The sequence below is a fragment of the Ursus americanus genome, chromosome 22, assembly GCF_024610735.1.
Source record: "Ursus americanus isolate L20-20 chromosome 22, mUrsAme1.1.p, whole genome shotgun sequence".
NCBI classification, from domain to species: Eukaryota; Metazoa; Chordata; class Mammalia; order Carnivora; family Ursidae; genus Ursus; species Ursus americanus.
Window position 1 is genome coordinate 44,638,643 of NC_142148.1, and position 144,179 is coordinate 44,782,821.

The 144,179-nt window shown below is 37.8% G+C and overlaps 2 protein-coding genes across 2 annotated transcripts; one reads left to right on the forward strand and one right to left on the reverse strand.

Annotated features, from left to right (window-relative positions):
* Positions 1-271: 271 nt before the first annotated feature.
* XRN2 (5'-3' exoribonuclease 2) lies at positions 272-82,733 on the forward strand. The gene is made up of 30 exons (XM_045776775.2): positions 272-465; positions 21,455-21,582; positions 21,665-21,776; positions 23,692-23,803; positions 25,572-25,630; positions 25,707-25,796; positions 26,927-26,999; positions 27,143-27,193; positions 27,637-27,794; positions 28,802-28,876; positions 28,963-29,096; positions 29,196-29,253; positions 29,337-29,444; positions 33,588-33,632; positions 35,077-35,208; positions 38,890-39,008; positions 41,105-41,240; positions 42,501-42,608; positions 42,698-42,787; positions 43,459-43,531; positions 49,408-49,491; positions 50,779-50,876; positions 51,717-51,796; positions 53,017-53,073; positions 61,015-61,083; positions 61,181-61,312; positions 62,299-62,426; positions 74,117-74,180; positions 79,777-79,915; positions 82,174-82,733. The coding sequence occupies exons 1-30, from the start codon at positions 391-393 to the stop codon at positions 82,237-82,239; spliced, it is 2,853 nt and encodes a 950-aa protein (XP_045632731.1). The 5' UTR covers positions 272-390; the 3' UTR covers positions 82,240-82,733.
* Positions 82,734-89,020: 6,287 nt separating this feature from the next.
* NKX2-4 (NK2 homeobox 4) lies at positions 89,021-90,456 on the reverse strand. Its single transcript, XM_045776776.2, has 2 exons — positions 90,000-90,456; positions 89,021-89,637 (listed from the first exon to the last, which is right to left on the reverse strand). The coding sequence occupies exons 1-2, from the start codon at positions 90,454-90,456 to the stop codon at positions 89,021-89,023; spliced, it is 1,074 nt and encodes a 357-aa protein (XP_045632732.1).
* Between the last annotated feature and the right edge of the window lie 53,723 nt (positions 90,457-144,179).

The following is a 144,179-nucleotide window of genomic DNA, read 5'->3' on the forward strand; positions in this document are numbered from 1 at the left end:
TGAGACAGGTGAGAGACAGGTGATCAAACCCACAAAGAGCTTCCCCGGGACCTGAGGAGTGCTGGGATTCCGCGACCCGGGGGAAGCTGCGGCGAACAAAAAGCACCTTGACACGACTCAGTGGCGCAAGAGAACGCACTCCAGGCCTGGCCCCACCTACAAAGAGCACGCCAAGCCAGGCCCCGCTAGCCCTCACTACTCCGCCGGCAGCTGAACTCCACCCCCGACCTCCGGCCCGTGGACGTCCGCGGCGGCGCAGTCGTGACGTCACTTCCTGTCGCCGGCGCGCACGTGGGAGGAAGTGTCGGTGCCCGCGGCCGCCGCTCCTGCTTGTCTCTCTGGTTACGTTCGTCAGCCGGCCGGGCAGCTTCCTCCAGCTGGGCAGCCGCAATGGGAGTCCCGGCTTTCTTTCGCTGGCTCAGCCGCAAGTACCCGTCCATCATTGTCAACTGCGTGGAAGAGAAGGTGAGGAGGCGCCTGACGGCCGCCCGGCTAAAGCCCGGCAGTAAGGCGCGTTTAGGCCGCGGCCCTCGGCGCCCGCCGCTTGCCCCCGGGGCACCGTGTTGGATCTCGCGCCGCCCTGTCGGCCCCGCGGAGTGCGGCGGCCCGACACGCGGTTGGGCAGTGGCCCCCGGAGTTGGGGCCCGGGAAAGCAGGCGGGGCGGGGCGAGGGCCGAGAGGGGTACGAAGTCGCTTGAGGGCTGTTCCTCCCTTGCCCGCTTTTTCCGGGACCGGAAGGCCCCGCCCACGGCTTTGTTTCCTCCCGGCACCGCGCGTTTGGTTTTCGGAAGAGTCTTAAAGTCTGTTGAGCCACTCCAGCCGGTCCGCAGAGTTACCTGGTTAGGGATGCGCAGATGCTAAGCCTGGCCTTTAACACCTTGTAAAGTAATACCTGGCGGCGAGATTTTTTGTTGTTTACTGTCCATTCCTGAAAGGTTTTCTAGTGCGAGAGGCCATTTGTTGCTGTAGTTAGAATCGACGGCGAAAGCAGCCGTCTAGGACAAGATAGAAGGCTGATAAGTGCCCCCTTGTCTAGGTGCCCTACTATTGGACAGCTTGCTTGTTAAATTTTTCGGAATTCCTGGATGCGCTCGAACAATACACTTTTTGTTGTTAGTTTGTTAATACATACGTAGACTTTTGCCCATTCTTCAGTTTTGTTATTTAACGTTTCCGTGTTTCCAGTCCGAGTTCGATTTTGTACTCAATTAGAATTTTTGGATTGGGAAGGTTCAGGGGCACATCGTGCCTCCCACCCCTTCGTTTTTGAAGGAAGTACCCAGCCGTCACTGAAAACTTATTCTTTTGCTAGAGGTGGTGAGATCTTGATTTTTGCTTATTTGCTATCCAAAGGGGAAATTGAAAGCCTTGTTTTGATGGTATTCCCAGTATTCCTTGTTTTTTTTTTTTCTTTTCCAAAAAGAAACTGTTAAACTGAATCCTCGTTTCCTTTGTGTTTTGTAACTTTTATCAAACTTAACGTACATCTCGTTCCATTTTTACTTTCTAGTGGTAACCACTTTTAACTGTTCGGGTTCTATTTCTGAATATCATGCTTATACCTGATTATTGGTTTTGGATCTAGCTGTGGAATTCCACTATGATAGAAGAGGATTTAGTCGCTCATGTAAACCCCCGCCCCCACCACCAGTCTTACTAATAATAGTACAACACACACACACAAAATAGTACATCACTATCTTTATTTCTTCTGAGGGCAAACTTGATAATTTTAATATGCCTTTATTTTTTACTGGATCTCCTGTATAAGGTATCCCTTGACTTTTCACTGTCGAAGCTTAGGTATTAGCTTTTCTACTCTGGCTGCCCTTACTCTTCACCTCAGCTTGTCAGCTACACTTTTCCCTTTTTGGCATCCAAAATTAAATTGTCAGGATGTTGGCAATACTGATTTGTTTTAAAAGCTAAAAAAATTAGGCACCCCTCGGTGGCTCAGTCTTAAGCGTCTGATTTTGGCTCAGGTCATGATCTTGGGGTCCTGAGATAGAGCCCCCAGTCAGGATTCACGCTCAGTAGGGAGTATGCTTGTCCCTCTGCCCTCCTCTCCCCCCCACTCGTTCTGTCTCTCTAATAAATAAATAAAATCTTTGAAAAATAATGAAAGCTGAAAAAAATCAAATAGTATCGTTAGTTATTGTCATTATGCCAATTCAGGTTACATGCTACTTTTGTCTTTTCCTTGGTTTGCTTTTCTCTTTTCCTCTTTACATTGTTCCCGGTCCAAACTCCTTTTTGTCTCAGATATTCTATTAAGTCTTCTTTCTTCTTGGAGACTGCTTCTGGAGTTTTTTTATTTCTATTGCTGTCACACCTGGTTGTTTAGGCTTGCTAGAAAGCTGTTTCTTGAGATTTTTAACAGTTCCTTCAATTGGAGGTACTGTTTTCTGATCATCTTTCTTGGCTTAAATTCTTGGTTTTTATTTTCAGTCGAATTCTTAAGTGCTATGTGGGATGTGAGTTTTCTGAGTTCGTTCTATCCTTGTACACATGAATGATCATTAGCTAAACGTACGTAGTTTGAGTTTGAAGCTACATTTCCCTCAAAACTTCGAAAGCATTGTTCTTTTGACTTCTGTCATCCAGTGTTGTTGATGAGAAGCTGGATGTTAATGTGATTTATTTAAGCAACACGCTTATGTAGTGTTTAACATGTACCAAGTGTTGTAGGCACTTTACAGATTAATTTATTAAATCTTCATAACCATATGATTATTAGTGCTTATTATTATTACTATTACAGATGAGAAAACTGAAGCACAGAGGGGTTAAGTAATATACTTAAGGTCACTCAGCCAATGTTAGAGCCAGTGTCAACCAGGAAGACCATGCTCTTAATTTCTGTGTTGTTCTGCTTTCATTCTTTGTAGTTGATCTGTTTTTCTTTCTGAATTTTTTAAAGATCTTTATGTCCTTGGTAGTGTAAGCTTTCATGATTGTGTACTTAGGTATAGGTTTTTTAAAAAATTTAAATTCATTTTTATCAGTACTTGGCTGACTCTCTGAGTCTGGAAACTTGTGTTCTTCAGTTCTAAAGAATGTTCTTTGATTTTTTTTTTCCTGACCTTTTTCTCTGTCCTCTGAATTCTGGATACTGGGCCTCTGACTGATTTATTTTTCTTTTTTCTCTGTTCTTCCCTTCTCTCCTCCCCTTTTGCAGCTTTATTGAGATGTAATTGACCTACAGCAGACTGCACATATTTAAAGTGTACAATTTAATAGATATTGACATATATGTACATCCATGAAACCATTACCACAATGGAGATAATAAACATCACTCTAAAACATTCTGTCTGCCCCTTTGTTATTTCTCCTTAAAGCCCCTCCCTGTTGCCCATCTTTAATCAACCACTGGTACATTTCTGAATCTGTAGATAAGTTTTCATTTTCTAAGATTGTGTGTAAGTGGAATTATATAGTAGGCACTCCTTTTTTTTTTTTTTTTAAACCTGGTTCAGTTTCATTCAGGATAATTATTTTGAAGTCATTCATGTTAACGTGTATCAGCAGTTCATTTCTTTTTATTTTTGAATAGTGTTCTGTGTTGTGCGTATATCACATTTTGTTTATTCATTCATCTGAGGAACATTTGGATTGCTTCCAATTTGGATCATCAGAAAAACCCAAAAAACAAAAAACAACTATGAACATTGGTGTCCAAGCCTTTGTGTGGATGTATGCTTTCATTTATTTAGAGAAAATACCTGGGAGTGAAATGATTGAATTGTATGGTAGATGTATGGTTATTTCAAAAGAAAACTTGCTAGACTGTTTTCCCAAGTGGTTGTACAATTTTGCATTGCCACTAGTAGTTTGACAGTTCTAGTTGCTCTGTTTCTTTGCCAACGCCTGTTATGGTTAGTTTTTTTACGGTTTTAGTCCTTCTAATGTAGTTTTATCTCTTGGTTTTAATTTGCGTTTCTCTAATGACAAATGATGTGGAGCATCTTTTTGGGTGCTTATTTGCCTTCCATCTATCTTCTTGAGTGAGATGTTTATTTAGATCTTTTGTCCTCCCCCCCCCCCTTTTTTAAAGGATGGAGAGGGAGAAAGGGGCAGCGGCAGAGGGAGAGGAAGAGAAAGACTCCTAAGCAGGCTTCCTGCCTAGTGCAGAGCCCAACGTGGGGCTCAATCTTACAACCCTGAGATCATGACCTGAGCCACAATCAAGAGTCAGCTGCTTAACTGACTGAGCCACCCAGGTGCCCCTACATTGATTTTTTTAATTGTTAAACCCACCTTGCATTCCTTAAATCCCACTTGATCATGGTGTGTTATTTTTATGTATTGTTAGATTCAATTTTCTAAAGCTTTCTTGAGAATTTTTACCTTTATGCTCAGAAAGGGTATTTGTCTTCCAGAGTTCTTAGATCTTTGTCCACTTTTGGTATCAGAGTAATTTTGATGTCAGATTGAGTTGTGATGTGTATGTTCTCTTCGGTTTTCTGGGAAAGTTTTTGTGGAATTGGTACTATTTCTTCCTTAAGTATTTGGTAGAATTCACCAGTGAAGCCATCCAAACCTGAAGTTTTTTGGGAAGGATTTTTTTAGCTACAGATTCAGTTTCTTTAAGTGAACATAGAGCTATTAAGATTATCTTTTTTTTTAATGAGTTTGTGTGTTTCCTTGATTTTGTCCATTTCATCTAGGTAGTCAAATTTGTTGATATAAAGTTGTTCATAGGATTCCTTATTATCCTTTTGCTCGCAGTAGAAAATGTAATGATGTCATCTTTCTCATTCTTGATACTAGTTTTTCTTTTTGTTTCATTATCAGACTGGCTAGACGGATCTCAAAGAACTAGCTTTTGATTTCATTCATCTTTTTTTTTCCTATTGTTTGTTCTGCTTTTTCTTGACTTCTGCCCTTATTTTTATTACTTATTTCTTATCCTCCCTTTGGGTTTAGCTGCTTTTCTTGTCCTCATTTCTTTTTTTTTTTTTTTTTTAAGATTTTATTTATTTATTTGACAGAGACAGCCAGCGAGAGAGGGAACACAAGCAGGGGGAGTGGGAGAGGAAGAAGCAGGCTCCTAGCAGAGGAGCCTGATGTGGGGCTCGATCCCAGAACGCTGGGATCACGCCCTGAGCCGAAGGCAGACGCTTAACGACTGCGTCACCCAGGCGCCCCGTCCTCATTTCTTAAGGTGACAGCTGAGGTCATTGCTTTGATACATTGTTTCTTCTCATGTAGGTTTGGAATGCCTGCTACTACTGTGTCAGTTACTTCCCACAAATGCTGACATGTTGTGTTTTCATTTTTATTCAGTAACAAATACTTTCTAATACACTCTTTGACTTCTTTGGCCCATTGGTTATTTATAACTGTTACTTACTGATATTTCAAATATTGGGGATTTTAGACTTTTTTTTGTTATTGAACATACTTTTCATAATTTGAATCTTTTTAAAGTTGACCTGATTTGTTCTATGGCCCAGAATATGGTGTTGGTAAATGTCATTTTGCCTTAAAAGAGATACAAGTTCTGTTGGGTGGAGTGTTTTGTAAATGTTATCATATGATTTTATTTCTTCTATCAGTTACTGATAGGGGTGTGGAAATCTATTATATATAATTATTTGGATACATCTGTTTCTTGTTTCAGTTCTGTTGGTGTTTGCTCCTTGCATCTTGTAGCTCTTTTATAAGGTGCATAAATGCTTAGGATTTTTATGTCTTCTTGAAGAATATGCTCCTTTATTGTTACAATTAACTTTTTTGGGGGCTCTTGAATGACTCAGTTGAGCATCTGACTTTTGTTTTTGGCTCAAGTTGTGATGTTGAGTTGTGGGATTGAACTCTTCGTCAGGTTCTACGCTCCTGTGCTCAGCGTGGAGTCTGCTTGTGGTTCTCTGCCTCTCCCTCTGCCCCTCCCCTGCTCACTCTTTTTGTCTCTCATAAAATAAAATCTTTTAAAAAATTATCTTTTTTTTATCCCCAGTATCCCTGCCCCTTTGCTCTGAAATCTGTTTTGTTCAGTATTAAGATAGTAGGTCTTCTGACTAGGTCTGTTTCTTTTTGTGTCTTTATATTTAGAGTGTTTTTATAGATAATGTACAGTTGGGTCTTGTTTTTTTATACTGTTTGATGATCTCTTCCCTCTTCTATTGTGGCAAAATACACGTAACATAAAATTTACCATTTTAACCATTTTTAAGTGTAGAATTCAGTGGCCTTAAGTACATTCACAATATTGTGAAACCATTACCATTATTCATTTCTAGAACTTCCATCATCCCAAACAAACGCTACCCGTTAAACAATAATTCTCTGTGCTCCCTCCTCTGCTTTCTGTCTTGTGAATTTGCCTGTTTTAAGGACCTGATGTAAATGGAATCATATAATATTTGTCATTTTGTGTCTGGATTGTCACTTAGCGTAACGTTTTCAAGACTTACCCATGTTTGCATGTATCAGAATTTCATTCCTTTGTAAGGCTAATCATGTCCCATTGTATGTATATATCACATCTTTTTGTTTGGACACTTGAACCCAAGTCATTTTTACCTTTTGACTACTGTGAATAATGCTGCTGTCAACATTGGTGTATAATTATCTGTATTAATATCAATGCTTAGGGTATATACGTATGAGTAGTCCCTGCTTTCAGCTCTTGGTGTATATACCTATGAGTGGAATTACTGGATCTTGTGGTAATTCTGTTTACCTCTCTGAGGAACTGCCAGACTGTTTTCCTAGTCTCCACTTTGTAAGCAGGGCATTGAGGACATTTATATTTCATGTGAGTATTGGTATGGTTAGATTTAAATTTATCAGCTGTTTTCAGTCTCACCTGTTCTTTGTTTCCATTTTCCAGTTCTTTTGGATTGAGTATTTTTTTATGATTTCATTTTTATCTCCTTTTGATTTAACTACTCTTTATTCATTCAGCCCTCAGTTTTTCACTTTGTGTCCTTGGCTTATATAGTCCTCCATTCATTAGCTTTCCATTCTTAAGAAAAATGCCTTGGGCACCTGGGTGGCTCAGTTGGTTAAGCATTTGCCTTCAACCCAGTCGTTTGCCTTCGACTCACGTCATGATCCCAGGGTTTTGGGATTGAGCCCCATGTCTGGTTCTCTGCTCAGCAGGGAGCCTGCTTCTCCATCTCCCTCTGCCTGCCACTCAGCCTGCTTGTCCTCTCTCTCTCTCTCAAATAAATAAAAACCTTTAGAAAAAGAAAATGCCTTAAACTCTGCTAAAGTCTAAAGAACTAGCGCTTCTTGCATTATACTGTGCTTCTCTCTACAGTCTCTATTCTCTGGTTATTTCTGTGTGAGAGCTGAAACAAGGCAGTGTTGCCTTGTTTGACTTCAGCTGGGAGTGTGCATGTTGGTGCACTCAATTTTTCACTGCTCTGCTCATGTTTGTTAATGACTGTGAGAGTGCTGCAAATACTGATTTGGGGGTTACCAAAAAATTTTTATTAAGTAGGTGAATTAGCAAATATGGAGTTCATGAATAATTAAGAGCAGTGGTATATATGCCACACAGGGTAATTGTGTGAATTAAATCAATTAATACAGGCAAGTTCTTCAGACATTGCTTTGTACAAACACTTGATATTTCAGAATCTTATTGCTAACTTAAGTTTCAGGAGTTTGTATGTCCAAGTAAAATTGGGGATATATTTGTGTCTAACTTTTGTTAATATCGTGTAGTATAAGATGGTGCTCTGTTTTCATGTGGTGAAATCGAGGTTTCCTACCCTGCTTTTTCCCCCTCTTTTCCTTCTATTTTATTGAGTACTTTGTTATGACAGGCACTAATTTAAGGGCAGGAGGGACAGTAATGAACAAGGAGGCTGTTGGTCTCTGATTCTTTATTCAGTTTTGATCAGTATAATATTTTGGGGGGAGATGGCTACTACATTTTTAGGTAGCTTTATTGAGATGTATGATTCATGTACCGTACAATTCGCCCATTTAAAGTTTAGAATTAAATGGTTTTTTGTATATTCATGGATGTGGGCAACCGTCGCCACAGTCAGTTTTAGAACATTTTCACACCTCAGAAAGAAACCTGTACCCTGTGGCTACCAACCCACTATCCCCTGCCCCTAAGCAACCACTAATTTACTTTGTCTCTATAGATTTCTCCATTGTGACTTTCATGTGAATGGAATCATATAGTGTGTTTTTTATCTGGCTGGCTTCTTTCACTTAACATTATGTTTTCAAGGTGCATCCATGTTGTAGCATATATCAGTACATCATTCTTTTTTATGGCTAAATAATGCATCATTGTGTGGATATGCCACGTTTTGTTTATCCATTTGTGTGTTGATGGACTTCTGGGTTGTTTTCACTTTTTTTTTGACTTGTATGAGTAATGGTACTACATTCACGTACAGGTTTCTGTGTGGACATGTTTTCATTTACTGGGTATATACCTAGAAGTGGAAATCTTGAATTATAGGGTAACTCTATGTTTGACTATTTGAGGAACTGCCAAACTGTTTTCCATAGTGGCTGCAACATTTTAATTCCTACCAGCAGTGTCTTAGGGTTTTAGCTTCTCCACATTCTCACTAACACTTATCTGACTTTATTTTCGCCATCCTTATAGGTGTGAAGTGATATCTCATTGTAGTTTTGATGTACATTTCCCTTAGGACTGAATTATACTGTCTTTTTTCATGTGCTTCTTGGCCATTTGTCTTTTTTGGAGAAATGTCTATTCATATTCTTTGCCTGTTTTTAAATTGGGTTGTCTTCTGATTGAATTGGAAGAGTTTTAAAAATGTACATATTCTGAATACAAGCCCCTTAAAAGATGTATAACTTGCAAATGTTTTTTTCCTATTTTGGGTTGTCTTTCCGCTTTCTTGACAGTGTTCTTTGAAGCATGAAGTTCTTAATTTTGATGATAAAATCTAATTTATTTTTTCTTTAGTTGCTTGTGCTTTTGGTGTCACATCTAACAATCCATTGCCAAATCCAAAGTCGTGAAGATTTATGTCCATGTTTTCTCCTGAGAGCTTTATACTTTTAGCTCTTAAATGTAGGTGCATGATCCATTTTGAGTAAATTTGCATATGGTGCAAGGTTAGGGTCCAACTTCATTCTTTGGTGTGTGGCTATCCAGTTGTTACAGCATCATTTGTTGAAAACTGTTCTTTGCTAATTGAATGGTCTTGATGCCTTGTAAAAAATCAGTTGACTATAGGCATATGGGTTTATTTCTGGTCTTTCATTTCTGTTCTGTTGATCTATATGTTTATCCTTGTACCAGTACCATAATGTCTTGATTACCATTGCTTTGTAGTAAATTTTGAAGTCAGGAAGTATTAGTCCTCTAGTTTATTCCTTTTTGAGGATTATTTTATATATTCTGGCTTCCTTGCAATTGCATATGAATTTTACAGTCCACTTCAGAGTATAGATTTTACATTTCTTTGATTAATTTTAGTTTCAGGATACTATTATGACCATAATTGTTTTCTTAATTTTGAATTGTTCATTGCAAGTGTATAGAAATTAAATTGGTTTTTTTATATTGATCTTGTGTCCTGAAGCCTTGCTGAACTCATATATTCTAATAATTTTTTAGTGGCTTCCTTAGGATTTTCTATATACAAGATCATGTCATGCAAATAGAGAGTTTTACTTCCTCCTTTACAATGTAGATGCTTTTTACTTTTTCTTGGCTTACCTGGGTAGAACCTCCATGACAATTTAGAATAGAAATGACAGAGTGGACATCCTTGCCTTGTTCTGACCTTAAAGGGAAACCATCTACTTTATCCCGTTTAGTATGATGTTAACTGTTTTTTTATAGATGCCCTTTATGTAAGGAACTTATCTTCCATTCCTAGTTTATTGAGTAGTTGTTTGGTTTTTGTTTTTATCACAAAAGAGTGTTGGATATTCTCAAATGCTTTTTCTACATCTTTTGAGATGGTCATGTGATTTTTCTTTCATTCTATTCATGTGATGTATTGCATTAATTGATTTTTTGATGTTGAACCAACTTTGCATTGCTAGGATAAACCCTGCTTGTATAATTCTTTTCGTGTATTGCCAGATCCAGTTTGCTAGTATTTTGTTGAGGACTTTTACATCCATGTTCATAAGAGAGTCTGTAGTTTTGTTTTCTTGTGACATCTTTGTCTAGTTTTGGTTATCAGGATAATACTGGCCTCATAAGATGTGTTGGAAAGTGTTTCTTCCTTTTCTTTTTTTGGGAAGATTTTGTGAAGAATTGGTGTTCATTCTTCTTTGAATGTTTGGTAGAATTTAGTGGAGAAACCATTTAGGCTTGTGTTTTTGTTTTTATTTTTTTTTAAGATTTTAATTGTCAGGCAGAGAGAGAGAGAGAAAAAGAGAGAGAGAGCGAGTGGGTGCCCACAGCAGGGGGAGTAGCAGGTAGAGGGAGAAGCAGACTCCCCATTGAGCAGGGAGCCCAATGCAGGACTCAATCCTAGGATCCTGGGATCATGACCTGAGCTTAAAGCAGATGTTTCACTGACTAAGCCACCCAGGCATCCCTAAGCTTGTGCTTTTCTTTGTGAGTAGTGTTTTTTTTTTTTAAACTGGTTTTGCCTCATATATAGGTCTATTCACATTATTTCTTTTGTCATTTTTGTAGTTTGTCTTTCTGTTAATTTGTACATTTCATCTAAGTTATCTAATTTGTTGGTGTACTATTCATGATCCTTTTTGTTTCTGTAAAGTTGACAGTAACGTTAGTCCTCTCTTTTGTTTCTGATTCTAGTAATTTGAATCTTCTCTTTTTCTGGGTCAGACTGACTACAGGTTTGTTAATCTTTTGAAAGAACCAACTTTTGGTCTCATAGGTTTTTTTCTCTTTCTCTTATTTTTTATTTTGTTTTTCCTCTGATGTCATATCTTCTGGCTTTGGGTTGAATTTGCTGTAATTTTTCTAGTGTCTTAAGGTGCATATATGCATGGTTAGGTTATGGATTTGAGGTCTTTCTTAATATAGACATTTACAGCTATAAGTTTTCCTCTGAACGCTGCTTTGACTCTATACCATAAGTTTTGGTATACTGTATCTTGATTTTTGTTCATCTCAAAGCATTTTTTAATTTCTCTTATTGATTTCTTCGACTCATTGGTTATTCATTCATGAGTGTGTTTAATTTCCATGTATTTATGACTTTGCCAGATTTCCTCCTGTTATTTCTAATGTCATTTCATTGTGTTTGGAGAACATATTTTGAATTATTTTTATGCTTTAAAATTTTTGAGATTTGTTTATGGCCTGGTGTTTGGTCTGCTGGAAGATGTTCCATAAGGAGTTGAGAATGTATATTCTGTTGTTGGGTGGAGTGTTCTATAGAAGTCTGTTGGATCTGGTTGGTTAATAGTGTTGTTCACGTCATCTATTTCCTTATTGATCTTCAGTCTAGTTTAATTCATTATTGAAAGTGGAGTATTGAAGTCTCTACCTATTACTTTTGAATTGTGTATTTTTTTCATTTCTGTCATTTACTAAAAGGTTTGTGTTTTAAAAAGTTTTTTACAACAGCTTTTTATTTTTAAATTCAAGTACAATTAGCACACAGTGTTATTTAGATGTACGCAGTGCTAGTTTCACATGTACAGTATGATTCAACAATTCTGTACGTTATTTAGTGCTCATTAGGATAAATGCATTCTAAATCCCGTTTATGCATTTCACCCATCCGCCCACCCACTGGCCACCAGGAGTTTGTTCTTTGTGTGTAACAGTCTGTTTTTTGATTGTCTTTTTGTCTTTGTTTCTAAAACTCCACATATGAGTGAAATCATATTGTATTTGTCTTTCACTGTCTAACTTATTTCACTTTGCATTATATCCTCTAGGTCCATCATGTTGTTGCATATGGCAAGATCTCATTCTTTTTAATGGCTGAGTAATATTGTGTGTGTGTGTGTATCACAGTTTCTTTATCCATTCATCTGTGGATGGACACTTGGGGCGCTTCCGTATTTGGCTGTTGTAAATAATGGAGTAAACATGGGGTGCATATATCTTTTTGAATTAGTGTTTCTGTTTTCTTCAGGTAAATATCGAGTAGTGGAATTAACTGGATCATAAATTCTGTTTTTAATTTTTCGAGGAACCTCCATACTGTTTTCCACAGTGGCTGCACCAATTTGCATTCTTACCAACAGTACAGAAGGGTTCCTTTTACTCCACATCCTTGCCAACACTTGTTATTTGTGTTGATTTTAGCCATTCTGACAGGTATGGAATATCTCATTGTGGTTTTGATTTGCATTTTTCTGATAATTCGTGGTGTTGAGCATCTTCTCTGGTGTTGGCCATTTAAATGTCTTCTTTGGAAAAATGTCTATTCAGGGCCTTTGCCTATTTTTAAATTGGATTATTTGGTTTTTTTGGTGTCAAGTTGTGTAAGTTCTTTATATAGTTTGATTATTAACCCCTTATAGGACATATTATATGCAAATGTCTTCTATTCTCTAGGTTGCCTTTTTATTTTGTTGATGGTTTCCTTCACTGTGCAAACATTTATTTTGGTATAGTCCCAGCAATTTAATTTTGTTTTTGTTTCCCTTGCCTGAGGAGACATATCTAGAGAACTATTTCTTTGGCCAATGTCAGAGAATTATTGCCAGTGTTTTCTTCTAGGAGTTTTGTGGTTTCAGATTTCACATTTAGGTCCTTCGTTAATCCATTTTGAGTTTATTTTTGTGCATGGTATAAGAAAGTGGTCAAGTTTCATTTTTTGCATGCAGCTGTCCAGTTTTCCCAACACCATTTGCTGAAGAGACTGTCTTTTCCCCATTGTATATTCTTGCCTTCTTTGTCATAGATTAATTGACCATAGATGCATGGGTTTATTTGGCTCTCTGTTTTGTTCCACTGATCTGTGTCTCTTTTTTTGTGCCAGTACCATACTGTTTTGATTACTACAGCTTGGTAGAGTACATCTTGAAATCTGGGATTGTGATACCTAAAGTTTTGTTCTTCTATATCAAAATTGCTTTGGCTATTTGGGGTCTTTTGTGATCCCATACCACACTTTAGTATTATTTGTTCTAGTTCTGTGAACAGTGTTATTGGTGTTTTGATAGGGATTGCATTAAATCTGTAGATTGCTTTGGATAGTATGGACGTTTTAACAATATTGGTTTTCTCAGTCCCTGAGCATGGAATATCTATGTCATCTTGTTTCTTTCTTCAGTATTTTATAGTTTTTAGAGCACAGGTCTTTAACCTTCTTGGTTAAGTTCATTCCTAGGGATTTTATTATTTTGGGTGCAACTGTAAAGAAATGAAAAAAAAATTCCCTTTCTGCCACTCCATTATTCGTGTGTAAAATACAATGGATTTCTGTATATTAATTTTGTATCCTGTGACTTTACTGAATTCATTTATTCTGGTAGTTTTTTGGTGGAGTCTTTAGGGTTTTCTATGTATAATATCATCTGCAAACAGTAATAGTTTTGTTTCTTTACCAGTGAATGCTTTTTCTTTTTCTTGTCTGATTGCTGTGGCTAGGACTTCCAGTGTCGTGTTGAAGAAAAGTAGTGAGAGTGGCCATCCTTGTCTTGTTTCTGATCTTAGAAGAAAAGCTTTCAGGTTTTCATCACTGAGTATCATGTTAGCTGTGGGTTTTTCATATATGGTCTTTATTTATTTATTTTTTTAAGATTTATTTATCTGAGCAAGGGAGGGGCAGGGCGGCGGCGGGGGAGAGAATCCCAGGCAGGCACCACACTGAGGACAGAGCCCCAATACAGGGCTTGATCCCAAGATCCTGAGATCATGACCTGAGCCTAAATCAAGAGTCAGACACTTAACCCGCTGAGCAACCCCAGGCACTCCCATATGGTCTTTATTATGTGGAGGTGTATTCTCTCTAAGTCTACTTTGTTGAGTGTTTTCTTTTCTTATATCGGTAGATGTTGTACTTTATCAAGTGCTTTTTCTGCATCTATTGAAATGATCATATGGTTTATATCTTCTTGTTAATGTGATGTATCATATTGATTATGAATATTAAAGTACCCTTGAATCCTTGAATCTCTGGAATAAATCCCATTTAATCATGGTGAATGATTTTTTAAATGTATTGTTGGGTTTGGTGTGCTAATATTTTGTTGGGGATATTTGCATCTATGTTCATCAGAGATATTGGCCTGTAGTTTTATTTTTTGGTAGTGTTTTTATCTGCTTTTGGTATCAGGGTGATGCTGGCCTCCTGGAATAAATTTGGAAGCTTTCCTTCCTCCTTTTGGAGGGGGGGGGGACTTGTTTGAGAAGAACAGGTGTTGACACTTCTTTAAGTATTGGGGTGGGGGGAAGTGCAGAGGGAGAGGAGAGAGAGAATCTTTTTTTTTTTTTTTTATAAAGATTCTATTTATTTACTTGACAGAGACGATGAGAGAGTGAACACAAGCCAGGGGAGTGTGAGAGGGAGAGGCAGGCTTCCCGCCGAGCAAGGGAGCCTGATGCGGGGCTCGAGCCCAGGACAGGACCCTGGGATCACACCCTGAGCCAAAGGCAGATGCTTAACGACTGAGCCACCCAGGCGCCCGTTTCATTTATTCTTGCTCTAATCTTTATCATTTCCTTTCTTGCACTGCTTTGGAAAGCTTCATGTATTTTGATGCTTTGTTATTGGGAGCATGTATGTTTTTAATTGTTATAATTTCTTGATGGATTGATCCTCTTATAAAATATTATTTCTGGTAACTTTTTTTTTAAGTGTATTTTGTCTGATATTGGTATAACAGTTCTTCTGCCTTTCTTGTGGTGGCTGTTGCATGGTATTCCTATCCATTTACTTTCATTTTCTATCTCTGATTCACAGGTATGTCCCCTGTAAACACCTGTACATATAAATATAAACAACATATAGTTGGATCATTTTTTTAAATCTGGTCTGACAATTTCTCACTTTTGATTGCATTCTTTAATCCATTTACATTTAATGTTATTGATATAGTTGGATTTATATCTGCTGTTTTACTTTCTGTTTTCCATATGTATTTTATAATGTAGAACTTAATTTTCATTACTGACCTTTTTTTCGCTATATTTTATGAGTGTTTTTTTAAATGGTTTCTCTGGGGTTTGCCAAATACCATTGACTCTTGAGCAACATGGGGGTTAGGGTAACTGGCCCCTACACAGTTGAAAATCTGCCGATAAACTTTCGAGTCCCCAAAACTTAACTGCTAATAGCCTACTCTTTACTGGAAGCTTTACTGATAACATAAAGACTCAAAGAACGCATAGTTTGTGTATGTACTGTATACTGTATTCTTATAGTGAAGTAAGTGAGAGGAAAGAAATGTTAATAAAAAAATCATAAGGAAGAAAAAATACATTTATAGTAGTGTACCTGTATTTACTGAAAAAAATCTTCATATAGGTGGGCCTGACCCATGGATACTGATGTTCTGCAGCCTGGTGGCCTGCGCTCAGGAGCAGCAACCACCAGCCAGGTCTATGGGCAGCAACAATGGTCTGGAAGCTCAGAAAAGTTGCCCCATCTGCCTGGAGGTGTACCACCAGCCTGTGGCCGGCCATCCACAGCTGTGGCCATGTGTGAGTGTACTGACATCTGGGGAGGCCACAGGCTTGGGGCACAGCTGTGGAGGAGTTTATGCCCGGCCCAGGAGGGGCCTGAGGGTTTAAGATTGCTCCCTGTGCAGTACCGTTCCTACCCTTTGGGGGGATTCCTCAGCTTGAGCCTGGCCTCTTGCCTGCCAGGCCTGAACCCTCAGTCCAACCACCCCATCAGCACATGTGGTGACCTGCAGCCCTACCTGGTCCTGGGGCTCTCTGAGGGCTGCTGACAGCCTTAGGTGGCCTCTTCCACTACTCAGAGGCCAGGAGGTCACCTTCAGTTTGGTCCCATGAAGACTGGGGTGGGCAGTTGTAAATAAATGTCTTGTGGCTTTTGCTGTTAACTCTTAAAGATCCGTGTATAAGTGGCCCTGCGCAGTTCAAACCCATGTTGTTCAAGGGTCAACTGTACATCTTACCACCTTTAGATTTATAGTAGTTTAATTCTAGTAATATTACAGAACCTTTACTGCTACATAGCTTGATTCCCATTTTCCCCTTTCTGTGGCATTGCTGTTATACATATTGAACTTACTAATGTTATAAACCCAGCAGTGTGTTGTTATAATTATTACTTTACTGTTTACAGGAGCTTTCTTAGCCCATGGCAACTTTGTTTCCACTCCATCTCCGTTTGTGCTGTTACTGGGAAATATATTGTACTTACATTACATTGTGTTAATAAGCCACAATACATTATAGCATTGTTTAATCCAATTGCTTCTTAAATCAGTTAAGAAAAGGATTAAAAATATGCATGTTTACCTTTATTGTGGTTACTTGCCTTCAGCCTAAAGAACTTTCTTTAGTATTTTCTTAAGTTGGTTTTGCTACCAACAAATTCTCTCAAGTTTTATCTGGCAGTCTTTTTTCACCTTTTTTAAAATTTATTTTTATTTATTTTTTTATTTTAAGTAGGCTCTGCACCCAACATGGGGCTTTAACTCTCAACCCTGAGATCGAGAGTGGCATCCTCTACAGACTGAGTCACCCAGGCGCCCCTTCACCTTCATTTCTGAACAGTAATTTTCCTCAGTTGAAGAGTTTTGGCTAACCAGTTTTGCATTCTGCACTTTATGTATGTTACCGCACTGCCCTCTTGCTTCTGTTATTTCTGCTAGGAGCCAGCTGCTAATCTCACAGAGGTTCCCTTTTAAGTGACTCATTCCTGTTGATTCTTTTAAAGGTTTCTCATTATCTTTTATCTTCAGCATTTTTACTCTGATGTGTCCATTTGTGGTTCTCTTTATGTTTATCTTAGGTGGAGTTCTTAGAGCTTTTGCATGTTTAGGCTATTGTTTTTCAATACATTTGGGAAGTTTTTTGGTTATTATTTCCTTGAATATTTTTTCTGTTCCTCTCTCCCCTCTCCCTCTTTTTCTGTTTCTCTCTCCCCTCTCCTTCCAGTAGGTACTCCATTTATGTGTCTGTTCGTGCATTTCATTGTGTCCCATATTCCTCTCGAGGTTTCTTTTTTTTCCCCCTCTCCACTCTTTGGCTCGTGTAATGTCTATTCATCTATCCAAGTTTTCTAATTCTTTCTTTTGCTTGTTCAAATCTACTGTTGGGTGTCTCAGGTGAGTTTTTTGTTTCAGTTATTGTACTTTGCAATTCCAGAATTATAGTGTTTTTATTTTCAATTTTAACTTTGTTGACATTCTCTATTTGAAACAGATTGTAATGCTACCTTACTTTTTTTCCTTAGGCATACTTATTTTTAGTTTTATGAACATATTTATAATAGCTACTTTAAAATCTCTTCTGTTCAATATGACATCTGGACACACTTACAGGTAGTTTTCGTTGCTTGTCTTTTTTCTGGTCTGTGGTTTATTCTTTTCTGTTTTTCTGCGTACGTAGTAGTTTTTTGATGCAAACAGGACATTTTGATAATATACTATAGCATTGCTGGGTGCTAGTGCCCTCTCCCTGCCACATTCCAGGGCTGCTTATGTGTTTCTAGTTTATTTATCCGTTAGCTTATCGTAGTGAACTATGTTTCTTTCTCACTGTGTAACATGCCTCTGATCCTGCTCCTTAGGGAGGTGCAGTTTGGGGCCTGCCTATAGCCACCGTGGGTGACTGTGGTACAGGTGCGGCTCTCTCCCACTCTCTCTGATCACACCCAGCAGTTAAACTCCACTGATTTTGGCGCTTTGCTTTGTTGTTTTCATTAGTGCCCTGGGACATAAATTCCTCTATACACTAATCCAGTCAAACTGGTTCCTTCCAGGGATTAGTTTCTGAGATTAATGTTGGGTATTTGTTCCAACCAAAGGAGGGTGCTTCCCAGCTGTCTCATTCCCTGGTTCTCTCCTGCAAACTAGCTGGCCGGGAAATCTAACTAGGGGAATCTAAAACTGAGTTTAACCTTAGTCTGGTATTTGACTTCAACAGTGGGAACTCTTTACAGAGGAACCTCAGCTAGGATTCATGATTTTTCTAATGCTGCTGTTAAATACTAGGCAAGCTTAAACAGAAATGCATCTACTTACCTATTACTAAAAGTAGTGGTTTCTGCCTCATGTTGGAGGAGCCAGAAAGCTTTGTAAGGTTGACTAGAACACTAAATTGGTGTGAAATTAGTTTTGAGTGGTTTATGTTAAAACCTGTGGAGTATCTTTTCATACAGACTATTTGTGTATTTGTACTATCTTTACTTTTTAAAATATTTTCTTTACCTTGATTCCTTGGCATCTTTATCACAAATAGGATGATTTCTCAAATTGCCTATTTGGGATATAAATACTCCTTTTTCCATGAAGTGGAGGAGGAGTGGACTTTCTGCTAGGCAGAACTACTTTGACTGCCAGCCTTCTGGGTAGTCGTGCTCTTGTTATTCTGGGAAGCTGCCAGTCAGCCAGAGTACTGCACTGCCTTTCCTCCTCAAGCACCCGTCTTGCTTAGTCCCTTTGGAGCCTGAGGGGCAAGGGAGGGGGAGAATGCAGGGGACTGACCCTCCTAGCTGTTAGTGCTGCTGGTGCTGATGGATCATCAAGAGGCTGTCCCCGTCCCTCTCTGGGCCTGGAGCCCTCTTGTGTTTTCCCACTTCTTGGCAGTAAGGTTCCTCTCTGCATGTTCTAGGTTGTCAGATGTACTAGTTTTCCACATTTCAGGTATCCCTCACAATTTTCCAGCCACAGCGGACTCTGGTTTTCTGTCACAGATTCCCAGTTGTGGATGTTTGTTTGTTGTTAGTCTTGTGGTCTTAGGTTAGAAAGGGAAGGCTGCAGTGTATGCTTATTCTATGATTTGGAAGACCCAAAACATAATGAAAATGTATTTGAAATGAATTGGTTTTGGGGTTCAGAGTGGCTGTCCTTTTATCTGCCCTTTGATTGATAAAGATCTCTTTTTAACCAGCGAGAGACACATTGGCATTGTATTTGGCAAGGCTCTTGAGGAGTGAGTTCCTTTTTTGAGCATCAAAATCTTCTGTTGAAGAAGCTCTAAATTTACATAATTAGCATGTTGAATATATCTACAGTAATTCTGAGAGGAAAATATGTTCACAGTCTTCTTATTGGAAATTCCTGGAATTTTTTTTTTTTTAATTGACGCGCCCTCCCACGCCCCCATGCCTCCTTGCACCACACTACACTTTCTAGGTAGTATAAATAGAAATTCTCATGCAGCTACACTCAGCATTCATTGAGGAGCTGCAGTATGCCTAGTGGTGTACTATGGACTAAGGGCGGAGGTTAGCAAGCCAGTGGCCTCGTGTTTTTATACATACAATCACATTGGAACACAGTCATACCCATTCATAGCCATATTGTTTATGGCTGCTTTCACTCTACAAAAGCAGATATGAGTTGTTGGAACTGAGATCATATGGCCAAGTCTAAAGTATTTTTTACCTGACTTCCTGGGGAGCATAAAGACAATGAGTCTTGATTCTCCTGAGTGTGGTGTCTTGGGCGGTGGAGAGGAAGAAATGTGTGGACTTTGGAGTGTAGACACTAGATGGAGAGGTGGAGAGCCTCGTGCCTTCATAGAGTTTGTTTTGTTTTTTGGGGGGAGAGTTTATCAGGCTGTCCTCTATTGAAATAGACACCACCAAAATTGACCTTTTGCTCTCCTTACCATTTTTATCCCGTTCACTGCTTCTGATGAAGCCCCTTTTTCCTGATACACAAGCACATTTGTACAAAGCACTGTCTGAAAGCTGCTTCCCTGTTCTGCCCTTAAATCCCTTTCATGATACCCTTTTCTCCCAATTATAAATGTACATTGAAATGCAATCTCATTCCTTTCCCTCTTTCAGAGATTAACAACAGGGTCACGAAATCATTCCTTTGCTTTTTTTATGCTTTCACTGTGTATGTACTCAGCCCTGAACAATACCTGTTATTATTTTGTCTGTTTTATAACTTTCTATAAATGGTACTGTATGTATTCTTCTGAAGCTTGGTGGGTTTTGGTTTTGTTTTTTGTCTGTTTTTGGCTCAATAATGTATTTGTGACTATCCTGCTCTATTTCTTTGACTCTCATTTGTGTCTGGCATTCTGGTATGTGGCCATCCACAGTTGATTAATCCATTTTTGGGCTGTTTTTCCCCCTTATTACGTTGACCTTTCATTATTTCTCTTTTTTTTAATAGTCTTATTGAGATGTAATTTATATGCTGTAAAATCCACTTGTTTAAAGTGTAAAATTCAGTAGCTTGTATACAGAGTGTCACCATTACCTAATTTTGGAACACTTTTATCACCCCAAGAAGAAATGTTGCACCCATTTGCATTCATTTCCTATCACCCTTCCCCTTTCCCTTCCCTACCCCCAAATTGAAACTCATCTATTTCTGTCTCTATAGATTTATCTGTTCTGGATTTTTCATATAAACGGGATCTTCTCTGGTCTTGTGACTGGCTTTCACTTAGAATGTTTTTGAGGCTCATCCATGATGTACACGATGGCTTTTAAGTTCACGATTTTTTGCTTTTACACATGATGCTTTATATGCTTTATGTATGTTAGGGAACTTTTTTTTTTAATGACTTTTACTAACAGTAAAACTCTGATTTCATATTCTTATCATTCACTGAAGCTCTGGAAGAAAAAACAAAGGTAATATTCATTACAAAAATACAGTTGAGGGGTGCCTGAGTGGCTCAGTCGATTAAGTGTCTCTCTTCAGCTCAGGTCATGATCCTTGGGATCAAGCCCCATGTCAGGCTCCCTGATCAGCGGGCCGACTGTTTCTCCCTCTCCTGCCACTCCACCCACTTGTGCTCGCTCTCAAATAAATGCGGAAGGAGGAGCAGTTAGTTTTCTGAGAGATGTGTATGAAGAGTTATAAAATGAGTGTCATTTGATCTCAGTCTAGACTGTGGAAAATTAGTAAGGTTTCAGGAAGTGGGTATGGGCAGGAAGGAGGAAGGAGAAACAGTGTGCAGAGGCACTGGGAGATGGAAGAGGGTTTTTAAGGAACTTAGAAGAAATGGGGTTGGCCTGAGTGATATTGTGGGAGGACAGAAGGCTAATAAAGGATCGATCTTTGAGGCGAGTGATGTTGCAGTGATGGTCATGGCAGTCGGGCTGAGAGGAAATGAAGTTGGAGAGGTTAGAGTGATGAACTTAGTGATAATGGGGGGAGGATTCTAAGACGACTCCCACGGTTTCTTACTTGGACAACTGAACGATTTGAGAATTTGATAAATATCCCTCACAGAGTCGAGATTAACTTGTGTTGGAAGCTATCTGCTTTCCACAGATAAAATATCTGCATTAGTTTGCTTTAAGAAGTAAAATCATTTCTTATAATTTAAAGATGACTTAAAGTGTTTTATTTCCAATTCAGAAGTGAAATGGGTTCATACTGAGCCTAGGATGTATTACTTTTAGACTTGAACAGTCCAACTATTATTGTCACTTTCTCACAGCCAAAAGAATGCAATGGTGTAAAGATTCCTGTTGATGCCAGTAAACCAAATCCAAATGATGTGGAGTTTGATAATCTGTATTTGGATATGAATGGAATCATCCATCCCTGTACTCATCCTGAAGACAAGTACGTAACCCATTTTTGTCACTGATAGCAGAAGTTACAGGGGAGTACTGTATTCTTTTACGTTGTTTGTTTGTCCTTTTAGACCAGCACCAAAAAATGAGGATGAAATGATGGTTGCAATTTTTGAGTACATTGACAGACTTTTCAATATTGTAAGACCAAGACGACTTCTCTACATGGCAATAGATGGAGTGGTAAGTGCTAAAAAAAGTTACCTTAAAATCCTCCATTTTTGTTTCTGCTTTGTTCCGAGTGTCTAGAGTGAAAGTCAGCTAAATAACGAAAAATGTTGACTGTGGTGAACTTGAGAAAGGCAGCCTGATCCTTCAGTCATTCATTCAGACATTTCTTGTACCTTGTTTTTGCCAGATAGTGTGACATACTGGGGATAATGGTGACTGCCCTTTCTTTTGAAGGGCTTACCACTAATGGGACAGAGATAAATGAGCAAGGTAGTTACTTGTGGGCTTTATAGGTACTAGATAACACATGCAGCGTGCTGAGGGAAGAGGAAATCAGTGCTACTAAAGGAGTTAGGAGGTGACTTTTGTCCCATTTCTTGAAGCATAAAGAATAACAGGAGATTGGTGGGCGGTGGAGGGGGATCAGTGGAATTGATAGGAAGAGGGAAGACCTTCTGGATTTCTCAGATGGACCCAATAAATACACTTCCCATGCCTTTGACCACACTAACACATCTGGGCAATTACGGGTGTTTTAGATTGAAAAGGGAAGTAGAGCAATGTCTTGAGAAGGCCTTATTGCCACACTTAGGAATTTGGATTTTCTCCTATGGGCAGTGAGTAGTCCTCAGAATGCTTTAAGAGGGCAATAACTTACTGACCTAGGATTACATGTCAGCTATCAACTAGCTTAGCTTATAAATAACAGCAAATTATATATCAGCATTCAAGGAAAATTAAGGTAAATCATAACCCTAAAATTTATTTAGCTATATACATATAGATTCTCTTTCTTTTAGATTTAATAATCCTAGTGGCTAATGGAATGATTTTGAAAGTCTAGAAAAGTTTGGGTCCAAGAAGATTAACTTTTCTGTAAGGTTCTCTCTATGCAATGAAAAATTTTAGCTACTTGATAACTTGGTAAGTTGCAGTTAAAGTGCAGTGAAGAGTAGAGGGAACAGGAATAGCTTATTTGGAGCATATTCAATTCATAGTGAAAGTTCTTGAAGAAAATCTGTCACTTTACATCCAGTGTGCCCTTACTGCTGGATCAAGTATAAACTGCGTACCTGTGTAAGTGTCTGTGTGTTTGTATGCTCAGGTGTGTAACATGTTTTTGTCGAAATATAAATGTGGATCAAAGAACTTGGTACTTAAAAAAGTTAGGTTAGGTGGTTTTATTTTACAGGAAAGGGAACTATTTAAAAGAGAATTTAAAGTAACTTATTTTATGTAGACAGGATGCTTGAGTCCCTTCCAGCAACAAAACTCAGTTCAGGAATTTCCAAACCTTAGAGTCCAGTTCATTTCATTCAAGCTTATCCAGTGATTTTAAATTATATTTGGTCAGAGTAATTCAAAAGTATTTTCAATTAAAACCTTGTTCCCTTTCTACCTGCTTTGCCTTCTTGTAGAGACAGAGTGGTTATTGTGGGAAATACAATATAGAAGTGCCTTGAAGTCCTACAGATTAAGAAGTCACTTTCTTTTGCTTTTATGGGGCATGGTTAATCTCATTTGGAGACCATCCTTCCTTTCAGTCACAGACATAAGGTCTTCCTGATCCTGGTTTTGTACTAGTAATTATTCATTGCATGTTGGCTGGGTCTTTGAGTAAAGTGAGCTGTCCTTCTTGGGTTCCTTGAAGGATCATAGCCCAGGAGAAGTGACATTGGGTTTTGGGCTCTGCAGTATTAATTAAGTGGCTTCTTAGGATGTTTGTCCATTTGACATGTAACTCACTTACCTGACTGAGGTCAGCTTTAAAGTTCTTGATTCTAGTATCTTTCATGAAAGGATTATTAGATGCATTACTTTTCCATTTTACTGTACTATTTTTATAAGAACAACATTGAAAATAATGTACAGATTTCGTTATATGTATTTTGAATAGTATTACATAACTATGAAATACTGTTTTCAGGCACCACGTGCTAAAATGAACCAGCAGCGTTCCAGAAGGTTCAGAGCATCAAAAGAAGGAATGGAAGCAGCAGTGGAGAAGCAGCGAGTCAGGGAAGAAATACTGGCCAAAGGTAAAGAATGTGCATCTTGAACTTGCACTTCTTATTAAATGTATATAGAATGGGGGGAGAGTTGTCAACTTTCTCTCACAGTAGGTATGGTTTTAATTTAATTAGGATCTAGAATATCTGACGAAAATTTATGTTCATTGTCAAAAAGTAGTCAATGGAATCCTTCATTCCCACTAACAAGCTTTTTTCTTTTCCCAACTCTGTAGTAAAAAGGAAACTTAGGAATAAAAGGAGGGAATTCTGGTAGGGAGAGCATATTGTCAGCCCTTTTCAGGCAAGTGCGGTTCTCAGCTAACTTTGATGTATCTGTAAGGGAGAGTGCCTCTTACTTTTCTATGGGGATTGTTAGAAAGCTACAGTTCTGTAAACATTTTCCTTAAATCACTCTGGGTAGCTTGCTTGTTACTTCCCCTTAGAACTCAGAGGTCTGTAAGAGAAGGACAGGGATAATGCAGTCCATATTTACAGGCTTTCACTAAGTCAGACACACTTCAGTAGAGGTGGATGCAGTAGGCACTGAGGCAGTGAAGTACCCAGGGTTCCCTTGATTTGGGGGAGGGGTGGGGTGTGATCATCTTTGCAGTTCCCCAGAGCTTGAAATTCCTGTTGGGTACATAGATAGAAGTTAACAAAGTCTCAGAGGGGGAGGAAGGTCAAGGAGTCCAGATACTCCATGGGACCAGTTCTCTCCCAAGACACCTGTCTGTGAGATGGGGTGTGGTTGTAGCAGGGTGGTTTGTTTGATGTTTTATTACAAGGGCGGTATGATAGACCAGGAAAGCAACAATTTATTGGCTCAAAATACTGTTGTTTGTAGGTTAAAGAGGATATCATAGTGTAGTCAACTCAAGCCTATAATTATGATACATTTTCTGTTGTTTTAATTTGCTGGAAGTGTGCAACTATATAGTTACTTTAGCTGCAACTTGTAATATGCTTAAAACCTGTTTGTACTTATAAAAGATAGTCTTTGATTTTAAAGATGTCTTCTTTCTTGAAGATGTTTTGAAATATATTTGTCTTGAAAAAAACTAATCAGTGATATAGAGGACAAATAGGACTTTTATATCACAGCTGATAATTTTATTTCTTACCATATAAAGCTGTAATAAACTCAGTAGTTTAGGGGCACCTGGGTGGCTCAGTTACTTAAACATCTTTCTTTGGCTCAGGTCATGATCTTAGGCTTCTGGGATCGAGCTCTGAGTCTGGCTCCCTCCTCGGTGGGGAGTCTGCTTGGCCCTCTCTTTCTTCCCCTACTCGTTCGTGAGCATGCACTCATGCACGGACACGCTCTCTCTCTCAAATAAATAAATAAAAATCTTTAGATAACAAACAAGTCAGCACTTTAATTTTGTTTTTCTAAGGTACCTTTATCTCAGGAATTATTATCAAAATGAGAACTCCTAACCTGTGTGTGTGTGTGTGTGTGTGTGTGTGTGTGTGTGTGTGTGTTGTGCTGCAGAGGGCATTATGAAGAATGTCATAATTTTCATATTTTGGTAAACTCTCATATCTTTTGTATACCATTTTGATGGTCATGTTAAAGCTTATATTAAATTTGAGAGGATGAAAAAAAATTAAAATAAAATAAAAATTTGAGAGGATAAATCTCATTTTCTTCCCCAAAGGGGGAACATTTGTTCCTCAGATGACAATATTTCCCTTTCTTTAGTATTTGGATTTGTTTTTGTTGTTCTGGCTTAATACTGAGTAATTTACCTGACTTTTTGTGGGGAGAACAGAACATTGCTTCTTTTTCCTCTAGGTGGCTTTCTTCCTCCAGAAGAAATAAAAGAAAGATTCGACAGCAACTGTATTACACCAGTAAGTAGTCTCATACTTTGCCAGCTATTGCTAACTCTTAAATGGTAGGTTAATTTATTTCTTTCTGTCATTTTAGGGAACCGAGTTCATGGACAATCTTGCTAAATGCCTTCGCTATTACATAGCTGATCGTTTAAATAATGACCCTGGGTGGAAAAACTTGACAGTAAGTTTCACATTTTGGTACTTCAGGAAGATAAGGGTGATCATTTTAGGCTGTACTTTGATATGACTGATAACCCCATAAAATGCTAGTTGACTGTCAGAGGAAAGAGAAGCTTCCAGGGTTATTAGAGATGGGGTGCCCTGCATGGTCCAGTTTTAGACTGCTGAATTTGCTCTCAGTGCCAATTTTGTCTTCTTACCGTCACTATGAAGCTATAAAATGGGACCCATCACTTAAAAAAAAATACATATATAATATTTTGTATTATATATAAAAATACGTATTTTTCTATATATATGTATATATATACATATATATGTATGTCCTTGACCTCATGTATATATGTGTGTATATATATATATATACATATATACACATATATATAGAAAAAATATATTTATATTCATATATATATATGAAAGCAATTTTTAAATGGAAATTTCTATAGTTAGAATCGAAATAGAGCAAGATTAAAGTCATGGGGGGCCTTTAAAGAATAGCTGTGTTCTCCTACGTGTTTAAGTAAAATTTAAATGAACTTTTATGTAATTTTAAATTCAAAGCTTGTTGGGGCACTTGGGTGGCTCAGTCGGTTAAGGGTGTGCCTTCTGCTCAGGTCATGATCTTGAGGTCCTGGGATTGAGCCCTGCATCATGCTCCCTGCTAGGTGGGGAATTTGCTTCTCCCTTTCCCACTCCCCCTGCTGGTGCGCTCTCTTTTTCTCTCTCACTTTCCCAAATAAATAAAATCTTTTTAAAAATCAAAAAAATAAATTCAAAGCTTTTTTTGCTATAAACTAGATATGGTAAATTATATTTAATGGCTATCTTTTATTGATTACTCCCAGGGCTTATGTGGTTTGGGGCTGTATCCTTGGGTAGCAGTAAGAATACTAGAACTGATCATTTCTTTTGGCTAAATTTGACTGAAACATTTCATTTTTTCTGTTCCTGTAGTAGGTTAACCAGTGAAACAATTTTGATGTTTAACACACACCTTATGAAAAATTTCTAATTAATAACACTGTCTTAATAGAATTATCCTGATTTATTTTAAGCTATTCAATTTTATTGATTTTTGTGCTAGAAATTTGGGGATGAACTGACAGTGTTAAAAACTATTTTTTATAGGTTATTTTATCTGATGCTAGTGCTCCTGGTGAGGGAGAACATAAAATCATGGATTATATTAGAAGACAAAGAGGTAAAACTCCCTTATAAATATTTTATTATATGTTCTATTTAAAAAGTCAAGCCATTATATAGAAACTATTTGGTAGAATATGATATTCCTGTGATATAAAATACATTTATATAAATATAATGTATCTTTCCCCCCCTCTTTAGCCCAACCTAACCATGACCCAAACACTCATCATTGCTTATGTGGAGCAGATGGTAAGTTTCTTTTTTGAGATTTGATTCTCTTGGATTAAACCATAGCAAGTTAATAGGTTAGTGTGTAGTAGTGGATTATTCCTGGTTTCCTGAAAATTCTAATATGCCTTGCTCATTTTATGTTTGAGAAGGAACTGGTATTAAGTTGTTTAGTTTGTGATTCATGTTCATTTATCTTACATTTTAAAAATATTTTTCAACCTTTTGATACTGCATGCCTTTAAAATGGAAGATTTTCTGTGCCCATGTGTCTGGAGGACAGCTTGTTGCCTGAGAACTAGGAAGTTTTAGGTTTTTTGGCTTTACCACCTCTGCTTATGTGCTTGTTTGGGCTTTTCTTTGTGTTGGTGTCTTGTGTGACAGTGGTGTCCTTTATCATTGGTTGTGGTAGGGTCTTCTCAGAGTGCTCACAGTTCATTGTTTTTATCGTTGTTCGTTGACAGCTGACCTCATTATGCTCGGCCTTGCTACACATGAACCCAACTTTACCATCATTAGAGAAGAATTCAAACCAAACAAACCTAAACCATGTGGACTTTGTAATCAGTTTGGACATGAGGTCAAGGACTGTGAAGGTTTGCCAAGAGAAAAGAAGGGAAAGGTAGGAACTTTGAAATGGTAGTTGCCTCATTTAAAATTTTTCTATTTTATTTTTTGTGGTAATAAAATATACTTAACACACAATATACTGTTTTAACTATTTTTAAGTTTACAGTTTAGTGGCATTAAGTATATTCAGGTTACTTCATTTTTAGAATGGGTAAAGAGAAGATTGTATTTATATTAGATTTTTACCTACTTGCTCTGTACCCCTCACAGGAATGTATCTTTCAAAGCCCTTTAAAGTGAATACACATTCAAAAGCATGCATGCACTCAATCTTTCTCCTTTCCACCTCTAACATAGCTTATGTCTACATGAGGCTTAGGTCTCCTAGTTAATAATGCCTCTTGCACATGACTTGTTTGTAGAAGTATCTCAAATGATTTTTCTTAAAAAGAATATAAATAAAATATATTATTCTGCTTGATACTTTTAAGTTACTCCTAGTTCCTATATATTTTGGGTTCACTTGATTATATCCAGCCCCCTTTGAATGGGTTTTCATCTGATTTAAGAATATGTTGCCTCTTTAAAAGACATGCTGAGTGGAAAAAAGGTAAAAAATACACTATGTTTATAGAGAAGGGTCTAGAAGTATCTGCCTTGAAATTTAATATTGGCTGGATGTAGGTCAGGGATTGGCAAACTACAGACCTCCAGATTTGACCAATGAGCTAAAAATGGTATGTATATTTTTAAAGAGTTGTAAAAACAAAACAAAACATGAAAGAATATGCAACAGAGACCATGTGTCTCCAAAAGGATAAAATGTTTACTCTCTAGGCTTTTGCAAAAAACATTTGCTGATCCCCGGTCTAGGTGTGATTGGGATTATGAATAATTTTTTATTTTTAAAATGGTTTGGTGAATTCTTTTTTTGTTGTTGTTAATACTTGTAATATTAAAATGGATTTTGCTTTAGAGAAAGCCATGATATTGATTTTGTTGGAAAAAGTTACACGGTTTAGAGTAGACTTGTTTAATCTTGACTCCCCTTCCCTGCAGCATGATGAACTTGCAGATAGTCTTCCTTGTGCAGAAGGAGAATTTATCTTCCTTCGTCTTAATGTTCTTCGTGAGGTATGTAGCAATAAACATTGGGATCAGTATTCTAAAGCAGGGTGGCTTTCGATAGCTTTAATGGTAGCATTCCTTCTTGGTTGTAGTATTTGGAAAGAGAGCTCACCATGGCCAGCCTGCCGTTTACATTTGATGTCGAGAGGAGTATTGATGACTGGGTCTTTATGTGCTTCTTTGTGGGAAATGACTTCCTTCCTCACCTGCCATCATTAGAAATTAGGTACGTGTGTTTGTGTGGGTTTTCAAACTAGTGTTTTAGCCTTCTTGCCTTTACAGTGCACACTGGTCCTAATGCGTAATGTTTGTTTCCTGGTGGCAGGGAAGGTGCAATTGATCGTTTGGTTAACATATACAAAAATGTGGTACACAAAACTGGGGTAAGTTCATTCTTGAATAATTTCAAAACAGAAGTATTTGCTTTTATAAGAAGATCATTTTACATGTATTTTATCACTTACAGGGTTACCTTACAGAAAGTGGTTATGTCAATCTGCAAAGAGTACAGATGATCATGTTAGCAGTTGGTGAAGTTGAGGATAGCATTTTTAAAAAGAGAAAGGATGATGAGGTAAAGTGTTTCTATTGCAGTAGCTAAATTGCTCCTGTCTCTAATAGGCTGTGATGATCCTGTGATTGTACTTTTAACCTCTTGAGTGCGTTGTTCTATCATTATAGTGTATCAAACACTAATGTAATCATGAGTGGTCAGTGCTTTGATTATTTTATAAAGGTGGTGATGCTTACTGTGTGGAACTATGTATTGCACCCTGTGTGAGTTGCATTATAATTTTTTTCTCTCTTCATAATCTTAAGATAAAAATCCAAACACCTGTCTAATCAGTGGGCTATGAAATGAGGGTGCCAAGGCTAGATGAATGCTGGGATTGAACTCGTGGCTGCCATGTTTTATAGGAAATATTTATGCCCTGGAAGACAGGTTAAGACTTAGGAACTCTCTACTCTGGTAGTAGAGTATAGGGGGTCAGGGTTGGATTGCATCAGCCAAGGCAAAGGGTTGCAACTCTGAGTAAGAAATTTATACACAAAAGAAGGAAATAAAATAACAAAGCACTTGGAAATTGATTACGTATGATAGGATGAGTGCTTAGGTGAGAAGTCCAGGTTTCTGGCTCGGGCAGTGGGGAGATTGCTGGTGCCATTCACTAAGATAGCAAGCACTTGGGGTATAGGAGGTTGGGGTGGGGACCAGTTAGAAACTGAGTTTCATTTTGGAGATACTAAGTTTGAGGCACCGTAAAGGACACTGGAGAGGAGAAAGTCCATGAAGCAATTAGATGGATTTGTGTAAAGCTCAGGCAGAAGTCTTTTGAAAGGAGATTTTAGAACCATTAGTAGATGGGAGATACTTCAAGCTGTCAGTGTAAACTTGAAGTCCCTGGGACTCTGTGTGGAGTGAAAGTGCCTCCAATAGAAACGTTGAGAAACATGGACATTTAAGGAGAGAGAAGAGCTAGTTGTAGAGAAATGGAAGGAAATCCCTAAAGAGAGAAGCCATTGGTGCTCTTTGAGGTGTCAGGGAAAGATGGACAGGCCCCTAGTCCATGGCCAGGGGTTTAGAGGGGCGGTAGCTTGGAGGCAAAGGGGTTGGTTGGAGGGTGGTTATGGGAGAGTGTTAAGGGAGGCAAGCAGTGGATAAAATTTAACAGATAGTAGCTTCTTAGAGAGTGAAGGAAATCCTTTCAGAAACTGATCTTACAAAAATTCATATGCCTGTTTTGAGCAAATATTGCTACATTGCTTTATGATTTCCTTACAGATTAAAACATGTCATTGTATCTGACAGGATTTTATATTTTCTTCAACTTTGTGTGCTGTAGCTAGTGGTTTGTTTCTTAGAACTTTCAGTAACATTTTATGTAACAGAGTGAGTGGACTGTAAGCATTCTTTCCAAAACCTTTGGTACTTGGTAATCCGCTATGGTGACAAGTACTTTTCACATGTAAGGTTCCAATAACAGAACTGACTTTGGGATATCAAATGTCTACCAGCATAGCCATTTTGAACTAGTCTTCAACAGTTACAGTTGAAGTGGAGTTGGCTCCACTTGACCTGCTTCCGTTTATGCTTAAGAAAAAAACTGTATGTACATACAATACTACTTGATATAAAAACCTTATATTAGAATAACCCTTTTGTGTGGCTTTAGCAGACTCTGTACTAATAAATATTGGTGATATTTGGCATTAGAGCAGGATGTATGAGATTTGATAGGTATCGAAGTGCTTCAGACTTAAGTAATATGGTTTCCAGCTGGACTAGCATTTTAAAGCTCTTTGGATCTTTTTTGGTGTTCCTGACATCATACGATGTCTATCAGCAAGGTTGGGCATCGGTGGAAATTTATGAACCTTCAGAAATTCAATATAAAAGTATCCAGGTGTATGTATTTTCCTGGAAAGTGTGTCTGTGGCTTTTGACTGATTTCCAAAGGAGTTCATAGCACAAAATAGACAGTAGAAAAGGAATACATCAGTATTTGTTACTAAAACTGAGCAGTTGAAGGTGATGCTTTTTGTTTTGTAAGCTTTGATGTTTGCCCTTTATGTTGCAAATGCCCTTCATTTATCCAGCAAATATTTATTGTTTATCATGTGCCAGATAGTATTCTGAGTGTCATTGATATAACAGAAAAAAAAGTAGACAAAAAATTCCTGACCTCATGGAGCTTACATTCTTTCAGAAATGGACAATAAGCACAAAAACTAAGTAAACTGTACTGTGTTATAGAGTGATGAGTGCTGTGAAGAAAATTAAAGCAGGTGAGGAAACGTCTGGGAAGGTGGAGATGGGATTGTTGCATTTCTAGAAAAGGTGATTAGAGAAGGCCTCACCAACAGATGACTTTGAATAAAGACCTGGAGAATGTGAAGAAGTAAACCATGCAGGTGTTTGCAAGAAGAGCATTTCGAGCAGAGAGGAAATAGCCAGTGCAGAGGCTCTAGGGCATGTGCCCAGGATGTTGACTGTATGGAGGCAAAGATAGAAGCCAAGAGCCCAGTTAGGAAGTTCTTTTGCAGCAGTCCAAGGCGAGCCAGCATGGTGGCAGTGAAGATGGTAAGAGGTAGTTGAATTTTAAATATATTTTGATAGTTGAATCACTGGATTGGCTAATGGATTCAATGCTAAGTTGAGAGAAGGAAGAAGAGTATCAAGAATGACTCCAAGGCATTTTGTCTGAGCAGTTGAAAAATGGTCTGAGCAACAGATGATGAAGACTGGGAGGTGCAAAGTTGGGGGTGGGGATTCTGTTTTGGACATGTTAGGTTTGAGACACTCAGTTGGATATGTTGAATGGGGAGAGGTCCTGGTTGGAGACTCGTCACCGTATAGGTGGTGTTTAAAGCCATGAGACTAGATGATTACTCTCATAGGAGTAGAGAAGTCCAAGTGTTTGGCACAGAGGAACACTAACGTTGAGAGATTGGAGAGTCATGGAGCAAAGGCATGCAGCAAGAGTGAAAAGAGAAACAGGTGAGTGTAGTGGCTTGGAAGCCAAGTGAAGAGCATGATTCAAGACCGACCAGTCATGGTCAGATAAGGACTGAAAACTGACCAGTGGCTTTCACAGTCTGTAGCTTGTTGGTACCCTAGATAAGAAACATTTCAATTAAAGATAGAGAGGAAAGCTTGATTAAGGAAGTTGGTGGATTTCATATCTGAGGAGGTTTTAAGGTAGCCATTCACATATATTCAACATTCACCTTCTCTTCTGGCAGAAAGTATAAATTTCAGATCTTATTAAGGGTGTTATTTTGCAGTTGGCATTACTGACCTGGAAGGGATAGAAGTACAGCTACTCAGGTGGCAGTCAGTATAGTGCCTACTGGCCCCTGTTTTGGGCTATTGTAGGACTTTAGTTGTTCCAGTGCCATGATACTCACAGAATCTTGGGCATGGAAGGAGTGCTTTCTGGGACCAGGGAGGCCTTTGAATGGCCAAACAGTTAGTGGGGAACAAGATCAGTCCCAAATCTGTTTAATTGAAACCATGACTACATTTTGAAAATGAGTGGAGGGGAAAAATCAGTGCAGACTGGACCCTTTCTTGTGAATTAAGTTGTCTCAGAAGGAGCAGTGCAAACATCTGAATTTCCTTCCTTCCTTTCATGAGATTGACTTTTTGGAACCTGGCCGGGGTGGGGGGGTAGAGTTTGCACAGAGCTGCACTTCTGTCCTTACCCACTTTGTGCTGTGCATGCTACAGAATTAGGAACTGTGCATGCTACAGAATTAGGAACTATCGAGCCTTTTTTAGGTAACAGAAGTTCATTATTGTCTTGTTAATTTTTTTTTAAATGGCCATCTTTGTTATTAACTGTGTTCAGCTAAAACTTAGGAATTTTTTTCTTACTTACTTGTATCTTCTCCATGTTGACAGCCTCCAGGGTGAAACCAAGAGTCTTTGTCATGACTCTTGCATTCTTTCCTGAAATGATGTCAAAAACTATCTGAAAATATTAAGAGGAAAATTAAATTATATTTAAACTCCATTTAGAGTGCTCTCTATCCATCTAAAGTTCTGATAAACAACACTTTGAATATATGGCCCATTGCCTAGTTTAATTATGTACCTAGGTTTCTGGGGTCTTCCTTTAAAACTTAAATTGTTTCCCAAATCATTCCTGGTAATGTTTAACTCTGACATTTTTGTGTAATTATTTGACAGAATATGTGGATTTTATACTTTTAGGACAGTTTTAGAAGACGACAGAAAGAAAAAAGAAAGAGAATGAAGGTGAGTTTTAATTAATTTCATAAGATTGGCAATAGCATAAGTTTACAATTTGGGAAAAAGATGTTTATTGCAGTAGCTTTATTCCTTATCCAGTAGCAGTTGGATAGGGGTGTAATGTCTACCCAGCTGCCTTCTTGCCTGGAGAAAGAGTGCTGATGTCAAGTCTTTTCTAAACTCTGGAGTCTGAAAAGATGCACTTGATGGACATAGGGTGCTTAGCTATTTGATTTTTTTGTGTGATTTTAAGGAAATCACAAAGCCTAATTACCAGTTCATTTAGAGGTATTGTTTTTGTAATAAAAACAGTCAACCCTTTATATCCTCTTATAAGTTACTGCATTCTGTCTATATCTTTGTCAGTTTAATCTTCCTGAAACTCTTGTTTCTCTGTTCGGAAATGACCAGCGACTTTGTAGTGCCCTTAGAGCCCACTTCTCTCTCAGGCTGGCATGCGGAGTGTACTGTGATCCAGTCCGATTTTAGCTGCCCAGTTTTCTGTGCTGTCTTCTAAATGTACCACGTCATTCCTGACTCTGTTGCTTGCATTTGCTAGCTCAGAGTGGATTTCTGACTTGACGACTCCCTCACATGTTAGCTTTTCCACTGGGGCCTCCCTTGTGGCCTTGGCCCTAGTCCAGGATGAGCAGTCCTTTTCTTTGAACTCCACTGCTTCTTGCTTGTGATATTTGTTTTCTTACCTCATTGCACAATGCTCTATAGTTACTTCTTTAGTTCTTGTTTTTCTTGTCTTTACTGGATTTTAAACTCATGGAATTTAGGTTGTGCCTTTTATTACTGTATTTTATTAGAAGTGAGCAAGTTGGGCAACTTAGAAGGGAGAAAAGTAGAGTTATTTATTGTTACAGGTAGGTTCAAAACGACTTAGATTGCGAGGGGAATATCTGCTTTCTACCTTATGTATTATTATTTTCTTTTAGTCAGTATCTGTGTAAAAAGTATGTTTTACCAGTCAGCCACAACTGTCACCTATTAACAGCTGTAATCATAGCTCTAATTAGAAATAGAGTTAAATTCTAACAAGGTGAAGGGTAAATAAAAGGGGGTTTTTCTAAGTATAAATCAAACTCTTGACTAGTTTTTTAACCTTCATAGTTATATTATTTTTATGTGCCTGAAGTTGTTTCTTAAATATGTTCTGAAATGGTCAGTAAACATAATGGAATAGCTTACTGAGGCTTGAATAGATTGTGTGTATCAGAACAGTGTATTATATGTACTTTTAGAACGGTTATTACTAAAACTGTTTACAGGGTGAGTTACCATCAAATCAAATTGTGGATAGCTCTATAAATGCTAACAGAAATCTGGTTCCTCCTTTAAGTGCTTACAGTGAGGACTCTGTTCCATTGCCTTCTTTTCCTCCAGTCATCTAACTGTATTGTGACTTAATTTTAATTTCTGCATTTGTTTCCATTTATGTTAGAGAGATCAACCAGCTTTCTCTCCTGGTGGAATACTAACCCCGCATGCCTTGGGTTCAAGAAATTCACCAGGTTCTCAAGTAGCCAGTAATCCGAGACAAGCAGCCTATGAAATGAGGATGCAGAATAACTCTGTAAGTGACTTACTTTTACGTGGCATTGAAAACTCTATAAGTGACTTACTTTTACGTGGCATTGAAAAGGATGCAGAATAACTCTGTAAGTGACTTACTTTTACGTGACCATCAGAGGTCTCTTGTGGTTGTGTGTAAATTTTTTACTCAGCCTGAAGTTCTGTTTTGTAGTTTTTCTCCATTTCTTTTCCCTTGAGATATTTTTAACTTTGTTGAATCCATGATTATCAATATGTAAATATCTAAATGATCTGAAAGAAAAAAAATGCATGTAAATATAGATAGCTAAGTGGCTGCAATGTTTCTGTAATGCAAATGGGCCACAGTGGTTCCCCCTTCTCCTAAAGGTACTGGGTGCTAGAAGCATGATGGGGACATCTGAGTATCTCATAGCTGGGGGTAAGAGAGGAAGGTAGGTTTTCCCCTTTCTTTCCAGGGATCATCTATGAGCATTTTATTATATGTATTCCTCTGTCTGTCAAATACAGGTACTTCTCACTGCCTGAATTCTTGCTGTCCAACTCAGGCATGGAGTAGATCTGAATACATAGTTTAAGTTAGCTCTCACTATGCAGATTCTGGTTGCTCCGTACTTTGAAACTCGAATTGAATGGATTTGCCACCTGGTATCCCTCCTTGTTTGAACTTGGTGATCCAGACTGAAGAAGCAGGTCATCTCAGCCAGCAAGGCTATAGTCTTTCCAGTAGCTTCCTGTTGTAGTGGCAACACACCATAAGACCAGAGCACATGGGAGGGTAGCACAGGGGTAAGGGAACAGACCATGAATTGATGTACAGCAAATAATCAAAGTTTTTTCTTATTTCAGGCTGATAGGCATAAGAGAGATGTGTGTTGTAGAGAGAGGAAATATATTTTGTAAGGTTTGGTATCTAATGTAAATTTTTGTTTTGATATATTCAAGGAAATTGCATAAGTTTTGATATTTCATTATTCTAACAGTTAACCCTATTGATGCTCAAGTCCTTTATTACAGAGCAATCTTGTATGTGGAGTTTTTGCCGTATCAGGAGAATGATTTATATTCCTGCAAATTCCCATCTCAAAGTTTTAGGACTTAGCTGTGGAATTTGAGAATTCATGAGAATTTGCATCTCCCGAGAGAAGCAGCCTGGGTTTTTGTTATGTTTTTTTTCTGTTTGATTTTTGTGTTCTTGTCTTATTCTTTACACCATTAACAGTGTGATATGGAGGATTAGTGAAAGGATTGCAATGAGACACTTGAACAGAACAGAAAAGGCTGATGTCCCTCTTTTAAGATTATGGTGGTTACCGTCCCCACAAAGTGTAACTGAATGACTTGCTTGTCAAACACCATGTCCATGATAGTATGCTTTTTCTTAATCCCAGGGAAAAGGGAGGTTTAAACTTTGCCAGCTCTGATTGCGTTGAAAAGGATTCCAGTATTATATTGAGGCTCCATAGGATTAGACCCACTTTTGATTAATAATGTCTGCCGTGGGAGTAGGAATAGGGAGATTGATGATTAGTTGCTTAGTCAATCCTGTTTTTAATTCCTCTTGACACAATTAATTTCTGTTGGAGGCTTTGCAGAGAGGGATTTTTATATAGAATATTAGGAATTTAAGGAAATCACAAAGCCTAATTACCAGTTCATTTAGAGGGAGTCTTTGAAGTTACAAATTTTTTGCTCTTTGAGCTGTTGGGCATATTAGTGTCCAGTATTGAGTATGATGGTCCAGGCTGTTAATGCTTTACTAGCTGGCTTCTGTTCCCTCGTAAATACGTGTTTTTAAATTTTGCATTCTGAAATACAGTTTGAGGGGCGCCTGGGTGGCACAGCGGTTGAGCGTCTGCCTTTGGCTCAGGGTGTGATCCCAGAGTTCTGGGATCGAGCCCCACATTGGGCTCCTCCGCTGGGAGCCTGCTTCTTCCTCTCCCACTCCCCCTGCTTGTGTTCCCTCTCTCGCTGGCTGTGTCTCTCTCTGTCAAATAAATAAATAAAATCTTTGAAAAAAAAAATGAAATACAGTTTGAGTATATCTGCGGCCATTTCATAAAATTTGATAGCAAAAAGAGCTTTTTAAAAAGGAATTTGAATCAATTGGTATGAATGTGGTATATTCAGGAAAGATTTTGTTGGTAGAGAGCTGAAAAGAGCAGTAGAGATTTAGTATAAAACAAACCACTTTTTGTTTTCCCTTGCAGGCATATTATTTTTGTTAATCAGATAAAGATAGTTTGTGTCTTATTTTTCAATTTGGGAAAGTTTGCTTTTTACCCAACTTCTCTGTACTTAGACGATTGATAGGAATATCATTCTCATAATTTAATCCAAATGGATTTAGTGTTGGTTTAAAAAATAATAGTGATGACTTACTGAAAGGTGAACCACCATACGCCATGCCGTCCTCTTGCTGTTGATCCTTTACACATACTGTATCATTTAATCCTCGCAGTAACCAACAAAGAGAGAACATTATCCCAATTTTAAGTTGAGGCTGACACAGGTTAAATAAATTGCCCAAGGCCAAACAGTCAGTAAAGGTTGGACTTGGAATTTCAAACTCAGATCTGACTAAAAATACCCATATCTCATTTTCAAGTACAACAGTGCCTTCCTGAATTTAGTTTTTATAGTTTTGATTTTTTTGAACAGTATTGGCCATATAGTATCAGGAATAAAATGGAAATTGCACATTTTTTTAAAGAAATTATAAACTCTATGAGAAATACAGTTTTGTTTTGTTCTAGCATTTTTTTGGCCTATGGTGTGAACTACATTCATACTAAGGTTTTAGTTACAGTATCATTAAAATAGCCTCCTAAGCTCTCAATATAAAAATAATTCAATTTAATCGCAATACCTGGTATGCTGTGACTAACAGAAGAAAAACTTTACTATGAAAACCTTTTTTGCCACTTGTGGTTTTGGTCACTTAACATAAAACTGAAGTTGCAGAGAATTTTAATTTTTTACTTAAATATTAAAATACTGTAGGATGCTCACTGTGTTCGTCAGATTAAGTACAAATGGAAGATAATAGTGAATTTAAAGTGGTATCCAAGTCTTTGAAATAATAAATCTGCGTTTTTCTAAGTTACTAGTACATTTTTACTTGGACCTTGAATTTTGAAACTATAAAATATTTTAGATATAAATAAAACTATAAAATAATTTAGACTCTGGCAGAGTCTTGTTAAACTGTTGCTTTCCACATGGTTGTGTGAGGTAGAACATCTACCGTTTAACCTTATTCTCACCAGCACTGACTGTTTTGTGTATTACTAATTAATGTACTTTTATTTCCCCCCTTACAGCTTTGCTGTTTGATTGGTAGAAAGTGATTACGAATTCATAACATGAGGAAACCACCAAAGAAAAAAATAAGTCCAGTCCTTTAATTTTTAAAAATCTATAAAATTAAATTCTTTTTTCTTCTGAAGTAATTTTTATTCTAACAATGTTCAGATTCTTTTGAGTTTAAGCATAGAAAGCTTGGAACTATATAATTATTTTTTTGAGGGAGTAGAGTAGGCCAAGAACAGTCTTTGTATTTTCTAAATACATTTGCCATATCTATTTAATAGCTTTAACAGTTGTATTACCATGAAGCATGATTGTAATAGCAGTTGGATGTAACTTCTTATGTGAAATGAATAATTAAATCCTTCCTCTGTAATGTCATAATTGTTTGCAGAGTCCTTCAGTATCTCCTAATACGAGTTTCACTTCTGATGGCTCCCCATCTCCAATAGGAGGAATTAAGCGAAAAGCAGAAGACAGTGACAGTGAACCTGAGCCAGAGGATAACGTCAGGTGAAACCATTTTTTTGATAACACTTTGTTATCAAATTGCTGAAATAGATGCTGTCTAATTAATGCTATTTAGCTTAGAGCAGCAGTGCCTTCAGATGCTTGCCTGTGATCTTTTTATCCACCAGTAATTAATGTGGAGGGTTAGAATAGTCAGTAAATTCCAGTGAGATGTGTAAGCTATAGCTGTTAAATCTAAGTATCTGGATTAGTATGCGTGCAGGTTTTTGTCCTCCAAGCCACTTTTCCCTCTGAGACCAGGCACTAGATCGGCTAGACATGAGGTGTTTAGCTCTGACTATGTGATCTGAATGTTACCGTTTTGAGATTAAATTTTCAAGCTGCTTAACATAGAAAGTTCAGTTACACTTGGATACTTAACATAGTTTGCGTTAATCTTCTCAATTGGAAAGGTTCTTCATCAAATGAAATATGCAAAAGTCATTCAGTTAAGAGATAAATATGTATATTTTTTAAAACCACAAACTTGCATATATACAGTTATATTTGATGACAGAGGAGTTTCCCTTTAGCTATATACTTAAAATTTGTAATAGGAAACTTCGATTCTTTATCCTGAAATTTGAGATCATTATATAAGATTAATAGCCTCTCGTATAATTAAATCTAGATTTGAGCCCTGGGTTCCGAGTGCAAAAGGCCAACAATCTTAAAAATTGTGATTCATTAAGAATTTGGCAAAATGTTATATTTCAAAGTTAAACAATAGTGGTCCACAACTCATGCTTCTTTTATAGGACATGGATGGTATGTTTGCATTAATGATGGAAAACTTCTCAAGTGTCATGTATGGTTCTGTATTTTCCTAACATCCTTTGATGTCAGATTCTGAGATCTGTGGTGACTTTTGATTGAACATTTACCTGATCCTCTGTTTCTGCAACTCTGGATTTTCCTCTTAGAGTATGTTATCTGTTTTATTGTGTAGCCATCTTGATCTACCAGCTTAATAGTTAACTTGATTTATTAGTACTTCATTGTGTATTCCCAGGGCTGAGAACAGTCAAGGTAGAAATGCTTCTGTCAAGAAATGCTTGAGACTCTTGACGTGTATTTCATTCATATTTTCTGTAAAACAGTTATAAGCCACATTATAGAGGATATTTCTCCTAATTGATGTTCTGTGAATGCTTGAGGCAAGTGGGAGGGAATTAAAATTGGTGTGGTGTATTCTGGAATATGACTGTAATTAATTAGTAACATGTGGCACATGGTAGAAAATAGCCTTTAATGAGAATCATCTTGGTGTTTCTGATCTGTCCTGATTTGTTTCTTTAGTGTTCTTCAGCTTCTTTGTGTTCCTTCAATAAAATATTTAAATCTTTTAGAGAATGAAAAATGAGTACTTAAAAAAAAAAACACTTTGAAAAAGTGGTTCTTCACATGTATTTTCAGTGATTAATGATAATTTAGTGAATCGATTGACCTGCTTCTAAGTTCTACTAGAGCATACATACATGTGTGTTTCTGTCTTTCGCTGAAGCCAACAACTCCTAGCTGAAAGAGGGATAAGGCCCAAGGATAGGAGAATAGGTATAAACATAATTTTCTGCCTGGCTTCTAGATTATTGTTTTACAAACCATTTTTTACCTTTTAAAAAATTACCCGTGTAAATCTTTTTTTTTAAAGTAATTTGATTGCCTCCTTTGTTTAGTTTAAATGTATTTTAACAAACTGAGGAACTTATATAAAATATCTTCAATATTTGAATATTACAGTGTGGTTTCAGAATTGGTCCACAATCAAAAAACATAAAACAGTATTAAAATTTGAACAAACAAGTGTTCAGTATCTACTTTAATAAGTAGTTATTTTCTCTTTTCCAAAATGTAGTTTTATAATGGTCTTACTAGAATCAGTGTTTGGATTTTTGATGTTTAACCGTCTTTTACCGTCTTTTACTAAATTCTGTGAAAGTGGGCTTTTTAGAAATAATTAAATGAAGCTGTGTTAGTATTACTGTTTAACTCATTTATATTTCACCTGGATATTAAATATAAAATGATTTGGGTGATAAACCAGTGGACAATTATGGAAAGTATTAATTCAACATGAACTGGCTTTGCCTGGATTTTAGGCTATGGGAAGCTGGTTGGAAGCAGCGGTACTACAAGAACAAATTTGACGTTGATGCAGCTGATGAGAAATTCCGTCGTAAAGTTGTACAGTCTTATGTTGAGGGGCTCTGCTGGGTTCTTCGATATTATTACCAGGTACAGAGAGAATACTTTCCTCTAAACCTAGCTAATCATTCTAAGAAGATCATAATTTCTGCGTATTATTGAGTTATATTATGAAATTAAATCCAGACTCATTTTTTTTAAAACTTCCTGTTTAGAAATTCACTACCTTAAATAATATTTGTTTGTAAAGCCTTTGACGCTTCTCACGTGTAAATAAAAATAATTTTTGTTGTGCTTAAGAATTTCAGCATCAAATAGTGTGGGTTGAGTGTACTTTGTCTTTAACATAATTAAAGTATGGTGGTTTTTTAATTGGCAGTAAAAAATAATTAATAGACGGTCACTAAATGAACAAAGGAGAAAACCTAGAAAATACTAGTAAGATTTTGAAAGGCATTTGAATGATACCATTTCCTCTGCGTAATGTTAGTGATGTTACATGAAGTGCATTCTAATTGGAGTAATTTGTATCTGACTTAAAGCTTTTGATAATTGAGATGTCAGATTGGTGAGAGATTAGATAGACATATAGGGGATTGTAACACTAGTAGTTGATATCTGGTTTCATTCTCTGAGAGCACAGCAAGTTAAATTTGGTGTGATCTGGGAAAAGATGAAGTTTGTCATTAAGTGGAAAGTAATTTAATGCATTATCAACAGTATAATAGTAAGTTCATGTTTTACTTTTATTCTCAGGATTTTAATTCACTAGGCGTAGGAGTTCCCTTTCTGTCAGTAAAACTTACTGTTTTCTTTTTGATGGGTTTACTTAAGTATTTTTATAATAAAGAGAAGGTTGTCATAATGAAAATATAATAGGGAATTATAAAATGAAACTTTTGGAAGTTTTATTTAGTCACTGTTCCAGTGATGTCCCTTACCCATCTATATGCTAAGTAAGTGCCAATTACCACGGCTCTTCATTTGATTTGGTGATGGCAGCTGTAAAATTGGAAAGAAATATAACCAAGAACATTTTAAGGGTAAAAATCTTCACCAAATTGTATTTTACAAATTGTACTTAACAAAGTTTGGTATTAACTACTGATTTAAAGACGTTTTGCAATAGTTTTTAAATCAGGGAGCCATTGATAAAAAGTAAAAGTTCAGTTAATCAAAACAACTGTTAGGGCTCATGGGAAAAAATTAATATATGAAATGTACACTGGAAGTCATGTATTTTATAAATGGAATATTATAGGCTAATACTCTAATTTTTGTTTGCTTTTCTGTGTCCGTATTGAACGTAGATTTTTGTTTTTGTTGTTTTTTTGTTTGTTATGATTCTAGGGCTGTGCTTCCTGGAAGTGGTATTATCCATTCCATTATGCACCATTTGCTTCAGACTTTGAAGGTATTGCAGACATGCCATCTGATTTTGAGAAGGGCACTAAACCAGTAAGCTTAATTATTTAGATTCATAAAATTCATAGAATTTTGGCTTAGATAAAAATTGTGTCTTATCTTAAACTTTTTCTTTCTTGCAGTTTAAACCATTGGAACAACTAATGGGAGTTTTTCCAGCTGCGAGTGGTAATTTTCTACCTCCATCATGGCGGAAGCTCATGAGTGATCCCGTTAGTGTCTTAGTATTTTGAGTGTGTTGGTAACTGGGTTTTTGTCATCCATTTCACTAACATTAGTCACAGTTGCTTTTGCATCTCATAGCTAAAATAGTGAAGTCCAAAAACAAAGTAAAAGTACTGAGTTCTTATGTATATTTTTCACCTTTTTTTTACCCCCTACTTTGCTTGGCTATGAGAGCCCTACACGGTATATAAAGAAATTAAGTTGTGTTTGGGAGCAATTCTTAAAACAGTTACTTTGTTCTCAGCCTACCTCTAAGTCATTATTTTTATTTATTCCAACCATGCGTGGTGGCTACCACAGTTCAGACTGGCCTACCTAAAATCATCGCTGAGCTTATTTTGTGTGCCAGATAGGAAGAAGGAAAGCCAGGCAAGAAGTAGGAAGGATTAGAGTCAGTAAACTCTTCATTGACTGTCTTGGGTCCACAGTTTTCAGTTCTAAAATTCCTATCTAATAATGCCTTTTTTTTTTTAAATAAAAGTGTTAATTTTGTTTTACTTTTGGGATTAATGACCTGATGGTCTTAACATTTTTTTAAAGGAATGAAACCTTATTTTCTCATCAGGCCTGACAACACGAATGAAAGAAGTGTCAAATTCTTTATAACTCAGACTTGTGTGACTTTTATTCTGAACCTTTATTTGTCTCCTTGACATAGGATTCTAGTATAATTGACTTCTATCCTGAAGATTTTGCTATTGATTTGAATGGGAAGAAATATGCATGGCAAGGTAAAATTTAGACATTATTCCTTTTTGTTAAAACAAAAGTTTTAGACATTATTCCTTTTTGTTAAAATAAAAGTTTGGTGAACTGTAAGCAAACATGATTTAGGTGATGAAAGAATTTCTGTGAAAGATAAATATTTTAAGAATTACATGTCAAAATTTTATTTTTTTCTATCCATCCTGGCATTAGCAATGATTAATAGTAACATTCTGATAAACCATAAATTAAGTCGAAACAGATCATTCTTTTGTCTTTTTTGTGAGTAAGTAATGGGACTTGGGACTTGCTTCCAGTTAATAGTTCATTGACACCTTGTAAGGTTGCTGAGAAATACAGAAACATGATGGCATTTATGTGGAGATTCACTTATACTCCATTGAAATTTGAAAATAAAAAATGTATTAGAAATTTAGTTTTAAATACTTGACAGTAATCATTAAAGCTTATTTCCTATTTATTTAGCTGTGATTTTTCTCATTCCTTCTGTTTACAGTTTTGTAAGAATGTCAATTTTAAATTACTACTAAATTTAACATGCTGTTTACCACTCAGCAAATGTGTGATGATGACTGAATGTAAAACACAATAGAGAAGTCTCTCACACAGTAAGTCAACTATTATTTCATTACAAAGCCCCTTTCAGCAAATCACTTTAACTTTTTCTTTCACCATATATTTTTCTAAGATAATTTCATTTGGTAAAACCGTGTTTTTACTTTGTCTGGTTATTTCCTGTGGTGCAGATAGATGACCAGTAACATGACTCAGAGAATTGTGAGACGGGGGGTTAAATAATAATTTACAAATTGAAAATCATTTTATGAGATTTAAGGTTGACTTTTGGTTTATGTAGTAAAGGAAATTTCATATTACTTTAATGGAATGATAATGGGAAATGCAGCCCACTGATTGAGGTTAGCAGGGTTGTGCTCTATGATCATATTTTGTTACATGTAAGTGGGTTGGAGTCTTAGGTTGTTTTTAAGCTGCTTTGTGGAGGATATTTTGATTAGAGGAAGAGGGCTAAGGGGGTAGTAAAGTAAAAATACAAGTATTTGTAAGTGTATTTATGTAAGTGATAAATAAATAAATAAACAAACAAATAAATAAATAAATAAATATGTAAACATGCAGATATCTTGCTTTCTATATATATCATTGTAGTATAAATCATCCAGAGGAAAAGTGGGGCAAGGCACAATGGTTACACTTTCTTCACATCCTTGCCAACATTTGTTACTTTTTAAATTCAGTAAATGGCTTTTATGTATTTATGTATTTTTAGTTGAAGTATAATTGACATACCATATCCCGTTTCAGGTGTACATCATGATGATTTGATACGTTTATACGTTATGAAGTGATCCCCATGATAAGTCTAATTACCTTCTATCACCATACAAAGTTACTACAGTATTATTGACTGTAGTCCCTATGCTGTATATTACATCTCCACAACTGACTTATTTTATAACTGGAATTTTGTACCTCTCAATCCACTTCACCTAGTTGCGTATCCCCTCAACCTCTTCCCCCTCTGGTAACCAGCAGTTTGTTTCCTTATCTGTGAGTCTGTTCCTGTTTTGTTTTGTTTTGTTTTGTTTGTTCATTTGTTTTCTTAGATTCTGCATGTAAGTGAAATCATATGGTAGTTGTCTTTCTCTGTCAGGACTTGTTTCACTTAGCGTAATACCCTGTAGGTTGACTGATGTTGTTGGAAACAGCTTTCTTTTTTTATGGCTGAGTAATATTTCATTGTGTGTGTGTGTGTGTGTGTGTGTGTGTGTGTGTGTACACACATCTTTATCTGTTTGTCTGTTGATGGACACTTGGGTTGGTTCCATATCTTGGCTGTTGTAAATAGTGCTGCAGGGGACATATGGGTGCATTTATCTCTGAAGGTTAATATTTTTCTTTTCTTTGGATAAATACTTAGACGTGGAATTGCTGGATTGTATGGTGTTTCTATTTTTAACTTTTTGAGAAATGTCCATACTGTTCCTCATTGTGGCTGCACCACTGTGTATGAGGGTTCCCTTTCCTCAACATCCTCACAAACCTTGTTTTTGTTTTTCTTTTTGATAATAGCCAATCTTTTTTTTTTTTTTAAGATTTTATTTATTTATTTGACAGAGACAACGAGAGAGGGAACACAAGCAAGGGGAGTGTGAGAGGGAGAAGCAGGCTTCCCGCCTAGCAGAGAGCCCAATGTGGGGCCCGATCCCAGGACCCTGGGATCATGACCTGAGCCGAAGGCAGACGCTTAACTAAGGCTGAGCCACTCAGGCACCCCTTGATAATAGCCAGTCTTAAATATGTGAGATGATATCCCATTGTGATTTTGATTTGCATTTCCCTGATAATTAGTGATGTTGAGCATCTTTTCATGTATCTGTTGGCCATCTGGATGTCTTCTTTGGAAAAAATGTTCAAATCCTCTACCCATTTTTTAATTGGATTTTTTTTGGTATTAAGTGGTGGAAGTTTTTTTATATAGTTTGGATATCAATCTCTTATCGGATGTGTGATTTGCAAATACCTTCTCCCAGTCAGTACGTTGCCTTTCCATTTTGTTGATTGTTTCATTTGCTGAAACAAAAGCTTCTTGGTCTGATGTAATCCCATTTGTTTATTTTAGCTTTTGTTGCCCTTGCCTGAAGAAACTGGTCCAAAAAAAATATATTGTTGAGGCTGATGTCAAAGAGCTTACTGCCTACCGTTTCTTCTAGGAGTTTTATAGTTTCAGGTCTTACATCCAAGTCTATAATTCATTTTGAGTTTATTTGTGCATATGGTTCAAGAAAATGGTCTAGTTTTACTGTTCTGAATGTAGGTTTCCAGTTTTCCTCACACCATTTCTTGAAAAGACTCTTTTCCTGTTGTGTATTCTTGCCTCCTTTGTCATAGATTAATTGACCGTATATATATACGTGGGTTTTTTTCTGGGCTCTCTGTTTTATTCCGTTAATCTGTATGTCTGTTTTTGTTTTGGTACCATACTGTTTTGATTGCTGTCGCTTTGTAGTATGGTTTGAAGTCAGGGAGTGCGAGACCTCCATCTTTGTTCTTTCTCAAGATTGCTTTGGCAATTTGGTGTCTTTTGTAGTTTCATACAAATTTTAGGATTTCTTGTTCTAGTTCTGTGGTAAATGCCAGTGGTATTTTGATAGGGATTGCACTGAATCTATAGATTGCTTAGGGTAATATGGACATTTTAACAGTATTTTTCCAATCCATAAACATGTAATATCTTTTCCATTTATTTGTGTCTATTTTCTGGGGTTTTTTGGTTTGTTTTTTGATTTTTTTATAATAGCCATCCTAATAGGTATGAAGCAGTATCTCACTATGCTTTTGATTTGTATTTCCCTAATGATTGGTGATGTTGATCAGTTTTTCATGTGTTATTTGCTATTTCTGTGTCTTTGGAGAACTGTCTATTCAAGTTTTTTGCTCATTTTTGAATTGGGTTTTTGTTGTTGTATTGTAGGAATACTTTATATATTTTGAACACCAGTCTCATATATGATTTTGCATTTATTTTCTTCCATTTTGTGATTGTCTTTTTATTTTGTTTGATAGTGTCCTTTGATGCACAAAAGTTTTTAATTATGATGGAAGTTCAATTTTTGTTGGACTGTTTTGTCATTGCCTGTGTTTTTGGTGTCATATGCAAGAAGTCATTGCCAAATCCAGTGTCATGAAGCTTCCTCCCTGTTGTCTTTTAAGAATTTTATAGTTTTAGCTCTTAACATTTAGGTCTTTGATCCATTTTGAGTTAACTTTTGTGTAGGGTGTAAGGTTAGGGTCCAACTTCATTCTTTTGCTATGGATATCCCATTTTCCCAGCTCCATTTGTTGAAAAGACTGCTCTTTCCCCATTGAACAGTCTTGGCACCCTTATTGAAAATCATTTGACTGCATATCTGAGGGCTTATTTATGGGCTGTCTATTCCACTGCGCAATATGCCTGTCCTTATGCCAGTACCAAACTGTTTTAATTATTGTAGCTTTAATAAGTTTTGCAATCAAATGGTGGGAGTCCTCCAGCTCTGTTTTTCTTCTTCAAGGTTCTTTATATTTTTATATTTTATGTATTTTCATTTGTTTGACTGTAACAAGAACACAGCTTTTTCGAGGTCAAATTTAGTACTCTGAGGAGTTATAGTTATTCCCCCATGTCTTTAAAAATTGTTGAAAGTAATGGTAATACTTCTCACCTAAGTTGAGTGTATCTTAAAATGGTAGCAGCTAAAATATATCTGGATATGTTTTCGACATTTATTGAACCCTTGCAATGTTGTGTTTTTATATTAATATATAAGGAATATAGTATACTCATAAAATATGCTACATATTTTATATATGAACAGAGTATTTTAAGTCATTTGATCGAAGTCACACAGTGGCTCAACTAAGGTCTGGACCCAGAGAGTGTGACCACTATGTATTTACCTAAGTGTTACCACTACTTAGGTTACTTGTGTTGTTGAGCTAATGCATGTTAACATAATAAATGAGTGCTCAGGAGAAATTAGCTGCTAATGTCATTTTTACTATCCTCTCACTCAAGCACTAACTTTATCACATCTGGGTATAAGGCATTTCTTCCTATCTTGCCCAGTAGGGCTGATTTGTTGCTTAGTAACCTTATTGCTGTCATTAGCACTGCAAGTTGCTTCCCAGTGGGAGCTGGCTTTTGGAGTTGATATTGTAGGAAAGTCTTTCTGATAATTTGTTTAGATCTAAATGTATGACTAAACTTGAACAACTCCCTACATTTTTTTCCATGTAAAATGTTTACCAGTAGATGAAATAGCCTAACTCAGTTGATAGATATTAATATTCTTGAAATCACTTTTTAGGCCCTTCACAATTCACACTAGAACTTAGTTTCTTTTTAACTTTAAAAAGTGCATATTTTCCTTCTAGGTAATGAAATTAAACCTGTTTCTAAACTTTGAAAATATGATAGCTAAATAATTAATGACAACTTTGGGAACTTTACATTTCTCATCATTTTAAAGGGAATAATCATAAGTATGGCAGTTTTGATTTGCAGTAGTTTCAAAATTATTTAGCTCTATTTAGCATTTCTCTTTGCTATTTTACTTTTTTTTTTGTCAAAAGACTATACTGTATACAGCACAACATATACATATGGTTCAATAACTTCATATATTTTTCTAGAAATAGATACTGTATTACTGGTATGCTGCTTTGAAAATTATGAACGTGGGTTGAAATAAAACAATTACTTTAATTTCAGCACATTCCACAAGACAGTTTTCAGCCTGAATATGAACAGCTGTGATCCTACCCAGCCCCCAAAATTACATAAGCCAGTCCTTTAAAACTTTATGTATCTAAATTAGTTATTAGGTTTTTAAAATGTAAAAAAAACAGAATACTGTGCAGTTTTAGAGCTAGAAGACATTCCGTGTATTTATTCACATTGAACAGACCTGAATATTTTAGTTAAAAACCAAGTCCTAGAAAGATGAAAGGACAAGCTCAAACTCTTGCAGATTAACTGGCTTGCCCAAGGTCATCCTCGTAAGTAAGGCACGAGAACATAGACTGGTGTCCAGGTGGCTACTTGTTCATTTAATTGAAAAATTTTATCATCACGGAGTTGATATTCTGCAAACATGGTTTTTCATATGAGCCATCTTAAGGATGGAAAATAAATGAAACTTCTTTCTTCTCTGAACACACGGAAAGTATTTGCATCTGAGATTTGAATAAATAGAGTTCAGTTCCAAAGTGTTTTTATGTTAACAGGGATATTCTACTAGAAATGTTTATTTGGACCAGTAATAAGTGGAATTTGGGTGATCCTAATAGCTGGGTGGTTGGTGTGCATTTTTTTCCCCAGGTGTTGCTCTGTTGCCTTTTGTGGATGAGCGAAGGCTGCGAGCTGCTCTAGAAGAGGTATATCCAGACCTCACTCCAGAAGAGAGTAAGAACTATACTTCCACTTGGTCTCAAAATTGAGTCTGTAGCATACATACTTTACATTTCCATTTGTCAAATTGCACATAAAGGGGGCATAAATCATTGGTTTTTACTTCTTCATAAGAAAAGTCAACTTTGTTTCTTAAAATGTATTATCCAAATTGAATAGAAATACAGTTTTTTTTAGCTTACAAGTGTTTGTTAGATTTACTAAAAAGCAACACTTTAAGGGGTGCCTGGGTGGCTCAGTGAGTTAAACATCTGACTCTTGATCTCAGCTCAGGTTTTGGTCTCAGCCGTTGTGAGTTCAAATCTGCATTGGCCTCCATGCCATGGAGCCTGCTTAAAAAAAAAAACAAAAAACAGCATTTCAAGAATATCCTTTGACTTTCTGATTCTTTTTTTTTTTTTTTTTAAGATTGATTGATTTATTTTAAAGAGACAGCACAAGCATGCATGAGCAGGGGGAGGGGAGGAGGGAGAGAGAGAATCCTCAAGCAGGCTCTGTCTTGAGTGGGGAGCCCAACATGGGACTCAGTCCCAGGACCCTGAGATCATGACTTGAGCTGAAATGCAGAGCCAGCCGCTTAACCAACTCAGCCACCCAGTGCCTGCCCCTTGGCTTTTTGATTCTTACATGACATGTATACACAAAAGTGTTTTTCCGTGCTGGGAGTGTATTAATTTCCTCCATCTCCCTTCTTCCCTTCATCCCCTCTAAATAACAGTAACTTTGTTTAAAAAGTTACGTTGAAACAGAGGGATTTTACTCTTAGATTGCTAACCTGAAATGTTATTTTGTACAAAGAGTGGCATTTAAAATACAGTTAAAAGTATTGGGAAATTGCAAAGCTAGACTCTGTTGGAAAATGTATTTAACACCACTATAATAAACCTATAGAAATAATTTCTCTGTCAGCCAGCCATCCTTAGAATAGTCTTTGTTAACACATGGTATAATTTGTCTGGGTTTGCTCAGGAAATGGTTAGATATTTCTTACAGTAAGAAATTGAGTTCTATGTAAATTACTTTGTCCCTTACAGTGCTATATTCAGATATGTTTTAGTGATAATTTTTTCTGATAGTCATTGATCTTTGAAACTCTGTTGTCAAACTTGTTTTTCTTCTACAGAGACCTCACACATTTAGGTCTGTCACTTTGAAATTATTTTTTGTAGACCTTATACTTAGTTTTTAAAATTTAGATGTTCCTTTTTATTTTATTCTCATTAAAGTTGCTCTTGCAGATGTAATTGTTTGATCTTTATTCTTTCCTAATTTCCCCCCCAGCTAAAAGAAACAGTCTTGGAGGTGACGTCTTATTTGTGGGGAAACATCACCCACTCCATGACTTCATTTTAGAACTCTACCAGACAGGTTCCACAGAGGTACGGTCTCTTTTTCCATCATGAAGTGCTTTTAGACAGTGTAATTATTTGGTTAATTCATCAGAAATACATTTGTTAAATTTTGATAAAATAGAAACAAGTGGGGCGCCTGGGTGGCTCAGTCAGTTAAGCATTTGCCTTCAGCTGAGGTCATGATCCCAGGGTCCTGGGATCTATTCCCACATTGGGCTGCCTGCTCAGCGGGGAGTCTGCTTCTCCTGCTGTGCCTTCTCCCAGCTCACGCACGAGTGCGTGCGTGCGTTCTCTCTCTCTCTCTCTTTCTCAAAAATAAATAAATAAAATCTTTTTAAAAAAATAGAAACAAGTGTACCATTTTAATCTTTAAAAACCATTTTAAAAGTGTATAATTTTGTGGCATTAAATCTGTGTATAGTGTTGTGAAACCATCACCACTATCCACTTGCAGAACTTACTTATCTTCCCATAGAGAAACTGGGTATCCCTTACATCTCTATTCTCCTCTCCCCTTACTTCTGGTAGCCTGTCTTCTACTTTCTGTCTCTGAATTTTCCTGTTCTTTGTAAATGGAATAAATGGATTCCTACAATGTTTGTCCTCTTGGTCTGACTTATTTTACTTAGCATGATGTTTTCAAGGTTCATCTTTGTTGTAGCATGTATCAGGGCTTCCTTCCTTTTATGACCATAGTGTGTATACACCGCATTTTCTTTATCCATTCATCTGTTGATGGAAACTTGGGTTGTTTCCTCCTCCTGGCTTTTAAGAATAATGTTACTATGATCATTGGTGTACATACATATGTGTGAGTCCCTGTTTCCATTCTTTTGGGTATATGATCAGGAATGCATTTTTCCACAGCCGGTGGATGTACCGCCTGAATTATGTCATGGGATTCAAGGAAAATTTTCTTTGGATGAAGAAGCTGTTCTTCCAGATCGGTAAGCATTCATTTGTGCACATTGCGGTGACTGAGAAAGTTTAGCTAGCATTTTTTCCTTGTTGCCTTAATGTTTTATCTTCTAGTAATAGCGAGAAAACAAAACAACAGAAAACCTGCTGGACTATAAAAAATACTTGGGGTCAGAGCCCAGCTCTTCAGCCTACTAGCTGTGTCACTATGTGCAGGGAGTCCTGGGGGTCCCTAAAGCCCTTACAGGAGATCCATGAGGTCAAAGCTATTTTCATAATAATACTAAGATGCTATGATATTATTTGCTTTTCTCATTCTCTTTCTCTCTTGAGTATACAGTGGAGTTTTCCAGAAGCTGAAAGTAGTGTGATAGCTATCTCAAGAGATTGAATCAGAAGCAGATAAGAGAATCCAGCTATTAAGATAGATATTAAGCCAGATATTAAAGAAATTTTCAAAAATGTAAGACAATGACACTTCTCTTTTTTTTTTGCTTTGTAAAATAGTTTTTCATAAAAAATATTATTTATGTTAACATGTAATAGGTTTATTACTGTTATCTTTAAATTAGTATTTTAGGTATTTCTTAGTTTTGATTTTTAATAGGCAAATATTGATAGACATAACCAATATAACCAGAAGATCTTTGAGGTCCTTGATTTTTAGGAATGTTTTAAAGGGATTCTGAGATAAGAGTTTGGGAATTGCTGGTCAATTTTGTCTTCCTCTTTTGTAGATAATATTGGGTGGTTTTTCCAAAGTGAATACACTATTTTGTAATCTCAGTGGCAGTTTGTGAGAGATCTTACTGCTCTACATTCTTGCAAACCCTTGGAATTGATTTTCATGACCTTAATTTTTGTCAGTTTAGTGGATGCTTATTGGCACCTTGTGGCTTACAGTTGCATTTCTTTGATTACTAATGAAATTGAATGCCATATGGTATATTTGTTAACCATTTGGTTTTCCTCATTTATCAAGTACCTGTTCTATTCTTCTGTTCGGTTATTTGCTCCCCTGTGCCCCTTTTTGGTTCGTTTGTATGCTTTACACATTCTGATATGAGCCGTTTGCCTGTAATAGTTTTCTGTTAAGGAGATTACAAACAAGGAAGACAGGGTCCTTTTTTAAAGATGTAATTGGTTATGTCATTTTTATTGGTACATTTTAATGATTTCTCTTTCCTAAAGCAACATCTTAATTCCACTTATCCAGAAGGTTACAACTTACTCTCTTCTTTCTCTTTAGAATAGTATGTTCTCCTGTCCCCATGTTACGGGATCTGACACAGAACACTGCAATCAGGTAAGTCTTCCAAAATTCATGTCGTTTGACCAAAACACAGCTCTGAACTTGCATATAAGTTGAAGAAGGCATCTGAATCACAAGGAAATGGCAGCTATTATTCCACCAGTGCTTTGGGATTGGAGAGTCCCTGTGTTGCAGACCTCAGAACAGAGCCTCTTGACTTTAAATTATGTATATTGTTAAGGTTACTGATTTAACAAGCTTGCCTCTCTGCTTTCTGGTTTCCCCTGACAACCTCTAATTCTTCCCGGATTAGGAAAGTGGGAGGTAGAAAGTAGGGGTTCCTAGGAGTGGTTTACTACGTAGGAGCAAACAGACCTCTTCACCGCAGAGGCCCACACAGCTTCTTTGTGGTATAACAGATTATTTTAATTATATTTACAGGTGTGACCCTGCAGAGTTCAAAAACAAAACTATTACATACTTTATTTTGGTTGAGATAGAATGAATTTCTGGAAATGTTTACCAACAATTATTATAAACTAAAACTATATCAAGAGCTAATTTCTGCTACCTGGAAAATGTACTTTTATTTCATTTCTTGCATGCTGACAGCGTTCTGTATATGTAAAATATAATGTGACTGTTTAGAATAAAAACCAACACATTACTACTCATTTGCTTAATTCCTCTATGTAATTATTAATCTTGATGGCAGGATTTATGTTACCATTTTCTTTAGTCTTCAGGCAAAACTAAGGCAAACACATCCTAGTAGTTCAAGGATTTTGTAAAAGTCTGCTTGGGAAGACTTACTGAATCCTTCGTTCCCAGTCATTCTTACTATTTCTGTTACTCTTGGGAAGTATTTTAGGTTTTATTTAGATTTATCATTGTAAAGTGTAAGCAGGTTCATTTTCCTATCCTTAACGGATTTAGATAGCAACTGCCACTTTAGGAGGGCATTTTTTTAAAGAAAACTGTCATGAATTTGGGAAATATTTCTAGAGTAGTTGCTTTTATTTATCTTTCCACACATTTTTAATTTATCTTTACGTGTAATTTGTTCTGGCTCTTTGTCTTTTAGCTCTTCTGTGAAGGGTAGGGTTTAGAATTGTGAGCCAAGCTCTTGCACCCATCACGAACAGTCTGGTTCAGGCAGATCCAGTGTGGACACTGTATTAACCCGTGGGGTCTCTGCCTTGCAGCGGTGCTTCAGGCCAGTTAATCCCACTGGGTTCTGTCTTTGGATTGTCACGTGCTTGCTTGTGCTCCTTAGTTTTTCTGCATGTTTTCAGGAGCCTTTCTGCCCAGCCCTCTAGAAGTAGTTAATTCTACTTAACTTTCTAATTAGGATAGACTTGTCCAAAGGAAGAATTACAAAATTGACAAATCCTCTAGCTTCTGTTTGTATGGTAGTGTTATTGTTGGCTGGTTGGTTCTGAGCCTGAAGAGGCTTTTGGTATTATTTGGTATCCATTGTGTTCATAAGATTTTTAAACTTATAAGACAAATCCCAGATATAGGTGCATATTCAGATATATGTTGAAAATAACTTCATAATAAAATTGATTTAATTGCCTGGAGATTTATGAAAGACCACGTTAACGTTTACCTTATAAGCTAATTTTCATTGTTTCCTCTGAGGGGAATGAGGTTGATCCAGTTTACTGCAATTTTTGTGTGTCTGGGGCCTGTTTTTCATCCCAGTGTTGTGTTTGCTTTATAAATGAAAATCTGAGAATGCAGGTTCTGGTGCCAGTTGCTGGTTATTTCTATTTTGACTCCCGTCATTTTTTCCCCTTCTCTGTTTGGATGCACCTAGTATTCCATCCCATATTTGAGAAGTTGTTTCTTCAAGTTGAGTTTAGGTGGGTTTTTCCCATCACATTGGTCTTATCTGAAGTGTTAAAAAGGCATATAATAGAGGTTATTGAAGTGTTTCAGTTCCTAGAAGGACTCTTAGAAAAATACAGTCAGCTGTGACCTAGATGGTTTTTTTCCAATTCTGATTCCATAAATCGGTCACCATATTAGTAGCCTACCTTTGAATAGAACAGAGCTACACCTCCCTTATTTTTCCTCATCCCGCTCTTCACCATTGTAATTTGCTTAGACGTAAAATTTTCAGACTAATTGTTTGTTAACTTTAAATATAGGGGTGCCTGGGTGGCTCAGTCAGTTAAGCATCTGCCTTCAGCTCGGGTCATGTTGGGCTCCCTGCTCAGCAGGGAGTCTGCTTCTCTCCTCCGTCTGCCCCTTCCCCTGCTTGTTCTCTTCCCTGCCCTCAAATAAATAAATAAAATCTTTTTTAAAAACTTTATCTAAAACCTCATATGATTTTAAAATTAAAGAGAAGTTATCTTCCCACTGCAGCGGCATAATTTTCTATTCATCTGGAGGAATAGACACACACACACACACACACACACACACACACACCCCACCTTTGTTTTACCTCAGACTCAGTGTTCCAGACTTCTTTGTCCAGTGCTCCTTGCTGATCTCCCCTTTCTGTCCTTAACCGTCCTGTTGCCCAGACTTATATCCTGCTCTCTTACACTATATGCTTTGGCTTCTCATTCTACCTTAATCTCTGTATCTACACTTGGGTTCTTTTTCCTAGTTGTTTTTCATATCTGGCTCTTCCCAGTGAGCCTGTTTTGTAGTGGTTTTTTTTTTTAACCCCTTCATTTTGTAGTTTCTTCTCCTGAATTACTGTAATTATCTCCCAGCTAATTTATTTGATTCCATCTTCCCCCTGAATCTGCTGGCACACACTATGAGGATTATCTTTGTTAAACACTACCACTCCTCAGAAATCTTTGGTCTGTAGTGCCAGTGGAATTACACTTCTTTGCTTTTTCAAGGCCTGTCATCGTTTGGCAGAGCCATAGCTCTGTGCCTGAATCCCCACAGTTCCTCAAGGACACCTGCCTCCTCCTTCGACCCAGGCTCTTCCCATCTGTATCCCATTGACCTCTGTACCTTCCTTCCCTTGTTTGGAATGTTAGTGCCTTTGTAGCCTATCTTTCATAGCTTTTCTTCTCTTCTGAAATATAATCTGGAATTTATATAATCTTATATGTTTTTTTATCAGCATTGTGAAGTTTTGAGAGTTTTTTGTTGAGTTTTTGTTTTTTTTGTTTTTTGGGGGTTTGTTTCTTTTTGGTTTTTGGTTTTTTTCTCATAGCACCTGGCATAGTTCTAAACCTGTGTAAAAGCCCAGGTGTTCATAGTGTCAAAGCCTAGTATTTGCCAGTCTTCCAGGAGCCCTTACTCCTTCAGAGGAGGGTTTCTCAGACTTTGTATGAATCAGGCAAGGGGTAGAATGTTTTATCTCTTCAAGGAGGTTTTTTAAAAATGTGAATTTTTAATGTAACCGTTTCTGTAAGACTCATGGTTGGCAAGCAGGTAACTTGAAATCAGAAGCCTAGAGGAAGTGGAATACATACAGTCAGTGACAGACTTGATGGGGAAAGCTCTTGGGAGGGTTTAATTTCCACTGCCTGGTTAACGTCTTCTGATAGAATGTCAGAAGACATATTAAGTCCTATAAAGTCTTAAAGTGCTTTAAAATGTCAAGTATATGAATCATGAAGTTTTTCTTACAAGAACAGTTTGCATTGGTATGCTGATTTAGCATTAATTAAGGAATGTATCAGGGAAAGGTAGAGTAAAAATATGTAACTTGATATTTGGAGTTTTCTGCTATCTTTGTGAAGTGTGCTAGCACTTAAACAGTAATAGTACTTAAAATAGCATTTCTAAGGATAAGTCTTAAAGTGAATTGAGTTGGAAAGAGGTGTTGTACATTCCATTCCTTTTCTGTGGAGACTTTGCTATAGTATTTTCTTCTTACTAATGGTGTCTGAAGTGCTACTTGTAATACAAATAAAAGCACTGCTCAGTTTTGTTATTTTCAACCATGCTTAGGTTTACAGTTTTTATATTTTGTCCTTGGTGTGTTTATGATGACAGTTAGGTGATTAAAATAATAGGGAAGTTCCCTACCAAGGGAAAGGCCCATTATGCTAGTCCTGGGTGGGCTAGTCTGGTAGATAGGAGCGTAAGTCAGCGCCGTGCCACCTGAAAGAAGTGAAAAATGCTTGCATTTACAGAGTTAGACGAAGCTAGATGAAGCAGTATACATCTGAACACAGTTCTCTTACCTCAGAGGGGCCACCTGTTGAATCTGTAAGCTGTTCTGTTAACTCATTTCCTCTCTGAAGGTGCTTTTGTCTTATCTCAGTGTTACTGCTTTCCCTCCCCTGACGCAGTCCACAGTTAAGCTGTTTTGTTTCTGGTGGTAGAAATTTGTCAAAGAGTAATCCGTTTTTCTTCTTTATTATTTCTATTTTATTTATATATTTTATTATAATAACATAATTTCTTTTATTTTAGTTTCTCTGTTTATAAGAATTTTAATTACATAAACCTGAAAAAAATGAAGGAACTTTGAAAGCTTGGCTCTCAGTAGATCAGTAGATTCCCCTCTGGGACTTTGATTAACGGGCTCTTGCCTGGTTTATGTGTTTCATTTTTTGGAGAGGTTTGTTTAAGTTGTGGCTGGTGTTTCACGTTGGAAAAGTACAAATGAGTTGTGCTTTTCTTTTGTTCTTTATTTTCTAAAAATATAATAGTTCTTAGTATATATTTTTGGGAACAAATTACTAAGAAAACCTCTCAGCCAGTGAAAGCTTAACTCGTTTTAGGAGAGAATAAGTCTTCAAATTGTTCTCAAAGATCCAAGGGAAAAGAATGCTTTAATCTTTGAGATCAAAAATAGTATCGCTTGTCCCTTCAGTAGGGACCTCCAAACTTATTTTTAGATGCTCCTTTTCTGTCTAATGGTTTTTCCCTATGAAGAAGTATATAGATCACTCTGTTGAGTTTGGGTTCTGAGGGTGGTAAGTAGGGGAGGTGTTGGAGATTTTTTTCCTATTTTCGTGGAAAATTTTTCCCTTTAGAACATGAGCACGAATATGGAATTTTTAAAGCAGTTTCATTGAGGAACAATTGACAGTAAACTGCACATATTTCATAAATAAATGGGTTTGTTTTCTCAAACACTGGTTTCAGCTGTCTTATTATGTCTCTTGCAACCATTGTCCTTCAGGAGAGATTATCTCTTCTGCCTGGGAACTCGTTACCTTAGCTGTTTCCTTCATTTAGTTTCCATCTTTCTGTATATGACTTGCAGATCTTCATCTCAAGCCCTCATCTGAATGTGATCTTTAGTCCAATCCAGCCCTGCCATTTCTTTTGCCTGCCCAGCATTCCCACCTCCAGCGCATATTGAAGGCCCTTACCTAGATTGTATTGATGATCTTCTTTTGGTTCTCTCCCTCTATTCTCTTACACACTGCTGCGAGGAGGTTCTTTTTGAATTGCATTCTTGATCTTGTTTACTCCTTCACTGACTGCCTGAAGCGATTTCACATTGTGGTCAGAACAGGCCCTCAATGACATTAACCCAGTTCAACCAGCCTGTGTTCCTGCCCACTTGTATTCACAAACTTGCTTGCTCCGATCTAGCTCTTCTCAACCGAGGTCCCACTTGGGAGTTAAGGCTTGAGAACTTGGGGTGCTTGGGTGGCTCGGTTGAGCGACCCAACTCTTGATCTAGCCTGGGATCTTCATCTCAGGGTCGTGAGTTCAGCTCCTGTGTTTGGGCTCCACACCCAACTCCACACCCAGCTCCACTTAAATTTAAAAAAAGAAAAAGGAAAAAAAAAAAAAGCCTGGGTGCTTGGGTGGCTCAGTCAGTGGAGCGGTCTGCCTTCTGCTCAGGTCACAATCCCAGAGTCCCAGGATTGGGTCCCACATTGGGCTCCCTGCTCGGCGGGGAGTCTGCTTGTCCCCCTAACCCTCCCTCCTCTTGTGCGCGCGCTCTCTCAAATAAATAAATAAAATCTTTTAAATAAATAAATAAATTTTTAAAAAGACCGGAGAACTTAAAGCATTCATTGCATATAACCAGTCGGTTTGTGTCCTACTCCTTTAGAATGGGACTAGTTATGTATCTTCCTTGGGAGAGTTGAGGTTGTAAACACTCAGATCATTTTTATAGGGCTTACTTCTCTCCCAGATCCACATTGAGAAGGCTACTCCAATTAAACTGAGCTATTCCTTGGTCCTGGAACCCCTTTCCATGTCTTGGTTACATTTATTTCCTCTTCCATTCTGTAACCAGTCCTGTCCCACTTTATATCATGGCCTCTTGGATTATGTTTTCCTTGGGCCCAGGTGAAAGAATCTTCTTTCTCCCCCATACACATATGCTTTTATCCCACGTTCACAAAGATGTGTGGAAAGATGTGCACACACATGCTTTGACTCAGCGTCTTTTCTGTGTCTATTGTTGTCTTTTCCACTTGCTTATGCCAATGTTATTAAATATTTCCTATTTCCTTTATCAGAAGGGGAGGCAAGCTTGATGCCTGGCTAGCATTTGTACCCCCATGTCCACCCTGAAACTGTGTATGCCGTGGGAACTCTTAAAGTTTGTTTGGTAAACTGCTGAAAAGCCCTGCTGACACAAAGATAACTGCTTTGAGACGTTCTAGTTCCAAGTCTTGCTTTATTACTGATTTCTCTCTTTACTTTGTATCTGGAAGGCCCTAACGAACCCCTGTACTTAACTGCCATTTTCTCTGTCACCCTATTAAACCTGTAAACACTGCCCTAAGCCACTTTGCCTAGTAGAGATTTGAGATAAAGATGGTTGCCAGTGAAGAGTGAGATATAGGAGGAATGGATTCAGTAAATGAAGTATTGTTCAGCTGCTCTTGGGATCTGCATTTTTATTATAAGTGAAGTTATTTTTGTGTACTTAAAATATATAGTTAAATCCCAGTGCAATGAAAATAGGCCCTAATAATTTAAAGTGGCAGTATTTGAAGAGAAAAAATTAGCTATCTAAAATGTTAACCAGTTCAATAAAACCTTCTTGAATTAAACTTTTCAACTGTAATCATGGAGGAATTTCAGAAAATACTTAAAAAGCACAAAGAAGGAAAGGAGACAATGTTACAAAGAATTTCACTGATAACTTTTTGATGAATATATGTCTAGTCTGTTGTGTATGTATTTTCCTCATGTCAGTAGGTATTCTATTACTAAATTTTTTGAAATGTCAATTGAGGATTCCGTTTTTAGGGAGAACCATAGTTTCTTTAACCAATCCACTATTAATCATACACTTAGGTTTTAGTTTTTTAGCGTTAATACAAATGCTGTGAGCATCTTTAGGTAGAAACCTGGTACAGATCCAGAGTTGTAGAAGAGGCATTGCTATATCAGAAGGAAAACTTAAATACCTACCAGCCTTTGGGACACACAAACCCCACCAGAAAGGAAGCTTGATCCAGGTTATACTCAACAGTCTGAGTGTACAGACTTATAAAATAAAATGAGCCTTTGTGAAGTTTTCAAATTGTGACTGTTCCTGATATAAGAGAAACATAAAGAGAGCACGATACAGAGCTCCAACTGGGAAATTTAATGTTTTTCCCCATAGATTATTTGTATTCACTTTCTGATTTTGCAAGTGTGTTTGCATCTTTTCTTTCTTTCAAGAACAACTAATTTTCCCTAAGATGCTGGAGGGTAAGTCTTTGCCCCACACTAAACAAAATGAAAGTTTTTTTTTTTTTTCTTTTTTGTTCTTTAAACCTCTTCCATCTGTCTCCAGTATCCTGTTGGAATTTCTTGAGATTTGAAGCAGTTTCTGTTGCTTCTCTCTGATCACCCACTGTTAGCTAAAGCATGGCTTTTCCCACAGAGAAAGTTACATGAAGGCTGTGTACTAGGAATTAGCAGCAGTTTGGTGAAAAAGATATTTAGCTATTTGGTGAAATTATTGAATAAAATAGTTTTTGGAGAAGACCTGAATTTTAGTTATTTTTTTTAAACATGAAAAGTACCTCAGTTTACATAATAATTGAGCCAAGGTAATATAATAAAGTCATTAAATTGTATGTTGCTCTCTTCTAGTATTAATTTTAAAGACCCACAGTTTGCTGAAGACTACATTTTTAAAGCTGTAATGCTTCCAGGAGCAAGGTAACAATAATGTGGCTATAAAATATGAACTATCTAGTTTTATTTTGTATGCACAATGCTTATCTCAATACTAAATACTGTATTTTCAAATGGTCAGAAAACCAGCACCAGTACTGAAACCTAGTGACTGGGAAAAGTCCAGCAATGGGCGGCAGTGGAAGCCCCAGCTTGGCTTTAATCGGGACCGGCGGCCTGTCCACCTGGATCAGGCTGCATTCAGGACTTTGGGGTGAGTGGTAGGTTGCTATCCTTTGTATGTTTTGCTTTTTCTGAATCATTCACAAGCATTAAGTCAGAATTTATGTTACAAATACTTACGAGACCATTAAATGAAACTATTTGGCAAATATTTTAATGATTTTGATACTCTTGTGCTCTTCATTTTTAAAATTCACTTCTGTTTCTGTGGTTTATGCTTAATGTGTTTGAGAATTCTGTTATCTTCTGTTAAAAGGTTTTCCTATCTTTCTGACAGATCTTTCAAAGGAATAAAACATTCTCTTTACTTTCAAGAGAGTTTTAGCTGAATTAATATATGGCAGAATCTTGTTTAAAGTGTTAATCAGTACTTTACAATATATGACACATAATACATAACAAGTACATAATACAATATATGATCAGTACATGAAGATAACTCTTAACTTTGATCCATATTCCTACTTCTTGGAATTTATCTTGAGAATATAATTTTAGAGGAGCATAAAGTTATATGCCCAAATCTGTAGTGCATTGTTATCAATAATAGTAGTACTAAATGAGAGGAATGGTTTAATAGGAGACATCACTGTGGTAAAGTACTCTATAAGTATACATACTATAATTATGAAGACTATGAAAAATATAGGGAAATGTTTAATAGAATTGAAAACAGCAAGGTATAGAGCAGAAGTATATATAGTGACAGCAACAGCATGGGTCCTTGAGGGCAAAACTGAAATATACAAAAAAGAAAAGTAGACTCACTCTTTACATGAAGTAATTAATTAATACTTAAATAATTATCAGTAAAGAATCTTTGGCAAACGAACATACGCTATCACCCTTACATTGGTACTGTTTTCAATTTTGTTAATCATAAATCTTTGAAGTTTATATTATCTTAATCAGATCTAGTAGTAAAGAGACAACTACTAGCATTTATTTAATTTATATCAGCTGTCATGTGATGGATCTGTCTGTAAATTTTTTTCTGTTGGTGGGGCTCTTTTACAGCCATGTTATGCCAAGAGGCTCGGGGGCTGGCGTTTACGGCAACCCTGCACCACCACCTGCAACGTATCAGGGGAACTTATATAGGCCGCTGTTGAGAGGACAAGCCCAGATTCCAAAACTTATGTCAAGTAAGTTTTTACAAATTGATTATTTGACATGCTAAATTAAATATTACAACAAAGGTTGGTTTCTAATCTCATTGCTAAAATGATTTATCAGGGCAGAGATAGTGGACTTAAAAACATAATTTAGAAGAATTGTAAGTGAATGTAAAGTCTTTCAGATACTTTTATCTTGGCTGTATATAGTTAATTGAATAATGTGAATTGGATTTCTTATTTTCATCTATAAATCTACAGTGAGCATATGCAGAAGGAGGTGTGTGGAGTGAACTGCTGTTTATTCCATTAATACAAGTATTGGGGCAATTAAATCAGGTGCAGTAGATGAGGAATTGCAACCTCTTAATCAGTTCAAAGACAGTAGTATCCCTTTCGTGATGCACATTGTAGCTCAGGACTACTTAAGATAAAGCCAGGCATTGCTTTAGGTAGGAATACTCCTTTAACTCTGTGGTTCTGTGAAAATCTTGGCCTTTCCCTGACCCCTTGTAACCTGTTTTGTGGATAGAAGTGGTTCAGAAGGGGCATCTGGGTGGCTCGGTCGTTAAGCATCTGCCTTCGGCTCAGGACATAATTCCAGGATCTTGGGATCGAGCCCCGCATCGGGCTCCCTGCTCAGCAGGGAAGCCTGCTTCTCCCTCTCCCACTCCCCCTGCTTGTGTTTCCTCTCTCGCTGTGTCTCTCTCTGTCAAATAAATAAAATCTTAAAAAAAAAAAAAAAAAAAAGTGGGTCAGAAATGTTACCCATTGAAAATAATTACATGACATTTGTTTTACAGTGGAAAAGGAGAAGAAAAAAATTAAATGTTAGACTTCTCATAGATTTTGTATTAATTTTCAATTGTGTCCCCATTTTGTTATTTTTTGAGCTCTATGGCTGTGTTCAAGTCATGTGCCAGGTTCCAAAACCATCTTCTTCCTAAAGCCTTTGCTTCTTCATTCCTGGACCAAACCAGGACAGCATGGCATTGGGGGAGACACGACACGTGACTGTGGCAAGATGCCAAACATTTGTTAAATCTGAGTGTTATTTTATTAAGTTTCCTTCTGATTTTTGGAAATATTTCATGCAAATTAAATTAACAAAAACAGAGGGGGCTGCTCTGAGAAATCTTTTTGAACCAAAGTTGTAGTTGTCAAAGAAATACCAGATTAATGTGAAGATTGTTGGGAAGTATTTATCCTATGCGGCTACCACTGTTTTCATGCTAATTAAGTTACAACTCCCCCCCTTTTTTTTTTTACCTGAAGTCCACCCCAGATTTTCCTGGTATAGTACCCAGGAGGAAATGGGCTCTGAAAGTCTCATTCTCTCTCAGAGCCCTCTCTTTTCAGTGTATTTTCTCTGTCTGTCTCTCTTTTTCTCTCTGTGGCTTTATGACATTGAATGGAGCATTATTAAGACTCCACGAAAACTATGGAGTTCAGCAGTTTTATTCTATTTAGTGAAACACAGAAAGGGCACGGTTTAATGGGCCTTATGGGGATCTGCTTGGTGCAGTAGTTTACTTAGCTGCTTTTCCCCCAAGATTTGGCAAATAACATTTCTCAGTATTTCCATATATATAATATCAAGCCATGCCACATACAACAGAAGAGTCTAATCACTTTGAAAGAGCGACCTATACCCTGATATTTTACTAGTAAATGATGAAAGTATATCCAGCTTATTGATAAAGCTAGCTGTTTATTGACACATTCCTTATCAGTTCCTTTTTTATGGCTCTTCACCATACTTCTATCCATATGTACTTCTATCCATAATGGTATCACAGCTTCCAAATAGGAAGAAAAAAAATTGAGATGAAGATGCTAGAACCAAGTATTATCTCTGTGGCTTAGGTTAGCTAGTATTTCTCAAGATGATGGTTATGAGGCTTTTCTGAGGTTGTTGCATTGAATAAACTTTGAGAAATTTGGAAAGAGGTTTGAGCAGCAAAGGTGAAAAAAGCATGTGTTCTCCTTCCATTTCATATTTCCTAAGGCCCAGTCACTGGGCCTGCTGCCACCATAATCTATCCAGATTATCACCCAGACAGCTACTTAAAATCTTTGTTTTCCACTTAAATTGATTTATTTTAAATATAAGATTATATCAAAAGTATATGATGTTATGAGTTTGATGTGCTTGTTGTATTTTTTCAAATATACATAAGAATACTTAACTATGAAGATAAGTGTTGTTCACAATCTCCAGAAATTGATCTTATGTACAGTTTGTGGTATGTATACCACACTTTGGGAAATGTTCCCTAGATCTTCTAGGGAATCATAGGCCCATATGAGAATCTGTAAAAACCACGGACTGCCTTCACAGAAAATCACTCACTCAATGTGGCATTCATGTAAATCCAAGTGCCTCATTCTTAGATCCCCTTCCCTCCTGCAGGATCCGTCTCCAACACTAAGAGTAAGAAGGAAGTCAGGAAGGTCTTTTATTTATCAAGGTCACACCAGAGGTAAAGAATTTCATGTCTTGGGGTGACTGGGTGGGGTGACTGGGTGGCTCAGTTGTTAAGCGTCTGCCTTCGGCTCAGGTCATGATCTCAGGGTCCTGGGATCGAGCCTCGTATCAGGCTCCCTGCTCAGTGGGAAGCCTGCTTCTCCCTCTCGCCCCCCCCACCCCTGTCGCTGGTGTTCCTTCTCTCGCTGTGTCTTTCTCTGTCCAATAAATAAAATCTTTAAAAAAAAAAGAATTTCATGTCTTTCACGGCCTGTAATTTTATAATTCTTAGTTTGTCTTTTTTGTAAACAGTCAACTCTTAATCAGTATCTGTGCATTTTATTTCAAATAGTGGGGTCACCTCTCCCTTTTTATTGCCTTGAGTAACTCATTTGCTGTTACAGGTCATATGAGTGACTTTAATTAGAATCTATCTATTCCAGTCAGAGTCTCTGTTTTAATTTACATCATTAAAAAATAGGAAATACGTTTTGTAAAGTAGGGATTGACTTAGAGCAAGAAATGTGTCCATCTCTGTGTGGTGACTTGTAAACATTGAGCCACCTGAGCATTAGTGCTGGGACTTCCAAAGGGGATGGGAATGGTAGGAATGAAAGTTTATGGGAAAAAAACAGCAAGAATGTGCTATTCAAATTGAGCCTACAGATGGGAATTTGGGATACTTTGGGCTGAGAAAAAAAGAGTTTGAAGTATACGGCAAAAGTCAGGTGGTATTAAGCTTAGAATAACTGGTACAAAATTCTGGGAGTGTAAATGGGAACTGGTTATGAGAGTGGGAAAGCTGATTTTTTTTTCCCTCCATATTTTTAGTGACATTTTAAATGGATTTTAGCTGTAGTACATGTTAATTAAATAAAACATGGCAGATAATAAAACATAAACACCCATAGTCCCACAGTCCTGCAATAAAGCAGTAGTTTCTTTCATTATATTCCTATGTGCAATTTTTGAAAATTTGATTATTATACATGTATTTTCACATATACTTTTTATTAAAATGCAGCATATATAAAGTTCTGAGTCATAAGTGTACAGTTTAATTAATTTTTATGAAATGAACACATTCATGTAACCACTACTCTGACCAAAAAGTAGAAAGTGACCAGTCCCCGGAAGCTCCCCATTATGTTCTTTCCCAGGTGCCACTCCAGCCCATTAAAGGTAATTACTCTCCTGACCTCAGTGTCATTGATTTGTTTCATCTGTTTGTTTAATGGACTCTTAACACGATTGACCTTTTTGAAAATTTAACCTCTTTTGTTTGATATTTTGTTTCTGAGATTTATCCGCATTGTTGCTGCAGCAGTAGTAGTTCACTCATTCTCACGCTTCCCCTGCTCCATCAGTGACTATGTCATCATTTCTCTCATTGGAGTTGTGTCTGGGTTGGTTCCCAGTTTGGGCTTTTGGAGTAGTACTGCTGTGAAATTCATGTGTCTTTGGGCACACATAAGTAAACATCTCTGACGGGTAGGTATGTATCTATCAGTAGTAGAACTGCAAGGCTAGGGTTGTGGGCATATTCAGCTTTTGTGAATAGAGGTGCCAGATGCATTTCCCAAGTTAAATTCAGTTTATACCAATTCACATTCCTTTAGCAGTACAGGGAAGGTCCAGTTGCTCCACATTCTCACCAACCCTTGGTATTGTCAGTCTTTACACTTCTAGCCATTCTACTGGATGGGTAGTGGTCTCCTGCTGACATTTAATTAACATTTTCTTGATGCTCTGATTGAGCTTTTTTCATGTTTATTGATCCTTTAACATTTTTTTGTGGTGTGCCTGTTTGAGCCTTACGTCCATTTTTCTATTGGGTTGTCTCTTAGGGGTTCTACAAAAGAATGCTGGTTATGAGATTTTTTTTTTTAATTGAAAGTACCTTTTCCTTTCCTTTTTCCACTTGATAGCTTGCATTTTCGCTTTAATTGGTGCCATGTGAGGAACAGAGGTTTATGCCGACATTTGGGGACTGTGGGTGAAGAGCATGTGGGAATTCTTTGTGCTTTTCTTGTAGCTTTTCTTAAGTCTTGAAATTATCACAATAAAAAATTGAGGACAAAAATATTCATCGATATTTGATGTGTGTTGATGTTTTTAAGTAGTATTTTAAATGTCATTTTCCAGTTGCTTTCTTGTATGTAGAAATAGATTTTTTCATATTGACTTTGTATCTAACAGCCTTACTAAATTCATTTATTCTGAAAGTTTGTGTGTTCTGAACTTTTTGCCTACATAGCCATGTCATCTTGCAAGTGATGACAGTTCTGTTTATTGACTTTCTGACTCTAATGCCCTTTGGTCTTCTTTTGCTTTATTGCACTGACTAGGACCTCTGATGTGATTGGATAGAAGGGTGATGGTGGACATGCTTGTTTCATTCCTAGTCTTAAGGAGAAAACTTGTAATACTTCACCATTAAATAAGAAGTTTGCTATAGGGGCACCTGGGTGGTGCAGTTGTTAAGCGTCTGCCTTCGGCTCAGGGCATGATCCCGGCGTTCTGGGATCGAGCCCCACATCAGGCTCCTCTGCTGGGAGCCTGCTTCTTCCTCTCACACTCCCCCCTGCTTGTGTTTCCTCTCTGGGTGGCTGTCTCTCTGTCAAATAAATAAAATCTTTAAAAAAAAAAAAAAAAAAAGGTTGCTGTAGGTTTTTTTCTTTTAGATAAGAAACACTGGGGAAGTTTCCTTCTGTTTCTTGTTTCTAGTGGGTATTAAGTTTTATCAAATGCGTTTCCTCTATCTGTTGAGATGGTAATAGTGTTTTGTTTTTCTTTCCTTCTGTTATGTGGTTAAACCAACCTGGCATTACTGGAATAAACCTAATTCAGTGTGATAATAGCGTTCCTTTTTATATGCCACTACCTTCTGTGTGTCAGTATGTGGGGTATTTTTATCTGTGTACTATGAGAAATTAGTTTATGACTTTGATTTCTTTTTTTTTTTTTTAAGATTTTTATTTGTTTATTTATTTGATAGACACAGCGAGAGAGGGAACACAAGCAGGGGGATCAGGAGAGGGAGAAGCAGGCTTCCCGCCCAGCAGGGAGCCCGATGTGGGGCTCAATCCCAGGACCCTGGGATCACGCCCTGAGCCTAAGGCAGACGCTTAACAACAGCCACCCAGGCACCCCTCCATTTTGTTTTCTAATATACTCATGGATTATTTAGAAGCAGATTGCTTAATTTTTAAGCATGTATGCTTTTCCTAATAATCTTTTAAAATAGAGTTCTTTCTTAATTTAACTGAAGCTAGATTTCTACAAATTGTATTGCTGGGTCAAAAGGTATGCTGACTCGACTTTGGTGAATATCACGACATTAACCTCCAGGTAAGAGTATACCAATTTACACTTCCTATAGCAGCAGATGAGAATTTCTAATATCTCAACTCCCACCAATACCACATTTTTACCATTTTTTTAATGTTCCTGCTAATTTGATAAGCAAGGAATAATGTATCTTGTTTTAAGGTATACTTTTTAAAACTGCTGCTTCAGTCATATTTTTTACTAACCAGTTTTTCCTTAATAAATTGCTTGTTCTTGTCCCTTGCTGATTTATTAATTTATGTGCAAGTCTTTCTCTTTATTTATAAGAGCTCTTTAAAACTCTTTCTGAGTAGAAAAGTGCACAGTTACGTCTCCTTTCTAGAACCACAGCTCTGTTGGTTTTGGAAAAGATTTGGTGGTTGTTCTAGTTAGGGAGGGATAATGAAGGTCTGAACTGATCTGTGGCAAAGTGAATTGAAAGTGGAGAAGATAGGAGAGGGGGAACTGAAGGACTGGATAATTGAATATGTTACTTGAGGGAGAGAAGATGAGGCTCACGTGTGTACTGTGGACAGCTGGGTGGCTAATGAGAATTGGAAACCCAGAAGGGTGAAGGAATATGGAAGAATATGCCGAGTCTGAATTTTGTGCAGGTTGAAATGCCTGAAGACCTTGCAGTTATCTGCCAGCAGTTAGTAAAATGGGTCTTGATTCTTGCTCAGCAGAGAAGAAAGGGTTGGAGAGAGAAAACTGGAAGTCTTCTGAGTATGAGCCAGAAATATAAAAGCTCAGGAAAGATTTGGATAAGTTCATGAATTTTAATTGCCCTTGGTTGTAAGAGAACCCAAAAAAGCTTGGGGTTGTGAGGGTAGACTTCCTTGAAGGCAGCCATGTCATTTCATAAGTTATTCCCTGCTGCCTTTGTAGGTGTGTTGGACAAATCATTGGCCTAATCTAGAATGGTCATTGCAGGGTAGTATATTGATCACAATTATATGATGAGCCCAGACAAATGCTGCCTACTATCAGGAAAGGAAATCTCATGTTCTGTGATGTTTGCTTCAATAGTCTTTATACGTAGTTCAGCATATAATTCAGTTTTTGTTTTCTTTTAGTTTATCGTTGTTAACACTTTTTTAGCATATTTATTTCATGGTCTCTTGTAACCTCTAGATTCCATATTTATGCAAACAGAACTAATCCCTGCTTACCTGTCAGTTAACTCAGCCATCCATCCGTTTCTCTCTCTTTCCTACTCTAATTTTTGATACTTTATATTTTCTTTTGAATACTAAATCTTTTAGGGTAGTATTACCTTTTTAAAAAGAGCTGATTATGGGGCACATGGCTGGCTCAGTTGGGAGAGCATGCAGCTCTTGATCTCGGAGTTGTGAGTTCAAGCCCCCATTGGGTATGCAGATTACTTAGAAAAAAAAATGGGAAATGTTTTAACCAAAATTTTCCTTATGTTCTCCCCGTGAATCTGTGTGTGTCAAGATAGTAACCAAAGTGCATGTGTTAAAGTACATTTATTTTTCCTTCCTTTCTTAATTAGATGTGTGGAATAATGTTAATTCTAAACTTTTGAAATGTTGAAAGTAGTTTTTAAATCCCTAATCCTGCCTTCTTGACACGGGAGCTTGTGAGCCTCCTGGTTAAGGTAGTGATTCTCCTCTGATCTTCCTGAAGTAACCTGGAGAGTCTCCTCTACCAACAGCACAAGTTCCTGTGAACCTTGGAGTAGCATTGTGGAGCATAGTGTAGAGTGGTTAAGAGAAAACAGCCCCTTTTACTCTGCCACTTAGGAGCCCTATGACCCTAGGTTTTTGTCAGTACTCCTATTGACTCATTTCTAAAATGGTACTGGGAATACCCCTCTCACAGAATATCCATAGTAAAGGAGTTAAGTTATTCAGCACTGGAAATGGTGCCTAGCCACAGTAAATACTATGAAAGCGTTAAATAAATGTTAAAAGATTAGCTTTCTTCTTTATAGAATCTTTGGTCAGAAATAGTTATAGTAAAATTAAGATCTAAGCCATTTAATTTTTTTAAATGTTGTAGCATCATAGCTATTTTCTTCATGTGGTACAAAATAACACTCAAGACAGGCCATTTGGTCAAACTCTCTGCTGTAGGTGTTTTTCACTGTTGGTTTTTGACTTGTCTTTGATGTGTCAGTTTTGGTTGATGAGTAATTGTCTGGGTACTGATAACTTGCTGGAGTCAAGTGCAGCCTTGAGTACTTCATGTGAATAAAGCATTTCATTTTTGCAACCCAGAGAACCCAGTATGTCACTTCTCTTCATTTCAGTTGGTAAACTTGTCAATTAGCCGCATTTGGAAAGTGATTTTTGATTAGTGCAATCAGTAAACATGGAATCTTTCCTGTGATTGCCACGCTGATTAGGTAAATTGTCACTTGAGGAGCTATTGGCGAAGCCTTGGTTTATATGGCCTTAGAGCTTTAGAAAAGGGATAAGTTTTTAAAGACCGAAGGAAAAAATTAACTGTCATTTTTCCTGTCTCGCTGGTACCTTTCTGAAGTGCAATTCACTACCTCAGAATTTTTTTTCTCCCTCTCAATGGATCTTCTGTTAGAGCCATACAAATGAATGATAATAAGTTTGTTTTACCTTCTACTTCATTATTTATCAGCCAGGAAATATTTCTGCTTTATGAGTACTTAAGAGTTATATATATTTCTCAGAGCCACATGAAGAGATTTGTTTAAAAAGTAGCCTTGAAGGTTTTCTTTGATCCTTTTTATTTTTCTTTTATTGGTTGAAAGCAAGAGATGTTTTAGTAATTGACAGAATTTTTACGTCATAGAAAATTTGCTTAGGTTTTAACAAAAAACTATAGTTTTTGCATGTGCTAAGTTTATGTGAAAATAATTGTTCTGCGAGTGAGAAATAGTAAGAGCAAAATAGAGTGCGAAGTTACCTGGCATACTAAAAATGATGGAAATAGGAACTTTAGCCATTTGTCTAGGCAGGTGTAGAGGTAGACTTTAAGAAGGATTCCTTCTCTCCAAAGAAAGTATTTGTACTTAATGAACTTTACATTTCGGTTCCATTTAGAAATATTGTTGTGCTTAATCTAACGTGAAGCGTATTTGAATCTAATGAATATGTATTTTGGATGATGGTGACTTTCCCTCCATTTGTACTGTTTCTAGGAGGAAATATACAAGGTTTTTTTCTGCCTTTATTTTTCATGATACATTAGGATAAACATTTCTGAAGGTTTTTCTTGATTTAGATGTATCTTATTATTTTCGCTTTATTTTAAATTTATTAGGGATCTTGTGTGGAAGCTTCTGCAAGTACCATGTAGAATGTGTATTCTATGATGATACCGTGTATATAGAGACACCATGGAACCAGAATCACAGAATTAAGTTTTCATGGTAAAAAGGGGCATGTTTCCAGGGTGACTGCAGTGATTCTGGGACATGTGAAATACAGAGCTAGGCAGGTCCAAATGAAATTCACTGTATTTCTTTCTACTTTGGTTATATTAGCTAATTTTATATATGTAAGACACTAAAATAAAATACACTTCTGGAAACCTTTTAACCAGTTCTCATGAAACTAACTTGTATACAATATCTGAATAGACCAGTGGACTTCCATGTTTAACAAAGGAATGATGAGAGGGGCGCCTGGGTGGCTCAGTCGGTTAAGTGTCTGCCTTCAGCTCAGGTCATGGTCCCAGGTTCCTGGGATAGAGCCCCAAATCAGGCTCCCTGCTCAGCAAGGAGTCTGATTCTCCCTTGCCTTCTGTCCCCCCCCACACACACACATGTTCTCTCTCTCGTTCTCGCTCTTGCTCTCTCTTTCTCATATAAATCTTAAAAAGAAGAAAAAGTGGTCCAAAAGTTGATTTTACTTTCAGTAGATTGCTTTCTCATGAATAGTAACGTGTTGAAAATCATGTATGTATTGAGGTAAGTGTATCACATGTTTTTCCATAGGAATAAACCACACAGATGATCATTGCTGTTTTTATAGGAACTTCTGGTTTTACATTTCATGATTAAGATTTCCTGATTGTACATAGTCTGTAGTAATGATTCAGAGGTCATTCTGGGCCTGTAGGGATCCCTCTTGCCCTGTTTGCTGTGGGTTATGTGGTGATAACTCTTGTGCGTCCCCTTTCAGATTTGGAATATCTTATGACGCCATGAAAACTCCTCAGCAGTGTTCCTCAGTTTGACCACCACTAGTCTGACTTTTAAGAGAAGGGAAGAGACTTAATTGAAATTGACTAGGGGTGCCACCTTTCAATTCAGAATGGGTTTCTTCATGAAAGTAATGGTGGTGAAGGCTTCCTACTCCTTCCCAAGAGAAGCGTCTATTGTGGGTTTGGCTGCTGGGCACGTGGTGGTGGCCGAGGGGCAGTGCGCTATGGCTGCCCCTCTGCCCTGGCCAAGGGTGGTTGTCTTTTTAGGAAACTGTCTTCAGGGGGCATTGTTAGCCTTGTCGAGGTGGGGGGAGCCCAAAGCAGTAGTAGTGGGTTGTTCACACTGGAATCATGTGAACAGCTAGATCCTCTGCTTGTTCCATATTCTCCTTTGTGAGGCTTTCTTTTAAGCACAATTCCACTTTTCTCCCCACGCCCTGCTTTTTTTTAAGTGAATCCAGATTGCGTTTTTTTGGTTCCTAACCAGAGATAAGCTTTCGTTTCTTCTTTCCTTTGAGAAAGTAATTTTGAAAAGCATGTTTCTAGTTTGTGTTTCCATTAAAATGTGAGCCTGAATACATTATGGTAAGCCTTGTTGTCCTTGGGTCTCGGGAGTCTGGAGGAGGTTACTGTCCTCACACAGTGAACTCATTAGACGACAACTGGAACCAGCTGTTTTAATTAGGTCACACACGGACCCTGCTGAAGGGTGGCCAAGGTGAGACTGCAAGACTGGAGACTGGATCAGAGCGGCAGTTGGTTAACACAACCTGCTGAGCTGCTGAGCGCCCCCCTGACCGGTGTTTGGGGCTGCTGCTTTCAGCCTGGTTATGTGCAGGAGCAGCAGCCATTTAATTGTTTCTTGGAGTCATATGTTGCCAGTTCAGCTTTGTGTTAGGGGAGGAGGTTTGACTCTCAGAAAGCAATGGAAAAGTGGGTAGTCCCTTTATTAGCATCTTCCTGGCCTGTGTTGGAGAGATGTGTGCCCTCCACTTTGTTAACTATAGCTAAGTAAGCCAGGGTTCCTTCCAGTTTCCGTGCTTAGGGGGAAATTCTCAGGATTTCTTTTGAGGTTACTATTCATTCAGTAGTATTTATGGAAAAGAACCTAAATCCCTTTCTTTTGCACAGCATTTAAAATAAAAATGTGAAAAACATATACCTTTACATACTCATGCACACATACATAGGCAATAAGAGAGAAAAGTGGGAGTTTAATGACTAAGACTCCTAAAACTATGTTTCATTATCAAAGGAAAAATAATGAAAAATTTACTGACCCTGTTGATTTTGTGTCTTTTACATTTGCAGTTTGTGTAATTACCCTAGTTTATTTGGTTTGTGTTCTGTCTCCGATTTTTTTTCAAGAATTTTTAATTATAAAAATCATGGATAGCTGAATAGTGATTACTTCTTAATTGAATTGTGGGGGTTTTTTGGTGTTGAGTTGTATCAGTTCTTTATATATTTTGGATACTAACCCTTTATCAGCTATGTCATTTGCAAATATCTCCTTCCATTCTGTGGGTTGTCTTTTAGTTATGATTGTGTTTTTCACTCTGCAGGAGCTTTTTATTTTGATGTAGTCCCACTAGTTTATTTTTGCTTTTGTTTCCTTTGCCTCAGGAGACCTATATAGAAAAAAGTTGCTATGTCATAGCAACATAGAAAAAAGTCCTATGTCAGAGAAATTACTGCCTGTGCTCTCTGCTAGGATTTTTATGATTGTGATTATTTAAAATCTTCTGTTAACCCTTCCCTGTTTGTTTTCCAGATATGAGGCCACAGGATTCTTGGCGGGGTCCTCCTCCCCTCTTCCAGCAGCAAAGATTTGACAGGTAATAAAAGCAAGCATGACTTTTAAATATTTTTCCACATCAACATTTGAGGTTTGGGCTTTCTCCATTGTTCGAAATGTACTTTCTTCTCTCTAAACAGTTTCTCTTGTACTTGTCCCTTAGGAAAATAGATGCCTAACACATTGAATTAAAAGACTCCTCTTGATACACTTTCCCACTTTCCTTGGTCCTTGGTCTTTATTTTATTGAATGTTTTAAGGTACCCTGAAAAATGCAACACAGAGAGCTTAAAATTGTATTAGGTTTTGGTCAGGCTAAACAAATTTCTTTTTAGAAGGCTTGTGCAGCTTAATGAGGCATAACTAATGGTGTTCTACTTTTATCATTTCTGTGCGGGCAACGCAGCATTAGTACAGACCAACCATTGATTCTTGCTACAAACCTCTTGAAGTCCTAATCAGCTTCTTTGGTGCAACTTTTTCAGGGCTGACAAGCCTATTGTAGGGCAGTGTCACTGTAGGTCAGTAGTTATTAGTTGCCACTGAAAACAGTTTCTTTAACTACTTAAGACTGAACTGAATTAAACGCAGAAGGGACTCAGAAGAGGATTATGGGATCTGCAGTCTAATAAGTACTGGGGACTAGGAAGAGTGTGACATGGTTTAATAACGAGGGATGTTTGACTTGTGTTCTTTCATTGATAAGTTGTGTGCTCCTATGTCAGGTGGTCTCTACACGACAAGACAGCTAGGCGTGTTATGAATAATTATATTAACATCTGTAGAATAATTTTTTACAGGGCAGCTTTCAGATCTATCGTTTTATGCTGGTTTGCCAGCATCAGTAAATGCTGAAACCAATTAAGCCCATAGTAAGTCTTCCCTCTTTGCCTTCCCAATTCTTATCTGTTTTGTTCCCCTCACATTTACCGTTTTAGCAGTCTGATCTTTTCACATCTGAAATGAATAAAAATGTTATGAACAGGGTTATAAATGTTGCTCCCCTTTTAAGAAAACTTTCTTTAGAGATTCCCAAATTTCATTTCATGATTTTCTTCAAGAAGATAAAAGAAATCATGTTACTCAATTGTTTATTAATAGTATCAAATACTTAGTGCAAGCTGCTTTTTAAATTTAAGATGACTGATACAATGCCTCAATTTGTGTTTTGTTTTCAGTATAAGTGCCCTGAGCACACTACATGCACTGCTTCCACATCTTTGGGATAGGACCATTTTCAGACAAATTAAAAAATGAGTAAGGGTTAAATTTTTCCTAAATTACAAATTACCACATTGGAACTGATCTCATTTTAAATAACTGTCTTTCTCCATTAAGTTTGTTGCCTATGAAGTGTGAGCACGGTGAGGGAACATGCCTTAGAAGCAGGACTTCATTTATTCCTCCTAGCAAGCCTCTGAAGTAGATGTTGTTTTACAGATGAGGAAACCTAGGCACACAGCAGTCATGCAATTTCCATACATTTCTCTTCTGTACCATTCTTTACTAAGAAACTTTCATTTGAACGAACAGAACTCGTCAGAATGCTTATGTGAGCATAATATTATAGTAAAGCTGTAGGGACTTAGAGGAAGTAAAGGATTTCCTTCCACTTCCGAGACATTCTTTCTTTATTTCCAGCAGCTTTCCTTCTCTCTACACACTAAAAGATTTCCTAAAATTATCACCATTGTCCTGATTTCCATCAGGTTTTTGTTCTTCTGCCCTAGCTAAGTACTTACATTATCCTGACTGCCTTTGTGAATCCAGCAGCTAGGGACAGGTTTTGTGGAGCATTCATTTTTGGTTTAGTTTTAGTCAGAAACTTGAATCATACCTTAAAGCAGAAGTTAAATGTGATCATAAGAGAATTCTGTCTTGGGGCGCCTGGGTGCCTCAGTCGTTAAGCGTCTGCCTTCGGCTCAGGGCGTGATCCCGGTGTTCTGGGATCGAGCCCCACATCATACTCCTCTACTGGGAGCCTGCTTCTTCCTCTCCCACTCCCCCTGCTTGTGTTCCCTCTCTCGCTGGCTGTCTCTCTCTCTGTCAAATAAATAAATAAAATCTTAAAAAAAATAAAGAATTCTGTCTTATGTCTTAGACGATGTCATTTAAGAAACCTACAATTCATAAAACAAAGTTTGAGTTCAGCCATCCAAAACTTGTCCATTAGCCTGTTAGCAAATACAGTGTGCAGATACAGTTAGCAGATACAGACTGACAAGTGCATCTAACCATTCTGACTTCACAAGGCGTAGAGGAGAAAATATAAACTTGTAGTCACTTTGACTTTGCTGAGATGTCACAATTAGTAGTATAATTCTTACTGGAACCAGTTTTACTGATTTTTTTTTTTAATATTTCATTTATTTATTTGACACAGAGAGAGTACAAGCAGAGGGAGCAGAGGGAGAGGGAGAAGCAGGCTCCCCACTGAGCAGGGAGCCTGACCCAGGGCTTGATCCCAGGACCCTGGGATCATGACCTGAGCTGAAGGCAGCCGCTTAACCTACTGAGCCACCCAGGCGCCCCTGATCCTCATTATTAGTCCAGTACTTGCCCAGTTGCACAATTTGGGTGTTTGGTTGAGAACCCTACTAGAAAAGAAAATGTTGAGTGTACTTTTTTTTTTTTTTCTAAAATACACTGTTTCTTGAATTATTTCCTACTTTGAGATAGTATCTGTAATCCATATCTTCTTTTCATTTAAAAATACAACAGGTGGGCACTTGGGTGGCTCGGTGGGTTAAGTGTCTGGCTCTTGGTTTCGGCTCAGGTCATGATCTCAGGGTTGTGGGATGGAGCCCTACCTCAGGCTCATGCTCAGCAGGGAGTCTGCTTGAGATTTCTTTCTCCCTCTCTCTCTGCCCCTCCCCCTTTCACTCATGCTCTCTTTCTTTCTCTCTCTAAAATAAATCTTTTTAAAAAAATACAACAGTAACACTGCCCTGTCCTTGCCTCCCCACACAAAGACAAGCCAGTGCGAACTGAGTAAATATTAAACAGAGTATTTGAGTTCACTTTGTCGCTTGAGTTCTGCCTTGTAGTCCATGTAATTAATTCTCTGTCCATGTAATTCTTGCCAATGGGAGCTTCTCTTTTCTGGCCATATCTGAGGTGGCCATTTAGTTCTTAACTTATGGTCATTAAACTTAGTCATGGAAAATCTTTAACAACTGCCAAATTTAAAACATCCAAATTGGTAGTAGTTACTTCATATTGCAAGCTACTTTCCAAAACGGAAATTTAGAAACTTAAGAATATTGTTGTCATAGGCAAAAACCAAAAAACAGAGTCTTAACCATAGAGGACAAACTGCTGGTTACCAGAGAGGAAGTGACTGGGGGATGGGTGAAATAGGTGATGGGGATTGAGGCACTCGCTTATCATGATGACTACCAGGTCATGTATGGAATTGTCGAATCACTGTATTGTACACCTAAAACAAATAACACTGTGTTAACTGTACTGGAATTAAATACTTTAAAAAACATTTAAAGGAAAATCAAATGTTGGCAATAATGTAAATATTTATTTATGTATGTATACATGTAGGTAGGTAGGTAGTTGCCATCCATGATGCCAAATGCCTCAGATAAGTTGCCTCAATAGATAGCTGCTAATTTTAAGAAGTTAAAATGTGTCAACGTCAATACTTCAGTCTCAGATTTAAAGTGTATTTTTGAAGACAAATTTACTTGTAACTACTTGCAAATTAATACAGTTGGTATAGAAATATGGTAAACCTATGGAAAAGAAGGGACTGCCAGTAAAAAGCAAAAGAGGATAGTACCTGTCCCTCTTACTGTTTTTTTCTGTTTAATTTCAGTTAAATTATTTTTATAAAAATTAGTCAAAAACATTTTAAGTAATCATTTCAAACAAAAAGAGGACTTTGTATTTTTAAATTGTGGCTTTGTTTCTAACCCATTTTTAGAACATAAAATAATGTAAAATTGCATTTATAATATATACCATCCATACCAGCAGATTTTCCAGAAGCTAAGTTGAGTGAGTTTGATCATTGCAGAGCTGAAAATAAAAATTGATTACAGTTGACACAGTGTGTGAGTTGCATTTTTGGCCTGTGGATTTTGCGTTAGTGGCCCAGTTTTGATGAGCTTCCTTGGTTACAGTACAAACCATTAACCCGTCACTCGAGTAGAGACCAGAAGAGAACATTCCTATCTCTCTGCATAGCTGTTCTTGCTAAAAAGATGAGGCACTCTTGCTAAAATATATTTGTATTAATAACCTGAAAAATAATTAAAAGCCCAGAATATATGGATATTCCTTCTGAGATATATTTTTTGAGTACAGCAAATTTTACTGGTTAGAGCTCTGGTTTCACCACTGACTATGAAGAATAGTATTCGCTTCTCTATAGTTCTCAAAGAGTTGTTCTTTGAGTCATCACACAAAAAGAATTATCTTTGGTATTAAAAAAAATAAAAAAGGCAAGCTCCAAGTGAAGGCAAGGAAAGTGGGAGGGTAGAGAGGATGGATTCAAGTTTGAATAGCTGTGAGAAGAATGCATTACCCAGTGAGCCCAACTTCAAGCTGTTCCCTCCACCCCCAACACCTGGGAAGTGAAATTCTTAGGCTGGTGTGGTTATAGTTAATACTAGTCAGTGCTTTAGCAGTTTTAAAGTTCTGTAATTTCTCCTAAAATCAGTAATGGCCCCAAAGCATCTGGTGTTAAAATATGTTGGAGAATTTTGCTTCTATTTTTATTCTTTATAGTGACTGTTCTATAAAATGGAAGTTGAAAATGCCTTGAGAAAATTGTGTCTTAAATGGTGATTGTCTTTAGAAGGTATATCTTGGCTACATTGTTTATGTGACAGTTTTACATTATGATTTAATATATTATACCTGTTGCTTTGTATCTGCAAAGTTAAAATAGGCACTTGAAGACAATTAAAACATTTCTTTTGACTAGTAATCCAGGCCGGCAAACTGGGTTATAATAGCTGTTGAATCTGTGTTCCCATGTAAACTGTACACCAAATGCCAGTCAGCCCATGCCAATTAGTGCTCATGTTGCTAGGTCACCGTGGTCAATTGAAAGCTGCATCAATAGAACTTGAAAAGGTTTCCTCCCGATCAGACCTTCTGACATATTGAGCAGAATAATGGATGGGAAAAAACAGCCAAGTCCCCTACCCTAGATTCAAAATACTGAGCAGTAAGAATTCATTTGCAACCTGCAATTAACTAGAAAGAATGGATCCAAGAACGAGTCTAGACATTTTTAAAAATAAAGCCCATTTTCCTGTCTTGTACATGTTTACTCTTTGGATAGCATCTTAAATGTAACCAACTTGGTAATCTTGGGTCCAAATCTTTAAGTGACTAGAAAGGAAATTTCACAGTTGAAAATGAACAGAATATTTTAAGTCATACATTTCTGATTCATTTGAGTTTAGATCCCTTTTTTAAAAATGCTGATACTTAAATATGTTAGACTACATTGAATATGAGGGGCATAAAGGTCACTCTGATGCTGTATGTCCCATTTGACAAATGCAAGCAAATTGGATTGTCCTTAGAGTTGGAGATGATGCTAGCCAGTTTGAGACCTCGGGCTATGTAACAGGTTTGACTTATAATGCAGACATAATACTTTTCCACAGAGGCGTTGGGGCTGAACCTCTGCTGCCATGGAACCGGATGCTCCAAACCCAGAATGCAGCCTTCCAGCCAAACCAGTACCAGATGCTAGCTGGACCTGGCGGGTATCCACCCAGACGTGATGATCGTGGAGGGAGACAGGTGATACAGTGTGGGCTGTGGGATGAAAAGCATGCTGCTCACTTTGTACTTAGCCATGCTTCTCAGGATACCATATTTTCTTAAAAACATCTCTATAAGATACTGATAGAATAGCTCAGCTGAACTTCGGTCCCTCATTTTAAAACATAGAATGAGTATGTGCCTTACTACATCTGTTATACACTGAAGATGCTAAAGCCCCAAAGCCCTTTTAATCATAGCAGTCAGTAATATTTAGCACAAACAGAGTTAGTTACCAAAATGTTTTTTTATCCTTTAAGGATGTTGCTCTTTGTTTTAGTAGAAACTAGATTTCATAATAAATTGTAATTTTCTAGAAGCTGAAAGTAACAGTCTACCCTTTTAACTGTTACCTTTATTCATCTTAGAAGTCCTCTGTCTTGATTCATCTGTGGTACCCTTTTCATGGAAAAAAAATCTACCCTTCGTTATTTCCCACATATGTTTTAGCTAAATTTAAATAGCTGTGCATTGAGTTATAATAATTTCTAAACAAATTTATTTAGTACATATAAGCTTCATTTCCTTCTCTGTAAAGCATCCAGTTTTAGCAAAATTTAAGACAGAGGTCTGTTTGCCTCAGTCTGTTTGTCCCCCAGTCATTTGACACCCTGACCAGTATTTACATGCTCTGCAATCAAATCCTTGCCAGAGAACAGGGTCAGAATGCTAAGATTTAGTGTGTGCAGTGTTCATGGAGTTTAGCACCCACGGTGATGTGAAGTGACTTTAAAATTGCTTACCTGGTGTTGCCTACAGGCCTTTTGCAGTGCTTCAAATATTGATTTTCTTACACAGGTTCTTGCCACGCATCCATTTGTGTAAGACCTCTCTTTTGACAGCTTAGGAAGATCTTTCTTTTCTTTTTTTTTTTTTTTTAACTTTTTTGTGTATCTTCTTAAAGGCTGTTCACTTTACAAAGAAATAATCATTTTAATTATCTTTTGAGAGAATCTTGTTACAATTTATTAAAATCTGTTCATAGAATTTTATTTTAAATTACTGTCAGCCCCAGAGGTCTAAAAATTTTCAGTAGTTTGCCACTTCATGCTGTAGAGTCAACGGGATGATAGTAGGCAGTCTACATAATGAGAATTATTGAAATGGGGACATACTTATAAACTAGAAGAAACCTTGGAGAATTTTTAGTCCGGTCACCTCATTTTCCAAGTGGGAAACCGCAGTCCTGCGGCACCTGCACTTGGGCAGCAGAGTTGGGGCCTGGCTGCCTGGCCCTTCTGAGCCCAGTTCCTCCAGTTTCTCATCTCCTTCAGAGGAGGTCTTCCCTGGAAGGAACTCTCTGCTGTTACAGCAGGTAAAATCTTTATTTGCTTAGAAGATATAAACCAATTGGTAAATTTATAATTCTTTTATGACCTTTTAGAAATATATTTCTTTTTCTCAGTCTCTTTTCACAGAGATACTTTTTATTAAATCACAGGTTTTGAAGCACTATTAAGTTGCAGAAGTTCGTTGTTAAAAACAGTGTAATTATGACTTCACTATATTTAGTGAAGTTTATGACTAAAAAAGGCCTTGATGGTCTACACATACTCGTTATAATTTGAACTACTGAATAACAACACAGGGTGGGGGGGGGAGTCTGTTTCAGAATCCTAGAGGCCCAGAAAGGGAATTGTGAGGGAATTTTTTTGTACAGAAATGTTATTTACAAGCTTAGTAGGACATGTTATGAATGTCACCAGTAATTGATTATGTAATAATCTGAGGTGTTACTTAATACTCTACTATTTATAGCTAAACCAAAAAAAAAAAAAAATCCCTAAAATTAATAGGTCATTAGGCTTCAGCTTACTTACTTAGCAAGCCTCTTGCCTTGGTTAAGCAAAATGACTTTTCTAGCATAATATGTCTAAAGATGATGTGGACATCTTACCACAATGTGACTTGAATTACTGCCAGGGATGGCAGGGAAGATTGAGAACTGACTAGTCTTTTACACAGAACACTTAGCTGTAGTTCATTTGTGTGCAATTTAAGGAGTTTCTTAAGTACCTGTTAGGGCTCCTTTGGGTAGTTTTCAGTGGTAGCATTTGTAGCAAGCTTTGCATAAAACGAGGGGCCTAAAGCTCCAGTTTATGAGAGACCTTCCATGTGATAAACTTTTAAGACATATCCAGCTTCTTTATGGCATGTTTTTCCAGAGAGATGTAAAATTAATTTCTTTGAAGTGGTGTTAATCCAGAAAATAAACTCTTGCTTTTGCTTATTTTCAGGGATATCCCAGAGAAGGAAGGAAATACCCTTTGCCACCACCCTCAGGAAGATACAGTTGGAATTAGGCTTTTGTAAAGCTTTCCCAAATCCTTTCATCGTTCTACAATTTTATGCTATTTGTGGAAAGATTTCTTTCTCAAGTAGTAGTTTTTAATAAAACTACAGTACTTTGTGTATTTCTTTTAACTGTGTATATTTCTACTGACCTGATCTCACTGTTTATGTTGCTTTCCAAAGATGTGTGTTGCATAATACAGTAGATCTGAATTTATTATTGCTTGTAAAACACATTTGATGGAATAGGAATACTGGTTTTTCATTATGGTTAAAATCATACCAGCTGTGGATTTTAAAACACAGTGTATTCTAGATCATCTAAGATCCATGCTGATTTTTAATGCACAAGAATTAGGTATGAACTCTTGAGCTGGAACCTCAGCTAACTAGAGTATATATTGTTCAGTATTTCTTTGGAAACATTTCATTAATGTACTTGTCTTATGGAAATTTCTGGACTTTAGTAAAAAAAAAAACCAAAAAACTGAAAACTCTGGTCTCTTGTGTCCTTACTATAGAATTTCAACATTGAAAATCTTGGCCATGTGTTGTTTTTTTAAGTCACTTTTTCAGAAAACAATTCATTTCTACAATTAGATGTCAAAAGAAAATCAGTGATGGAGCAAGACAACCCAACGAACTCATATTAATTAGTATGTTGGCTACTGACATGGCTAACTATACAAACTCCGTAAGAATAAATGATTTACATTTTATAAATTTCATATAGACTTGGGCTCCAGTTTTAAGGACTTGTTATACATCTTTAAGAAAAGGTGAAAAGTTTAATTTGTAGCTATTTAGTTTGTACTCCTTAGCATGGTTTTTTTTGGATTATTTTGTAATAATTTTAGTTTGTACTCATGTTTTTTCTTGCTAGTCAGCACACTATTACTCCTTAAATTTATTCTTGCTGTTCACACATGGCACTTCATATGCATTTTCATTTGTTTGCCACATCAAATTTACACACACATGTAAAGACTTGCTTTGTTTCCATTTGCCTATTCTAGCCTAAGATTGTAGAATAAGGTTTTTCTTTGACCTTCTGACTTAGGACATTTTTGCTTTAATATTTCAACTAAGGCACACTTGTTAATCTTAGCCTATGCAGAGAAAAGGCCACCTTAATTTTAAATAGGAAGGTATTTTGAAGCTATTGAGTTCTTTGCTGGTGATGGGTGAATAGAGGGTCCTTGATTGTTGAGACAAAGCCTCTCTCTGCTGGGAATTAACAACACAACCATTATAACCTTAACAATATGTTAAAGTGATAACAACTTCTGTTAAATTTCTCTATCTTCCAAATACTACATATGAATAGCCACCTTAATCAAGTATTTCATATTCCAAAGGAGCCCATATAAATGTCTTACTCTCTGTAGCTTCATAGGAACCCCAAACTCCCACAGAACCTGTATTTTCTCAGATTTTTAGTTGTTTAAGCTATCATGAGTGTGTATAAAATAATTGTTTTTGCTTGGCCTTTACACAATTACATATCACTGTTAAAAAATTAAATTTGAAGGTGAATGTTTAAAGTATTTTGAAAACGACTAAGCTAAAAGCCTGATGGAAAAATTGTGCCAGCTATATTCCCTCTACCTGGTGGGGTGGCCCTGTAGGACACCTGCCAGGTAGCTGAACCCTCACTTCTGGGCCTGCTCCATTCCTTCATCCTTGCTCCCCTCCATACTCTTCCTCCTTCTCCTTCCAACTTGTTCCTGCATCTGAATCTGCCAGAAAAATGCCCTATTATTTCAACAAGTGAATGCTTAGAACCTCAAATGGAATATTTAAAGCTATAAACATTCCCTCCATATTCGGGTGTAAAAATAGTTAATGGGCCAAATTTAATTACTCATATTATCTTTAGGACACGGGTTTTCAGGGCTCATATTAAAGATGCTTAAAAATCTTAGAACATGAAACAGTGACTTTATTGTGGCGCTAAGGACCCTTAATGAGCAGTTGTCTCCCCCTTTAAGGATCAAGTGAGGTAATGCACGTTAAAATACAAAGCCATCTACAAACTATTAGATTGCTATTTGGCGCTACAAAGGCAAATTGGGGGTAATGGGCAATGGCTAATTTTCGTCCGAGGGCGTGGGACGTCTGGGTGGGCCGGGGTGGGACTGAGGGTTCCGAGCTCCGGTTTTCCGCGGGGCGCATTGGAGGTCGGGCGCACCTCCGACGGAGTCGAGAACCTCGGGGCGCGGTGACATCGCAGTCGGGCGGGACGCGTCCGGGAGCTGCGGGCCTAGCATGGCGGGGACAGTCGGGCTGCTTCTCAGAGGCAAGGTCCCAGGCCCGCGTCCCGGGGCGCTGGAGGGGCGGGGAAGCGCGCCCGGCGCCCACCCGCTCCTCTCGGTGCTCGGTTCCCCGAGCCCCGCGCCCCGGCCCGCGTCCAGCCGCTCGCCGGCGCGAGAGCTCCGCGAGCCGCCGTTGTCGAGCAGGGTGGGCACAGGAAAGTTCAAACCCCCGACCCGCAGTGTGGCTTGTGTGTCGCGGCCGCCACCACGCCCAAAGTGGATCATTGCAGCAGCAGCCCTCGGTTCCTGGAAGTGGCGCCGCAGCTTTCTCACCTGCTCGTTTTACCGTCTCAACGCCCTTCACGAATAGCAAACACCGAGCCTGTAAGGGGATAGCGGAGATCTTCCTTCCGAGGCTGCAGTTTTAAGTTCTAAGTCCGAGCGTAACCGAATTTAGCTAAGCTTAGAAATCTAAAGTTTAGACACTCTCTTAAGAGTCAACTAAGACTCCCCATTCCCGGACCGCTGAGAGCTGTCTGGCTCCGTCTGGCTAGTCCAACATCTCTTCCGGGTCGCTCCAGAAGGTCGGCGAGCTGAGATCCCGCCAGACTATTCCTGGAGATCGACTGTCCTGCTATTTCTAACCAGGAAAAAAGTTAACAAACAATAAAATAACAAACGGCCCGTTCTCGATGGATTTTTCCTCCACTTAGGGGTAAAGTTAACCGCTTGCGTTGCTTGTTTCTGGATTTCGTATTTATGGAATGAGGGCCAAGAGAGAACATGCTTTGATTTTTGTATGTGACATGGGAATAGAGCTTTTCACTACTGCAAAATAGCACAACTTCGAGTTAGGCAATGTTAGTTGGTTAAACCTTTATTAGAAGTCACCTAAACAATGACTGAAATAGAGGTTACAAGGGATTAAAAAAATAAAATAAAAGGCATTTCATTCAATTTTGGGTACACAATTCATTCAATTGCAGGCAAACATCTAAAGCAAAAACAATGAAACCAAAAAACTCTCCCAGAAGCTTCCACTAACCCCCAAATTAAAAATAATAAAATAAAAGTGATCTTGACATCACAAAATTTTCTCAATACTTACTAGGGAGAGCAAATTCCTGATGAAATGTGGATGCAGCGCCTGTCTGCCATTTTCTCTCAATCTTCTCCAGATGCTCACCAATTCTCATTAGCAGTAAAAAGCTATTTAATTTTTTTTTTTAATAAATTGTATCCTAGTTCCCTGTCTCATTGGGTTTGGGCATGGCAAGTAGCAGCATTTTAAAAAACTGGGCCGAAATAGTCAACATACAGGGGTTTATCCACACATGTTAGTGTTGTATTAAACGGTTGGGCAATATCATTCATGCTTTGAACATCTGAAATTTGTATTGCCACTACATAATGCATTATTTATGCACAAAATCATATCTTAAAACCCAGTCGATGGGTCTTTATGTGATTGTGGTTCACAAATTTACTCCAAAAGTCTTTCTAAATCATCAGTATTCAATGCAGCTAACAAAGCCATTCTTTGGAAGGTGCTTGCATTTAGTGAACAGGATAGAGTCTTTGATTTGCTTTAAATTGAAAGTAAACAATTGATAGCAGAATGGAGTTTGGACACAACATCTGTATTGATAAGTCTGATTGACTACTTGTTCTGACCATTAGGTTTTAAGTCTAAGCAAATCCTTAAATAGAAAACAACTGGGTTACACCCTCCATGCTTTATATACAAAACACCATTCCTGCGCCTTCAACATTGCACACTGCCACACACTCAAAGCTTCAATTCATGTCCCAACACAGATTACAGAAAAGTACCTGCAATCCCTGCTATTCCTCTTTGCAACTTTGATTCTGGGCTTTTGTTTTTGTCCCTCAACTGGAAAAGATAAGTTTGTTGTACAACCCCAAAACATTTAGGAAAATATCACATCTGTAGTTAGCATTTCTGGAACTGAGTTTTGCTGTGGCCTCTGCTAAACTTTGAGAGGGCTTTGTTCCACTCAGACCCTGCCTCTGCCCTCCCTCTTGGTTGTGAAGACACTTATCCTCCTCTTCAGTTAATGAGTTTCACCTAGTCTGGCCGTTTGTGTTTTTATAAAAGATCTGCAAAGCACTAATTGCAAGAGAAGAAAAAAAGCTCTTGCTTCGCATTAATCAGAATGTGGAATTCTATAGTAAAAACATTTTCTATTTCAAAGTTTCAAGAACCAAAACTTATCCTAATTTAGAATGTGCACACATAAACTCAGTGCATTTCTGGGTGTAGAATGTTAAGCCATCTGCAGCGATTACTTCTGGCAGTGGTTCCTTTACTACTTAAGGAATGCTGAAAGGAAAAAGATATGCCTACAGCAAATACACTTTTAGAAAATACTGTATGAAGAAGGCTGGTTTTTCTTAATGATCTTATGGATACAGAGTTCACTTAGTCTAAGAGACTCTTTGTTCCAGAAATAAATTATCAAGGGGGAAAACAAAGATTTTGTTTTCCTTAAATATGTTACTTGGAACCCCTAGTCTATAAGCAGCTATTATTGGTAAGTATTGTGTTGTTTAAAAAACAAATATATATATATGTGTATATATATATATATAATCTCTCAAACCATGTGGACTTTAGGAACACATTTTCTAGAAGTAAAATTTCAGAATTCTGGTACTGCTATGAGGGAATCAAATCAATATAAACAAGCTTTTTGAAATTTGGCACATCAGTAATATTCACGCTTGCTTGGCAAAAATTTTGGAAGTCAATTATATCAATATGCAAAAACCTAAATTGGGAGAATTTTCTGTAGGTGTATTGCACCATTTTCATACAATTTTTCTGCTCAAATTATTTCCTCTTTTGTAAAATGTTTTTTAAAAATTAGTTCTCATTTTCCAAAAATGCATTCACACAGCCTTGATAAAGCTGATCCCTTTGCTTGTTCAGTGATTGTTTTTCCCCCCTCTGTGGAAGGGAGTGGAGTTTTATTATTTTTATTATGTAAAATACAGTTTAGAGAAAGTGCAAGTTTAATTTCTAAAACACCTTCTGAAGGATTCACTTTGCACATTCAGAAAAAAACACCCGAACATTGAAGTGAAATGAAATGTTTCAGTCTCAAACTAATTCTGAAACTTCAAATGTGTAAGAGTTTTAGGGTTTCTGGTAACTATTTGTGATCATTTATAAATCACACTTTATTCATGTTAGGTCTTTGATTTTCATTCAGTTTATAAGCTAATATTCTTCAGCTTGCTTTTGGTATTTTTACTCCAATACCAGTTATTTAAATCATCAGTAAACTGAGCTGTGTTGTCATGTCATGCCAACTACTGTATAAAAAAAAAAAAAAAAAGCCAAGACAAAATAAAACCTATACAACTTAGTGAAGAAATGACCACTTGACTTTAACCAAAATGTACTTAAGATTCTTTTAAGTTATATTTAAATATTCATTTGAAACATAGGAAATATAAATTGGCATATTAAAGAGTAAATACATTATTTGTACAATAAAACACCAACAAAATTGGTGTGCAACCCCTATTAAGTTGTAAATATGATGGGAAATTATAAATAATTCTTACTCTTTACATTCTGGTTACATTTCAATAAATCACCTTATTCTCTTCCTTCTTGACATGCTTTGATATATAGGTTGGTGTCAATTTTAGCAAATTCGCTTGCTTGTTCTAGGATTTTATTAAGATATTCGAATTCAGACAAGCAAATAACTTAGAGCAAATAACAGGTCTACGGAAAGACAGCGTGCATTTATTTTATCAGTTGATTTTGGGAGACCAGATTCCACATAAAAAGTAGTTTACGACCTGTCCTTCTTATGAGCTGCATCTTTCGGTAGGAAATATCCTCTTTTAGAGTAATATAGAAACACTCATTTGCCAAATACCGATCAAAACATTTTAAAATCGCCATTATATTTAAAAAGCTTTATCAATCCATATAAGCAGTATTTTGATTATTTTTATTCCATTTCTCTTTTACCTAAATGGCAATAATTCCCCTGCAATAATGTTGCTATGTGCATGATCCACCTTGAGCTACAATTTACTTTCAATCAAACAATGAAATTGCACTTAAGGGGGGGAGGCCTTTGAAAATTAATCTCTCAAATTACACTCCAAAAAAGGATTCATTGTTAAAGCTGGGTTGATTTTTAGAGCTACAGACACCAACAAAGTTTCCAACTTTTAAAACTCTTGGAGAGCTTTGGTTAGGAACGTGGTGGATGTGGACTCAGCCAGCTTTTCGAATAATTTAGGAACATTCTGAAGGAGGAAATCACCACCTCACAGCCTCCTGGCGTCGTATTAGGCAATTCCCGGGCTGTCGCTGTTCCCCACCCCCGGCAAAGAGGTTCAGAGGCTGCCCTTCTCCATGACCCGTTCATTAGTTTTTGATGCCGTGTATGCAAGAGTCCGCTTCGGTATTTCCCCCATTCGTTCTCGAAGTTTCTTACACACCCTCCGCGCGCCGCAGGCAGGACCCCGCCCCGGGGCGCCCGCGCGGTCACCACGTCCTGCCATAGAGCAGGTTGGCGCCGAGCACGCCGCCGCCGTAGTCCCCCGCGGCCGCGTCCAGGGCCGCCAGGCCGCCCCCGGGGCCGTGCAGCGCGGGCGGGCTGGGCGACAGCTCCTCGAGCTCAGGCGCCGGCGTCGGGGCCGGCGGCTGCGGGCCGGCCTGGCCGGGTGTCGGCGTGCTGGCACCGTTCTGGCACGGCTTGCCGTCCTTGACCAGCACGGGCACCGCCACGCGACGCGGGGACGGCGGCGGAGGCGGCGGCGGGCCCAGGCCGCCCTCCTGCTGCAGCTGCTGCGCCGCCTTGTCCTTGGCCTGCCGTTTCATCTTGTAGCGGTGGTTCTGGAACCAGATCTTGACCTGCGTGGGCGTCAGGTGGATCATGCTGGCCAGGTGCTCGCGCTCGGGAGCCGACAGGTACTTCTGCTGCTTGAAGCGACGCTCCAGCTCGTAGACCTGCGCCTGCGAGAAGAGCACGCGGCGCTTCCTTCGGGGCGCCGCCGCAGCCGCATGCAACGGCGCCAACGTCTTGGCGGCGTCCGCGATGCCCGTCAGCGACCCCATTCCGGCCACGTTCACGCCCGCCGATGGCCCCATGAACCTGGAGACTGGGGAGGGCCCAAAGGGGAGAAGCTGAGTGAGCGCCAGGCCTGCCGGCATCCTGCTCCCGACGCCGCCCCAGGCTCTTCACACCGCGCGGGCCGCGACGCCAGCGGGACTCCAGCTGGGTCCCAGCACCCTCCGCGCGCCCAGGGGCGCGGCGCCCCCCGCGCGCCCCCGGCCGGGTCCCAGGACCCCCCGCGCGCCCCCGGCCCGGTCCCGGCACCCTCCGCGCGCCCAGGGGCCCGGCACCCCCCGCGCGCCCCTAGCCGGGTCCCAGGACCCCCGGCTCCGTGCGCGCCCCGGGCTGTGACGGGCAAAGCCCGCGCCGTCTGCCTGCCCTCAGTCCCGCGCTGCCCGCCCGGCTCACTTGACGAGTAGCGCGGGTCCGGGTTAGCGCCGTACCAGCCGGTGGCCGCGGCGGCCGCCCCGCCCCGCATGCCGTCCGTGTAGCCGGGCAGCTCGCCCACGTTGCCCAGGCCGCCGTTGCAGTAGCCGCCCATGGCGCCGTGCGGGAACTGCGAGACGCCCGGAGGCATGTGGTAGGTGGCGGCAGCCGCCGCCGCGGCCGCGGCCGCCGCGGCCGCCGCCGCTGCGTTGTGGCCCGCCATGGCGTGGGGTGGCTGCATGCCCGCCACCGCCGCCGCCTGCGAGGAGGGGCCGAGCGGCGGCGCACGATAGGCGGCGGCGGCCGCGGCCCCCAGGGGCGCCCCCAGGCCGGGGGGCGCGCCGTCCATGGCGCCGCCGAACTTCTTGTAGGTCTCCTCGATGGGGCTCAGGATGTCGGACACGGAGAAGGGCGTCGTGTGCTTGGGGCTCAACGACATGGCTCGGCGGACGGCCAGGTAGGGGGGCCCGGGGCAGGCGCGGGCGGGACGCGGCGGCCGCTCGTCGCCGCCACCCCGGCTGCGGCGGCAGCGCCTGTGACGAGGAGTCGGCGGCGCGGCGAGCCCCCGAGCCTCGGGATCTGGGGTTTATTTTAGTCCGCCGCCAGGTTTACGACAGACTCGGGGGGCGGAGCAACATCCCAAACGAGCAAACAATGGTCATTGACATCTTTTTCTCTACCCCCCACCCCCGTAATGGAGGCAAAAAAGGTAAAGGGGGCAGTTGGGTGTTTCTTGAGAAGATCACCCCCCTTTGGTTTCTCCATCCTTCCCGCCTCCATCCCCAGCAGTTACCCCAACTCTCAAGCACCAGAAATAGAAACTCCGAGGTCGGCTTCGGGGCCAGACGTCAAGGACTCAGCGCTTCTTTCCTTCCAGACCGAAGTTTCCCTAAAGGGACTTTGTAGCAAAGTCCAGTATATTTGGGGAGCGGGAATGTGGTGCTGAGTTGGAGGGGGTTGTGCAGGGCTCGCCTGGTCCTCTGTACAGCGACCAGCCCCTCATTCGTTCCATCATCTAAAGTGTTAAAAAAAAAAAAAAAAAGGCTCTTGGGTCCCACCATAAGAGCACATGAAGAGATGAGGTACAATGACCATCGTCTGCCATTGTAGGACTTCTAATTTATGCATCTTTAGACCCTTGAGCATCATTTTGTGGGCAACCAGACGGGCACTTCCAAATTAGCTCAAAGTATCCAAATCCAAAGAAGAGAGAAAACTTGCACACAGAGACACCCACAAATACACAGATACTAACTTGTAAGTATTCTGTTTTTATCTGTGGGGATGGAGGTTGGATAAGGAAAAGAGGGTACATTTTTATTTGTTAGAGTGTTTCGTGTTCATTTTGCACCTGTAAAGTTCTTCACAGTTTTCTTTACCTTTGCTGCTGCTGCTTTTTCCCCCTCTCTTCCTCCCTCCCCTTTTCCCTGTTTCTCTTTCTCTCTCTCTCTCTGCCCCCCCTCCATATCTCTTTCTCAAGTAAATATTCAATTTAGGATTTATTCTCCTACCACTACCATGATCAAAAAGAAGAGAAAGAAAAAACCCTGAAAACCTAAGTATTTCTAGCTGTTTGAAATGGGTCTTTTTGTCGTTGTTAGAAAATATATAACCTGTTCAAGGAATATGAAATGGATGCAGAAACCAAGTAAAAAAAGAGTTTCTCTTGAAAAATCCAAAGCCGTAGATAAACTGATTTTTAAAAAAACTTTGTCGTTCTTTAATTTGCAAATTTACCTGCAAAGAACTTAGACATTGTGAACTCTCCACCAAATGCTGAACGCGACAAAGAATAAGACAAAAGAAGTGTGCAAAGCATAGTGACTAAATTTTGAAAACAATCTTGCAGTTAAAAAAAAAAAAGAAAATGGGGAAACGAAGACACAGTTTTAAGTTTTCCTGCATACTGGTGGGGCAGAAGAAAGAAAAACAAGGAGAATGCTTTCTTAAGCCAGATTTTATTGTTTAAAAAGAAGAAGAAAAGGATGTGTGAAAACCATTCCAGGTTAACCTAACAGTACATGTCTTGAAGGCAAGAACAGTGTGACCTATTCCTTTCCCTGTTTGGTTTCAGCCCTTTGGTTGGAATGTCTTCCAGAGTTTTGCTCTTATTGTTTTAATCACTGTTTTGTTCATTTCAGTGAGTTTTGCAAAGAATCTGCCCTCTCTGGGGGTGAGGGGGTGGGAAGGGACCAGTATGGTCATCTGTGAGAACAAAGTGTCAACCGGGCAAGTGTGTAGAGTAGTATTTAAAAATGCTAAAAGAACAAAAGGCAAAGTTACATGAATTATTTGCAGTTGTCAGGTAGTTGACTTAGCAAGGTTAGTATTGCTACAGTTTTAACATGATGCTATTTTTACAGGTCTTTCCTGAACTTGAAACACTTGGGCTAGGTCTTCATCCTCACCTGCAACTGGAATTGCCTATTAATTTTTAAAAATTGGTGGCACACAAAGAAACATTTATGTATGTACTTAAGTCATTGCTGGAACCCTGAAAACTGCAGTTTGGCTTTTAAATTTTGGTTTTATTAAAACCGTATTGTTTACTTGTATTAGCTTAAACAAAAAATAGCAGAAAGACATTTCAAACTTTTATCAGAGACAACAAGGTAAGTAAAAATACTTGTGTGATGGCATCTATGGATAAAAAAATCTGTGTGAACCATTATATTTTCTTTTTCAAGTTCAAACATGTCTCAGAAATGAAACCTATTGTCATAATGTTCATTGAAGAAGTGTTTATAATTACATTTTTTCCAGTTATTTAGTCTGTTGTCAGGTTATACATTTCATCTTGTGTAATTTGTTTTATAGAACTACAGGATAGCAGTTCACATCAAGAGGTTATACTGCAAGTTGTTGCTTATTTTGTTTTTCAGCTGTATTGAGTCCTGCTACAGATTCATTTACATATGGAAGGATCCCATTTTTAAATAAAAAAGCACTTTATCATATCTGGAGGCTCTCTGCAGAGAGTCACTTTCTGGCTCCTGGGGCGCTTGATACCCTGAATATTACTCTTTCATTGGAGGTCAGTATTTATGAAAAAAATTCACAATTTTTAGCATTTCTCTTTATCAATTATTTGTGTCTCATTCTAGAAATGACATACCTTCATGCTGGAAACACTATTTGGATATGTGCAGATGATGTCTAGATGATGTATATGTACATTTATATATAGACACAAATTAAAACAGTCCACTTGATATTCCATTAAAGCTTTTCATCAAATTCACTTCATTAGATTATTGTCTGTCTAAATTATGTATGGAAATTTATACTCCATAGATTCTTAAATATTATTGACTAAATTGGATTTCACAGGAAATGTGTTTTTAAGGAATGTTTTTTGTTGGGTTTGCTTTCCTTAAATACAATGCTGGCACACAGTGGGGGACAAAAGCAAATACCACCAAAGGGAATTCAGTGAAAAGAGACGGCCCTTCTTCTCCTCTCCTCCAGCTTCTCAGTTTCCCTTTTCAGAGGCACTGTTATCTTTTCTGGGATAGTCTGCACAATTTGAAGCATACAACCATTTTACACACTAGGGGTCACGTTCTATATGATTTGGTACCTTGCCTTTTTCATAGTTCAGGTTTTATGTAATTTTACACATCACATTTAGCACTAGAAACTTAATAAATAAATGGGTTCTGGCAGAGATAGTAAATTTTCCTAGACAAAAAGTTTTGGTAGGATCTCTTGGCTTGACAAAAATGTGAAAAATGTGGTATTTATTGAAAATCTCTGATGTGTTAGTTAACATTAAGGCTAAAGATATTTGGGCCAAAAAAAAAAAAAATCTGAAGTAGAAGCCTTTTCCAGATTTGGGATTTGCTGTTGTCAGAAGCTTAGAGATAGGGGGCTTGAGAGATGTTGAGAAACCTTCTGACATATCCAGCTAGTACTTAGAGGGAAATGTTTTTTCTAGGTTGTTGCTTTTCTATCTAGCCAATAGATTTCTAATGTGTCCCAAATTTCCTAATAAAGACATACTGTGTTTGAAAATATAACTTTCTGCTTGATAGTCAAGAAGATAAATGACTTTTAGAAATGAGGCACTTGCTACATTTGTGATTAGTTTAAAGTAGATGTGAAATAATTTGATTAGGAAAATTCTTATTTTGTGGAATTAACTTTAAAATACAGTAGGGAAGAAATAAAGAAATATGTGAGGATAGTACTTTGTAGCAAAATTTGAGGTTATAAAGAGGAAACAAAACTGCTACAGAAATAAAACACAAAAGTTTTTTAAAATTTATTTTTAAAAAATTTGCTGGGACGCCTGGCTGGTTCAGTCTGGGGTGTGGGACTCTTGATTTGAGGGTTGTAGGTTCAATCCTCATGTTGGGTGTAGAGATTACTTAAGAATAAAATCTGAAAAAAAAATTTTTTTGCTGATTCCCATCAATTTCTGAAATTTGGTTCTTATTTCTTTTTAGTCATAAAAGCCTTTTTAAAAAATGTTCATTTCATTATTTTGAATCTCTTATGATAATTTTATACTTGGGTTAATGTGACTTTGTTATTTCTCTTTCCCTCTTCCAATGGGGTACAGCAGAGGGTAGGATTTTTGCAGTACCTGCATTCCTCCCTGCCATACTTCTGTCTGAATCTTCAGTCCATCTCTCATGATACACTGAAAGAGACTAGAGACTTGGGCTGAGGAGAAATGGTAATCTCTCTTCTTGGGAGAATAAGAGGAAGAGGCTAGAGAACTTGATACCCCTCACCTCATCCCTGCAGTCATCCTTTCATATTTTCTTCACAAAATGCAAACTTTTTGCAATTTAGCTCCTATTAAAAAAATCTTGAGTTACTCTTTCTTAAGATTCAGATACTTCAGATTGAAAATAGTTTTCTCACCAATGAATATATTTTAAATTGATGATTATTAATACAATGTGAGAATGAATGGTAGGTGTTAAAGACGTTATTGTTGTTGAAATTATTATAATAATTGAGGTCCAATTGATTCCTAAAAAACAAAAACTAGACACCTGTCTTTCTAGGGTCAAGCTGTACAACTAGTTTTTACAGTCTTGATAAAGAATAACATTAGGCTACACCAGGAATGTAAATATATGAAAATTGACTAGTACGTCATAATTCTCTCACCCTAGGATTATGAGCTTGAGCTAGAAATTTAAATTTTTGCGTGTTTTAAAACATTTTTTTAGAATAATAAGATACACGATAGTGGAAACAACGGCAATTTTGAAATATATTTTTTTCTTTTTTTTTTAAAGATTTTATTTATTTGACAGAGAGAGCACAAGCAGGGCGAATGGGAGGGAGTAGCAGGCTCCCCACTGAGCAGGGAGCCTGATGCTAAGTGCTTGATCCCAGGACCCTGGGATCATGACCTGAGCCAAAGGTGGCTGCTTAACCAACTGAGCCACCCAGGTGCCCCTATTTTTTATTTCTGAATAACAAGTTTACTTGTGTGTCTTGTCTACATAGAAAGTTTAAGACTTTCTAGAATATAATAGTATTTCCATTGGACAATATCTTTGACATATTTTTCTGTGTTTTGGAATGTCATTAAATAGCTCTTTTATAAGAAAAAAGAATCCTTTGAATTTTAGGCAAAACCGTGTTTCTTTTGTTTTGTGGAAGGAGCTGGTCATTCTAAAGGTTTAACCGTATCTCTACACATACCTAATTAGAGTGCATACATATAGCTTTTTTAAAAAATACACATTTTTATAACTTTTTTCTCACTCTCAATTTTTCCATATCTAAGGGGCTCAGTGAATTTAATGTAAAATCTCTTTCTCTCAGCAGGTCCCATTAAAGGTGTGTATCACCTTACATTTACAAATTGAATTGTAATTATCAAGGAAGGTATCAGTCTTTACACCTAACTTGAGTATAATTGGGTTATTTGTTGCCATCTCTTGAAGGAGAAATTCCAATTTTTGACATTTTAATAAATTATTTGTTGCATTTATTATTAATACAGTTTTACTATATACATTTTAGAAGAAATAACTATGATGGTAATATAAATTGAGAAGAATTTGCCCAATTTTGTCCTTTTTTATTCTGTGTACTGCTAATGTTGATGAGATATTTGCAGATATTTGTATGTATCGGCATTCTAGGTTGAGAACTGTGTTTGAATCAATAGGCTAGTGTTCACCTCATAAATCAGTATGAGTTTTGGTAGATTTATTAATTTATTTTTATTTTTAAAAGATTTTACCCGCTTATTTGAATGAGAGAGAGAGGGAGATTGAGAGAACGAGTGGGAGGAGGGGCAGAGGGAGAAGCAGACTCCCTGCGGAGTAGGGAGCCCTATCCGATGCAGGGACTCAATCCCAGGACTCTGGGATCATGACCTGCACCAAAGGCAGACACTTAACCAACTGAGCCACCCAGGCACCCGAGTTTTGGTAGATTTTAAACAACTTAATTATTGGCTCAGTAATTTGCTTTAAAAAATATACATCATTTCATTAATCTACTTTATATAGATGTTAAATGCCATAAAGAAAACAGATAAAAGTTTGCCAAGAACTGAGTAATATAAATTTGTGAAGTAAACTAATAATGGAATTTGACTTTTCAGTAAACTTAGTATTTATCAAGTTTTTGAAAATGAAGTGTAATACTAAATTTAAAAGGTAGTTTGATTTACCATTCAGGGAATGACAACAGGTTAATACTGAAAAGGTGATCCAGACTGGTTTCAAACTGAACTAGAAAAAAATGGAAATTTTAGAAAAGTGCTACAAGCCACAAGCTATTGGACTGTGGCCAAAAATGCCAAATAAGAATTGCTTAAGAAAATAAGTACCAATTTGAATAAAAGGAACTTATCTTTGGTATACCATGCAATATAGAATTACCTAGTAGAAGAAATGTATAACATTTGGAGTAATCGCTTCCAAAATAAAAAGCGTTAAAAAAACAAAAACAGTTAACTTAGCCATAAGAATAAATGGCAAATTTCAATGGGCAAAAGACTTTTCAAAATTACACAGTAAATGGGGTGCCTGGTTGGCTCAGCAGGTTAATCCTCTGCCTTTGGCTCATGCCATGTTCTCTGGGGCCTAGGATCAAGCCTGTGTCGGGCACTCTGCTCAGCAGGTAGCCTGCTTCTCCCTCTCCCTCTGCCTGCTGCTCTCCTTACTGTTCTCTCTGTCAAATAAATAAATAAAATCTTTAAACAAAATAAAATAAAATTACACAGTTAAAAAAAAAGGGAAGTTTATCATCGAGCCTTACATCAGAAACCGGGGATGTACTGTATGGTGACTAACATAATATAATAAAAAATAATTATAAAAAAAAAAAAAAGGAAGTTTAAAATTGAACTTTTTCATGTGATAAATAAATTTGAACTGTGAAGGGTATCTTAAGTTTGAATGTTGTGCATAAGCTGTCGTTCTAGGAATTAGATAATGAAATACTTTATAATTGTTTTAATTTGTTCTTTATGTCTTTATCGTTATAAACATAAAATATTCTGAAAGATCTGAATGAAAACTTTCATATATGAAATTTTATTTTTCTGTAAATAATCTGGTATGTGTGATGATTTCTTCTAGAGTTAATTCTCTGAAATACAGTATTTCTTTAGAATAATCAGTGATAGTGCATATGACTGAGCCACCATTGTGAACATAATTGATGGCAGACTGCCTTGATTCAGCTCTTAGGAACAATTTTCTGAGATTCAAAGGGTGATGGTGGAAATGGTAGTTTAGAAATTGCTTTCTAAATACACTGGAGGATGGAAAAGAAACCTGGGGTTTCCAGTGCCCTCTGAGATCAGTCACATAAAACCCTGGTTTAGTAGGAACAAGTGTTGTGTAAGTACTCTGCTCATGAAAAATAATATTTATGTGGCAAAAAAAAGATTATTTGGTCATGGATCTTATTTTGTTAATAGATTTTATTTATTTATTTATTTATTTATTTATTTATTTATTTGAGAGAGAGAGTGCAAGCAGGGTGTAGGGGCAGAGGGAGAGGGAAAAGTGGCTCCCTTGCCCCACGTAGGGCTCCATCCCAGGACACTGAGATCATGACCTGAGCCGAAGGCAGACACTGAACTGACCGAGCCACCCAGGTGCCCCGGTTGTGGATCTTAAATGAACAAATTGGAGTGTCTATACTATACCTGTTTGAAAAGGAGCAAGGGGGAGTGTTCTGTATATTCAGTATTCCATATGAGGTTGGCTTTACCTTTTTGGCAATAAGTCAATAAACGTAAATACAAAAATCAAACACTTTTCATACCAAGAAAGCCTAATCATGAACAGCCCTTAGCTTTCATCTACATATAAATTGCCATATTTCTGTGTTCAATCATTAAGTTGTATCTCTCTTACATAGATATTTTTTAAAAGATTGTATTTATTTGAGATAGAGAGTGAGAGAGAGAGAGCACGAGTGGAAGGCAGAGGGAGAGGGAGAAGCAGGCTCCCCACTGAGCAGGGAATTCAATGTGGGGCTCGATCCCAGGACCCTGGGACCATGGCCTGAGTTGAAGGTGAATGCTTAACTGACTGAGCCACCCAGGTGCCCCTCTCTTACATAGATATTTTAACAGAGTGACTCAGGAGGAATTAATTATGTGATGCACTAGAGAAAAGCTTAATTATATATTTATTTTCCTCTACATTGATAAAGGATGTGAGGCAATTTATAAATGTATTTGTGTGCTTTTAACATTTAGTGAGAATCTGAACCTTGAAAATAAAGATCCTATGAGTAGGAAGTTAAGATATTGGTGAAAAAAAACATACAGGCCATGAAGCCTAATAAGTTCTGTAGTTGAACCTCACATGAAGCTTTCTAGTTGTCAATTGAAAAAGCCAGTTTCCACTTTTTAAATTTTATTTTTAGAAAGAAAAAACCCTGATTCTTCAGCGAAAGAGGCATTACCTAACACTTAACTTGGAAATTCCTTATGGGGGGCTTCACATAGGGAGCATTGAATATAAAATACTTAATAGCTCTATAGCAGATGGAGTTATTCCTTAAGATTGGCTCACTGTAGTGGCCATTCCTCAAAAATTTGAGACCTCAAACCCAAAACAGTTTAATTAAGGTAACTCTGAATGAAAGATGGGAGCAAAATAATATGGTCCAGGTATGTAGCCTTCTGAAATTCCAGGAATGAATTCCATACTTTTCAAAGAAGACTTCCTAAAAACCACAACAGTGTTCAACAAGTTTGGTATTAGAATGCTTTTAAGCTGAGGCTAACTAAGTTACTGTGGTTTATACAAATCATACCTAATTCAGTCCTTTTATGCTAAATTGTAAGTCTAGCCTTTTTCTATAAAGCCCTCTAAATATAAGAAGATATATTAGTACCATATTATCTTATGTTTTCTCCTTTTCATACAAAAAGCTGCCAGAACAAAAAAATCTGGAATGAACATAGACAATTGTATTAACCAATAATTTGTCAAGTGATTACTAAATACTTAAGAGTATCCTGAGCGCTTTAGAAAATTGGGAAGAGAACCCCTCTGATAACAGAGAGCAGAAACTTACTCTTGGAGGCGCCTGGGTGGCACAGCGGTTGAGTGTCTGCCTTTGGCTCAGGGCGTGATCCCGGCGTTATGGGATCGAGCCCCACATCAGGCTCCTCCACTATGAGCCTACTTCTTCCTCTCCCATTCCCCCTGCTTGTGTTCCCTCTCTCACTGGCTGTCTCTATCTCTGTCAAATAAATAAATAAAAATCTTTAAAAAAAAAAACACACTTGAAATATAAAAAAAACAAAACAAAAAAACTTACTCTTGGCATACATATCTTGATCTTGAAACAGTACTTTTATATGTATATATGCATTACTTTATTATTTTAAACTATATATACATATGTTTATATGCTTGTGAATGTGTATGTGTATGAATATCTATATATATTTCTATGTATGTATGAGAATACATTCCAGGTTCTAAACAGTTGATTTAGCAATGAACTTTTTAGAATATAGTCCATTTGTAAGGTGAGAATAAGGCTAATATCCTAAATCATGAACATTTATTAATCTTTTGCTAATGTGTTAGGCATGTTCATGAACTTTAGGTGTTTATTTCATTTAATTGTTATAATAGAAGAGACTTAAAGTATGATTGACATTGCAGTGAATTCAAGTAAAAAAGTATTTTGAAAAGGATTGGGGAAGAGATCTCAAAGAAAATTCTTTATACTGCTTTCCTGCATCTTTGCAAGGTTGATGGATCAGAATTTATGCAACGTTTGAGTAGCTATTGTTAATGAGACTATTCTTACATAGTCAGACTATTTTGATGGCTATCTAGAGAAAGTTTACAAACTTAGTATTCAACTTGATGTTTGTTTTGTACACATTTTCTTTAAAAAGACAGCAGAAAGTTTGGAAGCTTTAAGTGACTATAAGTAGAGTTAATAGAGCAGTGATAAAAGGTGTTTCTTTCCCATACTTACTAAAATAATTTTCCTTAGAAAAATTAATATAGTTTCTCAGGTTATAGTGAATTATAAATATTTATTTGTAGATTACAGGCATTAATTATTGATATCAGCTTAGTATTATTAAAATTATTAAAGTAATAAGTAGAAACTTGCTGCAAAACAAACTAAAAATAATACCTAAGTATATAGAGCAATTCTGCCCAAGAGTGATACAATGTGAGCCGCATATATGATTTTAAATTTTTTTCTCAAGATTTATTTATTTATTTGAGAGAGAGAGTCTTTTTTTTTTTTAAAGATTTTATTTATTTATGTGACAGAGAGACAGCCAGCGAGAGAGGGAACACAAGCAGGGGAGTGGGAGAGGAAGAAGCAGGCCCCCAGCAGAGGAGCCCAATGTGGGACTTGATCCCGGAATGCCAGGATCATGCCCTGAGCCGAAGGCAGATGCTTGACAACTGCGCTACCCAGGCACCCCATGAGAGAGAGAGTCTTAAGCAGCCTCCATGCTGAACGTGAACCCCATCACAGGGCTGCTTTCACGACCCTGAGATCAGGACCTGAGCCGAAACCCAGAGTTGGACGCCCAACCATTGGGCCACCCAGGCACCCCGATTTTAAATTTTCTAATAGCCACATTAAACAAATAAACAGGTGAGATTATACAGAAATCCATCTTATTTAACCCAATATATGCAAATATTATTTCAAAATACAACATTAAAATTATTAAGGAGTTTTTTTGGTCACTAAATCTTTGTAATTTTACACTACTGCTCATATATACATATTTCTTTATGTATCTAGACCTTATATTCATACTTTAAAAAGATATAATGGTATCACATACATATTCTGACTTCTTTTCTTCACTTAGTTATATTTTATATTAATTTCCACATCAGTATCTATTCATACATTCCTTGTCAGTACAAATATATGCTTTTATGGCATTGCACATAGATGTTCATCATTCTTTCTAATGATCACGTTATGTTCTATAATATAGTTTTACTATATGTTATCAGTCTCCTGTTAATGAGTTTAGGCTCTTTCTTCTCCTTTCCTCTCCTCTCTTCAACCCCAACCTTCCCCTTTTCTTCTCTCCCCATCACCTCCTTTGGTTACAAACAGTGGTGCAGTGAACACATGCAGATCTTTGTGCACTGGTACAAATATTTCTGCAGGATAGATTTCTAGAAGTGAAATTGGGTCAGAGTTAAGTTCATTATGCATTTTGACAGATGCTGAAATTACCGTCCAAAAAGGTCGCCTCAGTTTACACATTAGCAGTGTATGGTGTACTCTTTTCTCTCTGCATCTCTCACCAACACTAGATAATCATGAATTTTTTTTTTACCAGTCTAATTCAGTTTTACACATAATTTAGTATCTCTTTAATGTTCTTTTTACTGAAGTACATTCGTTCATTTAAAAAACAAAAAACAAAAATAAAATTAGCTAAGAAATATATAAAGTGTGAGGGGGAAAGTCCCTGAAATACATCCAGAGATAACCACTCTTTTATTTTTTTTTAAGATTTTTTTTTATTGGGGTGCCTGAGTGGCTCAGTTGTTAAGTGTCTGCCTTCGGCTCGGGTCATGATCCCAGGGTCCTGGGATCGAGTCCCACATTGGGCTCCCTGCTCAGCGGGAAGCCTGCTTCTCCCTCTCCCACTCCCCTTGCTTGTGTTACCTCCCTTGCTGTCTCTCTCTGTCAAATAAATAAATAAAATCTTTTAAAAAAGGATTTATTTAAAAGATTTTATTTATTAGAGAGATGGAGACCATGGGAGGAGGGGCAGAGGGAGAGGGAGAGAGAGAGAATCTTAAGCAGACTCCATGCCCAGCATCGAGCCCTGTGTGCAGTCCATCTCACAACTGTGAGATCATGACCTGAACCAACACCAAGAGACACTTAACCTACTGAGCTACCCAGGCACCCCCAGAGATAACCATTCTTAAATTTAAGTATTCAAGATGGAAATTTTAGCTTATAACTCTAATATATTTGCATTTCTCTTCTTGTTACTTTTCTTGAGAGGAATATGGCATAATACAAAGTGATTATGCTTTAGAATTTGACTTCTGTTGAATCCTACTCTACCAAACTGTAAAATTTGGGTGTAAATTTTACCTAACCATTCTGAACTCAGTTTTCTCATCTGTAAAAATGTGAAGGTTAGCTTAAATATGTTTAATAGATGAAATCACATGTCAGTCCCATAAATGTTTGCTTTATTTTATTGCTTTGTTTTGCTCTCACTGTTTTCTTTCTAAGAACAACAAAAGGACGTATTTTCTAGAATACTATGGTTTATCGCAATGGTTGGAAACCCACAATATGTCAAAAGAGATAACTGAGAAGTAATGTTAGTATAGTAATGGATCTGGACTGGGGGAGAGAAGATTTATTCCTTTAAGGACTGAGTCTTTCTCACCATCCTCTGGCACCTCCCCTTCACTTAATCTTCTCTTGTCCCATGACATTCTATAGTCAAAGTGTTGAATAATATTATCCTCTATTTTGGGAAAACACGAATCTTCAGGCACAAAGGAAATACCTTTCTCTTTCCTTTTGGAGGTAAATTGTCTGAATAATCCTGGAATCAACCAAGCAGAACAGTTTCTTATGCAGATAATTTGCCAGTGTAGAAATACCTTGAAGGTTATGGCTTTAAAAAACCCAAGATGGGGACTCTACAGTACAATATATGGTATGCTTCTGAGGACACCTATAACTAGAACAGTGTTTTGCTTGTAAATTTATTCAAGTATTGTTTGGGTGCTAAACTAACAACTACAGAATCTTTGTCTAGAGATGGAATGGCTTTTAGCCCTTTTCCACATGTACATGAATATGTACTTTATCCACTCAGTCCTTTATCCAGTAAGCGTTTGTGAATTGCCCACCACATGCTAAACTACAGATACAAAGAAGAAGTGAGAACAGGCTCTGTCCGCAATGAAGCCCTCTGGTAGGGGCAGGGAAGGGGGGAAGAGAGAGAGGGATAAGTGAGCCAACATTTATAATTTATTTTTAAAAGTGCTATGATAGTTTTGCATAAGGGGCTATGAAAGTGCAAAGGAGGAACCCCTAACTCAGTCTGAGGAGAGGATGGGTTGTGGAAGACCAAGGAAGGTGACCTGTTAAGTAATATATGGGATGAACTTTATAGATCAGGGAGTTAGAAGGTGGAAATGGTATTCCAGACACAAGAGCACGTTCACAAAGTCATCAAGTCAATGAACATTTAGTGAATATCTACTATGTGCCAAGTCCAAGGAAGCATGGAGTGTTCAGGGAATGGCAAGTAGCTGCATGTGACTAGAGTGTAAGATACAAATTGGGAATTAGTGGGAGATCGACTGGAAAGTTCAGCAGGAGCCAGAGCATGAAAGGCCTTATATACCATGCTATATAGTTTGGACTTTATCCATAGAGAACAACAAGACTGGATTTATGTTTTGGAAAGTCATACTGGCATTACTATAGAAAATGAATTCAGGAATACTAATGTTGGAGGTAGGGCATCTGATTAGGAGGCATTATAAAAATATATGAGGGTTTAAACTAAAGCAGCAGCCATGGAAATGGAGACAGCAGATTTAAGAGATATTCAAGGGTGGAATAAATAGATCTACATATCTAAGAGTCCCCACATATGAGGCCATCTCCCTTATCCCCCAGTAACAGTTTTAGATCTGTTAACTTAGTAAGTTAAAAAATATACAGCCCAATATAGGAATTCATGCCATTAATTTCCATTTAAACCCATATTATATTATTCACAACTATATTTGGCTCCAGATTACAGGAACCTACCTTAAAGTAGCCTATGTGAAGAAGGGGTTTTGAATGATACTGGAGTTGGTTTCATAGACCAGAGAAGGATAGGTATGCAGCTGGATGTCAGAGGCAAACGGAGCCAGAAACTTAAATGTCACCAGCACACTCATTTCCTGACATCTTTCTGCATGTTGGTGGTGTTTCTCCTTTACAGATCAGTTTCCTAAATGTGGCAAGAAATGGCCAGTAACAGTTCTGGGTCTCCTATTCTGTGGTTCCCTTCTCAGAGTCATTTCTACTTTAATCCTAACATTGGCTTAGCTTGTCCACTTTGGCTATAATTCTGTGATAGGCAGCTACCACTAGAACTACTGGGTTCAAGATATGTGTGTGTGTCAGAGGAGGAGGACACAGAACAGCTACCAACTGGAGGGAGGGGCATTATAGGCAAAACAAAACATAGCCATCAGAAACTTTGTCAAATCCAATAGATTTCGTCTAGTACCTTTTCTTTGACTTCCGTGCTACAAGTGATGCCACTGACCATCTTCACCTCCTGGAGAACTTCCTTAGTTTCTGTTACTGCTTCCCCTTTGACTTCATGCTCATTCTGCTTCATGCCCCTCACAGTTAAAAAATTGTGTTCAAAACTCAGTCCTTCATATTCTGATCAGCAGATCTCAGACTTTTGATTGGTGGTTCTTAAGCTGGTTGCTGCCACCTCATTCCCTTATCTTCAATTTTTCTGAATATCCAGCAGGGAGAGGAAGAGTGTAGTTGGCTATGCCACTTCTCTTCTAGTTTACCAGACATTTTATGACCAGCTCATATCTCTTGATCTCATGGGTTAAGGGAAGTAAAGAGCAAATCTTTTAAAGAAGGACTGGAGTCCCCTGCTTTACATTTAGAAAATCCATTCTTATAACATTAGCAACATCTCTCTGTGGAGGACTATTTCCTAGCCATCCTACTTCCAGAATACAACTTGTGATCTAGTCAGTCTTACTATGACATGGATATTCCAGGGGCACCTGTGTGGCGCAGTAGGTTAAGTGTCTGCCTTGGGCTCAGGTCATGATCCCAGGTCCAAGGATCGAGTCCCACATGGGGCTCCCTGCTTGGTGGGGAATCTGTTTCTCCCTCTGCCTTTCTCCTTGGCTTGTGTTCTCTCTCTCGCTCTCTCTCTCAAATAAATAAAATCTTTTTAAAAAATCACATGGATATTCTAAGCATAGTTCTACCTTCCTGTCTTTGTTCCTTTCCTCTCAACAATACACATACCATTCACACATCAAGGCCCAGCTTAAATTCTCTCTTCCTAAAGACTTCATGACCACTCCAGTCCTCTTGATCTCTCTTTCTACTGATGCCCCACTCCAACTTACAGTTTCTAGTACACAATTAGATTTATCAATTACATTTATCATCTGTTGTTATTTTGTCAATGTTGGAGAGCATTATGTGGAAAGAGCTGGATTCTTTTTTTTTTTAATTAAATATTTTTGACACATAACATTGTATTAGTTTTAGGTGTACCACATAATGATTTGATATATGTATATATTGTGAAATGGTTACCACAATAAGTTTAGTTAAACATCATCACTGCATATAGTTATACATTTTTTCTTTTGATGAGAACTTTTAAGATTTAATCTTTTAACAACTTTCAGATGTATTGTTAACTATAGTCACTATGCTATAAATTACATCCCCAGGACTTATGGATCTTATAACTGCAAGTTTGTGGTTAGCCACCTGTGTTCATTCCCCTTTGCCCCCAACCCTTGGCAACCATGAATCTGTTCTCTGTATCTATGAGTTTGGTTTTTGTTTGTTTCAGATTTCATGTATAAGTGAGGTCGTACGGTATTTGTCTTTCTCTTTCTAACTTGTTTTACTTAGCATAGTGCCTTCAGAGTCCATCCATGTTGTTGCAAATGGCAGGATTTTCTTCTTTGTTAGGGCTGAAAAAAATACCCTTGAATATATATGGAAATACATATATCAAATTTTCTTTATCCATTCATCTATTAAAGCACACTTAAGTTGTTCCCATGTGTTGACTATTGTAAATAATATGGCAGTGAACATGGGAGTATAGATACCTTTTCAAGATAGTGATATTGTTTCCTTTAGATAAATACTCAAAGTGGAATTGCTGGATCATATAATAGTTCTATTTTTAATTTTCTGAAAAATGCCATACTGTTTTCCATAGTGACTGCACCAATTTACATTTCCACCAACAGGGCACAACGGTTCCCTGCTCTCCACATCCTTGCCAACACTTGTTATTACTTGTCTTTTGATAATAGCTATTCTAACAGGTGTGAGGTGATGTATCAACGTGGTTTTGATTTGTATTTCCCTAGTGATGTTGAACACCTTTTCATGTAACGTATGCAAAAGATTAATATTGCTACTATAAAAGTGCCTTCCAACAAATAAGCCAATAAAGAATAGACAATTTACAAAAGAAATAATGCAAATAACTAATAACCACCTGAAAAGATGCTCATTTCTCAGAAGTATTAGGGATTTGCAAATTAAAACAGCCATTAGAAGCCATTCCTCTCTCCCAGAAAGATTTACATTCTATCTAGAATTGGAGAATATTAAGACAACAAAGGCACGTTGTTGACAGTAGAAAGTGATACAGCTTTTTTTGGTCTGAAAATGTTGGACAAGGATACAAACACACACTGTCCTGATGGTAGCATAATTTGTAGTATTATAAATAATATGAATTCCCATCAACAGGAAAATGCCAGGTAGTTGCTGAAAAGAGTGGGGGAGGGCAGAATTCAGCTGCATTCACAGCCATGAATAGATATGAATGATTTTGCAGGTTGCAGAACCATACAATATAATCCCATTGTGTGAAAGAAAGAAGGAAAGAAAGAGAATCATGTATTTAAACATAAACTTAAATTTCATCAATCTGTTTATATGCCTGGAAAAGTATTTGGAAGGAGTCACACCAGTTACAAAGAATAACCCCTAGGGAGCAGAAGTAGGAGAAATAAAGTGAGGAATTTTTACCTTTTAAACATAGCTGTAATTATTAGGATTATCTGTTTTTAATATGTTACTCTTGTCTGTCCAATTATTTAACTCTGGCTGTTCCCGGTAACTCTGTCATGTCTTCCTGGTAACACTTACCACAGTGCTGATCATTTCAGTACTTGACTCCACTCTGTACTTGCTTACATGGTTTCTGATTAATAGTCTGCTGCAATTTTTATCCTTATTCCTCTATAATATAATGTTAGCGCCTATCCTTCTCTGACTTCTTATAAGATTTCATTTTGTCTTTGGTTTTCTACAGTTTGAATTTTATATGCCTAGGTGTAGATTTTTTAGTGTTTTTCTTACTTGGTGTTCTTTCAGCTTCCTGGATTTTTAGTTTGCTGTCTGCCATTAATTTTTGAGCATTCTTGGCCATTATTATTTCAAATATTTCTTCTGTTCTCTATTTATTCTGCCTCTCGTATTCCAGTTACATGTATGTTATATAAATTGTCCCACAGTTCTTAGATACTCTTTATTTGTTTATTTACTTATTTATTTATTTTTGCATTTCAGTTTGGGAAGTTTCTGTTGACATCTCTTGAAGACCATTGAGGGTTTTTTTTTTTAAAGATTTAATTAATTTATTTGAGATAGAGTGAGAGCAAGAGAGAGAGAGAGAGAGCAAGCACAAGCAGAGGAGAGAGGCAGAGGGAGAGGGAGAGGGAGATGCAGACTCCCCGCTGAGCAGGGAGCTCAATCCCAAGATCCTGGGATCATGACCTGAGCTGAAGGCAGATGTTTAACTGAGCAACCCAGGCACCTCCACTGAGTGGTTTTGATTTATAGTTTTTCCTTTTGATTATTTCTTAGAGTTTCCATCTCTATGCTGATCTTACCCCTGTATTCTTGCTTATTGTCTATTTTTTCCCATTAGATCCCATAACATATTAATCACAATTATTTTAAAATCCCTGTCTGATAAAAAAAAATCTGTGCCATGCCTGAGTGTAGTTCTGATGCTTTGTCTCTTCAGACTGTGTTTTTTCTTGCCTTTTAACATGGCTTTTAATTTTTTTGTTGACAAACATTATGTGTCAGGTAATAGTAATTGTTTTTTTTTATAAAGATTTTATTTATTTATGTGACAGAGAGACAGCCAGAGAGAGAGGGAACACAGCAGGGGAGTGGGAGAGGAAAAAGCGGGCTCCCAGCGGAGGAACCCAATGTGGGACTCGATCCCATAACGCTGGGATCACGCCCTGAGCAGAAGGCAGACGCTTAATGACTGCGCTACCCAGGCGCCCCAATAGTAATTGTTAAATAGGCTTTTAGTGTAAGATTGTAACGTTAATCTGGCTAGGATTTGGGCTGTATTTAATGTTTTCTGTAACTATAGGTGCTGGAGGCTTCGATTTTCTCTAGTGTCCTTGCTTTTGGCTCTCCTGTTGCTATACGGCTTAACTAAGGACTCTTTCTTAAATAGAATTTGTGTCTTTGAATCTCTTTTAGCTATAATCCACTGTTATTATAATGGAGCCCTAATTGTATGGTGGTAAAGTGTAGGGGAAGGGAGTGTGCTATAACCTTATTATTAAATCTCAGTCTTTTAGTGGGCCTGTGTCCCTGGGTGTGAACTTCAGAAGTGTCTCTTAGCTCCCCACAATTTTTGATGAGTCAAGAAACCTAGACAGGGCTGGAGTTGGAGAAGTGTTCTTCCTTCAGATTGGATAAGTCTCTGGTAAAGTCCTTCCCCCTGGAGAGTGGGCATTTGTAGGGGAATTCCCTGTGTGTATTTAACAATGTCACTTTTCGCCTCCCCCTGCCACAGTCTGAAGGGAATCTTTCTTGGCTTTTTTTTTTTTTTAAGATTTTATTTATTTATTTGACAGAGATAGAGACAGCCAGCGAGAGAGGGAACACAAGCAGGGGGAGTGGGAGAGGAAGAAGCAGGCTCATAGCAGAGGAGCCTGATGTGGGGCTCGATCCCATAACGCCAGGATCACGCCCTGAGCCGAAGGCAGACGCTTAACCGCTCTGCCACCCAGGCGCCCCTCTTTCTTGGCTTTTTACCATAAGAAGTTAGTGGGGACCCCCTCTCCCTGCTGCAAGAAGCGTAGACCCCACTAAGGCTAAGCCCCCAGGAGATTATCACTGTTATGCTAGTTTACCCTCAGCCTCCAGAAGTTAATCAAATTTACCATTTAAAGGTCCCTATCAGTTTATGGCTCTAGCATTTCTGCTCCAGGTAAGCATATAGTTGTGACACTCTAGGTTTTCCATCTTGCCAGATTTCAAGGTGGCAGATAGCCTTGCATCCTCAGTTTTCTAATGGGTCCAAGAAAAACCATTGCTTCTCAATTTGTTCAGTTTTTTGCTTGTTGTAAGAAGGAGAGTGATGACTTCCAATTTTTTTGCATGTTTGAGGTGAAATGTGCTAAACAGTAGCCACTAAATAAACTATATTAATCTGTAGAATTTTGTATATTTAACAACTTATTTTTTGTTCTGCAAATTGCCGGCTTACATAAAAGTTTTTAAATGAAAAACTAAAGCCATATCCAAATATTTAGAGAGTTATAATATGAAAGATTAGATTTGTTTTCAATGGCATCAAAAGATCTATTAGTGGAAATTTTATATGTGAAGGTATATCTTAATATAAGGAACTTTTAGGAAAATTATTCAACAATGTTGGACATATAGGTTTATGATTTGAAAATCCATTTCTTTTTTTTTTTTTTTTAAGATTTTATTTATTTATTCGACAGAGATAGAGACAGCCAGTGAGAGAGGGAGCACAAGCAGGGGGAGTGGGAGAGGAAGAAGCAGGTTCCCAGCAGAGGAGCCTGATGTGGGGCTCGATCCCATAACGCTGGGATCCGGCCCTGAGCTGAAGGCAGACGCTTAACCGCTGTGCCACCCAGGCGCCCCTGAAAATCCATTTCTAATTGTGAATTGGTTTGGGAATGCTAGTAAGTCTTTCCTACTCCTGTGAGTGAGTATATGGAAGCAGAAGCTAAGTGACAAATCCTCAGGTACTTGCAGTAAAAGAAAAACTATCTTGGATGAGAGGTGGCCCTGTATAGCTTCTGATGAGGAGATTCTTTGATTTTCAGTGTATCTTTTAAGCCTCCCGAAGGAGAAAAAGTCCACTCCTTTTTCAAATTTTTGTCTAAACAGAGTTTATATCCATTTACACACTTGTAATGATGATGGTCTTTGAGGAAGCTGATGTCCAGTGTCCTTAACCCCATTCCAGGCTTACAGCTAAGGACTAGGCATGGAACCCGTCTGCAGCAGGATTCTGCAACAGGATGCCCCAGCAGTAGCCATCCCTCCAAAGGAGACCCCAGTGGGCAAACTTGCATGTATGTGTAGTGCTGAGCTGTCTTGACATTGCTCACAAGGGTGCCTAGAGAATGCCTTTGCACAAGCTCCTGTGAAGTGACTTTCCCCTTATGCAGGAACTTACGTTCAGGGAAGAGATAGGCTCAATATGTCTTAAAAATTTATCTCCATTGCTGGGAAACTGCTGTTTGCAGCATGCTTGCTGCAAATACGAAGCCTATGTGTGCATTGCTTTTGCACTAAAAGCTTTGTTTTAATGAAAAAGGGGGAAAGACCTTGGTTGGTTGTTTTACATCTTAGTGTTTTATTTTGAAGAAACATTCATGTTTCCAAAGGTTAAAAAATAAATCAGGTCTTTAAAAAGTTGTTTTCAAGGGCTAAGAAATATTTTGAAATAATAATGTTTCTGAATTGTATATAATTTATGGTTTCTGAACTCTATATAATTCATTGGGTTTCCCCCCCCCACTAATGAACCCAAGATATATTTATGAATATATTTTCTCATTTTATTTTCCAGGAACCACTTATGTTGACTTCAATATACTTGTTAAAGAGCTGAGCCCAGAAAATTTAGGTTTTTGCCCAAGTCACATTTGATGTTAGTAGCAGAGTTGATAGGGTTTATATAAAGTGATTCTTTCCTAACACTCATAATTTTAAAACAAATTAAATTAAATTATAATTTACAAACATTAAAATTCACTCTTTTTAGTGTTTAGTTCTGTGAGCCTTGGCAAAGGCATACAGATATGTAACCACCACCACAATTAAAATATAGAATATTTCCATTAACAAAAAAAATCCAGTGGTGTCCTTTTAAAGTTTTAGATTTTACCTTTAGGTCTATGATCCATTTTCAGTCTTTTTTTGTGAGGATGTGAGGAAGTATGGATGTAATTATTTACTTTTTTCTTCCTTCCATCATTTCTTCTATCTCTCTCTCCGCCCTTCTATCTCTCCCTCCTTTCTTTTTCCCTTTTTTCCTTTCAAAAGTGGCTATCCAATTATTCGAGGACAGTTTGTTGAATTGCCTTTTGGTTTTTGTTGAAGATCAATTCATCTTATATGTGCATATATGAAATTGCTGAGCACTCACTTTTATTTCATTAATCTATATGTCTATTAAGTCTCATGGATTTTAAATTTATTAGTGTGGATAAGACCTTACATGGCCATCGTTATGATGGCTTGAGCTGTGACATACCAAAAAAGTTCAAAGCAAAGATTTGTACGTATATATACCTACGTATTTTGACTTTTAAAAATGTCTTACTGTAACTCATTGACATTTATATTTCCAATCTAAAATGCTGAGATTACATTTGGATCAACACCTTTGGTACTTATATCCTGAAACTAATTATGTTGCCAGTATAATGAAATGAAAAAGTTAACATGTTTAAATCTGTCATGTGAAACTATTTCAGATATCACAGTGAAACCATTTTGCCATCTTGGTTGTCTCTGGTCCCATAATTACTTTTTAGTTTTGAGAAATTCTGTTTCAATATTAAAAGTATTCAAGAGTAAAACATTACTAAGAAAATAGAGATATTTCTTTCTCTGAACTCTTAGTACAAGTCTCTTTGTTTTTGTCTAACTTCATCTTGTCTGGCCTGAGTTTGAGTTGCAGAGTGTGTGTCAAAATTGGTAGGACTCCAACTTCTCCCTTGCCTACATTCAAAGCAAGACTTATTTGGTTCCTCTGACAAGAGCTGTATTCCACCAAATATTTTGTTTCTCAGGTACTCTCTTCAAGCCCATATTTAGCTGTAGATAGGTTTTGTCTCTATTGTTGGAGGTGCTGGGGTACAGGGAGCAAGGGATGGAGTACCAGCTCCTAAAATCTCTGCTCCCTACACCTCCAGGTCCGGGGTTCTAAGTTAGTCACTCATTCCTGGGAATAGCCATGGCTGTGGAAGAAAGAGGAAGGAGAAGAGTTTTTGTAGCTGCTGTTGTTGTTCTCTACCTTGACCCAGACAATGCTGATATGTTTTATTCTCCTCCCTAGTGACGCTTATTCTCTATGATTGATTGGGCTGGCTTTCTATAGCCTTGGAAGTGTTCACCTCTGCCATGACACTAGATGAGCATGGTCACTCCCAGACCATAGATAACTCCACTCTGTACCATGCACATGGCCGAGCACAAGATTTCAGAAAGCTGCAGCTGGGCTTACAGATAGGACAATTCTTTACTGCACCCACTAAGGGTCACGCTATGTTGCCTCCACTATACTGTGGTGTTTCCTGCTTACCAAACCTTGGTTCTCTCTCTCTTTTAATTGACACCTTGTAGAGTGTGCCTCTGAAGGGACTCTGCCCAACACACTTTGACAGCTCCCAAAAGGCAAGCCATTGCCCTTTATTTGATGCCATTCCCCTCCCTCACTGATAAAGTGAGTTGTTTTTACCATCCCCTCTGCCTAGGCCAGAGTAGAACTCATTAAGTCAGTCTTGGGGGTTTGCAGAGTTCCTCAGCATTTTATAATACCCACACACACACACGCACCCCTCCACCCCACTCCAGTGTTACAACAGACCCTTTCATCTCCCTTTTTTTGAGGGCATTACAGCCAGGAATAGCTAGCTCAGTGATGCTAAATGAAAAAGCATTCTAAGCCTCCGGATTAAGTGACCCAAACTCATTGTGTTCATGGTGTCTTATTTGAAGGAACTGCTGTAATTGGAAGACATCTCCCTGTACCCTTAATGACCCAAAACTTGGAGCTGCAACCAGCTGGGGCCAGAGGAGAAGCTGATTTTACCTGTAGGCTTCATTACTCTGTTTTGCTCTCCAAATTTTAGTCTTGCAGGGAGGCACCTGTGCAAATGACGCCAGGGCCTTTAGTCATGCTCAAAGAGGGAGTCACACCCTGGAAAAGAGGGTGTGACTCCCAGAGTCAGCCATTTAAAGATTTGATATGTCATCTCCTACATTCCTCTATGCATTTTTAAAAACATACATGGGGTGATACTACACAGACAGTAGTCTTTATTTACTCTTATGTTGATGGCATTTTTCATGCTCATGAAAAGGTATTGTATAGTTATGCATGGTTTACTTCACCAGATCTTTATTGACAAATATTCATGTTGCTCTATTTATCAGATACCGTAAATAGCGATCCCCTGAACGTCCGTCCATGTATGTACGTTTGTGCACCTGAACAATGATTTGTTTAAGATGTATACTTAGAAGTGAAACTAAATATAGAGTTTATATTTTGATGCACATTGCCCTTTGGGAAAGCAACACCATTTATATTTTCATTCGCAGTACCTAAAAATTGCCTTTTCCCTACACTCTCACCAGCTTTGGACTTTATTTTTGGCTTTATTTTTTTCATCTGTCTCACATTCTACCCATGCCACGGGAAACAGTATTTTAATATTTTCATTTGCATCTCTTTGCTTATCATTGGGGTTGAGGATCGTTTTGTATACTTAATAGTCACTTGGACTTTTTTTCTGTGAATTGTCTGTTCATAATTTTTTCTACTGTAGTGTTCATCTTTTCTGTATTGATTTGTAAGAGTTTTTTTTTAAAAGATTTTATTTATTTATTTGACAGAAAGAATGAGAGAGGGAACACAAGCAGGGGGAGTGGGAGAGGGAGAACCAGGCTTCCCGCTGAGCAGATAGCCCAGATGTGGGGCTCGATCCCAGGACTCTGGGATCATGATCTGAGCTGAAGGCAGACACTTAACGACTGAGCCACCCAGGCACCCCTGATTTATATGAGTTCTTTATGTAGTAAATATATATTGTCTTTTGTATATATTGCAGATATTTCCTCCAGTTTGTCTTTTATTTTTTATTTATTTTTTTAAATATTTTATTTATTTATTCGACAGAGAGACAGCCAGTGAGAGAGGGAACACAAGCAGGGGGAGTGGGAGAGGAAGAAGCAGGCTCATAGCAGAGGAGCCTGATGTGGGGCTCGATCTCATAACACCGGGATCACGCCCTGAGCCGAAGGCAGACACTTAACCTCTGTGCCACCCAGGCATCCCCCCAGTTTGTCTTTTAATTTTGATTCTAGTATCTTTTGCTGAATGACATTTAAAATTTTTATGCAGTCAAATATATTCGTATTTTTCTTTCTGACTTCTGGTTTTTCACTCTTTACCCACTTAATGATTATAAAAATATTTAAATGTATTTATTGCTCCTAATGATTTTTTTAAATCTTCTTAGCATGGAGAATTTGTTTTGTTAAGGGAAGGATTATTATAGGATGACTTCCCATGCTGAATGAAGAAGGGTAATATGAAATCACTTTTTTACAGGTCTGGTGAAATAGAATCTTATGAACACCACAGATGTTGAGTGCAGCCAAGAGCCTAGTTTGATGACACTGGGTGTGTCTACATTAGTTGTTTAAACAATTGCCTCAAATGTTTCGTAAGTAAATGAAAGGTAGAACCTATGTTTCTCTTTTATTAAGTTGAACAAATCTTTAGTTTCCAGCCTTGACCAAATACATACCAGCTTTATAATTTTTAGGCCACTAACCAATTAGCTTAGATTTTTCTGTATAAGGGCAAAAGAGGCCTGGGTAAACAATATGTTATTAATCACTGTTGTAGCCATTCTGAGAAACAGAATGGACACCCTCCAAAAATGTTTCAGATGTTGAGACTGATGACACCACACACATACACCAAGAGGGCATGACAAGGTTAATTGTCTATATAATACAGGTCTTTAGGGAGAGCAGAGCAGGGCAGGCATCTGAGGAGATCCAAAATGGCTTGAGAGAGTAAGGAAAGCCAGTGCATGGCTATTGTGCTTGGGGACGGAGCTGGGGAAATGGTTCTTGTGTGTGGGCAGGAACTTGCTTGCTTTGAATATTCTGGGGTCAAAGAAGGGAGTACCCAGGCTTTCTTATCAGCTTTCCCAGATGTCTGGCAGAGGGGCAGGTTAGAGGCAGGGGTGTGACTTACATGCTGACAGCAATCAGATTCCTTATTATAACCACCAATCACTGAACAGTAGCATTTACATATCCTGAAAGATGGGAGCATCAGTATATTGAAGAATTTACATTCCGCTCAAAATGCTGGTTTATACTGAAATGTGTTTATGTAGTTGCTAATAGCCAGAAACTACCAACTAACCAACCAAACACCTTTAAAAAAATAAGAATATTTGTGTCAGGAACTGCAGATAATTATGATGTGGATGTTCATCATACCTAACCTGAGGCTTCTTGATAGCCCAGACATTTATATTGAAACAGATTTTAAATGATTTCCTCAGCCACATGGATACACATAACCTTATACTCCTCTAACAATAATGCCTCAGTCCTAAGTTGTCCCATTATTTGGTGATTTAGTTACTAATATCCTATGAATCAGATGTCAGCAATACATTTATTCCTAAAATGCTGAATATTTAGACACTGTGGCTCTTTTTCTTTGCAAAAATTCTATTCGTTGATATATGATTTTCTCATTTCCTCCTGAAATCATTCCATCGTCAGTAATTTTTTTTCTCTCTCTTTAGGCAGCAGTTACTGCCCTTGACTGCTTGCTTTTCAGATTTTCTGTCTTTCTTGGTAACCACTTTCAACAGTACAAACAGACGTAGTGGAGCATTTACTTCCTAGATATTCCTGCTTTTTTTGAGAGTATAAGTGGCTATTTGATTTCAGTGGGTTCTTTACTTAGATCAGTTACATTTATCTTTGTGAATCTATTTAGTTCTGAGATAAGTTTGGTTTCATGTTCAATACTAATTTTCAGGGCCTGAATGATTGGTTGGGAAAACTGAAGAATCAAATATTACTTATTTTTTCACCACTTAATGTTATGCTATATAATTAATTTTTGCCTTCTGTAAAAGCTTGTCATATGCCAGGCTCTAGAATCATAAATTCCATTTGTAGTTATTTGTTTTTAAAGAGTTAGTATTCTGTCCTTTGTTTTTATGCTACTATTTTTTAATCCTTTGAGCCATGCTTCCTACATAGGTTTTTATTACATGTACAAAAATTTGATTTCTTTTTCAAGGTATTACTTAAGCATCTTTCACTGCATGAATCTTTTTTATTCCATTATTCTACATGTTGGAATTACAAACCAGAGATTTCTGAGAGATCAACAGGAATTTCACACTGAGATCAAATTCATGGAGTTGAGGGATTTCTTTACTAGACATATTTGGCAAATATAAAAACTGTTAGAAATCTCAAAATTAAAAATAGAAAACTAATAGTCTTTGGTCCAGCTTTCAGATTTTACTTAAAATAGGGGCAATAATCTTCCAGTCAAAAGAGTAATGTTGGCTCCCTGTTCTTAAAATCAGAAACTCGTTAGTAAAATGCAAAGGGATTGTGCTGTCAACATTAACATGAATTAGATATGTTTCTTAAGTCAAATGGAATTAAATCACTAAACTCTTACTCAGAAAAACTTCAGCAAGTACTGTACAATCTTGATACACTACACTATAACGTGGCCAAGGTAATCATTATAATCTATCAAAATTACATTCAAAATACCTACACATTAATTATTGAAAGATAACTATTGTTCCCTATGAAAATGAACACTACTAATATGATAATGAAATAATGCTATATAGGTATAGTCATGTTATCAGACATAGCTTCCAAGAAAAGGTTAAACTTGAATAAAATATGATGATCCTCTAACATTACTATTTAATGTTCTACTTTATGCCTCCTTTGTCACAAATCTAGGTTTGTGTCTCTTTCTGTATTCTATTCTCTGCCATTAGTCCATTTGTCTTTCCAAGCACTAAACCACACTGTGTTATTTACTGTGACTTTATAATAAGTTTTGATATCTGATTAAGTCCTCGTACTTTGCTTTTCTTCAATTGTCTTGGCTATTCTTGGCCCTCTACATTTCCATATGAATTTTAGAATCACTCACTAAATGTTAATAGCACATACAAATGGATGACTAAAACCCTAAGAAAAGATCACTAGAAGCCACATGTTTCAGGGGTTCCTATGCTGTTTCACTAATAGGTCACTATGCAATGATAGATGGGAATGAGAGTTAGCAGGATACCACATCAACTGGTGCTCCCTGAGCCTATTTGACTTGTAATACCACCACCACTGTTACCGCCAAGGAGACTACAACTGCCTTTTCTCACTTCCACACACAAACTTTAGACCACACAAATCTGTGACTTCTTTCCCCTTCTAGGTTAACCTGATTTTACATTCAGAAAGAAATACTGGAGTGGAAGGGCAAGGAAAGAGGGCATAAAGAGTGTAATTTGCTCTGCATCTTAGCCCTAGCCGAATGAAAACAGTCATTTTATAGTTTATCAAGAGACATGTGAACAAGGTGTTGCAAAGTATGGGGAAGGCCTACACCGGAGTCAAGTCTGTCTTTTCAGGCAGGAAATTAGTACCATAATTCTCTCTATTGTTTATCACCACACATGCGTAAGATATCTTTCAAATTCAGTGTGAACATAATACCTGATAGGTCCCAAAACACAGAAACAATTGTTCAGGAAGAAACGGAATTTTAAAAAATTCAAACAGAAGTAAAAAAAAAAATTCAGAAATATCCTTTAGATTAAAATAAAAGGCTGAGCAGAGTTTAGAGGAAAGCCAATGTAAGGGTATTGCTACATATTTGTGTTGAGGTCTTTTTAAGGTATAGTTGACATATAACATTATATTAGTTTCAGGTATACCACATAATGATTTAATATTTGTATACATTGTGAAATGATCATCACAATAAGTCTAGTTACCATTCCTCACCATACATAGTTACATTAGAATCACTTTATCAGCTTCTATTAAAAAAAGTTTTAGGATGTTTGAAATAGATCAATTTGGGAGAATGGACTTATTTATGATGTTGATTTTCCATCCGTAAACATAGTACGTCTCTCCATTTGTTCAGGTATCTCAGTGTTTTATAGCTTACTGTGTAAAGATCTTACACATATTTTGTTAAATTTATTTCTAGTAAAATGATTTTCAAATGTTATTGTGTAACAAATATCTAAAATTTTTCATTTTCTGATTGTTGCTTGTATATAGAAATATAGTTGTATAGAAATACTTTATTTTTATTTTTCTAAAAGATTTTATTTGAGAGAGAGAAAATGAGTAAGTGTGCGTGCGCGCGCATGCGCGCGCACGAGAGAGAGAGAGAGAGAGAGAGAGAGAGAGAGAGAGAGAGGGAGGGAGAGGGAGAGAGAGAAGGAGCAGGGGGAGGGGCAGAAGTAGACTCCCCACTGAGCAGGGAGCCTGATGTGACCTGAAGGCAGATCATTAACAGACTGAGCCACCCAGGCACCCTAGAAATATTTAATTCCAGCAAATTTGCTAAATGCACTAATTCTAATAATTTATTTGTAGATTATTTTGAACTTTCTACACACACAATCCTATTGTCTGTGAATAAGGATGGTTTTAAATCTTTTTTTCATCCTTAAAGTATCTCATGACAATGCAGGCTAGTTCAAAATTAAAAACCATCAGTGTAATTAACGCATTGTATCAACAGATGAAAGAAGAAAAAGCATGTGATATCTTCAAAAAGTGCAAAAAGAGCATTTGACAAAATTCAATATTCATTCATGATAAAAATTCTCAGAAAATTAGGAATAGAATTTGTACAACTCAATAGAAAAAAAAATCCCACGGCACCTAGGTGGCTCAGACATTAAGTGTCTGCCTTCAGCTCAGGGCGTGATCCCAGTGTCCTGGGATTGAGCCCCACATCGGGCGCCCTGCTCTGCTGGGAGCCTGCTTCTTCCTCTCCCACTCCCCCTGCTTCTGTTCCCTCTCTCACTGGCTGTCTGTCTGTCAAATAAATAAATAAAATCTTGGGGCGCCTGGGTGGTACAGCGGTTAAGCGTCTGCCTTCGGCTCAGGGCGTGATCCCGGCGTTATAGGATCGAGCCCCACATCAGGCTCTTCTGCTATGAGCCTGCTTCTTCCTCTCCCACTCCCCCTGCTTGTGTTCCCTCTCTCGCTGGCTGTCTCTATCTCTGTCGAATAAATAAATAAAATCTTTTAAAAAAATAAAATAAATAAAATCTTTTTAAAAAATCCCAAATAATCTGATTTGAAAAATGGGCAGAGGATCTGACTAGACATTTTTCCAAAGAAGACATACAGATAGCCTCCTGGTGTGTGAAAAGGTGCCCAACATCACAAATCAACAGGGAAACGCAAATCAAAACCACGAGATATCACCTCACACCTGTCAGAATGGCTATTATCAAAAAGACAAGACAATAAATGTTGGTAAGAATGTGGAGAAAACAGAACATTTGTGCACTAATGGTGGGAAAGTACATTGGCGTAGTCATTATGGAAAACAGTATGGAGATTCTTCAAAAAATTAAAAATAGAACTATTATATGATCCAGCAATTCTATTTCTGCGTATTTATCCAAAGGAAACAAAATCACTATCTTGAAAAAAATATCTGGACCCCCATGTTCACTGCAGCACTATTTACAATAGCCAAGATGTGGAAGCAACGTAAGTGTCCATCATTGGATGAATGGATAAAGAAAATGTTATATGTAAGTGTGTGTGTGTGTGTGTGTGTAATTTAGGAAGGAAATCTTGCCATTTATGACAATATGGAAGGAGGGCATTATGCTAAGTGAACTAAGTCAAAGACAAATACAGTATGATCTCACTTATATGCGGAATCTAAAAAAAGAACTCATAGAGAACAGATTGGTGGTTGCCAGAAGCGAGGCATGGGCGTGGGTGAAATGGGTGAAGGTGGCCTAAAGGTACAAACTTCCAATTATAGGATAAGTAAGTCCTGGGTAAGTAGTATACAACATAATGACTATAGTTAACTTGTACTATATTGCATACTTGAAAGATGCTGAGAGTAGATCTTAAAAGTTCTTATCACAAGGAAAGAAACTGTAACTATGTGTGGTGATAGATGGTAACTAAATTTATTACGGTAACCACTTTGTAATTTATACATTATCATTTATACATATACATTATTATTATATTGTACACCTAAAACTAATACAATTGTATGTTAATTATATCTGAATTTAAGAAAAGCTACAAGAACTAATAAGTGAGTTTAGCAAGATCATGAGATACATACAGGCCAATATAAAAATATTAAATGTATTTCTATATATTAGCAATGAACAATTAGAAATTGAAATTTTTAAAAGGTACCATTTACAATAGTACCAGAAAAGAAATACTTAAATATAAATCTAGCAAAATGTGTTCAGTATCTGTATGCCTAAAACTACAAAACATTGATGTGAGAAATCAAATATCTAAATAAAAGGAGAGCTATATCACGTTCTTTGGAAGACTCCTAGTACTGACATGTCACTTCTCCTCAAATTGATTCAACACAATTTCAAGCAAAATCCCAGCAGAGATTTTTATAAAAATTGAGAAGCTGATTCTAAAATTTTATGAGTAAAGAAAAAAGACCTAGAATTGCCAAGATGATTTTGGAAAAAAAAAAAAAAGAAAAGAAAAAGAATGAAGTTGGAAGAACGAATACTACTCATTTTCAAGATTTATAAAGCTACAAGTAATCAAGATAGTGTGACATTAGTGAAAAGATAAACATATAGATCAATGGAACAGAATAGAGTCCAGACACAAACCCACATGTATATTGTCAATTAATTTTCAACAAAAGTACAAAGGTGATTCAATGGAAGAAGGCTTGGACCGTCATGCCACGTGCAACACCATGGAGGAATTCCAGATGCACTGTACTAAGCAAAAGAAACTAGCTTCAAAAAGCTGCCTCCTGTATAATTGCATTATATGATGTTCTGGAAAAGACAACACTATAGTGACAGAGAACAGATCAGTAGTAATATTGGGGGAAAGGTTTGACTACAAAGAGGAAGAATAAGGGAATACTTTCTGTATGGCTGTATGCATTTGTCAAAACTACACTAAAAAGAGTGAATTTTACTATAAGTAAATTATACTTAAGGAAAAAATAAACTTCTACAATGGGATAAATTAATTAAGGTAAAATTGCTGAGTATGTGGCATGCATATTTTTTATTCAATGCTAAACTGCCTTCCAGGAGGATGGTCCAATTTAGATGCTCTGTCCCCATCCCTGCAGGGGATTGCTTATCACTCCTGGGCAACAGTGAGTTTTTAATATTTGTCAAACTGGTAAATAAAAAGTGATATCTTGATATTTTTTATTTTCATATTTAAAATTTTTAGTCAAGCCAAACATCTCTTACATATTTATTAGTCATAAATGGTCTTTATTTTTCTGAGTTATCTGTTCATGTTCATGTCTTTTTTTTTATAAAAATGTTTTATTGTGTTATGTTAGTCACCATACAGTACATCCCAAGTTTTTGATGTAAAGTTCCATGATTCATTACTTGCGTATAACACCCAGTGTGCAATGCAATATGTGCCCTCCTTAATACCCATCACTAGCCTATCCCGATCCCCCACCATGTTCATATATTTTGTTCACTTTTCTGCTAAGGTATCTGTCTATTTTTTTCCATCTTTGATTTTTTTAAGTGACTTTTGTTTGTTAGTAATAGTAACTTTTTTTTTTTGGAATAGTGAAATTTTTTGTCATTTGTCTTGTTTTATTATTTTGGATTTTGCTTTGAAATTTTTACTGATTATGGTGCCTGGGTGGCTTGGTTAAGTGACTGTCTTTGGCTCAGGTCATGATCCCAGGGTCCTGGAATCGAGTCCCACATTGGGCTCGCCCTGCTCTGTGGGGAGCCTACTTCTTCCTCTCCCTCTGCCTGCCACTCCCTTGTTTGTGCTCTCTCTGTCAAACAAATACATAAAATCTTTAAAAGAATAAAATAAAATTTTTACTGATTAGTTATTGTCTTATAACTTTTGTGATTATTTCTTTTAGTGTAATGTCATCAAAGACTATGCTTTTAATGTACTTCTGTGTTTTCTGTAACCTAAGATTTAATCAATTTTATAGATGTTCCCTGGATGCTAGATAAGAAGGTAAGCTTTGTCATTTGAAAAATTTTTTAAAGACTTTAAGACAAGTTTTATTAGGTTTACAATAGTACTGAGAGAGAGGTACAGAGACTTACCATATACCTTCTTCCCCCACATATTCATAGCCTCCCCCATCATCGACATTATTCACCAGAATGGTACATTTTTAAAAATATTTTATTTATTTATTTGACAGACAGGGAGAGAGGGAACACAAGCAGGGGGAGTGGGAGAGGAAGACGCAGGCTTTCCGCTGAGCAGGGAGCCTGATGCAGGACTTGATCCTGGGACCCTGGCATCATGACCTGAGCTGAAGGCAGACGCTTACCGACTGAGCCACCCAGGCACCCCAAAACGGTACGTTTTTTAAACTAAGGATGAACTTACATTGACACATCGTAACCATCCAAAGTTCGTTTATTTTAGGGTTCACTCTTTGTTTTATAAATTCTATGGGTTTGAACAAAGGTAAAATGACAAATTTCCATACAGAATATTTTCACTTCCCTAAAAATCCTCTGTGCGCTGTCTATTCATCTCTCTTTGCTTCCATCCCTGGCAACCACTGACTTTTTTGTTATCTCCATAGTTTTGCCTTTTCCAAAGTGCCATATAGTTGAAATAATACAGTATGTTGTCTTTTCAGGCTGACCTCATTCACTTGGTAATAATACGAATTTAAGTTTCCTCTGTGTCTTTTTGTGGCTTAATAGCTCATTTCTTTTTGGTATTGAATAATATTCCACTGTCTGGATATACCACAGTTTACTTATCCTTTCACCTACTGAGGGACATCTTGGTTGCTTCCAAATTTGGGAAATTATAAATAAAGCTTTTATAAATATCCATATGGAATTTTTTGTGTGGACCTAAATTTCAGTTCCTTTGGGTAAATACCCAGGAGCACAATTGCTGGATGTTATAGTAAAGTGTATTTTGTTTTGTAAGAAACTGCCAAACTGTCTTCTAAAGTGGTTGTACCATTTTGTATTCCCACCAGCCATGTATCAGAGTTCCTGTTGCTCCACATCTTCACCTGCATTTGGTGTTTTCAGTGCTCTGGATTTTGGTCATTCTGATAGATGTGTATCTCATTGTTTTCATTTGCATTCCTTGATGACATAGGATGTGGAACATCTTTTCATATGCTTATTTGCCATCTGTATATCTTCTTTGGTGAGGTACTGTTAAGGTCCTTGGTTCATTTTTTAATTGGATTGTTTGTTTTCTTTTTTTTTTTTTTTTTTTTGATCTTCCAGTACATTTTTATAGATTTTTTAAAAAATTTATAACCAGATTTATTGTCCTTTAGCAGAAGGGACCTTTTTTTTTAAATAATATTTATTTTGTTATATTAGTCACCATACAGTACATCCCCAGTTCTTGATGCAATGTTCCATGATTCATTACTTGCATATAACACCCAGTGCACCATGCAATACGTGCCTTCCTTAATACCCATCACCGGCCAATCCCAATCCCCCACCCTCCTCCCCTCTGAAGCCCTCAGTTAGCTTCCCAGACTCTGCAGTCTATCATGGTTCATTCCCCCTTCTGTTTACCCCCCCCTTCATTCTTCCCTCCCTTCTCCTACCGATCTTCCTATTTCTTATGTTCCATAAATGAGTGAAAACAAAGCTGGGGGCATCAGTTGCTGGACTTCAAGCTATACTACAAAGCTGTTTTCTTATTTTTGAGTTTTAAGAGTTTTTTTGTGTATTTTGAATAATAGTTCTTTATCAGATATGTTTTTGCAGATATTTTCTTCCAATCTGTGGCTTGTCTTCTAATTCTCTCAACATTATCTTTTGCAGAGCATGAATTTTAATCCTAATGAAGTCCAGCTTATAAATTATTTCTTTTAAGTGTCATGTCTTTGGTCTTACATCTAAAAAGGCATCACCATACTCAAGGTCATCTAGATTTTTTTTGCCTATGTTATTCTTTAGGAGTTTAGTAGTTTTGTGTTTCACATTTAGGTCTATGATCCATTCTGAGTTAGTTGTTGTGAAATGTGGGAGGTCTGTGTCTAGATTCTTTTTGTTTTATTTTGTTTGCAAATAGATGTCCAGTTCTGCCACCATTTGTCGAAGAGACTATCTTTGCTCCATTGTATTACTTCTGCTCCTTTGTCAAAAATCAGTTGGTTGTATTTATGGTGGCCTATTTCTTGGCCCTCTATTCTGTCCATTAATCTATTTGTCTATTATTTCAGAAATGCCACACCTATCTTGATTACTGTAACTTTACAGTAAATCTTTAAGTTGCATATCATCAGTCCTCCAACTTTGTCTTGGGTACTCTGGGTCTTTTGCCTCTCCATATAAACTTTATTTTTAAAAAATATTTTATTCATTTGGAGGTGGAGAATATGAGTGAGGGGGCAGGGCAAAGGAGAGAGAGAAACAGGTTCCCCACTGAAAGGGCAGCCCCAATGTGGGCTTCAATCCCAGGACCCCGGGATCATGACCTGAGCTGAAGGCGGAGGTTTAACCAACTGAGCCACCTAGGTGCCCCTCCATATAAACTTTAGAATTGCTTTGTTGGTATACATAAAATAACTTGCTGGAATTTTGATTGGAATTGCATTGAATCCATAGATTAAATTGGGAAGGACTAACGTCTTGATAATATTGAGTCTTCCTATCTGTGAACATGGAATATCTTTCCATTTATATAGTTCTTTTATTTCATTCATCAGAGTTTTGTAGTTTTCCTCATATAGATCTTGTACATATTTTGTTAAATTTATACCTAAGTATTTTATTTTTGGAGATGTTAATGTAAATGGTGTTGTGTTTTTAATTTCAATTCTACTTTTTCATTGTTGGTATATATGAAAACAATTGGCTTTTGTATATTAACCTTGTATCCCATAACCTTGCCATAATGACTTACTCCAGTTTTTTTTCAATAAAAAATTTTTTTTTGGATTTTCTGCATAGATAATTATGTTATCTGTGGACAAAGACAGTTTTATATCTTCCTTCTAATATGTGTATCTGTCATTTCCGTTTCTTGCCTTGTTGCACCAGCAAGGAGTCCAGTATGATGTTGAAAAGTATTGGTTAGAGGGACTATCCTTGCCTTGTGCCTGATCATCATAGGAAATCTCTGCATTTTTCACCATTAAATATAATGCTAGCTATAATAGATTTGTAGATAGTACTTGTCAAGTTGAGAAAATTCCCCTGTATTTCTAGTTTCCTGAGAGTTTTTATCACAAATAGGTGTTGGATTTTGTCAAATGCGTTTCCTGCATCTATTGATATAATCATGTGATTTTTCATTTTTTAATCTGTTGATGTGATGTAATCAAACATCAATTGATTTTTGAATGTTAAACCTGCCTTGCATACTTGGGATAAGATCCACTTAGTCATGATACATAATTCTTTTAATACTTTTTGGGATTCACTCTGCTTATATGTTGTTGAGAATTTTTGCATCCATGTTCATGAGAGATATTGGTCTGGTAGTTTCCTTGTCTTGTAATGGCTTTGGTTTGGGTAATAGGGTAATGCTGGTCTTGTAAAATGAGTTAGAAAGTGTTCCCTCTGTTTCTATGCTCTGAAAGAGATTGCAGAGAATTCGTATAATTTCTTCTGTAAATGTCTGGTATATTACACCAGTGAGCCCACTTGGGCCTCATACTTTCGTTTTGGAGGGTTATTAATTATTAATTCACTTTCCTTAATAGATACAGGCCCATTTGGATAACTATTTCTTCCTGTGTGAGTTTTGGCATGCTATGTCTTTTAAGCAATTGGTCCATTTCATCTAGATTATTGATTGCAGAAAATCAAGAATAAGGTTACAGATTTGGGGGACATTTATTCAGCTTAGTGTTCTCTGAGATTCCTGGATCTATGTTTTAGTGTTACAATAATTTAGTGGTACAGGAAATTCTTAGTCATTTCTGTTTCAAATATTTTTTCTGTTCCTTTCTCTCTTACCCTTCTGGTATTGCCATTATGTGTATGTTACACCTTTTGCTGTTGTCTTGCATATTCTGTTCCATATTTTTCAGTCTTTGTTGTCTTTGCTTTTTGGGTCTTGAGGATTCTATCGATATATCCTTAGGCTCAGAGATTCTTTACTCAGTTGTGTCCATCGGACACATTCTTCATTTCTGTTACTGTGTTGTTGTTGTTGTTGTTGTTATCTTTAGCATTTATTTTTGGTTCTTTTTTAGGTTTTTCATTTCTCTACTTACATTGCCCATCTGTTCTCGCATGCTGTCTACACTATCCATCAAAGCACTTAGCATATTAATCATAGTTATTTTAAATTCCCAGTCTGATCATTCCATCATTTCTGCCATGTAAGGTTCTGATGCTTGCCTTGTCTGTTCATACTGTACTTTTTGCCTTTTGGTGTGTCTTGTAATTTTTTCTTAATAGCCTGACATAATGTACTGGGTTAAATGAACTGTGGTAAATAGGCCCCTAGTGATGTGGTAGTGAGGTGTGGGGGAGAGAAGTGTTCTATAGTCCTACAATTAGGTCTCAGTTTTTTAGTGAGCCTGTGCCTCTTGTCTGTGAACTGCATAGGTGTTTCTCAATTTTGTCCCCCCCTCCTCCCACTTAGGTGGGACAGGAGAGCTACAGCCAGCTGGAATTGAGTATTTCCCTTCCCCAGGTCAGTTAAATTCTTATCATACCCCAGCAGATTATGTTCCCGTTAACTTGTTTCCCTTGAGGCCAGGCCTTGTTAAGAACAGAGTCCTCTGGTATATTTCAGAATGATTCCTGGAAGCAGGAGGGGATTTTTCTCTGACATTTACTCTAGGAATCTGCTTGAATTGCTGGTGGTAAATCTCACAGTATTGTGGGCCTCTGTGACTGGATCTCCCTGGAACTTTTAACTCTCAGAGTTTTCTGCACTGAGTCTCCAACAATTCTCCAATTGTGGTTCAGGTTTTTTGCCCTGACACTGACTCCCACTCATGGGAGTGTCTATACCAAGAAGTCTTGACTCTCTGTATTCACCTATCTTTCCAGTCTTGGGGGCAACAGTTTACGCTGTGTTTTTCCCTCTCTTATTGATCCAAGAAGAGTTGATTTTTCATTCTGTGCAGCTTTTATTTGTTAGGATGGAGTGGTGATTTCCAACCTGAAGAAATTGTCTTCAGCTGAAGAGAGCTCTCTTGCCCAAAGTTAAGCCCCCTCCCAGTCTGTAACCAATGACTGGTTGATAAATACAAGTTATGCTCTCCTTGCCTCATAGGGGAAATTTTTTGAAGAGCTGTGACAGCTCCTGAGCTCTCTTCAGAATCTGCTGAGGCCTTTGTTGTGACTGCAACAGAGTTCAAGTTCTCCTTGTGCCAGTCTTGTTTCCACCATTCCCTTACAGATGTTATTCCTGAGATGACTCCCCAGTAAGTGTCTTGCATGCAATCTCTGTCTTAGGGTCTGTTTCCAAAAAACCTAACCTATGAGAATTGTCTTTTGTCTACTTGATCTGTCAAACATAGGGAGAGATTCACTAAAAGATTCTTCCCTGCTCCTACCCTACTTCCTGCTGCCCCATTCATATGTAAATTTGGCGAATTTATTCTTGCAAATGCTAGGTACAAATATATAACTATTATTGTTTTGCTGCAATTCTATCCAGAAAGTATGGGTTCATGAAACTAATTCACCTTGAGTTGTGCTCTTTTATCTGTTCTAAAACTCTGCCCATTTTAAATTCTAATCTGGTTAATATTAATATTGTACTCTTGCCTTTTTATTCTTTGAATCTGTCTGACAGACACTGACCTGACCTGTTAGCCATTTGGTGTCACACTGTTACCGAATCAGGGAATTTGTCTTTAATATATTTTAATTATTATTATAATTAACCATAATTATTATAATTGTTTTATCTTGCTTCTGTCATCTTGTTTTGTGTTTTCTGCTTTTCATCCTTTTTTTTTTTCTTTTGGTCTTTTGTAGATAGTTCTGTGTATGCACAGTGTGCATTTTCTGTTCATCTTCAGTGATTAAAAAAGCGTGTATCCTGTTTTAAGTTCTGCTAATAATTACCTTTAAGTTTTCCAGATACCATTTTTAAAGCTTATTTCTATAATCTTCAGAGACAAGAGGGAAATACCATGTATTGTCTGTTGTATTAAGCAAAAGATTTGGCATAATTTTATTCCTCTTTCCTTGTCTCCATTTTTATGCTTTTATGTTACCAAGTTTTCGATCCAAATAACTGGTACAGTTTTACATTATATTATACAGTAATTTATTTGGAAGGCTAGTGGTAGCACAACTTTTTTTTTCATTTATAGGTTTTTGAAATTTCAAGTAAAATTTTTTCTATTTCACTTCTTTTTATTGTGGCAAAATATAATATTTTTTACATTTAACTTTGTATAGCCAAATATTTTGAATTCTCTTTCAATTTTGGGGGGGTGCAAACTACAGTTCTCTATACCACCTCTTTCTTTCTTTCTTTCTTTCTTTCTTTCTTTCTTTCTTTCTTTCTTTCTTTCTTTCTTTCTCCCTCCCTCCCTCCCCCCCCCTCTCTCTCTCTTTCTTTCTTTCTTTCTTTCTTCTTTTTTTACTTATTCAAAGTTGAATTCAAGTATGAATTCAGTAGGTCTCTTTGGGCGAAAATTTAAGGGGTAAGATATACAATTTAAAATATACAAATTAAGGCAATAATTTGAATTGAAATGTCTGGTTGGCAGATTATAGATATTACACATTTTTCTTTGATGATGGTCATTCTCATTTCACATCATTGATGATATGAAACTAGTTTCAAACAAGTCCAGGATGAATTGTGTAAAATTCCAAAAGACCTAGGGCTATTCAACAGACATGCCCAGTTTCAACAAAACAGTTTACTGGGATTTTGATTAGAATTGTGTTGACAATATTGAGTTTTGCAATTCATGAACATTCTTTAATTTCTATTAGTAATGTGCTATAGGATTTTTAGTGTGTACATATTACATACACTTAACTAAATTTATCTCTTAGTTTTTAATGATTATATTGCTATTATAAATGATATATTTTCATTTAATTTTTGGATTGTTAGTGTATAGAAATACAACAGACTGGCATATTACCCTTGCATCCTGTGACTTTGTGAAATTCATGTATTAGTTCTAGTAGTATTTTGTAGATATGTTTGGAATTTTTACATATATGGTCACAGCTGCAAATACAGTTTTACTTCTTGTTCAGTCTCTGGGCTTTATTTCTTTTTCTTGCCTTACAACCGCTAGCCCAATATTGAGTGGAAGTGCTGAAAGCAGACATCCTGGCCTTGTTTCCAATCTTAGGGGGAAAACATTCAGTCTTTCACTAGTAAGTGTTATGTTAGCTATACATTTTTTGCCAATGCCCTTATCTATTTGAGGAAGTTTCTTCTACTTCTAGGTTCCTAGAGTTTTTATCTTGAATATATGTTGAATTTTGTCACATGCTTTTTCTGCATATATTGAAATATTTGTTTTTCTCCTTTATTCTGTGAATGTAGTAAATTACATTGATAATTTAAAAAATATTAAGTCAATCTTGCCTTAATTAATAAATCTTAATTATAACATATGTTCCTTTTTATTGCATGATTGATTTCATATGTTTTATGGATTTTTCCATCTGTGTTCCATTTGTCTATTTTTGAACTCTGTGATTTTTTTCCCGTTTCTTGGTCTACTAGTAGGAGTATATCTTTTTTTTTTCCTTCAGTAGGAATATATCTTTTTATGCTTCTTTTTAAAGGTGTATTTTAAAAAATAACCATAATATTATTATCAAACATAAAGGTAAGCAATAATTCCATAATAAAAGGAAATATCCAGGATCTGTATATGAAGACATATGTGTATATATATGAAAGATAGTCGTTTTATGTTCTCTTTATATAAATAGGAGTATATTACACATACTTATTTTTACCTAGCAACATATCTTGGAAGCTACTCTGTAGAGATAGTGATATATTTCCCATTCTTTTTTTTTTTACAACTATGATAACCCATTGTATGAATGTACATGTATCAACTAGTCCACTACTGATGGAAATTTAAGTTGTTTCCAGTCTTTTGTTATTACAAATGGTGGTGCAGTGAATAGCATGCATCATTTTGTGGTTTTGCCAGTGTATCTTTAGGGTAGATTGCTGGGTCAAGGGTCTACTTAAAGTTTGGAGGGGGCACTGTGTTCTTCAAAAATGCCAATGTCATAGAGCACAAAGGAAGGCTGTGGAAATGTCCAGCTAGAAGGAGGCTAAAGAGACATGACCACTAAATGCAGTACCAAACCCTAGATTGGATTCTATACCAGAAGGGAAAAAATGCTATGAGACATCATTAGATTCACTTACACATGGATTAGATAAAAGTGTTATGCTAATGAAAACTTACGAAGTTGACAACTGTCCCATGTGAATGTAAAAGAATAGTCCTAATTTTAGTAAATACATACTGTACTGTTTAGGGATAAAGGGCCATGATGTATGTTAACCTTCACGGGTCAGCAGAAGGTATGCAGAGAGAGCAAGTGAGAGAGAGAATAGAAATGATAAAGCAAATAGGGATAAAATGTTAATAGTATGTAATAGTCTGGGTACAGAGGTGGCTTGTGCTACTTTATTTTTCTGCTTTTTGTAAGTTTAAAATGATTCCCAAATGAAAAGTTTGTGTCTTATTTTGAAGAATTATTTTTATAAGTTTGTGGTAGTTAGAAGAAACCACTTTGGAGTAAGGCCTTATTCTGGAAAGTGGTTGTTGCAATATACTGTGTGGTTTTGAGAGAGATCATACACATTCTTCTCACCCACTCACATTCAGTGTCATTTGGCATGACCAGACTTGGATGGGGGCTGGGATTCTCTAGGATGTAGAATAGGAATGTTTTGATGAGAGGAAGAATGAGGAGTGATCAGAATGTAGGGGTAAACTTTATGGTGGAAAAGAGACTTGTATTGAGTCTGTGAGTGGAAGTGAGGACTTTGGTCAGGATGAGGGCATGGGAATTAAGAGCAGAAGGGAAGAAAGTGATGCACCAAAGATTAATATCTCAGGTTTCATATTTTTGCCTCATCTTTATCCCCCTCCTCAGAATGACTCCTTTTCTTCCATCACTGATACATCAGTTCTGAGAACTGATTTAATTCTTCTTTGAGGATCTGCTGGTCACAATGGTACCCTTACTTCTTTTTAGATATAGCCTTGTCCCTTTTCCCTCATCACCTGAAAAACAAACTTTTTGTCCTTCCTTATAGTGTTTTCTTCAACTGCTTAGCTTCTGTTTAACTTTGTAAATGCATTTCTTACGTCCTCAAAAATTTTTGGGAGGCTGTGGATATGTAGTAGGCAATAGTGATATACAAAATAAGGTAAATGGACACATTAAGAATAGGTTATCCATCAGTTATTCAGTTTCAGCATGATGCTTAGATTGGATATGGATTTAGAAGGACAATTCCTTCCTCCCTCCCTCCCTCCCTCCCTCCCTCCCTCCCTCCCTTCCTTCCTTCCTTCCTTCCTTCCTTCCTTCCTTCCTTCCTTCCTTCCTTCCTTCCTTCCTTCCTATGTTGAGCATCCACTGTATGGCACATTCTCTGCTAGGTCATACAGTGGTGATAAAAAATGGCCATAAACTATTACAGTGAAACTGTTGGGCATCTTACCCTTCGCACTCATCATCCCGGTGTATGTTGACACTATGGCTTCTAACCACCAGCACCTTAACTTTTTTGCTGAAGGTTTTATTTAGCCTCAGGACAGAAATACTGAGGAGTTAATACCTTCCTACCCCAGCAGCCCTCAAGGTGGCCAGATGGGGGTTAGTTGGTATATACATCTCTGGGGGGGGGGAACAAATCTGAGGCCCCCAGCAGCATTGAGCCCAATGGCCCATAGTGGTTACCTGCCTAGTAGTTTACCCTTCATTGACTTCCTTCTTTTCTCTTTCACTTTTCCATTCCTAGTGTGTGCTTCCTGGGTTCACCTTTCAATATGCCACTTGCACTAAAATCCTCATCTCAGGACCTGTTTCTGAAGGAACCCAAACCCAAACATCTGTGCATAATGGCACTCACTGATGAGTGAGTGAGGGAGACAGATCATCACACAAATGGCCATATAATCAAACTCATGTTAGACATCATTAAACTTCTGTTTGTAACTGGATATACTTCTCTTAAATGCTGGGGAAGACATCGTATTTTGGCTATGACTCAACTATTGCTTAGAAGATTCATTTTTAAAAAATAAAAGCACTTAATCATTGCCAAATATAAGAAGAAGAAAAAAACATTTACATGAGCTAGAGGAAGGAAGTATTAAGTTAAAGTGAATCCAAAAATAAATAGTTTCTGCCTTCTTTGGTTTTTGAATTCTAAACACAGAACAAATCAAATACATACAAATAGGTTTGAATATAACATGTTCTGTGGATTTCTTCCTAATCATTGCTTTCTCTTTGCTGTGCTTTTATGCTCAGAAAAAACCTGAAAATGGTAGTTGCTTATACAATCAGACGCTTGACAATAATCCCAGGAAAATTATCCTTATCTTTCTTTTATAATGAATTCCAGGAACAATCAGATCAATGGAGAATCATAGGTGCTGCTGAGAACTACCAATTTTGTGACAATCATTGAAATTGTGCTGCATTACCACTTCTTTGAGGACATACACAAAAAGCAGGATGTAAATAACCCTCTTTATTTTTCTCATTTTTGCTTTGTTTTTTTCCTCCTTGTTAATCAAACCCAATGTATTGAGACAATATGGCATAGAAAGCTATATCTGATTTTTTTCCCAGGTGGTTATTATTTTGCAATTATCTGGCAAAATAAGGACCAATATTTAGTCAGTTCCCAAATGTGAGACATTGTCCTTCTGTGTTATTTACAATACACGAAAACCTACTTAGCAAACATAGAGAAATCTAATTCATTCAGCAATCAAAAATTGGAACATGACTGCCAGGTACTAAATAAGATGAGCTGTGGTTGTGAAATGGGCTTTTACAGGGAGGCTGTTTCATAATCATGAGTGATGACATGTAAACTGCTCTTCACCAAGGCAATACAAGTGGGAATAACAGTGACCTCAAAAGGCTGCTGCCAACTGCCTAGATGAACATAGACTCGTCTATTCACCTCTGAGTCTTAATTTTCTCATCTGCAAGTTGAAGGGTTGCTACTAGATGCTCCATAAGGTCTCACAAGGAAGTTAACATCAATGTCCATCTGGCCTACAGTCACCCAATGCAGAGCCCAGCTCGTGTGACAGGGACTTGAGAATGGGACAAAAGAATAGAGTGAAAATCTTTGAAAGAATTGGATGGTTACCTCTACCCATTCTTCCAAGTCATGGTGTAATCCCACTTCTTCCAGAAGCTCAGATTCCAGAGGAGAGGCAGTAGAGAAAGAAGTGAAGAGCTATAACTGGTCGACCACAAAGGCTTTTCAAAATAAGATTGGCAGACTTTGTTAGGCATGTCTCAGGGCAACTAGCATAATCTCAGCATGTGGAAATGAAATTCCATTAAAACATTTGTTGAGAGCCTACGGTGTGCTTGGGGGTTACTAGAAATCAAAAATGAATCATACATAGCCCTGCCTCTTAGGAGTTTAAAATGGGGAGGGACAGGTGTATACACCACTAAAAAGGCTATCCTTTAGTTCCAGATCACACTAAAACAGGAGTTTAAATCAAGTGCCATGGGAGCCCAGAGAATTATCTGGCTTAATTAAATCTGGCAAGAAGGATAAGAAAAGGATTTGTAGTGGGAGTGATATTTAAACTAGGTCTTGAGAAATGAATGGGATCATTAGGTGGAGGATTAGGGAAGGGTAGAGAGAACAGCATGTGAGGATGGGTATAGAAATGATATGATGTGCCTGGTGTCCAGTGAGAGGACAAGTGTAACCGGGGCATGAGGAATGTTATAGAGTGGTAAGAGGTAGAGCCAGAAGATAGGCTCCCCTGGACTGGGAAGGGCTTTGACTCTCATGCTAAGAGATTTGGGCCACACTCTGGTAAGAGGATGGATGGCACCATTAATACCAGCCACTCTAGCAGGTTTCTAGGCAGCTGGACCCATTCCTTGTTAAAGGCCAAGAGTGGAGGAGAGGATGGGATGGCAGAGTACAGATGAGGAAGAGGAGTTAAAGCAATCTTGCATTTCTAAGCTGGACTGAATTGTTAAGGATTTTAGGGATTGAGATGTGGACTACTCAAGTTTGTTTCAGGAATAAGAAGATAAATTTTGGCAAAATTGGAAACATACACAAGAAGCTCATCCTTAGGCTATGGATACTGTGGTTCTGGAATTTGGGAGAGAACCAGGGCTGGATTTAACTGCATGGGAGAAAGCAGTGGGAATAGATGAGATGCCTAGAGAGAGAATGGTAAGTGAGAAGAAAAGAAAGTGAAAATGTCTTGGGGGAAAATCACCTGATGAGGAGTCAGTGAACTTACCAGGAAAGATAAGAAAAGTAGGATAAAAATGAGAGTTGTATTGTGGAACCCACAGGAAGTTAAGGTTTTACAGAAGAGTTGGTAGATGTTTTAAAAGCTCAAAGGAGGTCAAGATGGATGAGAAATAAAGAGGTCATTGGAGTTGGAACTTAAGTGAACACAAAATGAGAACATGAGAGTTGGTGAACATAAAGGTGAGATCACAGAAGAGAAAGACAAATTGTTAGCTTTAGGTGAAGCTAGAATCTAGGAAATGGTTGGTGACATTATATTCAGATATAATACAGAAAAGTTGCAAAAATAGTACAAAGAGCTCCCATATACCCAGATTCACCATTCACCATTTGTGAACATTTTGCCTCATTGATTTTTATCATCCTCTCTCTTACTTTCTGTTTATGAATGATGTGAGTTACAGACATCATGCCCCCTTTACATCATATTTCGCTGTGTATTTTCTAGCAACAAGCATGTTGTTTTCCATTACAACAGTACAATCATCAGATTAAGAAATCTCACATGGATATAATACTATTATCGAATCTGCATTCTATATTCACATTTCAGTAATTGTCCCCAAAATATCCTTTACAGCTATTTTTTCCCATTCTGGACCCAAACCAGGATAGCATATTTCATTTGGTTGTCATATCTCCTTACATCTGGAACAGTGTCTAAGACTTTCTTTGTATTTCATGGCATTAACATTTTTTGAGGAGTACAGACTGGTTATTTTATTGAATGTCCCTCAATGTGGGTTTAATTTGTCCCTCAAAATTTGATCAAGATTACAAATTCTTGCAGGAATATCCCAGAGTGATGTTGTGTTTTTCTCAGATTATCATATCAGGAGTCACATGACGTCATTTTATTTTATTTTTTAAAAAAGTTCCATTTATTTATTTGAAAGAGGGAGAGAGCGAGCACATGCAGGAGAGCACAGAGGGAGAGAGAGAAGCAGACTCCCCACTGGGCAGAAAGCCAGAGGGACGTGGGGCTCAATCACAGGACTCAGATCACGATCTGAGCTGAAGGCAGATGATTGACTGAGCCACCCAGGCATTGCCAAGATGTCATTTTATGTGAACTTAGATCACTTGGTAAGGTAGTGTCTACTATATTTCTCCACTGTAAAGTAACTATATTCCTTCTATAATTTGTAATTTGTGCAGAAATACGTTGAGACTATGTAAATATCCTACTCCTTAATAGGTAATCACCTACTAGTTTCAGTATCCACTGATAATTTTTGCCTGAATCAATTATTACTATGGTGGTTAGAAAATGTGATTTTTTAAATGTTTTTTTATTATATTATGTTAGTCACCATACAGTACATCCCTGTTTTCCGATGTAAAGTTTGATGATTCATTAGTTGCGTATAACACCCAGTGCACCATGCAATACGTGCCTTCCTTACTACCCATCACCAGTCTATCCCATTCCCCCATCCCCCTCCCCTCTGAGGCCCCCAGTTTGTTTCTTATAGTCCATAGTCTCTCATGCTTCATTCCTCCTTCTGATCACCCTCCCTTTCTTTATCCCTTTCTTCCCCTACCAATCTTCCCAGTTCTTATGTTCCATAGATGAGAGAAATCATATGATAATTGTCTTTCTCTGCTTGACTTATTTCACTTAGCATTATCTGCTCCAGTGCCATCCATGTTGCAGCAAATGTTGAGAACTCGTTCTTTCTGATAGCTGAGTAATATTCCATTGTATATATGGACCACAACTTCTTAATCCATTCATCTGTTAAAGGGCATCTCGGTTCCTTCCACGATTTGGCTATTGTGGACAATGCTGCTAAGAACATTGGGGTGCATATGGCCCTTCTCTTCATTACGTCTGTATCTTTGGGGTAAATACCCAGTAGTGCAATGGCTGGGCCACAGGGTAGCTCAATTTTTAACTTTTTAAGGGACTTCCGAACTGTTTTCCAGAGTGTCTGTACCAACTTGCTTTCCCACCAACAATGTAGGAGGGATCCGCTTTCTCCACATCCTCTCCAGCAATTGTTGTTTCTTGCCTTGTCAATTTTTGCCATTCTAACTGGCGTAAGGTGGTATCTTAGTGTGATTTTGATTTGAATTTCCCTAATGGCTAGTGATTTTGAACATTTTTTCATGTGTCTGTTAGCCATTTGTATGTCTTCGTTGGAAAAGTGTCTGTTCATATCTTCTGCCCATTTTTTAATTTATTTGTTTCTCGTGTATTGAGTTTGAGAAGTTCTTTGTAGATCTTGGATACCAGTCTTTTATCTGTAGCATCATTTGCAAATATCTTCTCCCATTCCGTGGGCTGCCTCTTAGTTTTTTTGACTGTTTCCTTGGCTGTGCAGAAGATTTTTATCTTGACGAAGTCCCACAAGTTCAGTTTATCTTTTGTTTCTCTTGGCTTTGGAGATGTGTCATGAAAAAGGTTGCTTTGGCCGATGTCGTATAGGTTGCTGCCTATGTTCTCCTCTAGGATTTTGATGGATTCCTGTCTCACATCGAGGTCTTTCATCCATTTGGAGTTTATTTTTGTGTATGGTGTGAGAGAGTGGTCAAGTTTCATTCTTTTGCATATAGCTGTCCAATTTTCCCAGCACCATTTATTGAAGAGACTGTCTTTTTTCCACCGGATGTTTTTTCCTGCTTTATCAAAGATTAGTTGCCCAAAGAGCTGAGGGTCTATTTCTGGGTTCTCTATTCTGTTCCATTTGTCTATGTGTCTGTTTTTGTGCCAGTACCATGCTGTCTTTGTGATCACAGCTTTGTATTACAGCTCGAAATCCGGCATTGTGATGCCCCCAGCTTTGTTTTTCCTTTTCAACAGTTCCTTGGAGATTCGGGGCCTTTTCTGGTTCCATACAAATTTAAGGACTATTTGTTCCAGTTCTTTGAAAAATGTCATCAGTATTCTGATCGGGATAGCATTGAAAGTGTAGATTGCTCTGGGTAGCACGGACATTTTAACTATGTTAATTCTTCCGATCTATGAGCATGGAATATTTTTCCATCTTTTTGTGTCTTCCTCAAAGTCTTTCAAGAGTGCTTTATAGTTTCTAGAATATAGGTCCTTTACGTCTCTGGTTAAGATAATTCCAAGGTAACGTATGGTTTTTGGTGCTATTGTAAATGGGATGGATTCCCCAATTTCTCTTTCTTCAGTCTCATTATTCGTGTATAGAAATGCAACTGATTTCTGAGCATTGATTTTGTATCCCGCCACATTACTGAATTGCTCTATAACTTCTAATAGTTTGGGAGTGGATTCCTTGGGTTTTCCATATAGAGTATCATGTCATCTGCGAAGAGAGACATTTTGACTTCTTCTTTGCCGATTTGGATACCTTTTATCCCTTTTTGTCATCTGATTGCTGTTGCAAGGACTTCTAGTACTATGTTGAATAATAGTGGCAAGAGTGGGCATCCTTGTCGTGTTCCTGATCTTAAGGGAAAGGCTTCCAGCTTTTCCCCATTGAGAATAATATTTTCTGTAGGCTTTTCATAGATGGCTTTTATGAGATTGAGAAATGTACCCTCTATTCCTACACTCTGAAGGGTTTTAATCAGGAAAGGATGCTGTATTTTGTCAAATGCTTTTTCTGCATCAGTTGAGAGGATCATATGGTTCCTGAGTCTTTTCTTGTTGATATGATGTATCACGCTGATCGATTTGTGAATGTTGAACCACGCTTGCATCCCAGGTATGAATCTCACTTGGTCATGATGGATAATCCTTTTAATGTACTGTTGGATTCTATTATCAAGATCTTGTTGAGGATTTTGGCGTCCATATTCATTAGGGAGATCATTCTGTAATTCTCCTTTTTGATGGGGTCTTTGCCTGGTTTGGGGATCAAGGTAATATTGGCCTCATAGAATGAGTTTGGTAGCTTTCCTTCTGTTTCTATTTTTTGAAATAGCTTTAGGAGAATAGGTATTATTTCTTCTTTGAATGTTTGGTAGAATTCCCCAGGAAAACCGTCCGGGCCTGGAGTTTTGTTATTTGGAAGTTTGTTTATCACTGACTCAATCTCTTCATAATTAATTGGCCTGTTTAAAAAATCAATTTCTTCCTGTTTCAGTCTTGGTAGTTTATAAGTTTCCAGGAAGGCCTCCATCTCTTCCAGATTGCTTAGTTTTTTGGCATATAGATGTTGATAAAAGTTTCTAATAATCCTTCCAATTTCATTGGTGTTGGTTGTGACCTCTCCTTTTTCATTCATAATTGTATTAATTTGGGTCCTTTCTCTATTCTTTTGGATAAGTCTTGCCAGCGGTTTGTCATTTTTATTGATTCTCTCAAAGAACCAGCTTCTAGTCCTGTTGATTTGTTCTACTATACTTCTGGTTTCTAATTCATTGATTTCTGCTCTAATCTTGGTCAACTGCTTCCTCGTGAGTGGATTAGGCCTGTCCCTCTGTTGCTGTTCCAGCTTCTTGAGGTGAGAATATTAAAAACTGCATTTTAGATTTTTCTATTCTTTTGAGTGAGGCTTGGATGGCAATGTATTTCCCCCTTAGGACTGCCTTTGCGGTATCCCATAGGTTTTGGACCATTGTGTTTTCATTCTCGTTGGTCTCCATAAATTGTTTAAATTGATTTTTGATTTCCTGGTTTATCGAGTCATTCCTGAGCAGGATGGTTCTTAGTCTCCAAGTGTTTGAGTTTCTTCCAAATTTTTCCTTGTGGTTGAGTTCCAATTTCAGAGCGTTGTGGTCTGAGAATATGCAGGGGATAATTTCAGTCTTTTGGTATCGGTTGAGACCCGTTTTGTGTCCCAGAACATGGTCTATCCTTGAGAATGTTCCATGGGCATTAGAATAGAATGAGTATTCTTTGGTTCTGGGATGTAGTGTTCTATATATATCTATGAGGTCCAACTTGTCGAGTATGGCATTCAAAGCTCTTGTTTCTATGTTGGTTTTCTGCTCCGGTGCTCTGTCTATTGCTGATAGTGGAGTGTTGAGGTCCCCTACTATTAACATATTTTTATCTATATGTCTTTTTATTCTGGTTAAGAGTTGGCTTGTGTATCTTGCTGCTCCCCTGTAGGGGGCATATATATTTATAATTGTCATATCTACTTGTTGGATACATCCTTTAAGAATAATATAGTGCCCTTTTGTGTCTCTAACTATAGTCTTTAGTTTAAAATCCAATCTGTCTGATATGAGAATTGCTACCCCAGCTTTCTTTTGAGGTCCATTGGCGTGAAAGATGGTATTCCATCCCTTTACTTTCAGTCTGAATGTATCTTTAGGTTCAAAATGAGTCTCTTGTAGACAGCAAATGGATGGGTCATGTCTTACTATCCAATCTGCAACCCTGTGGCATTTATGGGAGCATTTAGTCCATTTACATTGAGACTGATTATTGAGAGATATGATTTTAATGATGCCATGTTGCCAGTAAAGTCTTTGTTTCTATAGATTGTGACTTTCTGTTCTGTATCACTCTTGGGGCCTTTTTACTTTTATAGAACCCCCCCTTAATATCTCCTGTAGAGCTGGTTTCGTGGTTATGAAATTGGTCAATGACTGGCGATTCTGGAAGGTCTTTATCTCTCCATCAATTCTGAATGACAGCCTTGCTGGATAGAGGATCCTTGGCTGCATGTTTTTCTCTGAAAGAGCTTTGAAAATGCCCCCCCCCAACCCTTTCTCTCATTCCAGGTCTGTGTAGACAGGTCTGACGTAATTCTGATACCTTTGCCTTGGTATGTGAGAAATTTCTTTGCCCTGGCCGCTTTCAATACTATATCCTTGGATCTAATATTTGTGAATTGCACTATGACATGACGTGGTGTAGGTTTGTCGTGGTTGAGCTTGGGAGGGGTCCTCTCTGCCTCTTGGACACGAATGTTTGTTTCCCTTGCTAGATTAGGGAAGTTTTCAGCTATAATTTGTTCAAGTATCTCTTCTAGACCTCTGTTTTTCTCCACCCCCTCAGGGATGCCGATGATTCTGACATTGGAATGTTTCATTGAGTCAGTAATCTCCCATAACCTACATTCCTGAGCGTGGATTTATTTGAGCCCAGATTCTATTTTAGTTTTTTCTTCTACTAACCCATCCTCCAATTCGCCAATTCGTTCTTCTGCCTCATTGACCATGGCCATCAGAGCCTCTAGTTTTGACTGCATTTGGCTCATAGAATTTTTAATTTCTGCTAAATTCTCTCTCATTTCCACCCTTAGAGATTCTATATCCTCATTAACATTTTCGTTAATACTTTTTTCAAGTCTGCACATCATCTTGACATTGTTACTCTGAATTCCATTTCTGATAATTTGGTTATATCCATATCCATTAGTTCTGTGGCAGAGGCCACAGACTCATTGTCTTTTCTTTGCTGGGGGGGACTTCTCCATCTCGTCATTCTGATGAGGAGAGGGTGCGGGGTTGTCCAGAGCCCAAATTATTGACCAGGACCCAGGCCGTGCGCCCTCGTATAATTTATAGGGATCTTAGGGATGTGGGCTTCTTGATTTTTCAGCCTGCCTTCTGGGGGAGGGGCCTGCCACGCCAATACTCAGGCAACCCTGTTTGGGTAGAGTCTCCGTGTCCCCTGCGAGGGGGGATGGGGATGGGCACACTGTGAGCTGGTGTTTCCAGGCTTTTGTTCTCTGGCGGCTTTCTCTGGCGGTTTGCTGTGCCTCTTCTGAGAGTCAAAGCAGCAGTGGCTGAATCTCAGCCTCTGTCTCAGAGCAAAGGGATCGCAGATCATTCTCCCCTGATGTTCTGGCCACTTTAACTCTGTTACCGTTGGTGCTGCTCAACCCTGCAGCATCCCGGGATGTGCGCCCCACACCCAGGGTCCCAGACCTCACTTCCAGGGCCAGCGCATCTCTGTCCTTTGTGTTTCTTTTCTTTTTATTTATTTATTTATTTATTTATTTATTTATTTATTTATTTTAATGATTTTTTTATTATTATTATTATTATATTATGTTAGTCACCATACAGTACATCCCCGGTTTCCGTGTCCTTTGTGTTTCTAATGCCGCCAGCTGCCAGCCACCGCTGCGTGCTCCCTAGCTGTTGTGGCCCTCAGTCTGGTGGCGTGCGGTGCCAGCTCAGGGTCTCAGCCTGCTCTCTCGCGGGTGCCGGTCTGCGAGTCTGCCTGTGCCTGCTCCCCCGTGCAGGTGGCTACCGCTTCCCGGCGCCCGAATGTGGCGGCTCCCTCCCCCTTCCGTTTATCTTCCGATATCTGTGCGCGGTTTCACGGCTCCCTGCTTCATACCTCAATACTCAGCGCTGGAGATGTTCATTTGTAGAGATCCAGATGTATCTTCCTGAGTCTCAGGCTGATTCTGTGGATGTTCAGGCTGGTCTGGTACCTATCCAGCTTGACTCAGGGGACGGGCTGAAAAAGGGGTCCCCTACTCCTCCGCCATCTTAACTCCTCCTCCACAAAATGTGATTTTTTTCTAAAATAATTGTTCCTTCTGCATTTATTAGTTGGTTTACTATTATAAGGAAGAACTTTATTATTTATTTAATCAGGGTGGATACAGAAGGTTTTTAAACAGGGTATGGGGAGACTTGAATTTTCTTATAGATTGAATAAAAAGAGCCAACAGGTAATGTAGAGAATACAGGGGATAATTCAAAGTAACCAAGTTTAAAGAAAGGGTGGGATTAAGACTACAGATTGAAGGAGTTGGTCCTGGACAGGTGTGGAAACTATGTACCCTGAAACAAAAAGGAAGAAATATAGGTGACTGTAGCAGAAAGTTTAGGGACCTCATACCTGATGCCCCTCATGTCTTACATGAAGAGTGAATGTCAGCCACACATGTGTCTGGTTAGATTTAGATGAAAATATCATAATCTCTGCCCTTAGGTGGCTGGGGTGGACGATAACAACTAACTTTAATGCCAAATACTGTGGGGAATGCTAGGAACTGGTCCATAATCCCTTACCCAAAACCCTTGAGGCCACAGGTACTATGGAATTCAGAATTTAAGGCAATATGGTACGCATACCATATTTTACATAACACCTCCAGTGGGATCTGGGGGACCATACAGTAATCATACTCAATTTTTTTACTTCTAAAGTGAAATGTGAATTTTTACACTGACTAAGTAGTCTGAGTCTCATGTCAGTTTGGATTAGGTTAGACCACTGAAAAAGTTTGCAACAAAATTACAAGAAGAGGTATTGGTTTTCAGAGCATTTTAAGTTTCTCAACTGTAAATAAAGGAAGAGTACGAAGAGTCCTATGAGAGCAAGTAGTCCAACTCAAGGAATTGGGAAGGCTTTGTAAAGGAGATGGTGCTTGAGCAGGATCTTGAAGAAAGTGCAGACAGAAAATGAGGATCAGACATAGGGTAGAAGAAAGGACATTCCAAATAGAGGGAAGAATTTTAGCAAAGGCACAGAGTAGGGAAGTCCCAACTTGTCTGGGTAATTTTGTGATCTTAGGCTATTGTCCCATAGGCTCCCAGGAGGGCATGGCAGACCAATCTGGGAAGGTGGGTTGGAATCTGAACACCAAGAACTTTGAGTAGTGTTCTCAGGTTCGAAATTTATTCTGCCATCAGTGGGGAGTGACATTTCTGCTTTTGTTTGATGGAACCTGGACCAATTGGGTTCTTGCTTTGTGCCAGTGCAGAGGATTGATTGGGCTGGGGAAGACTGTTCCGGGGAGGCAGTTACAGCCATGGAGGAGAGATTCGAGGAGAGCTGGTACGATCCCAGCTGTGGGGAGAATGGGGATTTAAGAGCCAGGAATGGGTGGTCTTAACAGCCAAGTCAGAATCAATGGGACTGGAGTAATTGAATAGAGAGGGTGGAGGAAAAGGAGTTTGAAAGGTTGGCTCCTGGCTGAACCTGCATGACAGAAAGCAGAACTGTGTATGAGTGATGAAGGTTGAAGGCTCAGGTATCCATTTGCCTGAACTTATTTCCCAGCTCCCACTTCCTGCCTATGAGAAGTGCAGCCAAGAGCTTAAATTTCTACGCACCTGCAAATGGAAATAACCATAGCCCCTTTCTTAAAGGACAAGACGGTAGCTTAATCCATATAAATATGAATCACAGCCTGACACATGGGAAGTATACCACAAATGTTTGAGAATCTTGTTGATGATTTTGATGATGATGACATTGAATGAGATAGAGATTCCCAAAAGATGTTTTAATTCTGGAAT

Excerpts from the sequence above, each read along its gene's own strand:
- XRN2 (XM_045776775.2), top strand. The coding sequence starts at position 391 with ATGGGAGTCCCGGCTTTCTTTCGCTGGCTCAGCCGCAAGTACCCGTCC. Across the intron at positions 29,445-33,587 it reads AAAAGAGAAAGGATGATGAG|GACAGTTTTAGAAGACGACA; the intron begins GTAAAGTGTTTC and ends TTATACTTTTAG. Across the intron at positions 35,209-38,889 it reads TGAGGATGCAGAATAACTCT|AGTCCTTCAGTATCTCCTAA; the intron begins GTAAGTGACTTA and ends AATTGTTTGCAG.
- NKX2-4 (XM_045776776.2), bottom strand. The coding sequence starts at position 90,456 with ATGTCGTTGAGCCCCAAGCACACGACGCCCTTCTCCGTGTCCGACATC. Across the intron at positions 89,638-89,999 it reads GGACCCGCGCTACTCGTCAA|TCTCCAGGTTCATGGGGCCA; the intron begins GTGAGCCGGGCG and ends GGCCCTCCCCAG.